General features: G+C 47.9%; 2 protein-coding genes across 9 annotated transcripts; both read left to right on the forward strand.

Moving 5' to 3' along the window:
* The first annotated feature begins 43,720 nt into the window (after positions 1-43,720).
* SLC35C1 (solute carrier family 35 member C1) lies at positions 43,721-51,698 on the forward strand. 5 transcript variants are annotated; one of them, XM_032840696.1, is made up of 3 exons: positions 43,721-43,737; positions 45,582-46,108; positions 49,838-51,698. In XM_032840696.1, the coding sequence occupies exons 2-3, from the start codon at positions 45,613-45,615 to the stop codon at positions 50,395-50,397; spliced, it is 1,056 nt and encodes a 351-aa protein (XP_032696587.1). In that variant the 5' UTR covers positions 43,721-43,737; positions 45,582-45,612; the 3' UTR covers positions 50,398-51,698. The 5 variants fall into 5 exon arrangements, with proteins under 5 accessions (XP_032696587.1, XP_032696584.1, XP_032696585.1 ...); XM_032840693.1 differs by lacking the exon at positions 43,721-43,737 and adding an exon at positions 43,862-43,917; XM_032840694.1 differs by lacking the exon at positions 43,721-43,737 and adding an exon at positions 44,191-44,230 and having other exon boundaries at positions 45,580-46,108.
* Positions 51,699-69,282: 17,584 nt separating this feature from the next.
* CRY2 (cryptochrome circadian regulator 2) lies at positions 69,283-104,562 on the forward strand. 4 transcript variants are annotated; one of them, XM_032840704.1, is made up of 12 exons: positions 69,283-69,526; positions 78,472-78,580; positions 81,475-81,617; positions 83,209-83,393; positions 84,089-84,177; positions 89,688-89,828; positions 90,892-91,203; positions 91,448-91,599; positions 91,924-92,126; positions 92,448-92,540; positions 93,717-93,858; positions 103,240-104,562. In XM_032840704.1, the coding sequence occupies exons 1-11, from the start codon at positions 69,306-69,308 to the stop codon at positions 93,854-93,856; spliced, it is 1,788 nt and encodes a 595-aa protein (XP_032696595.1). In that variant the 5' UTR covers positions 69,283-69,305; the 3' UTR covers positions 93,857-93,858; positions 103,240-104,562. The 4 variants fall into 4 exon arrangements, with proteins under 4 accessions (XP_032696595.1, XP_032696597.1, XP_032696596.1 ...); XM_032840706.1 differs by lacking the exon at positions 103,240-104,562 and adding an exon at positions 94,661-94,818; XM_032840705.1 differs by lacking the exon at positions 103,240-104,562 and having other exon boundaries at positions 93,717-94,533.
* The last annotated feature ends 1,562 nt before the right edge of the window (positions 104,563-106,124 follow it).

Consider the following 106,124-nt stretch of genomic DNA (forward strand, 5'->3'; position numbering starts at 1 on the left):
GTACCTGACTTCAGGGTTGGTTGGTTTGTTTGTTTGTTTGTTTTTTAATCTGAGCAGTCAGAACATGAAGGTTTCCATTTTACGAATAATTTGGAGCTCAGAGGTCAAAACCGCTTCCCAGAGGCTACCTAGCCCCTGGGTGGGGAGATGATTCGCGCTCAGGTCTGCACGACCTCCCCACACCATGCCCTTGAACTTTTTTTTTTTCAAAATGGACTGTCACCCTCCTTAAAGCCTGAAGAATGAAAAACAATTGTGTGGATCAGTCTGCCTATACACGCGCACACACACACGCGCGCACACACGCGCACACACACACGCACATGCTTTTGTCTCCATTACTCAGAGAACATGTTTTCTGACCTGTATGTTCCACTTCACTTTGCCTACTGGGCTGCTGCCACCACAGACGCAAGTCAAGGCAGAGGGGCAAGCGATGCTGGTTCGGGAGACCTGAGCTATGACCCTAAGCTGCTGACAGAATTACCGATATTTATAGCAACTCAGAGTCAAGTACCAAGGAAAGTGTGTTCTGGATTGTTGCAGATGTCCTCAGGGGGAAAGAAAACATCTCTATGAAAAATTGTGTGGGAGGCTTAACTGGTGGAATACCAGCATGAAAGGACAAGGCAGCGGGTTTGCACCCGAGTTAAAATAACACTAATAAAAGGATCGCCGAGCCAGTCTCTGGGAAAACATTCTTCGAGCACTCGGGATGCAGCCACAAGAGAGACCACATCAGTAGTTGAATTCATAAATTGCCATGCTACACTTTGATTTATTTATGTCTTTATCCAATGATTTAGATCTGTCCCAGTCCACAAAGGATTTGTCATGGATTGTTTAATTGTGAAAGCAATGGTGGACGGATTACCTCAGCGGCCAAGATTGTTTATGCCTCATTGAATCCTGACCCCTGGGTAGCATCCTCTGCATCAACTCTGGGATTGGCCTGATGACTTGCTCTGGCCAGTGGAACAGCAGCAGATTTGATGCCAGCATGGCTTGAAAATCATGCAGAAGAGAGCCAGGTCACCCAGCCAAGGCGATTCTAGGCCAGCCAGCACTGGCTGATTTGCAGGTGACCACGGAGCCCACCTGAAAACAGCTGGTTCTGGTCCAGATCAGCAGAACAGCCTGTAGAAAGAACAGATTGTTGTTTAAAGCCATTGAGTTTGGGGTATTTTGTTACACAGCAGTAACTAACTGATACAGAGACTAGAAAGAAACACCATTAATTAACCAACAAGCATATATTCAGTGTCCATGCTCAGTCCTGTCATAGGTTCTGAGAGCTGTAAAGAACACATAAAACCTGGTCCCTACCTGATTGGAACTTCATATTTACTTGTGACAAGAGAGACAAAGGAAAAATACCAACCTGCTTGAACCATGTGGAAGTTGTTTCCATCCTATTCCCTCTACCAAGCCAAGCTCAGATATCCTCTTCCTCTTGTAACATTTCCATCCCCATCTCACTGCTAAACTGAACTATTAACTTCTCCCTCCTCTGGGATACTGCAGACCTTTGCTCAAAGTTCTCCTGTGATGCTTTTTGTGTTACATTGGGGGTTATGGTTGGGGGAGAATATGTCCATTGTGTCCACAGATTATAAAGCTGGGTCTTGCTTCTCATTCTATGGACCTCCACCATCTGTTATGTGCCTTGCATGAATATGGACAATCTTCATAAATGTTAGTTAAATGAACAAATGTTGAAAGAGTTTGGCATGAGGGAAAACTCAAATGGAAGTGTGGTAGTTACGGAGGGTTTCATAAGGGAAATGGGAGTTGAGGTTCTCAGCTGGGGCCCAGAATATGAACTCACAATAAGAATTCATGGAATTCACGGACAGAATTCAGGGGGCCCATGAACTTGGTTGAGGAAAAATTACATCTTTGTGTTCACTAATCTCTAACTGATCTCTTTCCTTCCATTATAAATGTAGGCTACAAACCACAGACATAGATATAACAGATATTTTCCTATCATACCTAATATTACAGACATCTCAAAAGATCATTTATGTTCATCACTACTTTGAAATTATAGTGGTTATTTCATATTAGTAAAGAATCATAGTATTACTATATTACAATTTTGTTTATATTATTTCCATAACCACATCACAATCAGTTCCCTTTATAATCCTTCTTATGTATTTAAAATTCTATTCTTGGGGTGCCTGGGTGGCTCAGTCGGTTAAGCATCTGACTTTTGGTTTCAGCTCAGGTCCTGATCTCAAGAGTCATGAGATGGAGCCCCGCATCAGGCTTTGTCCTCAGCAGGGAGTCTGCTTAAATTTTCCCTCTCTCTGCCTCCCTCTCTGTTCCTCCCCCTGCTTGCCCACCCTCTCTCTAAAATAAATAAATCTTTCTAAAAATTTTCAAATCAAATTTTTGAGGTGTCTACAGTATCTGTGAGATCACCAAAAGGGTCCATGATGCAAAAATGGCTAAGTTCCCCTTCTAAACTTGGAGAATAGGTAGATTGTGCCTACATAAGTGTAACAGAAGTGGACAGAAATCCCAAACAGTTGACCCACAGAAACAAAGATAGGGTGGGGATGAATCTGAGATTGGAGACTGGGTAGGGTGAGCAACCCCTCCCCATCCTTGAGGAGAGTGTCTCCTTGGCAAGATTAAGGAAAAAGGCAAAGACTTTGTTAGCATAATAATGCATCAGAGAAGTGAGAGACTAACTGATTTGTCTTAGACATGCTCTAAGAATTTGGAGAATTTCAATTCTTAAGAGTCTAACATCTCTCCTGCAGAGTGGAGCCAGGACTGAGATCAGAGCTGAGCCTCTAATCTCCTCGATTGAACCTTGCAGAACCACTTCCCCGCACACACATCCTCAGTCCAGTAAATGCCTAGAGGCCACCAGCCTGCCCCTGGGGGACAGAGCCTCTGTACAGCGATGTCCCAGCCTCATGATTGGGACAAGATGCTTTGCCTCATCCTTAGATTCTGAGGGAATGTGTAATGGGCTAACATTAAGACTCATAAAAAAAAGGCAGCTGTGACAGTGTCCCCTCCCAGTAGTGACCACATAACTGGGGACAGTGTGGAGGCCACCCAACTACATCAGAGGGCTGGCTTAAGAAGTAAAGCTGAAGGGGGCTGTTGGCAGGGAGGAATGAAGGAGAAGCAGAACATGACACTAGGATTTCAAGAGCCTCTGGCCAGGACAAGGAAGTGAGAGGGTGGGACAGATGAGAGGGTCTGTCTTAGAGGTGACATCCCAGGGAAAATGTCCAGGAGGTCACTGGAGAGTCAAGAGTACAACTCCAGGGAGGGACGGGAATGGAAAGGGGAGAGCTAAGGAAACAATCCAGAGACATACAGGTCATCATTAGAATAAAGATCATTAAGTAAAAAGAATAAAGAACATTAAGTAAAAAAGAATAAAGACCATTAAGTAAAAAGAAATGACAGGACTGGACCTTCAGGAATGATCACTGAATCAAGGGTGAAGATGTTTTTAACAATAAGTAAGGGGCCTCCTTCCTTGCTCTTGAGCACACATGGAGAGCGTTTGGAGAAGGGGGTTGAAGGCAGCCTGCAGAAGGAACTTGCGAAAAGCTCTCTCGCTGTGGTCAATGGGAGGAGCCTGGGGATCTCTGAGCTAGCAGTTCCCACGGAGGGAAGGGAGGGATGGATGGAAGCCGACTGCCTGGTGAGTGGGTGGCTGGAAGAGCGAGAGAGGCCAGAGAGACAGTTGGAGCCAAGGAAAAGAGGAGAGGGAAGCTAGGACATATGCAGGGCAATGGCATCAAATTCTGTTTCTTTTTTCCAAGATGATCCACATTTTCATTAGAGAAAGCGGGAAACTGCAAATCCAGGGTATTTAAAGGTCATGTGAAAATCATGGAAACCTCAAATTGAATTCGTTCCCACCTAAATAACTTTTGTTTAGAAACCAACCCAAACCACTGAAATTATCTCAGCACAGCTCCCCAAATGGAATGATTCAGACGGCCCCAAAAATGTGTAGATGCTCTGAACCACTCTGCCAGTATATGGTCTGCCCACCCAAAGCCCAGTGTCCAGGGCATGTAACGCAAAGGGTGGCGTTTCCTGGAGGTACTGTCGGGACAGGAGCTCAGGAAGTGGGGTCAAGGGAAAATCCACGGTCACTGAATATCCCATCCACCATTCAGCCAGCACTTACAGTGTGCTAGGCACTTTACCTATACTTCCCTCATTCTTAAGAAGGTACTTTCTCTCCATTATTCTCCCCACTGTTCAGATGAGAAAACCGAGGTTCAGGGAGGTAAAGTGATTTGGGTCAGTCTCACAGCTCTCGAATGGTGGAGATAGTGTTGGGACCCAGGTGTCTCTCTCTCTAAATCTGTTCCCATCTTGCCTGTGACCTCAACCAACCCCACCCCACCCCCCAGAAATGAAAGGGGAAAAAAAGGTCATTAGCACATGTGACAACCAATGAAAGACAAACCTCCCTTCTGTTACTGTGGCTTTCCCAGTTCAACCTCTTCAAAAGTTTTTCCTTTTTTTTTAATTCTCCTGAACTTAACCAACCTATTTGAAGGAATTCATTCACTTATTCCTCAAGAATCCTCTCTAAACCCCTGCTGTGTGTCAGTGCCGGGACACGTGCCCTAATGCTCCAGCAGCCCCCGGAGGGAGGAGGTTAGGAAGGCTTCACAGAAGAATAACATAAACCAAATCTGTTTTTCAATTTTTTTTGTTTAATCAAAGTATTATCTTGTAAACTTTTTGGAACGCCAGATAAGTATAAAAAGGTGTGCAAGTAAAACAGTCTCCTGTTCTCTACCCAGCCATCCCCCACTGCCACCCCATCTTCCTCACCTTCTTCTCTTGAATCTGTTTCTTCTGTTCATTACCTATTTGTAAATAACACATGTATTCTTAGATAGCTTGAGTCATCATCTTAAACAGCGATCAACATCTTCTTAGTGTGGTAGATAAGAAGTCTTCTTCCCCTTCCCAAGCTCTCCCCAAATACTTACATCTCATTTTTTTTTAATTCTTATTCTACGTCTTCACATTATGACCATAAACATAGATGTTATTCCTAAGCCAAGTAGTCAACTATGATCCTATTTCCTTTCTTTTTTTGTTTATCCTGTTAATAACTACCTCATTTTTCATCAACTTAGGTTTGTTTTTTTTTAAAAACAATTGACTAAATCTTTCCATGCCCTCAGTATAATTTTCCACATGACCAAAGCTGTCAGATAATTTGTCAGTCTCATTTATTTTCCTGAGGACAAACTCCCTCACGTCCTAAAGCCTTCTAACTTCCTGCTGATCGGGTCTGGCTGTTCTCTGGGCCAAAGCACAGCTGTCCTCCCAATACTCTGTTAGCCCTTACCCAAGGAATTCCCTTCCTTCCTGTCTTCTGTGCTGAGGTCCCTATTCCTGGATCCCACACCTTCTTTCTTTGCTCCCTGGTTTTAACTGAGTATATCCTTGAGTAGTTTTGTAAGAAAAGGTATATAGGAATTTCAAGACATTGACTGTCTAGAAAGGTCTTTATTTCATATCTCCTTCATATCACATTGAGAGTCTGGGTTGGTATAAAATGCTAGGTAGAAAAACATTTTCAATCAGAATTTTTAAAGGCTTTGTTTCCATTGACTTCAAACTTGCAATGTTGCTGTTGAGAAGTTCGATACCACTGTTATTCCCAATCCTTCCCAGGGTAAGGTGAGTGAAGCACTCACCTCCACTAGAAAATTTAGGGAGCAACAAATTTTAGGAGTACCAAAATTTGATGATCAAGATATACATATTTTTAAAAATCAAAAAATCAAAATTAATGCAACAAAATTGTGATAAAATATTAATTCAAATAAAAACAGAGCCCTCACTTGCCTGACCCAAATCCCAACGCTGTTGGATCTTGACTTTATTTTATTTATTTATTTATTTTTTAAAAGATTTATTTATTTATTTATTTGACAGAGAGAGAGAGAGCGAGAGAGATCACAAGTAGGCAGAGAGGCAGGCAGAAAGAGAGAGGGAAGCAGGCTCCCCACTGAGCAGAGAGCCTGATGCGGGACTCAATCCCAGCACCCTGGGATCACGACCTGAGCTGAAGGCAGAGGCTTAATCTCTGAGCCACCCAGGTGCCCCTTGACTTTATTTTAAAGTTTGCTATTTAAATGGTGAATTTTGTTCACCATTATTTATTTTGAATTGTTTTGTATTTTTTTTAAATAGTACATTTTTTAAAAAAAAATCTTGATTACTGAGCTTTCTGGTGCTTCTTAAATTTTGCACACAAGGCAAGCAGCTCACTTACTTCATCCTAACCCCATTCTCCTCTAAAGGAACTTTGAATTAACTACTCTTGATCTCCGCATTTGAAATATAAAGAGCTTGAATGTGGGTTTTTTGGGTTTTTTTTAATCCCAAAAATTTGGATACTCAATGGACAATACCATCTGGAAACTCATGTCCTTTAATTCTGGAAATTTTTCTTGTATTATTTCTTTAACAATTTCATTCCCTCCTTTCTCTATTTCTAGAACTCCTGTTAGCTGAATGTTAGCCCCCCCTGGGTTGATCCCCTAGTTTTTTATGCTTCCTCTCTAGCCCATATCTATGTATTTCCAGAGAAAGGGTTTTTTTTTTTTTTACTTCATCTTCCAACTCTTTTTTTTTTTAAGTTTACTATCAGAGTTTTTACTTCCAAGAGTTCTTTCTTGCTCTCTGATTGTTTCTTTTAATTCCACTTTGTTATTTTTCCATGAATGCAGTATGTTCTTTTGTCTCTCTAAAGATATTAATTATGGTTTCTTTGACCTTATATCCTGCTCACTGCATAATCTCCATTTCTTCTTGATTCATGTTTTCCTCAGGGAAAATGAGTGAAAGCTTCCTTTGGATGTCAGTGATTCTTGGCTGTATGTTCACATTTAAAAGTACACCACCAGAAGGCCAGTCAGAGACTTTTAAGTGTTTGAATTTGACAAGGTTATTGGATAAGCTTTACCTTAGGACATTCAATTGCCTCCACCAGCTTCTCTGCTATAGACTCTTCAATGTAAGTATCTATTGGTCATTTTGGGGGGGCTCTTTAGTTCCTCCAAGAAAATATCTTGTTCTGTCCTTATGGAGTGGGGGATGGAATACAAATGAAAACCTGATTCTGGTGCTCTGTAGGTAGGTGGGAGAGGGGACTGGGAGTCTCTCGGTTTATCTGCAGACTCAATCCCCCTGCTTTTGGTAGGACTACTCACTCCTTCCCCTTATAAATCTTATAAGATTTAACAGACTTTCAAACTACCCCTCCCCCCGTTAGTTTCTACCTCTAGTCCACTTCCTGTGGCACCTGGTACCTCTAATCCCTAACCGTCTAAGTTACTGCACAAGGAATCTGATTGCTTTCCCTACTCATAAACCCAGAGGTTTAATCTTCCACCTCTCTAGTAAGTCATTTATCCCTCCCTGAGAAGCTTTTCCCCTTCATGTATGGACATCTAGGTGTATGTGTCCATCAAAGACAGAATTCAGCCTTCTGTTCCTATTCTTCTGGTGGTTTCTGTAGGTTTTAGGAGGAACACAAAGTGGAAACATCTTTGTTCCATTACCTTGAAAAGTCTTGAGCTAAATCTCAAAGGTGGATAGGAGCTGACTAGGCAGATGAAGCAGGGAAAAGTATTCCTGACAGAGAGAATTGTGTGTTCACAGGCAAAAAGAATAAAGAGAAATGTCTACAATGTTGGATGGCTGGAAGCAAGGTTCAGTGGAGAAGAAGCTGGGTGGGCGCTAAGGAAATGCAGGGCATGGAGCAAGTGGGAAGCATAAGGGAGAAGAGTCACATGACCAGATTTGCCCCTAAAGGAACAATATAGCAGGTGTGCTAAGGGAGCAGGGGCCAGACACACCAGAAAGGAGAGAGAGCCACTGGGAATAGGGCAGTGGTTTCCACGTAAGAGATGGCAAGGAGGTAAATTCAAGGCATTTGCCATGTGAGGGGGAATAAATATGATAACTACTCAATGATAGAATCACCAGGACTTGTGACTAATAGGAATTGGGCATGAGGGCAGTGGGAGGAGTCTAGTTTGAATCCCAAGTTTCTAGTTTGGGCCACAGAGCAGGTGGCAAGACTGTTCACAGAGAGGGAGGAATGCTAGAGGAGGAGCAGGTGTGGGGAAACTATATTTGCATTTATATTGCATTTCTCCAAATTCCAGTCTCTGAGAAGTCCACACTGGTATTATGGAGTTGCAGTCACTATCCACATAGCAATTTGGGTTCTGCTTTTTTTCTCTTAACAGCACTTTCCAAGTGTCAACAGAATCCTCAAAAGTCCTTTAATTTGGGCCCAACATCTTCCATCATGTTAATAAATGCACCATATTTCACTTCCGCAGACCACCATTCCAAGTATTCTAAAAAGGACCTCAATAAACTCCAAGGTGCTCTTGGCAGAGCCTGTGAGTGGCCCCATGGCCCAGGCCTCCTGCTCCTCCAAGTCTAAGGACCCGGCCCCCCCAAGGGCCCAGTTGGTGGTGTCCATTCCATCTGCTCTGCCATCTTAAATGGGAGTGTTGAGGAAGCAGAGGCACACAGCCCCTCTAACTAGCTGATCCTCCAAACCACCACCGAATCCCACCTTCTGGTCACAGGCAAGTGACCCTGCCAGGCTCAGAAGGAGCAAAGTCCTCACTCTTCCCTCATCTGGGCCCCCCCCCCATTCACAGCGGCCATGCTGCTTTCTGCTGCCACCCCTCCCCAAGAGTGATCCCCCTCAGATCTCCTCTCAAGAAGGCCCCAACATGCCTGGGTCAAGTGGCGTCAAGTTTGCTCCAGACCTGAGAATAGTGGAACCCACACAGGAAAGATGGAGGCCCTGTGGCAGGGTTGGGGGAAGAGGAGTGAATCAGTGGTTGTTATGGCAACCAGGGCTCCCAAGATGGAGGGTAGGGAAAAGGGGGCTCTGCTTAGGAGTTGCCATGGTAACCCAGCTCCTTGAGGCCAGCTATGAAGACAAAAACCACACACTCCACACTTTCAAAGAGGTACCCAGGACCTCCTTAGATTCTTTGCAATCCAGAGAGCTGAATGGCATGGTCAAGGTCTCCTGATCCCACACTTCACAGACTTTTTAAAGATAGATGGGCATCTTGAAAGTAGGGCCAGGGCTTGGCAACCCATTGATTGCCTCAAGAAGAATTTACCAGGTACTGTGTTCCAGGGACACTGCAATAAATAAGACCTCCGTCTCTGTTCTTGAGGGAAGGAGACAGACATTGAAACATCATTGCAAGACTGTTGCTGGGAGGGGTAAAGAGCTCAACTTTTCTGAAGACAGTTTGACAGTACCCATTATCATTCTGAGTGTACATACTCTGTGATCCAACAGTCCCATTTTTAAGACTATACCTTCAGAAATATTTGCATCTGAAGATGGTCACTGCAGTGCTATTTGTATCGGAGGGCAAGGGGAAACAGTGGGAGCTAGTTAAACAGATCTTGTGCAGCCATATATGCTGAATACACAGACGAATGTGTGGGGAATGACACAAGAAATGTTAACATTAGCAGCAGGATTGACCAACAGGAACAGAAAAGGGGGAAATGTCACTTTCACTTCTGAACCATTGGGATATGTTACAAGAGAATGTATTATTTTGCTAACTTAAAGAAAACTCAAAACACTGGAGACTATATAGGATGGTTGATACTATAATGAGATTTATGGAAGTGAAAAGTGTGTACACGGCTGGTTAGAATACATGCAACCATCTCAGAGAGGCAGCTATACAACAGGAGTACTAGGGAGGTGAAGAGAGGAAAAGAGGGTGGGAAGAAGTGAGATCTTGTAGGTCACCTACAGTTTCATCCTAAGGCAAAGGAAGAAGGCATCTGGGGCCGAAGGGACAGCAAAAGCAAAGCCAGGGAAGCGTGGAAGTTCAGGTGGCTTAGAGAAATCCCTTCTGGTCTCTGTATGGAGGTGGCAGAGATGGTTTGAGGCCACCGATTTTCCCCAGGGGCAGTAGGAAGTCATTCAATATTGAAAGTAAGAGAAGGACATGAGGAGAACAGCACCCAGACAGATTTCTCTGGCTCCAGCATGGTGGATGGACAAGTACCAGAGGCAAGAAGATGCCCCAGGAGGCTGCTGGAATCCCACGGGGGAGAGAAGATAAGGACCCTATCAGAGGGCAGATTGGAGGAGACATTTCCTAAGGAGGACAGGAGGTTATGATGTTTATCAATCCAGATTTACATTCTGCCAGAGCTAGATGGGACTGCTCAATTTACAGATGGGGAAACTGAGGCCCAGATAGGAGAAATGAGGGCTTCCAGGCCACTGGTTTTATGACTTTGAGTTTTCTCTGGGCCTCTTGGAAGAGGTGGCTCAGTCCTTCTAGAATATGACCTTGTTTATCTTCTGATTCAGAGGATACCCATTCAGGGGGATGGGCAAGAAGAGAGAGGGGAGAGAACACCCCCCTTTGATGTCTGGGCAGCAAAGTTCACACTCAGAGATCTAGGCCTCCCTAGGGGGTGTGTTCAGAGCAACAGACTCAAGCATGGATCACCTCAGGGGCCTTGGGCAGTACTGGGGCACTGGGAAGGATGGCTGGTTAGTGGGCATGGTGGCCCCAAGAGCTGGCCCAGGTAGTAAGGGCCTCTGTCACCTGGATCTCTGGCACCCTGCCCTGTGCCAGCAGACAGGCACCACAGTGCCTCAGACAGAGCTCTGGACTCAGGAGGCAAGCCCTGGAATCTAGTGCCTTCCGGTCCCACCACTCGGTAAGCTGGCCTTGAGCTCATCCTGGAAGGATCCCATGCGAGAAGCCTAATGAAGGCACAGAACTCATACTGACAAATGTTGTGTTAAACGTGACCCTCTTCCTGGAGCAGAAAGTAGAAAAGCCCCTGGGGGAGCATTATCACCAAGCTGCCCATGTGTTGACATTTATTAGATAAGTTACAAAAAGAAACAGGGCTGATCATCATCATCCCTGAGATGTATACAAGTATGCGGTTCAAAATGCACTTCTACCCATGAGGTCCTCTCATCTGACCAAAAAATAGATTAAATAAACACCCAGCGCAGGTGCAGCTATTGCATTTCACAGATGCAAGAAGCAGGTTCAGAGAGATTCCCATTCAACCCAAATGCATTGAGTGTCTACCTCCCACTGGTCCCTGGATATCGGTACCAGCAGCTGCTCGGCTAAAGTAAGATCTGTTAACCCTAGCGTAGACATTCCTGCATGAGGAAAGGGTTACCTGTCAAGCAAGTTTGGGAAATAATACAAACTTTATCCCCCTTTTGAAAAATCACCATGCTTCTGAAATGATCAAAGGCTCTGAGAAGTCCTGCAGTAGTTCTGTTTAACTCAGCATCCCCTAAACGTGGCCATGAAACCCCTTCTTATGAAAAATTACTAACAATCTGCAGAATTGGGGGTCCATGAAACACATTTTGACAAACACTGACCTGACCAGTAGAAGCAGCGCTAAAGGTGAGTTTGCAGACACTTAAATGAAGGATCCTTTCTTGAGCAGGTTTCCATCTGTCCCCCAAATCACAACAGAAGCATCTGCCTCCTCCTGGGCCTCAGAACAGAGACTGCTGATGAGGCCAAGGTCTGTGGGACTCCTAGCTGGCAACCAGAGGACCAAAGCTTGGCTGAAGCAGAGCTTGTCTGTGGCTCTGGGACCAGCCGTTTTTAGATGGGCGGCAGGTTCAGGCATCTGGAACAGCCAAGACACAGATGTTTCAGCCACTCTTGGATCCCAGCCTGGGCTCCTGCTTTCCCTAATTCCAATATTTGGCTGCCGTTGCCGCCTAATTCATATTCCAATGTCAACACTGCATAATCTCCCCCAAACACTGACAGCCTCAGAGCTGGGAAAGGGGAAGGGACAGCTGATGAGTGGGGGCAAAGAGACCCAGGGGGAAAGGAAGAGGACGGAGTGAGGGGCCCCCAGAAGCTCCGGGCAGGCCTCCGCTGGACCCTCCAGCTGTTAGGACCTGCAATCCCCCCACTCCCCGGAGTCCCCAGAGACTGTGGCCCCAAGTGCTCCCAGAATCCACCCCCTATGATTGGTGCCACAGGATGTACCCCAGGCCTCTCGTGCTCAGCAAAGAGGAACCAGAGCCCCCCCACGGTTATCAGGCTGGAGTGCCTCAGGGTGGGTCTTGAATGATATGTGCAGGAAAGAAATTATGACCGTAGTTAGGACACGGGGATCTAGCCCCGGCTCTGCCTCCAACTGGCTAAATGATCTTGGGCAAGTCACCCAACCTCTCTGGGTTTCATTTCTTTTATAAAATTAAGAGATTAGGGGTGCCTGGGTGGCTCAGTAGGTTAAGCCTCTGCCTTCGGCTCAGGTCATGATCTCAGTGTCCTGGAATCAAGTCCCGCATTGGGCTCTCTGCTCAGCAGGGAGCCTGCTTCCCCCCCCTCCGCCTGCCTCTCTGCCTACTTGTGATCTCTGTCTGTCAAATAAACAAATAAAATCTTTAAAAAATAAAATAAAATAAAATAAAATAAAATAAAATAAAATGAAGAGATTGCCTGCCCCCACGCACCCACCCCCACCCCCGAGATCTAACATCAGGGGAGGAGGAAGTCTTACGTTGTGGAAGAGCATAGGTCTGGGTGCAAAGCCAACTCTGTCCTTGCTCTCAGCCTCCCTGGACCCTAGCATCTGCATCCGTAGAACGGGAGCACTGTGGTGTCTCCACATGGGATGCTCACGGGGAGTAAATGCAGAGAGAGCAGATCTGAGCTGAGCTGTGAAGGTTCTGGGGCAGCTATAGCAAGTCACATTTGCTGTGTGCCTTCCCTCTCAGGCCTCACGGCTCCTCATCTTCCACAGTCCTCATGAGCACACTCTGAGGGAGAGACTGCTATGAACCCATTTTACAGAAGAGGAAACTGAGGCTCAGTAACCGGCCCCCAGTCACACAGCTGGACATGACATGCAGCTGGAAGTAAATGAGGTTCGGCTGACCCCAGGGCCCCTGGGCCTGTTCCAGTATCCCATACTGTGTTTGTAAGCCTCAGGAATGGCTAAGGAGTGGACCTGGGACCCCGAGGAGCCCCACCAGGGCTGGCTGATGGAGGGTTCAGGGTACGGGACTGCAAGACACCCATTGCCATGGCAGCAGCTGGGGCCTTCACTGAGGGGTCGCCCCTCCCATAGGATTCTGTCCCCATCGTGAGTGACCTCCTCCCACCCCAACCTCTACCCCTATCCCACTCCAGAGATCCCAGCCCCACTGGACTCATCCCTCCATTTCTTCCCACCATTACCCTTCCCCCGCCACCGCCCCACCCACCCTCCATCCACACTGTTCCCAGGCAACGGGCTCCCCTAGTTCTGACCACAAACTCCCTGGAATTCCGTGACCTCTACCCAAATTTTCCCCAGGGCCACATCCAAGCCGACTTCCTGAGGAGGGCTGCTAATAAATATGCGTGAGATTTGCATGCAATTTGCATTCACTTATAAGGACCCTGGAAGGCAGTTTTCAAGTGAATATTATCGAGATGGCTTTTTCCTCCTTATCTCTCAGTTTCTTCCTGTTCCTTGGAACTCCCCCACCACCGCCGGCCCCAGGCACAGGCCCTGCTTTCCTATTTCTGAATGTAGGAACTAAAACAGGATGAGCAGTATTTTTTTCAAAAGAACAATTACCCTTTATTGAGCACCTTCTCTGTGTCCAGTCCTGCCCCTCCCAAGAACTATTGTCTGAGGGCATCTGAGGGGACTCGGTGAAAAGAGAACCCCTCTTCCCAGCCCCTGTTCAAACCCAACAGAGACTGACCCAGGCAGATGAATTTCAAATGGCCTCTTGACTGTTGGGAAAGCTGACTGGGGATACTCTGTCTTAGGTCTGTAGTTTCCTAATTCTGAACTCAAGGACCAGACAAACACACTCATTCCTAGATTATGGGCACCACACCCCAGTCTCCCCTTCTCCCCTAGCGGAGACAGAGCCCTGTGAAACTTGGGGCACACAACAGTAAGCAATGGCTACACCACCAAAAAGAAAAGGGGGGCTGCACACAGCAACGGCTTAGTCCCCAGTACACCAATGACATGCCACCCCTCCTTCCCGGGAAAGACTGGGGTGGGGTGGGGGAAGCCCAGAACCTTACTCTAATGGATGCTTCCTCCACTTGGAAGAAAGAAACCTCGGGAGTGGGTGAGAAGTGTTCTCCCCATTTTACAGATGTGAAAACAGAGGTTACTTAACAGAGAGGTTTGGTAACTTGTCCAAGGTCAATCAGTGAGGAAACAGTGGGGTTGGCAACTGAAACCTGGGGCTGTCCAGATCCAGAGCCTGTGGGTTTTCAACATCACCACAGTCATCTCTGCAAGAAAAGCAGAGAGTGAGGAAAAGGGAACAAAGAGAGAGCGCGGGGAAGAGGACAGAGGGAAAGCTAAGGGCATCCAACTGTGGGTCAAGTGCAGCTGGAGAAAATCTGCTGCCTCAGAGCGAGAGCCCAGAGGGTCTTTGGGCACTGTGGAGATCCAGAGGCCACACTCTGACATGCCCACAGGAGGGAGGCGGCCTGTGAAGGAGTTGGTGGGGTCCAAGACAGTAGGGATAGAGGGGGGCTGTGATGACCGAGCAGGCGCAGACCCAGCCTGACCCCAGCCCATGGAAGGCATGCAGCAACACCAGCCCAGGCTCACCCAATCGCTGGACTTTTCAAGAAATGCCAGCGATCAAATGATCACGTACAATCTTCCTATCTGTATATGCTGGCTCGCCGTTCAAGAGAATGAACAAACACGGTTCAGGCAAACAAAACACCGCTGCTACTGACCATAGTCAGCAACCTCTAAAAATCCAATCCCATCGACCTCATAAATGTGCTCACTGGAGCGTGAGCTCCTGAGCTCCAGGCCTGACTGCATGCCTGTCCCCAGCCATCTCCCAGGCCAGCACAGGGAGTGCTCAATCCGTGGTAGGGAACATTCGTGGAAGCCCAGGCCGGTGCCAGCAAGGGGATACCAGGCATCCTGAGTCCTAGGCGAGGTTCCTTTCTACAAGCTCCCAGCTAGTCTCTCTGTCCTCTGTTCCGCGAGCTGCGGTCAGAGTCTCTGTGCGTAGAAGTTGGAAATCGGCATTTTTTTTAACAAGTCACCCCAGGGAATTCTTAAGCACGCTAAGGCATGGGAATCACCATGGGGAGGTTGAGTGCAAAGATGGACACAGGCAAGCACGCCATGGAATTCCAGCTCTGCCATGGATCAACTACATTACTGGAAGTAACTGAACCCCTCTGAGCCTCAGTTTCCTCATCTGTAAAACAGACACAGGATCGCCTGTCTCACCCATTTGCCTTGAGGAGAAACTGAAGTCAGGTATGTAAGGTATGCAGGAGCACTTTGTAAACTCTTAAACAGTAGTTCCTCACACCGCAGGTCTCGGCCAGTAAAGGAGTCACCAGATCGATTTAGGTGCTGTTGACCAGCATTTTTTTTTTTAAAGATTTATTTATTTATTTATTTATTTGACAGACAGAGATCACAAGTAGGCAGAGAGGCAGGCAGAGAGAAAGAGGAGGAAGCAGGCTCCCCGCAGAGCAGAGAGCCTGATGTGGGGCTCCATCCCAGGACCCTGGGATCATGACCCCAGCAGAAGACAGAGGCTTAACCCACTGAGCCTCCCAGGACCCCCGACCAGCATTATTTTTAACAAAATAGAATGGGATAGAATATAGGCTAAAGAACATTGCTTTACAGAATTTTTATGAAACATGAAATATATATACATGTAGGGGAATGTATGCACTTTGGGAATTCTGGATTGCAATATATAATATTTTCTTCCCATAAGTAGTGGTCAAAAAAGTTGTATTAAAAAGTATATTGCTGGGGCGCCTGGGTGGCTCAGTGGGTTAAAGCCTCTGCCTTCAGCTCAGGTCATGATCCCAGGGTCCTGGGATAGAGACCCGCATCAGGCTCTCTGCTCAGCAGGGAGCCTGCTTCCCCCCTCTCTCTGCCCATCTCTCTGCCTACTTGTGATCTCTGTCTGTCAAATAAATAAACAAATCTGTTTAAAAAAAATTTTTTTAAAAAGTACTCTGCTCTAAGAGGCAAACCAAGAAACAGACTCTTAACTATAGAGAACACACTGATAGTGACCAGGGAGGAGGTGGGGTTTGGGAGGATGGGTGAAATAAGTGATGGAGATTAAGGAGCACAGCTGTCATGATGAGCACCACGTGTTGTATGGAAGTGCTGAATCACTACATTGTACACCTGAAACTAATATTACACTGTATGTCAACTCCACTGGAATTTAAATAAAAACTTTACAAAGAAAGCACACTGCTCTAAATATAGCTGTAAATCTTCATGACCTCGAATTAGGCAACGTTTTCTTAGCTATGACACTGAAAGCATAGGCAACAAAAGAAAAAAAATAGATAAATTGGCCTCCATCAAGATTTAAAGCGTTGTGCTCCAAAGAGCATTATTAAGAAAGTGAAAAGTCAAGCCACAGATCGGGAGGAAATATTTGCAAATCACATATCTGAAAACAGTCTAGTTTCCTGAATATATAAAGAATTGTTACAACTCAACAATAAAAAGAAAGCCCAATTTAAAAATGGGCAAAGGTCTTGAACAGACACTTCTCCAGAAAAGATACGCGAGTGGCCAGCACGTGCATGAAAAGATGATCAACAATCTTGCCATTTGCAACCATGTGGGTGGAACTGGAAGGTATTATGCTAAGCTAATGGAGTCAATCAGAGAAAGACAATTATCATATGATATCTCTGATATGAGGAATTTGAGAGACAGGGCAAGGGGGGTCGGTGTTGTGGATGGAAGGGAGGGAAAAAATGAAACAAGATGGGACCAGGGAGGAAGACAGGCCGTAAGAGACTCTTAATCTCATGAAACAAACTGAGGGTTGCTAGGGGGTGGTGGGGAGGAATGGGGTGGCTGGGTGATGGACACTGGGGAGGGTGTGTGCTATGGTGAGTGCTGTGAATTGTGTAAGACTGATAATTCATAGACCTGTACCCCTGAAGTAAATCATACATTGTATGTTAATAACATTTAAAAAAAGAAAAAAGAAAAGATGCTTGACATCAATAGTCATCAGGGAAATGCACATGGAAACCACAGTGAGCTATCACTTCACACCCACTGGGATGGCTATAATCAAAGAGATGATGAGGGACTCTTGGGTGCTGTAGTTGGTTGGGAGTCTGACTATCAGTTCCCGTTCAGGTTGTGATCTCAGGGTCTCCCAGGGTCATGAGATCAAGTCCTGCATTGGGGTCCAAGCTCAGCACAGAGTCTGCTTAAAAGACTTTCTCTCCCTCTTCCTCAGCCCTTCCCCTTGTGCTCTCTCTCTCTCTCTCAAATAAATAAATGTTTATTTTTTAAAGACAATAAAATTGTGCAGCCTCTTTGGAGACAGTCTGGCTGTTCCTCAAAAAGTTAAAAAGAATTACCATATGACCCAGCACCTTTTTTCCTAGGCATGTATACCCATGAGAAATTAAAATCTATGTCCACACGAAAACTCATACATGAATGTTCATAGCAGCCTTATTTGTAATAGCCAAAAGGTGTAAACAAGCCAACGTCCATCAACTGAGAAACAGATAAACAGAATGTGATATCGCCATGCACAGGAATAGCATCCGGTCGTAAAAAAGGAATGGATCATTGGTTCGTGCTCTGATCCAAATGACCCTGGCAAATGTTATGGTAAATGAAAAGAAGCCACGTGCTGTACGACTCCATATATGTGTCCAGAACAGGCAAATTCATAGAGGCAGAAAATAGATTTGTTTGTCATGGGCTAGAAGCAGGATGTCATGGGGGAGTAACTGCTAACGGGGGATGGGGTCTCTTTTTTGGAGGGTGGGAAAATGTTCTGGAACTAAATAGTGGGGATGGTTGTGTAACCTTGTAAATACACACACACACACACACAAAAAAAAAACACTAAACTGTACTCTTTAAAAAAAGTGAATTTTGTACGAATTCCATCTCAAAAAAAAAAAGATGCTCTTCTGAAACACTGTACACATGGAATTTATTCATGCCAAAACAGATGAGACAGGAAAGGGAATAAAGAGCCCAGAAGGAGCGAGCTAAGATTGTAAAGGGTCTGGGGGTGGCCGAGGGGCTTTCTGTACCCACTGTGTGCCCTCCAGAAGTCTAAGCAGGAACAAGCTCCTCGAATGAATGAATGAGGGTGATGTGGTTGCCTGGTATGATCTCTTTGAGGGGCAATTTGTCAATATCTTTGAAAAACTAAATATAATACCCCTGACCTCACACTTCCTATTTGGGAGATTGCAAACCCCCCCCCCCGAAAAATCTTCCCAGAAGGAGGTCACAATAAATACAAGTACATTCAATTCACTGCCATGTTGTTTGTAACTGGAAGAAAATGAGGAAGTAATGTCTAGCAATTGAGAAATGAGTGAGTAATAATCATGATAGAGTTGTACATAGACTACTCCAAGAGTTAGTATTAAGTGGGGGGATAAAGTTGTAAAAACAGCATGAATGGGAAAGAAAACATACCTTTTTTATAACCAAAGAATTCCAACCACCACCAAGATATTTATTAATTACAGAGGGGAAGACAGTAAGTTCACAGGAGAGATACTCACCAGATCTCACCTAATCCAAGTGACCAAGGTTAATGACACCTATGATATGACCCATGGATATCGTACCCACCCACCTACCCAACCTCACCCTCCTCTCCCCCGGGGAAAGGCACCTTACTTCTGAGTATTTTTGTCTAAAACTCTCGATCTAGTCATGGGGGAAAAAAAAAAAAGCAGACAAAAACAAATGGAGGAATGTTCTAGAAAATAAGTGATGGGTACTCTTCAAAAGTGTTAAGGTCATGAGCAACAAAGAACAGAGACATTTTGCCAGACCAGAGGAGTCTAAGGAGGCCTGACAACTAAATGCAGTGTGAATCCTGGACTGGATCCCAGAACAGAAGAATGTTATTAATAGAAAAACCGGTGAAATCTGAATCCAGCGTGTAGGTTACCTAATAATATTATTCCAGTGTTACTTTCTTAGTTTTGATAATTGCATTATGGTTATGCAAGATGTTAACATGAAGGAAAGCTAAGCGAAGGATATTAAGGATACTCTGTACTATTTTTGCAACTTTTCTGTAAGTCTATAATTATTTCCAAATAAAAAAAATTTAACAGAATGGATCCTATAATCCTATTTTTGTATAAAAGAATTATAATCTTGTGAGCATTTGCTGATTGTCTTCTGTACTGAGCTGAATAGTGTTCCTCAAAAATTCATATCCATCTGGAAACTCAGAAGGGGACTTCTGAAATAGGTTTTTTGCAAATGCAGTTAGTTAAGTGAGGGCATACTGGATTCGGGTGGGCTCTGATTCTGATGATGACAGGTTAGCGTCTTTATAAGAAGGTCCTGCAGAGACACATACAGGGAGGACATTGTGATGACTAGAGCCAGAAACTGGAATGATGTATCCTTAAGCCCTGTGTTTCCAGCCACCATCACAAGCGAGAAGTGTACAACAGACTGTCCCTCAGAAGGTTCCAGAAGAAACCAACCTTGCTGACATCTTGAATTCAGATTTCCAAACTCCAAAACTGTGAGAGAATAAATATCTGTTGTTTTAAGCCCCCAGGTTTATGGTTACTTTTTACGGCAGCCTAGGAAATGCCTATCACTTCCTTACCAGCATTCTAGCCTGTCCCGCAGTCCAAAAGTTCTGATTCTCTCTTGAGGATCCATGTGGTTCTATAAAGCGGACTTGCTCCCACCTCAATTGGCTTAGACAGCTTGGTACCTGCCATTTCCCCAGCCTTACTTAGGGGTTGGGTGTGTGACCCAGTGTGAGGCAGCGAGACTTGAGGAAACATTTACTGCCAGCTCCTGGAAAAGAAGTTTCCTTGCTGCCAGAAGGAACACTCTCTTCTATTGGACCTGAATAAGGAAGCCATCTTGCTATATAACAAGGGGAACGAGCATCCAAATGAAAAGAACACAACAGGAAGCAGAATGAAGAGACAAAGACACTGGTCCATCAGTTGGCTACTGGATCAAGCCTCACCTGAAACTGCTTTGAACTTTTGCATTATGGGAGCCACTAATTCCCTTTCTGGTTTAGACCAGTGGACTAACTCAAGTAAGGTCAGATTCACAAAAACAAAGACTGTCCTCAGGGTTAAGATTCTCATCCTAGCTTAGCTTTCTTTCCTTCCGTGCTGATTTCATCCTTAGGCAGGCTCTGCCCTCCTGGTCCAGATTCCGCTTAGCGACTCTGGAAAGAACACATCTCCTTTCTATCAGTCAAGTGTCTGTTGCAATGATGCTGTCTAACAAACAGCCCCGAAAATTGCAATTGCTTGCAGTAACAATCATTCATTGCACACTCATGAGTCTATCGGTAAGTTGGTGGGGGGGCCTAATATGAGCTGGGTAGGGCTGGACTCAGGTCTTCAGCTTGGGTTCCATTTGCTTCACATTCTCCACCATGGAACTCCAGATGAAGGTGAAGGCTTCTCATGGTGGGGGTCAGGAGCTCAAGAGCAGCAAGTGGAAACATGAGGTACCTCTCAAAGGCCTGGCTGGAAACTGGTGCCTTGTCACTTCTACTCACATTCCTTGACCAGAGCAAGTCAGATGGCCAAGGCCACCTTCCCCTGGGTAGAAAGACCCCTCCCCACCAGCGAGCCATGGCAGACAGGCATACAGAGAGGGAAGAAAGATGGTCACCAAATATATCTTCCTCCATAGCGCCTCAGAAAGCTTGGAATGGACTGGACGGCCTGGTTTGGGGCAGCTACACCCGCTTGAAGCCTTGGATGGGATTGGGGGAGGGGCTTGTTTCCTGAAGGGAAATCAAGATACTATTACTCCAATAAGAAGAGATCCCCTGTAGGCAAAACAAATAAATAAGTAAACCAAGCAGCCCTGGGTTGTTCTCAAACTAGGACATGCATATGAGTCACCTGGGGATCTTACTAAAATGCAGGTCCTGAGTCTGTGAGTTCACGGTGGGCTCTGAGATTCCACCTTTCCAAAAGGTCCCAGCAGAGGCTGGAAAGGCCCATAGGAATGATCAAGAATGAGCCGGGGAAGATCTTCACCTCCCCAGGCCACCTTCTCATTAATCAAATGACAAAGCCAGCAGCCATGCAGAGTTTCTCCCTCCAGGAGTAAGGGGATGTGATATTTGGGCTATTTCTCACCGCCCCCCGCAGGCTCCCCCCAAACCCAGCCCAGCCCCCACGAAGGGGCTGACTATAGGGCCAGCCAGGGAGATCAGAAACAAATATCACAATGCCATTAACTGCCTAAACGGCCTCCTGCAATAGTGTTGGTGTAATCCATAAGATTCAATTATGGTTATCAGGCAATTAGGCATACCACAGAGAGGTTATTGCATAATTAATGCTCAGCCCCCATCCAGCAGCTTCAGAAAGCAGTGCAGGTAAGCTGACTCTCCCAACCCCCAATCCAGGGAGGACTGAGGGAGGCCAGACAGAGGTTGCCCCCACCGGGGGCCCCCAAGAGAAGGTTCTTAAGAAAGGAGCCCTGGAGACGGGGAGGGGACACTGCACAGGGAGCTGGAAACAGGTACGGCTGGGAAGCCCTCCCACAGGCCACTGTGCCTGAGGGAGTGGTCAGCCTTTAACCTCCAGACCAAGTTCAAATCCTGCCTTTTCTACCAGCCCCGACCCCCCAGGCCTGACAGTGGACAGGCACTCACCTAATATGAAAGTCTCCATGTCCTCGTCTGCTAAAGAAAGGTAGTGCTAATAACCACCTCTTAGGGTGTTAGGAAAACCAGATAAGAGAGTTTGTGTATTGCTACGAGGGTTACCCCAGGGCTCCCTGTTATCACCTCCCTGTCTGAGCCTCAATGTCCTCATCTGTAAAATGGGGATAAGTCCCGCCTCACCGAGGCTTGAAGGATCATCATGGAACTCAAATGAGATGACACACTTGTGTGCAGGGAATTTAAAGCATCGTGTTAACAAGCCATCATGTCTTAGCTACCACGCACCTGGCTTTCTGCTCACCCCTCCAGGGCACAAGTGTGCACAAGTCCCCACGTGTCTGCTACCCTGCAGTAGGGCAGTTGGTAATCAACCCCACTCCAGGGGGCGCGAATCTGATGGTCAGATCCAAGTGGTAGAACAGAGCAGAATTATTCTTTGAGCCATGATCTATAACATCCAAATGAGCCTCGTGACACAAAAGAGAAAAACAGTCAAAGAAGCTTACTGACACAGTGCAGGGGAGAAGTGAGGGAGGAGAGACCAGGATCCCAGAGTGCGGGAAGTCAGGTGGTGGCTCAGGCAGAAGCAAGAGGAGCAGGAAGTTGGCTGCAGGGCGAGTGGTTAGGGTTTTGTGAGAAAGACTGAGGACTTCCCAAATCAACATCATGTCCCAGCTGCTGAAATACACATCCTCCCCGACTTGTACACACAGACATAGACGCGGGCACAGACAAGCACAGATGCGTGCATGCATGTGTACACAAACGCAGCACACTTAGAAAGACCCAGACATATGCACACTCACTTGGCAATCCCTTAGAATCCACCAGCCTTAGAAATTGGCTCTGATCAGTTTCCCCCCATCCTTTCCAGCTGAGCATGTGCTTCCAAAGATGTCCACAAGAGGGCGCACAGGAACTAGAATTCAGGAGTCCCAGAAGAATGGCTACTTTTTCTTTTTTTCTTAAGATTTTTATTTATTCGACACAGAGAGAGAGATCACAAGTACACAGAGAGGCAGGCAGAGAGAGGAGGAAGCAGGCTCCCCCCTGAGCAGAGAGCCCGACGTGGGGCTCGATCCTAGAACCCTGAGATCATGACCTGAGCCGAAGGCAGAGGCTTAACCCACTGAGCCACCCAGGCGCCCTAAGAGCAAGAGCGGCTACTTTAGAATCCAGAACTTAAAGGCTTGGGGGACCCTGCATTTTATAACCAAGAAAGCTGAGACCCAGCGTGGGAGAAGACGTGTGCCAGCTCACAGCCCATGACCCCTTCCCGGTCTCCCAACAGGAATGATGGTCAGGAATGGGGAATGGTTTGGAACCTGTTGTCCCAGGCTGATTAGAAAGGAAGAGTCAAAGAAAAGCAGGGATGTCGGAGGTAAGTTCTCCTCCAGTTTTGTCAGACTCTGTCCATAAAGTACTGTGGCCCCGAATAAGTGCCTTCACTGCTCTGTCCTTTGGTTTCCTCCTCTGTGATGAAGCTGCTGTCCCTCACCCACGCCGCCAAGTCCCTCTGGAGGCCCCAGACCGACCCTTCCGTATCTGCCTGCATCTAAATCTTGAGATCTCTGCTCTTGCTTCCCAGGTAGATCTCATGTCAGCTGTCACTTCCCCAAACAGGCCTCCCTGCTCGTGCCCTATCCTCTATTTTATTTGTACCACGATACTGCTGCTTATTCCTCTTTGAAACTGCCTCCTATATTAATGTGCTTAAGTGCTCATTTTGTCTCCTCCAGGAGAAGGTGAACCTCGTAAGAGCAGGGACTTGGGGTGTCCTGCTCCCCAACCCGTCTCCCGACCCCCACCCCACATGCCTGGCGCCCAGTAAGGTGCCTGGTACCTGGTGGGCTGCGGTGAGTGCGACGCATTCCCTCTAGCACCGTATCTGGGAGAGTCGGCCTCAGTTGTATGCTGGTGCTGCCCTCTGGTGGCCCTAGGCCGCCATCGCACCTGGCTTTCTCTTGTTCACCCAGGGGGTCTTCTAACTTCCCACCCGTCCTCACCAGGGCTAAGTGTCTGTAAAATCTCGGGTGGAAGTAAAGAGAGCTTGTCTCCAGCCAGGCTCACAATTAATAAAGATGAACTCAGTGCGGACCATGGACTCCATCCGGGAAAAGACACCTTCAGAACAGATGGTGACTAGCTCTAGAAAGTCTAATAGAGCGAGATAAGCCAGTCCGGCTGTTCCATTTTAAAGATAGAGTCACTGAGGCACAAGCCAGGATGGGGAGATAAAATTGCCTGGCTTTAGAAAGCCCTAGAGTGACTGGCCCATTACACCAGCCACTGATAAGCAACAGGGCAGTCTTACCTTTTGCAAAAAGCACGTGTTTCTGAAGACCCTGCATAATTCAAAACATGCATATTTCCAGGCTAATTTTGCCATGGAAATGAATGCAAAGTAGCAAGGATGTGTTGCATAAATCTACCCGCATTGTGGCATATTTTTGCTTTAATGCTGCTTTTTATTTTCCCAGCATTATCTCTAATATTTCACAGCGCGCTCTCTGCTAAATTAACAGCGCAGCATTTCCTGCCGGTGGTTTGGCCTTCTTCATAACGTTTTATCACATCTCACTTCCCTTCCAACGCGATCGATTTTCGGGTGCATTTTTCGGCCCCACCACTTAAAGAACACTTGGATGACATTGTTACAGGATACAGATAAAAGATTTAAAGTTATAATAACTGTGAATGTTGGGAAAACTGCACAATTGTCTCCAGCATCCCCACACCGAAATTGGAAGAAATTCGGATGCATGCAAAAAAAAATGCATGCATATAGATTCTATTCCATAACCAGAGCAACGTCTCCATGTGGCAGGCTTACAGCTCCCACTTAACAACTCACTTAGCTCCTCCGAGTCCAGGAAACTACAATTCTGACAATCTGTCTTAACTGAGGGGCTTTGTGTGATTCCCAACTCAGTGCATAAACATTTATTAGCATTTTTATGTTGCAGTTCTCCAAAGCCACATACTTGAAATTCTCCTAACTGTGACCTCACCCTGCATGATCTCCCTTGCTAGGTCCTAAACCCCAAAAGGGTGGAAATTAATGACCCCACCCAACAATCGCAGATGGGGACTTCAGAACTTTCCAGCCACTCATCTCATAGCATCAGCAGAGGTCCCGTTGGGACTCCCACCCCTCCAGTCTCCTCCCCCCCTCTCTTCCCATCAGCATTTGGTCCAAGTTGTCCTTCCTTCTGTCCCAGCTACCCCTCCCCAATGTGGACCCTGAAGGGGCTTTAGATGCACGTCGGGGTGGGAGGTAACCGACAGCCAGCTTTCCTTTACCTTCCTTTCCTTTACCTGCAGACTTTCTACATTGCAAGCATGACCTCTCAGTTCAACTCCTGTGAATTGTCTCTCTGGCCCTCCCCTGCCTGAAATTGCTTCCAGAAAGACTCGCTCATCTTGGCCAGAGCCAGGGCCCAGGAGGGGGCAAGTTAGGGCCTAGGAAGGAGAGGAGAGGAGGGACAGCCGGGGCCGGCTCTGAACCCACCAGCTGGGATTCCGACCTTGAGCAAGCCCGTAGCCATGGCACTTGCCGTGTTTGCACCTCAGTTTCCACCTCTGCAGAATGGGGACAATCATACCACCCATTTCCAAGGATCCCGGGTGGTGCAGTCGGCTGATGGTCAGACTCTTGGTTTCAACTCAGGTAGTGATCTCAGAGTCACGGGATTGAGCCCTACATGGGGCTCCACGCTCAGCATGGAGTCTGCTTGAGATTCTCTCTCTCCTTTACCCTCTGCCCTTCCTCCACCCCCCCTCCAAAACAAACAAATAAATCTTAAAAATAACAATACTAATAATAATAACAACAACATCACCTACTTCCTAGGCAGGATGACTATGACAATGCAGTGTAGCCATTTACTTGAACCCAGAGCCAGCTGTCAGCCCCCAAGTGTCTCCTCCTCCAGGAAGCCCTTCTGGGCTGGAAGGGGTAAGTCCCATGATACAAAAAACAGTATTGGATGTTTCCCAGATACATCCCTTATTCTCATGCCTCTGCACTTTCACCTGGAAAGTCTTTCCTCCCTATTGTCCGGATACTCCCCATCTATCACTGCCAAGTCTAAATGTCACTACTTCCTGGGTGAAAGTGTCTGTTCCTCTATTAGAACTGTCCCAAGCACTTTCTACCATGAGTTTCTATGATCATTGGACCCATGGGTTAGCCCAGGGTCAATGGCAGCTCCCAGCATGATTTTGTCCACCTGAGGGGTGGACAGGAGCTTAGGGCTATTTAGGCTAACCCCCCCAGGTGTCTTCCCCTCACTGACCTGTGAGCAACCCCCCCCCAAGCTATATTCATGGGGAACTGAGGAATCATTGTGTTTGTTGAGTGACTAAATGACCCTCAGAATTAAGCCTCTGAGCCTCCTCTGCACTGCAACTGTCTTTCTTTTCCTCTAGCAGACCAGTCACCTCACCTTCTAAGCCACCAGCCAGCCAGCCACACCCCCAGCATGACCCTGGGTGAAATAATAAAAAAGATTAACAATATGTCTACTCACACTTTTCCCCAATATAATTGTACACCATGGAGGTAATAACAATAATAATAATTGCAAATATTTATTAAATGCCTGCTCTGTCTGGTGCTGGTCTCTAGGCTTTCCCATGAACAATCTTATTTAATCCCCATAATAATCCATAAGGTGGGTTCTATTATGAGCCCCCACTTTACAGGCCAAGAGATGAGGCTGGAAGAGGTTGAACTTGCCCAAGGTCACAAAGCAAGCTCATGACAGAATTTGGGAACTTCATGAAATCATCTTTTATGCATTTGTGTTGCAGTGTTCTTACATTCTTATAGTTCCCTTTCAGACCTTGGATTTTTGTTCGTTAATTTAACGTCCTAATCTCTTTTCAATTCATTATGCCTGCTCTGCTTGTTTGGCAATGTTTCTGTGAACTGTCAATTCTGTCTTCTTCTTGAAGAGAGAAGAAATAGTCTGTGGAATTTGTGAAAACATAGCTAAATAGGTAAAGTGGACATGGATGACTGGAAATGAATTTTTTAAATGAAAAAACCTAGAAAGCAGACAGAATTGCTTTTCAAAATGCATATGAAAATTGCAAATTCTCTCCAGGGTACAACGACCTTATCAACACATGATCGAATGGCTGTAAACATTCATTTCCAACCAAATTCCTTTCGGCTGATACACTCAAACCTAGGGAGAAAACTTTACAGTTTGTTATAACTTTGTCAGACAAATGCATAATTGCTGGAAAATTATTTAGAAATTAAAAGCCCAAAAGTCTTAAGGTGGAGATGGAGCATAAAGAGATACCAATAAAAGCTAAAATACACTTTTAAAATTCCAGGTCCACCCCATGGTGCATAAAAATTAATACTTAAAAAACAGGCCAGAAATACTGTTTCAACCAACCTTTTTGTGTCAGCTTTCCTGAAGTTTAATTGCATACAATAAAATGCGCAGGTTTTTTAAGTGCAACAGTTTTAAGTTCTGACAAATATATACCCATTTAACAACCATACAATCAAGGTGTTGATTGATATTGACATGGATAAGAGACCAAACACATCCATCACCCCAGAACATTCCCTTGTGCCTCTTTGTAACCAATCCACCTGCCCCCAGTCAACCAATGATCTGTTCTCTATAATCAGAGTTTATGTTTGTGTGTCCTGGAATTTCATTTAAGACAACTTGTCTGGTAATACCCTTTTGTGTCTACCTTCTTACACTCAGTAAAATGTTTTTGAGAGTTATCCACTTTGTTGCTTGAAGCAAAGCGTTCTTTCATTTTTACTGACTAGTATTCCATTGCATGAAACTACCACACTGTGTTCATCCATTCATCTCTTGATGAATATTTGGACTGTCTTCAATTTTTCCTATTACAAATGAAGCTTTGATGAAGATTTTTGCATAGGTCTTGGTCTGAATGTAATTATTAGCTTCTCTCAAGTGAATACCTAACAATAAGTTCATGGATCATGTAAGAAATATATGCTTAACTATATAAGACATTTCCAAACTATTTTCCAAAGGGACTATACCATTTACCTTCTCCCAGCAGTGTAAAAGAATCCCATTTGTTCCCCATTCTGGCAAACATTCCCTAGTTTCAGCTTTTTCATTTTTTTTTTTAAATTCTGAGAGGTAAGAAGTTGTATCTCATTGTTCAACCAAATTGCTTTTTATCCAACAGTCCACTTGCTTCTCAACATCAAATGCATACACACCTGTATATTTGCAAGCACACACGTGCACATGCCCTCCTGCAACGTCCTATGTGAAGAATGCCCTGAATGAGGAAATTGGGCTAGAGTTTGACTGACTGACTAACTGACACTGACCCTAACTGTGGCACTGACTGACCTGGGGCAGGTCAATTCAAAACTGTTTTTTCAATAATCAAATGCAGGAAAATCAAAGACATCCACATCAAGACCTTATAGTCAAGTTGTCAAAAAGCAAAGACAAAGAGAGATTCTTGAAAGCAGCAAAAGAGAAGTGAAACACTATATACAGGAATTCTCAATAAAATCAACAGCTGATTTATCTTTAGAAACTATGGTGGCCAGAAGGCAATGGGATGACATTTGAAGGGCTGAAAGAGAACACTATCAACCAAGAATTCTATATCCAGCAAAACTATCCCTCAAAAAATGAAGAAAAAATTAAGACATCCCCAGATAAACCAAAAATGAAAGAGCTCATCATTAGCAGACCTACCCTAAAATAAATGCTAAAGGGATCACTCAGGCTAAAATGAAAAGAGACTAGACTAAAGCCATAAGAAGAATTTTTTAAACAATAGTAAAAATAGCTACAAAGGTAAGAAATAAAAGGCAATATTTCTGCATTTTTCATTCATAATCTCTCTTTTCCTAAAGATTCAAAAGACAACTGTATAAAACATTAAGTATAAGTCTGTGTTAATGGGCATTCAGTGTATAAAGATGCAATTAGTGACAATAATAACCTAAAGAGAAGGGAATGGATCTACAGACAAGCAGAGTTTTTTTAATACTGTTGCAACTAAACTGGTATTTAGTTTAGATGTTTAGATTTAGTGTAGATTTAATACAATTTTAATTGTAATCCTGAAGGTAAACACTAAAGAAAAAAACTGAAATATATACAGAAAAAGAGAAGATAAGGGAACCAAAATAGCACACTAGAGAAAAATTGACTAACTACAAAATAAGGCAACAGTAGAAGAATTGAGGGACAAAAATGACATAAAACATATAGAAAAACAGCAAAATGACAGAAGTCTTTCCTTCTAGTAATTACTTTAATGTAAATAAATCAAGTTCTCCAATTAAAAAGCAAATGGAAGGGGTGCCTGGGTGGCTCAGTGGGTTAAAGCCTCTGCCTTCGGTTCAGGTCATGATCCCAGGGTGTTGGGATCGAGCCCTGCATCAGGCTCTCTGCTCAACGGGGAACCTGCTTCCCCATCTCTCTCTCTGCCTGCCTCTCTGCCTACTTGTGATCTCTGTCAAATAAATAAATAAAATCTTTAAAAAAAAAAAAGCAAATGGAAATCCACTGGCAAAACAGATACACATATACGCACACACATTATCCAACTATATTCTGACTATGAGAGACTCATTTTATTTTTTAATTTTTATTTAAATTCAGTTTAGTTAATATACATTGTATTATGAGTTGCAGGAGTGGAATTTAGTGATTCTTCAGTTGCATACAACACCCAGTGCTCATTACATCAACTGCCCTCCTTAATGCCCATCCCTCAATTACTCCATCTGCCATACAGCTCCCCTCCAGCAACCCTCAGTTTGTTTCCTATAGTTAGGAGGAGAGACTCACTTTAGATACAAAGGCAGGAATACATTGAAAATAAAAAATTGGGAAAAGTTATCCCATGCAAATAGTAACTAAAATACAACTGGGGTGGCTTTATTAATATTATACAAAATAGACTTTGGAACAAAAACTGTTACAAGTGACAAAGATGGACTTTATATGTTGATAAAAGAGTCAATCCATCATGAAGATATGGCAACTATAACATATATGTCTCTAACAACAGGGACCCAAATGTATGAAGTAAAATTGAGTGGATTAAAGGGAGAAAAAATTGTATTAGTCTGCTCAGACAACTATAACAAAATGCCCCAGATTGCATGGCTTAAACCACAGAAATATATTTCTCACAATAATGGAGGCTGGGAAGTCCAAGATTAAGGTGCTGGCAAAGTAGGTTTCATTCTGAGGCCTCTTCTCATGGCTCATAGGCAGCTGTCATCTCATAATATGTTCCCATGACCTTTTCATGTGTATGCACAGAGAGAGAGCTCTCTGATGTCCCTTCTTAAAAGAACATTAATCCTACCGGATCAGGGCCCTACCCTTATTACCTTACTTAACCTTTATTACTTCCTTATGGGCCCCATCTTCAAATATAGCCATACTGGGGAGGGCTTCCAAAATATGGATTTAGAGGGGAGGACACATTCAGTCCATAATATCAGTTCTAGAATAGTTGGAGACTTCACTATCCCACATCAGAAATGGATAGAGCAACTTGACAGAGATCAATAAAGAAACCAATACTTACCCAACACTTTATACCAACTAGGTATAACCAAATTATGTAGAACACTCCACCCTACAACTACAGAAATTGAAACTTGAACACAGGGTGCCGGGGTGGCTCAGTGGATTAAGCCTCTGCCTTCGGCTCAGGTCATGATCTCAGGGTCCTGGGCTCAAGCCATGCATCAGGCTCTCTGCTCAGTAGGGAGCCTGCTTCCCCCTCTCTCTCTCTGCCTGCCTCTCTGCATTCTTGTGATCTCTCTCTCTCTCTGTGTCAAATAAATAAATAAAATCTTTTTAAAAAAACTTAAACATAAACATTCATAAAAGCCTTATTTATAATATCAGGAAATAGAAACAACATAATGTGCATTCATAATGAGTGAACAAATAAAATGTGGTATATCCATATATTGAAATATTATTCAGCCTCTGTTGGTTAGCTCTACGTTAATTTGATTGGCCGCAAGGTATCCAGATTAGACATTATTTCTAGTTGTTTTTGTGAGAGTGTTTCCAGATGAGATTAGCCTTTGAATTGGCAGACTCAGTGAAGTAGATCACCCTCCCCAGTGTGAATGGGCATCATCTAATCCACTGAGGACATACAACAAAAGACAGAGAAAGGAGGCATTTGCCCCCCTTTTAAAAGTTTTGTTATTGAAGCATAGTGTCATATAGTGTTATATTATTTGCACAACACAGTGATTGGAAATTCTATAAATCATGTAATATTTACCATGATGAGTGTGGTTACCATCCATAACCATACAACATTATTATGATATTATTGACTATATTTCCTATGTTGTACTTTTCCTCTCTGTAACTTCTTTATATAACTGGTAATTTGTACCTCTTAATTCCCTTCATCTATTTTGTTCATCCCTCAACCCTCTACCTCTGGCAACCACCAGTTTGTTCTTCATAATTATGGGTTTGTTTGTTTGTTTGTTTGCTCATTTGTTTTGTTTTTTAGATTCCACATATATGTAAAATCCTATGGTATTTCTCTTTCTCTGTCTGATTTATTTCACTTACCCTCTAGGTCCACACATGTTGTCACAAATGACAAGATCTCATTATTTTACAAAATAATGGCTAAGTAATATTCCTGTGTGTGTGTGTGTATGTGTGTGTGTGTGTGTGTGTTACATCTTTTTTATCCATTGAACTATTGATGGACATTTAGGTTGCTTCCATAACACAGCTATCGTAAATAATGTTGCAATGAACATAAGGGTGCATACATCTTTTTGAATTAGCATTTTTGTTTTCTTTGGGTAAACACCCAAAACGTTACTGGATTTTATGGTATTTTAAATTCTTTTAAGAATCTCCATACTGTACATTTCCAGTCATCTTCCACCTTCAGACTTTAATTTCTTTGGTTCTCTGATTCTCAGACATTCACACTCAGACTGAATTACACCACCAGCTTTTCTGGGTCACCAGCCAGCAGATGACAAATCATAGGATGTCTCAGCCTCCACAATGAACCAATTCCTCATAATAAGTCTCCTTCCATAGATATAGATATATTGTATACATATATACGTACCCTCACCCACACCCAAATATACATATACATACATACATATATGTATGTGTGTGTGTGTGTGTGTGTGTGTGTGTGTGTATCTCCTATTGATTCTGTTTCTCTGGGGAATTCTGACTAATGCACAGCCATAAAAAAGAAAATGAAGTACTGATACATGCTACAAAATGAATAAACTTTGAAAACATTATGTTCAATAAAAGAAGCCAATCACAAAAGACCACATATTGTATGAATCCATTTATATGAAATGCCCAGAATAGACAGGTCAATACAGACAGAAAGTAGATTTTGTCTGCTTAGGACTAAGGGGGTTAGGGGAAATGAGGAGTGACTGTTAAGGGATCTGTGGGACTCTTGTTGGGGTGATGAAAATAGTCTAAAATGATCATGGTGATGGTTGCACAACCCTGTGAATATATTAAAAACCACTGAATTGTACACTCTAAGTGCATAAATGGTACAGTGTGTGATTTATATCTCAATAATTCTATTTTTAAAAGCTATTAAAGCTTATAAGTGAGTTAAGCAAGGTTGCAGAATACAAGATCAATATACAAAAATCAATTGTGTTCTATATACAGAAATAAATAAGCAAAAATTGAGATTTTTAAAAGTACCATTTACAATAGTAAAAGAAAACCTGAAACAATCAGAGATAAATTTAACAAAACATGTGCAAGGCCTCTATGCTAAAAATGACAAAACAGTGATGAGACCAAGACCTAAATAAATGAAAAGATATATGATGTTCCTGGATCAAAAGACTTAGAATTGTTAAGATGTCAGTTCACCCCAAATTGATCTATGTATTGAATATAATCTGAACAAAATCCCAGCAATTTTTTTTTGTAGAAATTGGCAAGCTGAAGTCAAACTCACTCTTTCTAGATGACATGATACTCTATGTGGAAAACCCAAAAGACCCCACCCTAAAATTGCTAGAGCTCACACAGAAATTCAGAAAAGTGGCAGGATATAAAATCAATGCACAGAAATTGGTTGCATTTCCATACACAAACAATAAGACAGAAGAAAGAGAAATTAAGGAGTCGATCCCATTTACAACTGCATACAAAACTATAAGATACCTAGGAATAAACCTAACCAAAAAGACAAAGTATCTGTACTCAGAAAACTACAGAACACTCATGAAAGAAACTGAGAAAGACACAAAGAAATGGAAAAAAGTTCCATGCTCATGGATTGGAAGAACAAATATTGTTAAAATGTCTCTGCTACCTAGAGCAATCTACACATTCAATGCATTCCCTATCAAAATACCTTCAACTTTTTCTACAGAATGGGAACAACTAATCCTAAAATTTGTATGGAATGAGAAAAGACTGCAAATAGCCAAAGGAATGTTAAAAAAGAAAACCAAAGCTGAGGGTATCACAATTCCAGACTTCAAGCTTTATTACAAAGCTATAATCATCAAGACAGTATGGCCCTAGCATAAAATCAGACAATAAATCAATGGAACAGAACTGAGAACCCAGAAATGGACTTTCAACTCTATGGTCAACTAATCCTCAACAAAACAGGAAAGAATATCCAATGGAAAAAAGACAGTCTCTTCAACAAATGGCATTGGACAGCTGCATGCAGAAGAATGAAACTGGACCATTTCTAAACCATACACAAAAATAGACTCAAAATGGATGAAAGACCTAAATGTGAGATAGGAATCCATCAAAATCCTAGGGGAGAACACAGGCACTAACCTGTCAACTGTGGACAAAGCAACTTTTTCCAAGACACACCTCTAAAGTCAAGGGAAACAAAAGTAAAACTGAACCATTGGGATTTCATCAAGATAAAAAGCTTCTGCACAGCAAAGGAAACAATCAACAAAACTAAAAGGCAACCTACGGAATGGGAGAAGATATTTGCCAATGACATTACAGATAAAGGGCTAATATCCAAGATCTATAAAGAACTTCCCAAATTCAACACCCAAAGAATAAATAATCCAATCAAGAAATGGGCAGAAGACATGAACAGACATTACTGCAAAGAAGACATCCAAATGGCCAACAGACACATGAAAAAGTGTTCCACATCACTCAGTATCAGGGAAATACAAATCAAAACCACAGAGAGAGATACCACCTCACACCAGTCAGAATGGCTAAAATTAGCAAGTCAGGAAACGACAGGTGTTGGCAAGAATGCAGAGAAAGGGGAGCCCTCCTACACTGTTGGCAGGAATGCAAGCTGGTGCAGCCACTCTGGAAAACAGGATGGAGGATCCTCAAAAAGTTGAAAATAGAGCTACCTTACAATCCAGCAATTGCACTACTGGGTATTTACCCTAAAGATACAAATGTAGTGATCTGAAGGGGCACGTGCACCCGAATGTTTATAGCAGCAATGTCCAAAATAGCCAAACTATGGAAAGAGTCCAGATGTCCATCAACAGATGAACGTATAAAGAAGATATGGTATACACACACACACACACACACACACACACACACACACACACAGGAATATTACAAAGCCATCAAAAAATGAAATCTTGCCATTTGCAATGACATGGATGGAACTAGAGGGTAATTATGCTACATGAAATAACTCATTCAGAAAAAGACAACTATCATATGATCTCACTGATATGTGGAATTTAAGAAATGAAACAGAGGATCATAGGGGCAAAGAGGAAAAAAATAAGATGAAACCAGAGAGGGAGACAAACCATAAGAGACTGGGTAGCTGGGTGATGGCCATTAAGGAAGGCATGTGATATAATGAGCACTGGGTGATATATAAGACTGTTAAATCATAGACCTTATCTCTGAAACCAATAGTACATTATATGTTAATTAAAAAAAAAGAAATTGGCAAGCTAATTCTCAAAGTTATATGAGAAAGTAAAGGATATAGCCTAGTCAAATGTTGTTTAAAGGGGAGTCAGGATTGGAGGGTTCACAGTGCCTGACTTTAAGATTTAAGATAAAGCTGCAGAAACCAGCTTTATATTATTTATTATAAATAGAATAAATTATTATTATTTATGGTGAAAGGATAACCCCCTCCAAACTGGAGACAACCCAGAAGTCCACAACATGACTGTACGATCAAATTCTGGCACACGGTCCAAGTGTTGGTGCAAACAACATGGTAAAAGCATTATGCTAAGTGGAAGTCAGGCACAAAAGGCTATTTATGCTATGATTTCATTTGTGTTCTGCAAAATTCTGGGAAAAAACCTTCTGGAAGAAAACAAAATGATAGGGACAGATATCAGTTCACCGATGACCAGAAGGAACTTTCTGCACATTTGCTACACGAAGTAGTCTCTCGCTTTCAACTGAGCTTTAAGGGAAGAGCAAAATATTTGTATTTATAAGGGGGATAGCTCCTTATTTTTAACCACCTTCCCTTTCCTTCATACTTTTTATATTCTTTATCATGTGTGAATGGAAATCAACTTATCACCGATTTTCTTGCACTTGATAGTAGAATTTTTCTTGTAAAATTCTACAAAAACAGCCATTTTGATTTTAATTGATACCACAAAACATGAATAATTCCCAAATTGACATTTTCTTGCAAGATTAATAGTCTAAATGAAATTAAATAACTACAAATTAAATACAGTTCTTAGAAGTTACTTTATTTAATGTTAAAAATGCTGTTCTGCCAAACAATTCCATAAAGATTGGAATTATAAAAGATAATTGAAACTCTATTATTCTGCCTATTACTCTTATTTAAATTTGTACAAACATTTACTGGTTCCAAAAGAATGAAGTTCCTAAAGTTACCTAGCTAACACATTGTCCTAAAGTTACCTAGCTAACACATGCATATGAGTCTATTTTCCTACCAGTCTATTTTTTATTTATTTAAATATTTGAAACTTAGCAATTATTTTGCACCTAAAATTAACATCTTCCAATTATCACTCATCATGGTATTATTTTACCTTAGAATAATACATATATGTGTATTCATGTACTGATTGAGATAAATTCAATATATAAAGCACAATGGAAGATTTTTCAGTTTGAGTTTCTTCCAAAATGTTTACCTATGTTTGAAAGTGTTTGACAATTAATAATAAATTCAAATGACCCGTCTTGTTTGCATTCCTGATGTAATTACACTGGTTCCGTATGATGTCTGTCTCCTAATCATAGGAACATGGATAGGGCACGGTCTCCCAGATCTCGGGAATCACCCTGAAATAAGCATTCAACTAGTTGGCCTTCCAGAGACTGAAGCCCAGATCGGATAGGAGAGCCTGGCTGAGTCAGAATGCTGAAATGGAACCTGGGTGCATGCTGAGTTACCACAGTTCTCTTCTGGGCTGGGATGGCTCTTACAGGAAATCGACAGGGCACTTGGCTCGCCAGCATACCGGAAACAGCTCTACAGCCCGGCAACAAACCTTTATCAAAAGCCACCCCATGCCGAGCTCTGTGCAAGGCGCCAGGGTACGGTGGAAACAAGAGAGTCTGGTTGGAGAGAGAGAAGTCACCTGTTAAAGTGCGGTGTGCAGGATAGACGTGGTGTATCCGGCCCCAATGTGTGCCACTGGCATACCAGCCTAAGTTGTCCCATAAATCCTATGGGAACTGAAAAGTGAGCCCAACAAAGGGAAGGGGCCGAAGCCAGGGCTCCTACACAAAGACCATTCAGAAGATGTTTGCTAAATAAACCAATTTCAAATTCCAAGGTAGCCACTCGGGCCCACTTCACCACTGCTGTGTACCCCCTGCTGGGTTGAGCGCAAAGACCCAAAGAAAGAAACCACCCTTGTCTGCATCCGCCTGCAGCAGCCTTCTGCAAACACGCCAGTGTTTACACATCTAGTCTACACTTCCTGCTGTCCTGCCCTTTTCCTTTCCCCACCCTGCTCTTGGAACCCCAGCACTTGGGGGAGAAATGGGATTATGGAAACGAGATTTATTCCCTGGAGCTGGCTGGTTCCTACCCTGACCCCTCTTCTTGGACAGAAGGAAATGCCCACAGTAGCGCTCAGGGTTCTCTGACTGCAAGCAACAGATACGGACTCCAGCCAACGGGTATAAAGAGGGCCTTGGAAGACTGCAGGGTCGCTTGCAGAACTGAAGGAAAAGCAGCAGGGGGTTGGGAAGGAACAGCGGGGAGGGAGGCTCTGGGGCAGGAAACCAGGCTTTCGGCGGTGTCCGCTGCCATCCATCCCAGGTAGCCAATTTTAGGTCTTGTGGTGGAGGCGGCTGTTTCTGCACCAGGCTCCATTTCAAATGAAAAATCAACGGGTTCACTGGCCTGGCCTGTGTTGTGTACCCTTTGGCTGGAGGAAAGCAAGCTTGTGAACTGATTGACTCCCCTCCCCCCCAAGACAGCAAAAGCCAGAGGAGGTGGATGCACTTCTAAAGTGAGACTGGGACGTTCTTACTCAAAAAGAGAATCATTGCCGGTAGCATGTGTCTCTTGGCATCTCAGCCCACAGAGGGGAACATCAGGAGTGTGTGTCAGGGGGATCTTCTCTAACTGGAAGGTCCCCTGCGGAGGTCAGGTCTGCACTGAGTCCTGCAGGAGAAGAACTTAGCCAAGTTGGGGTGAGTGTGGGAGAGCCCCAAACAAAGCGGAACCACAGGAGCGGAGGAGGGAAGAAATCCACGCAACCTTCCGATACCCTGTCCCCCATCCAGTCCTGGCGCCACACTGCGCACCTTGGTCACTTGCCAGCATCCATCTCTCTTCTTCAGACAATACGGCCCAAATTTCAGTTCCAGAGCCATCGTCTCCCCACCCTCACACCACCCCTGCGGGGTCAAGGGCTGGAGCCTGTGATGCCTGGCTTCAGCCAGAGTCTGGGTTTGTTCAACTGACAGCAGTGATTAGTCAAGAGTCATTAGATGACATGAGCCAGACCACTCAGAGTTAACCTCATGGCTTCTGAGAGACGGTGAATTCTTTTTTCCCCACTGGACTAAAGCACCTGAAATGTCGGGGAAAATGGGAAATCTTTGTACTTTTGCTCGGTTTTGCTGTGAACCTTAAACTGCTCTTAAAAATAGTCTGTTTAGGGCACTTGGGAAAATCATTTTTAAAAATAGTCTACTTAAACACAGACAAATAGGGGCACTTGGGTGGCTCAGTCGTTAAGCGTCTGCCTTTGGCTCGGGTCATGATCCCAGTTCCTGGGATTGGGCCCTGTATTGGGCTCCCTGCTCCTTGGGAAGCCTGCTTCTCCCTCTCCCACTGCCCCTGCTTGTGTTCCCTCTCTCACTGTGTATCTCTCTGTCAAATAAATAAATAAAATCTTTTAAATACATACAGACAGACAGACAAATAAACAACAACAACAAAATTCTAAGTGCTGAGGGTACCCGGGTGGCTCAGCTGTTAAGCATCTGCCTTCGGCTCAGGTATGATCCCAGGGTCCTAGGATGGAGCCCCACATCGGGTTCCCTGCTCGGTGGGGAGTCTGCTTCTCCCTTTCTCTCCCCACTGTCCCCCCTGCTTATGCTCTCTCAGTCTCTCTGTCAAATAAATAAATACATAAATAATCTTAAAAAAAAAAAAAAAAAAAAAACCTCTGAATGCTATAAGCTCTGGAAGGCTTGAAACCATTTTGCCATCACAGGGAGCCTGAAAACAACCCAATCCTTCAAGAAGGGCCCAGACCGGGATCTATCTGATGACATTTTTGAGCCCCTGGGTCAAGCTGCACTTAAAGCCAGGATTCCCCCTGGACTTTCCAATGACCCGAGCCAGTAAATTCCATTTTGCTTCAACAAGCTCTCCCCTGTTGCTGGAGTGAGAATCAGAGCCTTTTACCTTTGAGACCAGGGTCACTCCCTAGGCCCAGGGATCCAGGACAACGACCGGAAAACCTGGGCTCAGGATGAGCTGAGTTCATGCAGCAGGACGAACTTGAGCTCAGCCGTCAGACTGGGCTGGCTTCAGATCTGATTCTCACTTCCTCCCTGGGTGGCCTTGGGCTAGTGAATCAACATCTCTGGGTCTCAGTTTCCTCATCTGTAAAATAGGGGTGATAATGAGACAGCCCCTAATAACAGCATTGCAAGAACTGATGTGTTGCATATAAAACAAAGGGACTGACCATGGTTCTCAATCCCCACAGATAAACTCCTAATCTGGGGGAGACCGCAAGCCTGCTCATAGATTACACAGATGCATATTACAGGGGCTTTGGAGAGCAACCATTTTGGCTGCTCTAGATCTCACAAAAACAAGAAGGTCAGCACAGTCCAAAGCTAGATGATTTCCAGAAGCCAGAGCAGACATTTTTTGTTAAAGAACAGCTAGCTCTTTGCTAATCCTCTGCAGTTTGCCTGCTTTTTTTCCATGTGAGGACCTCCTTTTTGCTGACAAGCTCTCATCCCTGGCCAGGCACCCCCAAGGTTTGGGATCCGCCTATCCTGATATTGGCTCTTCTGCTCCTCATGCTTCTCCAGCAAATGGGCTCTGTCTTCGGACTTCTCCACCGCACCGCCAGCTCTGCAGGTTGGCTTTACTCCCTGATATTTGTGTCCCCTACATTGCTGGCTCAGACCCAGTACCAGCCAATCCCAAGCCTTCCCGGAAGCTTACACATGAGTTCCAGCAACAATGAATTACACATTAGAGCACTATCGCAATTGGGACTATGGTTGCCTGCCAAAGACGGAGCACCGCGCTGCAAAGGCGCGTGTTGATAGCGGCGGTTTATTCATCTTCTACAATAAGGAACAGGCAGCCAAGGGCTGTGATGACAGTTCATCTGCCACCCTTAGCTGCCCTCCTCAGAGCTTTTGTCTCATGGTGACAAGATAGCTGCTGTCCTTCCAGAACTCAGGTGTGCATTAAAGACAGAACACATGGGGCGCCTGGGTGGCTCAGTGGGTTAAGCATCTGCTTCTGGCTCAGGTCATGATCTCAGGGTCCTGGGATGGAGGCCCACATGGGGTTCTCTGTCCAGCGGGGAGCCTGCTTCTCCCTGTCACTCTCCCTCTGTGCTTTCCCTCTCTCTCTCAAATAAATAAACAAAATCTTACACACACACACACACACACACACACACACACACACACACACACACACAGAGAGAGAGAACATATAAGAAAAAGAAGCAACAAAGACTATATTTATATCCAAAAAGAAAAGCTTACCCAGAAATCCTCAACTTATGACTCACTGGCTAAAAGTATCCAGCCTCCCTTGTGGGGAGGTGAACCATGTGACTTAATGGCTGGTAAAAGGAGGTGATACATGCTACTTTCCAGCAAGAAGGACTCTGAAAAGTAGGTATTCTTAGGGGGAAACACGACATACAAATAAAATATGGTGACATTACTAGGAAAAAAGGAGAAATTAATATAGGGTAAAATGGGGTCAGCAAACTACAGGCAGTGAACCACATCTGGCCCATGGCCTATCTTTGTAAATAAAGTTTTATTGAAACACAGCCACACCCATTTATTTACAACACTACGACAGCAGTGTTGAGCAGCTGCTACAGAGACTGTATGGATCACAGAGTCTAAAATTTTTACTCTCTGGTCATCTACAGAAAAAGTTTGCCAGCTCCTAGGGTAAATAATTAGTAGTGTCTACATCAAGTACCAGCAAAGGAAAGTTATATTTTTTTCTGGAAAGATTATATTATTTTCAAAAAAATCCCAATCTTCATAAGAAAAATCAGATATGGAAAGAGCCCGGATGTCCACTGACAGATGAACAGATAATAAAGATGTGGTATGTATATACAGGGGAATATTACCCAGCCCTCAGAAGGAATGAAATTTTACCATTTGCAACAATGTGAATGGAACTAAGGGGTATTATGCTAAGCAAAATAAGTCAGAGAGGGGCGCCTGGGTGGCTCAGGGGGTTAAAGTCTCTGCCTTCAGCTCAGGTCATGATCCCAGGGTCCTGGGATTGAGCCCCACATCAGGATCTCTGCTCACCGGGGAGCCTGATTCCTCCTCTCTCTCTGCCTGCCTCTCTGCCTACTTGTGATCTCTCTCAGTCAAGTAAATGAACAAAACCTTAAAAAAAAAAATTAAAAAGAATAATAAGTCAGAGAAAGACAATTATTATATGATTTCACTCCAGTATGGAATTTAAGAAACAAAACAGATGAACATAGGGGAATGGAAGGAAAAATAAGATAAAAACAGAAAGGGAAGCAAACCATAAGAGACTGTTAACCACAGTGAACAAACTGAGGGTGGCTGGAGGGGAGGGGGTAATTCGATGATGGTTATTAAGGAGGGCACGTGATGTAATGAACACTGGGTGTTACATACAACTGATGAATCACTAAATTCTACCCCTGAAACCAATAAGACACTACATGTTAACTAAATTGAGTTTAAATTTAAAAATTTTAAAAAAGGAAAAATCAGAACGCTTTTTGCTCTGCTTACATTTATTTTACAGTTTAGCATTAATTTTTTATTTTGAATTACACATAGGATACATGAGGAGCCTCGTCCACTTTCAGGGCTTAGGGACAATAAAGGTCTTAAACTGGCCTTGATTTTCAAGCACTTCTTCTGGTGGTCTGACTTCCATTCATTCCACAAATAGGTACTGAGCAACCACTATGGCAGGTGTGTGCCGGGTTCCAGATAAGGACAGGATGGATAGATGATGGAGGGATAGATAATAGACTGAGAGAGAGCAAGAGAGAGAGAGTCAGAGATCATTATAATTATGTCATGCCTTCTCAATTTTGCCTATAGAATATGTATATAAAAAGAAAGGAATACGGATTACAGTGGGTATGTGGCTAAAGGCAGAGCTGCCGTAACAGAGATCCCTTTGCGATTGCACAGGTGCATAAAGAACATAAGCTGATCTCCCTCTCGTTTAACAGTTTCAGTGTAGGCAGTCCACGCTGGTGAATGTCTCTGCTCCACACAATAAGGGTGGCTTTTTCCATCATATTGCTCCCAGAGCCCCCAAGACATTCACCTGGCCCCATGGTCACCGCTGGACTGTAGACACATTCGGTTCCCACGTTATGGGGAGGGGAGACAAGAGCATGAAAGCTCTTCACACCTGAAGTCATAGGGCTCAGACCTGGAAAGTAGCATGTATCACCTCCTTTTACCATCCGTTAAGTCACATGGTTCACCTCCCCACAAGGGAGGCTGAGAAATGTAGTCTCTGGCTGGGCAACCACGTGATCGGCTACCGTCCAATTATCTGAGTCAAATGGGAGAATGAATTTTGGTAGACAACTCATAGTGTCCACCACCACAAAATGGGCTCCTGTGTCCTTGTTGAACTCAGGGGTGAGATAGTTGACATCTGTGTGTTCCCAGAAACTCTCGGGCCCTACTCATACAGATCCACTGTCCCCTACACCTGGGAGGTTAGTTCCGGTCCCTCTGTCTGGAAGAGATTACCTTCTGAGGTCATTAGTGGCTCCCAGCCAAGGCAAGAACTCCTCCCTTAAGGGACCCTCCTTCCTGGATTATTACAGCATTCCGCCTGCCACGCTGATGACCTTGTGTTCTGCCTCACACCGAGTTCACACACTGGGTAATGACTCTTGACGAGACCTAAAACCTCATCCTTGATGAATGGTTTCAACAATTAAGAATCCTTAAGAAAAAATAAAAAGCAAATCAATGGTGCAGAGAGTGTACTTCCCAGGGACTTAGGCCCCCTAAAAAACACACCCCTCTTCCCTTTCCCTCATGAGGAACAAAAAGGATTGGAGTCTGGGAAACTTGCCCTACTGGCCTATTACAACCTTAATTCAGGAGACTGAGGATAATGGTGGAATTTCAGGTAAAATGTAAGGAGAGAGATTGGAGACAGGGATACATGTGGGGACCCCAGGCTGTGCCCCACATACCCAGCAGGGACTGCCCCTGGTCTCTCTCAGTGAAGAGCATCTGTCCTATATACAGCCTGCGTCTTTTCCCTAGGGGCTCAAAGTGGCAGCACATTCATCAGATAAATTAATTCTGTTAAATGTGCCAAGGAGAAGGGCGCTTCCAGGAAACCAGGGCCTCTCGCAGACAAGTTTGCCCTGTTTGTCATTAAATTATTTGTCATAGGGACATAGAAGAGCAAAGAGGCATTGATTTGCTCTTAACAAACCGAAGCCCACAGCTTTCAAAGTTTGGCCCTGGAATGAGACTCTTCAAGTAAGATTCTGATGACCAGTCCCTTTTAGTCCTTCCACCCCAGAAATTTGATCCCCAAGGTGACAAATTAACCAGATGGCAATCTTCACCAGGAGACCAGCCCATAACTAGGAACCAGGAAGTTCCAGCTCTGGAGGAAGGGGTAGTAGTGCAGGTCTCAGAGAGTAAGGGCCAGAGGCCTGATGATGGAAGAGGGTAGGCCTGGGGCAGAGCTCACTCTGGGGCGTTTGCAACTGCCTTGGGGCTTGTGGATGGTGCTAATTTCCCTGTAACCCCTCCTGTTCGCATAGCCCATCAAGGGCTGTGTTAAACTGGGCCCAGGGTTTATCAGTTAGCACGTGAGACTTTAAATGTACCCCATAGGTTTTATCCTCTTATGGAAATTTTCAAATGTACACAAAAGTAAAATGACTCTTATAAAATTATCGACATTTTGCCTGTCTTGTTTTACTTATTTATCCACGTCTCTTTCGCTCTTGCTCTCGCTCTTTGGTGAGTATTCTGAGTATTTTAAAGCAGATCTAAGACATCTCACCTGTAAATTAAATGGTACTAATTAAATGGTGTTTGAAATACTACGAACAGATGGTAGTCCCTACTTTCAACCAAACCAGCCAGAGTAGCAAGGACGTTGGAACCCCCTGGAATTGTCCTGCCAGCCCCCTCCTTTTTACAACAAAGAGAACTCAGAGGTGAGCCGCCCAACGCTGGTGCTAGAGGAAGAACCAGGGTGAAGTCGGCCCTCCAGGATGCCTGGTGAGTGACCCACCCGGGCTGGTGCAGACTTCCCAGGCCCGGTTCCTGGAGGAGGGCAGAGAACCCTCCGCTTACTACGAGCAGGAAGCGGTTCCCGCGCGCTCTCCGGTAAGCGCAGGCGGGGCGCGGGGCGCGCGGCAGGCCAGGGATGAAGCCGGGTCCCGGGACGTGGAAGCGGCGGTAATTGGAGTGGGGTATCCCGGGCGGGCCCGGCAAGGGTACTGGGCCTCGGGTGGCCTTAGAAAAAGAAGGACCCGTGCTCCCACGACTGGCTGGACAGCCCGGGGCCAAGGTCAGGCTGGGGCCCGGGTCGTCCCGCCGCCACCTGCGGGGCCCACATGGGGAGCAGGCGGGGGAGGTTGGCTGGGCGCCCGCGCCCGGGGCGGGGAGCAGGAAGTCTTCTCCTGCGGGAGCGCCCTAGGCGCGGTGCTGCAGGTGTGGCGCTGCAGGTGCAGCGCTCGGCAGCGGGGGCGGGAGGCCAGTGCCTTAGAGGTGAGCGCCGGGTCCCCACGGAGGCCCGGGAACGCCAGCCCTGGGGCCCGAGCTAGCGGCTGGGCCCCTCTTGAAGAAAGGGTTTTTTGTAGGAGGATGGAGCCGGGGGGTGTGTTGCCTCGAGGCTCGCATATGGCTGTTCTCAGATTTGGGGGGGAGGGGCGGAGAGATCGCGCAGACTGATTGAAGTAAGTCCTGAAGGGGTATTGTGTCCTTCGGCCTCCGGGAGCGCCACGGGGTTGGTGGGGGGCGGTCCTCAGGTTTGGAAGAGGGATGGGGGAAGTGAAAGTAAGGGAAAGGAATGGAACGCGACAAGGGAGAGTGAGCTAGGGCTAATAGAGGGATGGGGGGCCGGTAGGGGTTGTCTAGGCGCCCAGGGACGCGAGGCGCTGCCAAGGCTCTGGGGGTGCGGTCGGGCCCAGGATGGGGGAGGGGGCGGCGGACCTGCAGGTGAGCGGAGTCCGGGGTTAGCTTCTGGTGGAGACGGAGCTGGGGTTGGGGGAGGGCTTTCAGGAAGGTGGCCGAAGCTCAAGCACCTATAGGAACCTTCTGCGGAGGCCGATCGTCCCCCACCATCCCCGAGCTAGGAGCGCGCAAGAACAGAGAGGCGGTTGGGGGCCCACACGCAAGCCTGACTCTGAAGGCTGATTCTCGCGGGCTGTGGCTTTAAGGGTGACGCCAGGCGTGCGGGCCCTTTAAGGAGGGGTCGGGGGCGTGTCAGGAAATGAGTCCTGGGCCCGCCTCGCGGGGGAGCGCGGCCTCGGACGTCCGGAGGCTCCGCTGCTGAACCGGAGCTCGGGCTCCGGAGGGCTTCCCGCTGCGGGCTTGGGCCGGCCCGGCCTCCTCCTGCGTCCTTCAGACCCCTCCCTGAGCACCTCTGACCTTCCCTGCACCCCTCTTTCCCAACGCCCCCGCACGCCCTCCTTCCATTCAGCTTCCTGCATGCCTCCCCTTTCTCCCTGCAGAAGCCCAAGACTCCCTCTCTCCCCCAGGCTGTCCTCCGCCCTTCTTCAGCACCTTCGCCCTGCCTTCCTCCTCCTCCCCTTCTTCCTTCCCTCTCCCCTCCTTTCTTCCTGAGACTCATCCCTACCAGGCACGAGGCCCTTCTCTCCTGACAAGTCTTCTAACCTAGCCCATTCCTCACCCCTCCCCGTGTCTTGTCTCATGCGCCCCCTCAGAGTGGGAGCAGGTTGTGGGGCCCCCCAAAACAGAACCTCTGGATGGGGAGGCCTCTAGGCCACCCCCCATGTGACAGTTGAGGGCTGTGGCTGGCAGATAGCAGGCAGGAGTGGACTGCCCAGTACGCTAGTTCTGGCGGTAGGGTGACCCAGTTCCTCTGCTATCATGAACAGGGCCCCTCTGAAGCGGTCCCGGATCCTGCACATGGCACTGATGGGGACCTCCGACCCCTCGGGCGAGGCAGAGGCCAGCAAGGAGAAGCCCTTCCTGCTGCGGGCACTGCAGATCGCCCTGGTGGTGTCACTCTACTGGGCCACCTCTATCTCCATGGTGTTCCTTAACAAGTACCTGCTGGACAGCCCTTCCCTACAGCTGGACACCCCCATCTTCGTCACCTTCTACCAGTGCCTGGTGACCACGGTGCTGTGCAAGAGCCTCAGCACCCTGGCCACGCTTTGCCCCGGCACCTTGGACTTTCCCTCCCTGCGCCTGGACCTCAGGGTGGCCCGCAGCGTCCTGCCCCTGTCCGTGGTCTTCATCGGCATGATCACATTCAACAACCTGTGCCTCAAGTACGTCGGGGTGGCCTTCTACAACGTGGGCCGCTCACTTACCACCGTCTTCAACGTGCTGCTTTCCTACTTGCTGCTCAAGCAGACCACCTCCTTCTATGCCTTGCTCACCTGCGGGGTCATCATCGGTGAGTAGCCAACCAGGGCCACGGGGCACCAAAACCCCAAAGAGCAACCCTGCCAAGCATCTTTGGACTTTATCTGTCCCGGTTCCCTTGCCCAGAGTCATGTGAGGAAGAGCCTGGGGCCCAGAGAGAATAAGCTTCCTGAGGTCGCCCAGCAACTTAGGGGCCCAGCGTGGGCCCCTCATAACGAGATGGGATTATAATCTACATCGCACAGAGTGGGGGAAAAAACCAAGGTAGAGAGAAGTCGAGTAATCTGTTGAAGATCACACAGCTAATAAGCGGCAGAGCTGGGATTTGACCTCAAGCAGTCTGGCTCCCTATGCTTGACCACTGTGTTGCTTCTCAAGGGTCCAAGTGCCCTGACCTCCCCCCATCCAGTGCTATTTCCAGAGGAGAATACATCTTGCACGAAATATACCATCACCCTCTGACCTTGCAGGCTTGTAGTAATGGCTAAGAGAGTAGAAAACAATAAGCTTTTAAAGGTCTTAGCTGTCTTTTGACACTTGGCCCTGAGAAAGGAAGAATTATCGATGGGGACATTGTGCTGATCATTCCCACAAAGCATCTCCTGTGTTCCCCAGAGGTTCCCTCAGTAGTAACATCACCCTCATCAACTCCAGACCAACAAGGAAACTGAAGCTCAGAGAGGTTAAGTTACTTGTCCAAGGCCATACAGCAAGGAAGTAGCCAGGTAGGGGCATAAACCTGGATTGGCCAGACTCCGAGGCCTATGTTTTTAACCCCTATGCTCTGTTCTTGTGCCCTAGGATTGCAGCTGCACTAGCCAGCACACTAGCCACTGACCACGTGTGTCTATTTCAAAGTTCATTCAAATGCAGTGACACTTTTAAAATTCAGTTCTTCATGGAGGCACCAGGGTAGCTCAGCGGGTTAAGCCTCTGCTCAGGTCATGATCTCAGGGTCCTGGGATCAAGCTCCGCATCGGGCTGTCTGCTCAGCGGGGAGCCTGCTTCCCTCTCACTCTCTGCCTGCCTCTCTGCCTACTTGTGATCTCTGTCAAATAAATAAATAAAAATATTTTTTAAAATATAAATAAATAATTAAATAAAATTCAGTTCTTTAGTTGCAGGTGTTATAACCTGATTCTGTAGCCACATTTCAAGTGCCCAGTAGCCTCATGTGGCCAGTGGCTACTGTATTGGACGGCACAGATGGTAGAATATTTCCATGATCACAGAATGGTTTTTTGCAGCATTCTGGGTAAAGGAGCACCCACTTCCCTCAGAATCCACCCAGTGCTCTGTCACCCAGGAATGTGGCCTTTTCTTCGAACGTGTTTTTCCTGGTGCTGTAAAGTTTGTGTTGATTGACCTACATATTCTTTGCTGGCATCTCAGAGTCCCAGGCCAAGGGCCCCTCCCCTGCCACCCGTCCTAGAAAATGTCACCCTCATTGAGCAGCTGCTGGGTCTCAGACTCCTCTGTCCAGCCCCAAGATGGGAGAGGGGAGAAGGCTGAGGTTAGAGCAGAAGGAGCTGCTGAGGCCCCTAGCAGATTATCAGCTGCCTGCACTCCCACTCGCTCCGCAAAGCCGGTCCCTCCAGAGCTGATGCAGAGTTCCAGGCCTCATTTAGCCAAATGCCCCAGGAATCTCCAGTTGAGCCCTATGGACCACAGGAGGTGGGGTATGGGGTGTGGGGAATCTGGGATGGGAAGGAAATTTGCATACAGAAAGGTGAAGTCGCTAGGGAAACTGGGCCCAGGTCCTAAAAGTAATCAAAGTAGCTGATGATGTGATAGCTCCTAAGAAAGGTCATATTCGCTGGTCATACCGATGGGGCCGAGCTGGGGCAGCTGGTGCTCCCTGCGGGCCCCAGACCCGGCCCCCTCTCAGCTGGGCTCCCTCTTAAGTTGGGTTTCCAGTGACTATTCCTAGGCCCTTGCTCCTTTCATAGTAGTTTTCAGAGCTCCTTCTGGGTGCGAGCCCCTCTAGGATGCAGAAACTTGTGGGTGTCCCTCCTGGACTCGGAAAGTAGCGAGCAGAAGGACGGAGGGTACCCTGGGCAACCCTCCACACCCCTGGAGCAGGTGTACAGATACTGTTTGCCAAGAAAGAGAGTACCGCACATGAGGGCCTACACTGTAGTAGACGCCTGATCTCCTTCAGCCCTCAAAGCCACCTCCGGAACAACCTCCATTCCTGTGGTCACTCAGTCAGTCAACAAACACTAACTGACAGCCGGGCACATGCCAGAGATCATGCCAAACTTTGGGGATACGAATCTGGCAAAGGTGGACGGGCATGGTGGTGATGCCTGGCCTTGAGTTCTGCTGCAGGGGTGAGGCTGTGATTGGGGTGTAGAAGAGAACCTGGTGGGGGTGGAAAGGAGGATGGCATCGGGAATGGGGTAATCCAAGCAGGCGTTCTGGAGGAAGTACTAGATGGTTATAAGGAAGAAGTGAGGAGAGAATGTTCTAGACAGGAAAAAGTACCCATGCATTTCTTCCTGTTTGGGCCAGAGTGGGACTCCCCAGACAGGAGGCTGGCCAAGTTAAGTGAGTCTGGAAGGTTTCCTGAGGGTAGTAGGCGAGGAAGGGTTTTAAGCAGATCTATCTGTACTTTAGGAAGATCATTCTGATTTCAAGTGGGAAGTAGTTTGGTTGGAGGAGGGGGTCAAGAAAATGACCCAGGTCTCTCCAGATGAAGGAAATGGGAGCTTAGAAAACTTTAGCCAACTTTCCTTAGGCCACCCAGCCTCTCAACGGCAGAACCCGATTAGAGCCCAAATCTCTCTGACACCAGGATTCAGCCCCTGCCTCCCCAGAAGGTGGGGTCTCGCTAGAGAGATGGTATAGTCGTCCCCAAGGGCAGACGCCTAACAGCTCAGGACAGGCAAGGGGTCTTGGCAGGGAAGCCCAGGCAGGAAGAGGCCAAAGGGAGGTCTGGTATTAAGAAAGACTTACTCCCTGGAGGGGTGGCTTTGACCTTGACGCTTGAGTAGAATCCCCCAGAAAGAAGGACGAAGGCGTTTCTGGTGCAGGACACAAACAAGGACACTGGGTCCCAGTGTGAGAGGCAGGAAGATGAGAGAGACAACTTGGGACAATCATGGGACAGAGACAGGCAAAGGTCCAGGAAGGCCAGTGTGCCAGGTGGAAGAGTGCAGTCTTGGGGGTCAATGGGGAGCCATGGAGGCTCTGTGAGCAGGAGGTAACACAGACCGAGTGTCCAAAAGAGTGGACTGTCCCCAAAGACCTCAGGCCACAAGTGACTCAAACTCATTACAGGCTCCCATTCTACAGACAAGGAAACCGAGTCTCTGGGACCTGAAGTCACTTGCCCCAAGTCACCTTAACCACGAAGCGCTCAACCCTTTGGAGCTCATTTCCAATGTAACTTTCCAGATGCCTCAAGCCAGCACAGTCGTGGATTATGGGTTCAGAGCACACTGCACTGTTTTATGGCCCTCATTACAATTGTAACTAAAGAAATAATTGGGAAATGAATCGTTTTAATGTCTTCCCGCTCCGCTAGAATGGAAGCTCCTGAGAAAGCGTTCGTGTCCTGGGCCACTTCCCAGCCCTCGTATGGTGCTTTGCATGTATTTGAGCGTTTGGACGCCTCTGTTGCAGACAGGGCAGGGAGGGATGGGAGCGATGGGAGGGTGAGGACTGCATTACACTCTGTGAACTCCAGTGGCAAAATTCTCTGTCCTTCTTCCTCCCTGTCCTCATCCCCCTTGACCCTCTCCTCTCCCACCTGCAGGTGGCTTCTGGCTTGGTGTGGACCAGGAGGGAGCAGAGGGTACCCTGTCTTGGACGGGCACCCTCTTCGGCGTGCTGGCCAGCCTCTGTGTCTCGCTCAATGCCATCTACACCAAGAAGGTGCTCCCGGCCGTGGATGGCAGCATCTGGCGCCTGACCTTCTACAACAATGTCAATGCCTGCGTCCTCTTCCTGCCCCTCCTCCTGCTGCTGGGGGAGCTGCAGGCCCTCCGCGACTTTTCCCAGCTGGGCAGCACTCACTTCTGGGGCATGATGACCCTGGGTGGCCTGTTCGGCTTTGCCATCGGCTACGTGACTGGTCTACAGATCAAGTTCACCAGCCCTCTGACCCATAACGTGTCCGGCACAGCCAAAGCCTGTGCCCAGACGGTGCTGGCGGTGCTCTACTACGAGGAGACCAAGAGCTTCCTCTGGTGGACCAGCAACATGATGGTGCTGGGGGGCTCCTCTGCCTACACCTGGGTCCGGGGCTGGGAGATGAAGAAGATTCAGGAGGAGCCCAGCCCCAAAGAGGAGGAGAAGAGCAGCATGGGGGTGTGAGCTGCTCCAGGAACCTGGGGATGGCCCAGTCAGGGAAAGGGCCCAGGGTAGGGCCCAAATGGCCATGAAGACATCTCTCTGGACCCTGAGAAGGGGGTCTGGAGGGGGTATTGTTTACAAACCCGATCGCAGTCTGATGGTTAAAATGAAACCAGTGTTGTCAAGGGATGTCAGAAAGTGGCCAAACCTATCTCAACCTCATGCCCTGTTTCTGGGTTTTGTCCTCCTCTAGGGAGGATGGGACCCCATGGGAATGGCCACTTGGGTTCTCTGGAAGAACCCTCACTTTCAGGGAGGCAGCACCCCTTCCTGTCCCCCTTCCAGGGCTTTCTACCTCCACGTGACCTTTGGAGTTGGGGACAGGCCACAACCATTTAGGGACAGCAGTAAGTCTTCACTTGCACCCAGGGGAGATGGGGGTGGGACCCCACCACAGACCAACTAAAGGGATTGGGGAAACCTCATCTATCTGAGTCCCAAGACAAGGAGTGAAGTTTTGATCCCACCAATCAGCTGCCTTCTATAGGAAAGTGTGGACAGGGCTGAGGGAGGAAACTGACAAGTGTTCCCTCTTCTCTGCGTCCAGCCCAGCAGGCCCCATGGAAGGGCACAGAGGATCATTTGTCCCCGACCCCAGCCCTGGGCCCCCCAGGGCCTGCTGGGAATAGGCCTGGGAATGAGGTACCTCATGGGAAAGCGCCCTTTTCCCACCATCTGTACCCTGTGTTCCCAGCTTTTGGACACAGGGGAGCCACACAGCTTGAAGAGGTTAAGCAGGGCCATTAACAACCACCCCAATCCCTGACACAAGGAAGTGTCCTTCCTCCCCTCCGGAGGGGCACCTGGCCCAGGTAAGACCTCCCAGCTTGGCCTTCTCAGAGCTGCATCCCCAAGGGGGCTGCTAGAGCAAGGGTCCTGGCTCTGAGCCCCGCCCCACCCCCGCTCCCCGGCGGTGCTTTGCCATCCCCAGATCCTGATCCCTGTGCAGGGGTTGCAACCTGGCTCTGATGAAGGAGATAAACTACCTTGTTTGTTCCCTGAGGTTAGGGCTGAAAGAAGCTTCTCCTCCTCTCACCCCTGCCCCGTGACCTCATGCCGGCCTTCACAGTCCCTGTCCTTTCTGTTGCACTCTGTTCCATCTCCTTGGGATAATGCCCTCATGTTTTTAGTCATCATGGGGGAAAGGTTGGGGAGGGCGGGCTTCTAACTCAAGGTGGTTTCTAAGGAAGTGAGTAAGGCCTGATGCCCTGAATGGAAACGGGAGTAAGACACTGTAGTGTAAACCCCCCACCACTGGGGTCTTTTCTGCAAAGCAAGTGCCTGACTTAGCTCTGAGGGCTGAAGCAGCCACAATCAGAGATCGCCAGCCACTGCACAAGACAGAGCCAGGCCGCCTTCCCCATCAGAGGCCCCTTGGTTTTTAAGATATTGGTTGATTTCAGTAACTGATCATTTGGGCCACTTGTTTGTTTTTTCTCCTCCTTCGCTTTAAATTTCCACTCCTATGTTTCGAACTCACCAATAAAGAGGGAGCCCACAAAACCCTTGACCCCCCAATAAAAGCAGAACCCCAGGCCTGCGTGTGCTCTCTCATTCTCTCTCCCTGTCCCCACACCCCCACCACCTCGCTGTGTGGCCCCAGGTGTGCTGTGTGGTTTCCAGATCCTGTAAGTAATAAACCTTTATTTTTGCGAAGTTTCTGATGGTTACTGCTGAAGGGTGTCTTGTAATCACAAGAACCGCAGGGGCCAGTCCCATGGCCACATGGCCTGTTGACGGGCTGAGACCACCACAAAACAACCAGTGTGGCTGGCAGGGCTGCGTGATTGCCCTTGCAATCAACCAAGGGGAATGCGCTTGTTACCTGGGACCTGCTTACCAACCACCCAAGTCAGGCAGGTGACACCATCTGGAAAAGGAACATGGCTTGCTGAAGAGTCTGTCACACTGCCAAGGACTGTCTCATACTGCCTCTGCGGTGTGTGGCCTGAGGTAGCCCCACCCAACAGTTCGAGGCTGCCATGATGATCCAATGATCTCCCCAGAGTGCCTTGATCAAGGCCATATGGTCTAATGAGCCGATTAGACCACTAATTGCAAAGGCTTTAACTGGCTATTAATGCTCATAAGGGTCTTGCAGACTCAAGGCCAAGGAGAGCTAAGGAGGATGGGTTGGATAGCAAGACTACTGTCACTACCTAAAAAAAAAATAATAATGGACTTATAAATGTCCTCAACATCTGTTCCAGTGCCTCCTAAGTGCCCCAAGGAGGTACAGCAGCCCCTTGACAAGTGCAGGTCCTCATGGGTGCTGGATGTCATTCGAGGTGTCGTTCAGTGCCCATACCACCAAGCCTAGACTTTGCGATTGGGCTCCAGAGGCCTGGGGGCTTTTCCCAAAGTCCAGGTGTACACTGCGCTAGTGGAGGGAGATCCTTATCCTGGAGAGGTCGATTGGGACACCCTGGAAAGGAAAGTGACCGTTTACAAAGAGGGTTCACTGTGACGTCATCCAAAATTTTCCAGTAACAACAAGTAAGGTTAAGGTAATAGTTTTAAAAACAAGAAGCAGAGGGTGCCTGGGTGTCCCAGTCACTTAAACGTCTGCCTTGAGCTCAGGTCATGATCTCAGGGTCCTGGGATCAAGTCCTACATCCGGCGGGGGTGGGGAAGAGGTTGTCCCCTGCTCAGCGGGGAGTCTACTTCTCCCTTAATCCTTCGCCCTTGCTGGTGATCTCTCTCTCTCTCTCTCTCTCTCTCACACGTGCTCTCCTTCAAATAAATAAAAATCTTTTTTAAAAAAGGAGAAGCAGAAACTGAGGTCAAAAACTATACCTGAACTGAAATTCAAACCTTTCCTAAAGATTTTATGCCCAAGGAGAGAGGAGAACGAATCCGCTATTGTGGGTTTTCTTGTTCATTTGGAATCAGCTCTGAATTGTTACAGCTGCCAAAAGATGTCAACTGACTGATATCTCTCAAACCCCCCCAAATCCATAACTTTCTTAAAGATCCATCTTAGTGGGATGTCTGGATGACTCAGTTGGCTAAGCGTCTGACTTTGGATCAGGTCATGATACCAGGGTCCTGGGCTTGAGCCCCACAAGGGACTCCTTGCTCAGCGGGGAGCTTATTTCTCCTTCTTCCTGCTGCTCCCCCTCTTGTGCTCTCTCTCTCTCTCTCTCTCTCTGAAAAATAAACATAATCTTAAAAAAAAAAAATCTTAGCTATGTGCTTGGAAGAGACCCCAGAGATCCTGAGCCCTTTCGGCTTTCCCCTGAACTGGGCAGAACTAAAGGCATGCCTCCTGAGGCTTCCCTGCCACCCCGGGGAAAGTTGGCAGGGATATTGGTTTCTTTTTTTTAACCCTATTATCAACATCAACCAGGTGCCACCTCTTTACTGAGTGCTAATCATGCCCCATGCGCTAGGGAGACAAGCAGCAACAAAGACATTATAAATAATCAGATCCATGCAGTGCGGTAAGAACAAAGGAGAAGACAAACAAACAAAGAGCCAAAATGGAGACTATCAGAGAGGAAAGTCTTCTAGATAGAATAATCAGAGAAGGCCTCTCAATGAACACAATTCTTTTTTTCTTTTTTTTTTTTAAGATTTATTTATTTATTTGAGAGAGAGTGAGAGCAGTGGGGAGGGGCAGAGGGAGAGGGAGAGAGAGTTTTAAGCAGACTCCATGCTGAGCGAGGAGCCTGATGCTGGACTAGATCTCATGAGCCTGATGCTGGGCTAGATCTCATGAGTCCCTGAGATCATGACCTAAGCAGAAACCAAGACTCAGCCTCTGTAACTGACGGGGCCATCCAGGTGCCTCTGTGAGCACAACTTTTAACCCCAGACTCAAATGACAAGAAGGAGCCAGCCATACGAAGGACTAGAGAAATGGTGTTCAGGCAGAGCTTACAGCCCATGCAAAGGCCCTGAGGAGGGCAAAGAGCTGGGTGTGGTCAAAGACCAGAGTGAAGGCCAGGGTAGCTCGAACAGAGCTAGGGAACCCAACTAGTCATTCCCACTGGGTTCCTCCTCACAGGGAAAGGAAGACAAAATCCCGGACATGGGAAAAGCGGTAGAAGCAGATTTAGCAACTTCCTGAAATTACTGGGAAACACTGGTTCCTTTTGGTTCTACTCACCCAGGGGAGGAGTAGAAAGAGAGGAGTCAGAGGCCAAGCTCCGGCCAGAGAGCAGGATACTGACCACGGTGATGTTACATTTATTCTCAGTACCATGGGCAACCACTGGGGGCGCCATGACTCGATTTACATTTTAAGGCAATCCCAGCTGGGAGAATGGGAGAAATCGGTGAAGGGGGTTAGAGAGGACGCATATCGTGATGAGTGCAGAGCAATAAATAGAATTGTTGAATCAGTATATTGTACACCGGAAACTACTGTAACACTGTATGCTAACTACACTGGAATTAAAATTTAAAAAGCAAGAAAATGCTAAACAAACAAATAAAACCTTAAAAATAACAAATTCCTCTGGCTGTTATGAAGAGAATGGATGGGCACAAAAGGCAAGGGCTGCAAAGGCACAGTCAAGGACTCAGGGTGACCAGTTGGGAGGCTGCAGTGGTGGCCAGGGATGATGATGATGCTGGCCTAGGCCAGGGTGGTGGCCCTAGGGAAGGGGAGAGGACAAGTTTGAGATGCGTTTTGGAGGTAAAACCAATAGACCTTTCAGAGGGATTGGATGTGGAGATGAGAAATTCAAGGGAGAATTCTTGAATAAAGGAAGAATTCAAGAACAATGCCCAGACCCTGGCTTACAGAACTGGGAAAGCAGGTTCCATTTATTAGACAGGGAAGACGAAGGGTTAGAGGTGGGCTTGGGACCAGAAGTTTATTTGGGGGCATGTTAAGTCCAAGAGGTCAGATGGTTGGTGGGAACAAGACATCATCCAGTGGGGAATGTCAAGTAGAATGTGGGGCATTAGTACTCTAGAAGTTTCTGGGAAGCGGAAAGCACCAAAGAAACAACCTATCTCACTTAGGTATTGATCTGCACATGTCCTCTCCAGTGTGGTGGTCTCAGGGTGGTGTGACCCTTACTGGTTACTGGCTTCCACCAGAGCTCATGGTCCAAGAAGAGTAGGTAAGATGTTAGCTGGCTTTTTCTGATCCAGCCTTGGAAGTCATGTCATGGCACTTCTGCCTTTCACTATTGGTTAAAACAATTACAAGGCCACTCAGATCCAAGGGTAGGAGACAGAGTCCCCACTTTCCATGGGAGGAGAGTCCAAGACCACTGGGGATACGCATTACCACCACACAGCCCTTCTTACAGCTGTCCATTGACAACAGTCCCTTGGTAACCTATGAGGTGTAGGGAATACAGATGACACACACGTGTTTATTCCTGCAGCTCAGTGAGGAACCCCATTCGATCACAGGTATAATGAACACCCATGCCCCGTCCTTCACAGAACTGCCCAGCGCACTCTCAGTCGTAATAACTAGGTGTTTATATCTCACCTTTAGATCTTGAAAGCACTTTGAATACTGCTTATAGCCATGGACTAGCAGAACTGGAAAGGGTGAGAGTCATTGAGATTATCCAGCCTTGGTGTGAGCTCCTGCATCACCTCCTGGAATCATCTGTCATGTCATTTAAGCTGCCTCTCATCACAACTTTTTGCATATTAATAGTATAATGTCTAAAAAGCATAAAATTCATTCTTTCAGTAACTGAGTACTTACCATGAGCCAGGCATATGTCAGAGATCCAGACAGACCATGGGGCTGGCACTCTTGGAGCTTGCTGAGAAAAGAACAATAGTAAACAAAAAGGCAAAAAATAAATAATAGAGAGTAGGTGCCATGAAGAAGATAAGGTCTAATTAGGGCACTGGCAATGTCAGGGGTGGGACTAGTTCAGAGATCAGAAAAGACCTTTCTGAGTAAAGATATAAGTAAAGATCTAAAAGTAACAAAGGAGCAGTCAGAAGAAGATCTGGGGTCCAGAGGGATCAGCAAGTGCAAAGGCCCTGGGGTGGGAGTGCGGTTGGTGTGAGTGAAGGCAAGGCCCCAGTGGCTGAGAGGTGGTGAGAAATGAAATCAGAGTGCTCTAGGTGGGAATATGTAAATCATAAGATATATTACTTACATTTCTTTTGTCTGCAACTAAGAAATCCACTGCAGCTAGTTATGGTTTTTGTCTGCACACCCAGCACCTTTTATTCCTCCCACCCACAATGCACACACTGCATCTCCTATCAAGAGTTGGGGTCCATTGAGGGCGCCTGGATGGCTCAGTGGGTTAAGCCGCTGCCTTCGGCTCAGGTCGTGATCTCGGGGTCCTGGGATCGAGGCCCGCATTGGGCTCTCTGCTAAGCGGGGAGCCTGGTTTCCACTCTCTGCCTGCCTCTCTGCCTACTTGTGATCTCTCTCTCTCTCTGTGTCAAATAAATAAATAAATTTTTTTTTTTTTAAAAAGAGTTGGGGTCCATTGAGTCCTCAAATCAGGGCCGAACTTGTGACTGCTCTGACCAAAAGAATACAGGAAAAGCAGTATTTGGGGGCTCTGGAGGCCAGGCTTTGACTAGACTTCTGTTTTTGTCCCTGGCAATCCGGAGACCACCCTCGGGAGGCCTAAGCTAGCCATATGGGAAGGTCCCAGGGAAGAGAACTAAGGCACCCCAGCCAACAGCCCTGCCTACTCACCAGGTGAATACAGCCACACGAGTGACCCTAAGGTCAGCCTAAGGGCCACCCAGCCAAAGAGCCACCTAGTCTAACTGAAGAATCTAGAGAAACAAGAAATTGGTATTTTAAGCCTCTAAATTATGGGGTGATTGATTATGTAGCAATAAATAACTGGTAGGGCAGCCTAAGTAAATGGGGGAGAGGTGATATTTGAATTTCAGGAATTCAAGATAGGCCAAGCCTGAGAAACGATAGGAACCATGGGGTGCCCTGGTTGGCTCAGGTCATGATCCCAGGGTCCTGGGATTGAACCCTACATCAGGCTCCCTGCTCAGCCCGCTTTGCCCTCTCCCTCTCCTCCTCACTCTCTGTCTCTCTCTCTCAAATAATAAATAAAACCTCAAAAAAAAAAAAAAAAAAACCACAGGAACCAGAACCCGACAGCTACCTAAGCAGGAATTCATGATCTTTCTGCCTGAACGCTACCCGTAATATGACTCAGTCTCCCTTTGGGGTCCGCTTCCACAATTCCTGGTATGACTGGGTCGGGTAAAGTCACATACATTATCCAGACCATTGCTATGGGGCCCCCGGGGGGGAATCCACAGGTGCTGGGACAGCAGCCCAGGCAGCATCTTCTACACTGAAATATTCTCCTCAATAGATGGAAATAGATAAGAAGATGTGATCAAAACAGTTTTGATGTTTTTAAAAAAAAAAATGCTGCTCATCGATGAACTTGTCCAAGCTCCTCATTTTGTAGCTAAGGAAACTAAGGCTCAGAAAGTTTAAAGGAGGTCCCTGAGGGCACAGAACAAATTAGTGGCTGAGCCCAAAGTGGAACACGGTTGTCCTGGTCCTGATCTAGAGTGGAGTTTGTTTGTTTTTTTACATGCTTGAGCTCTGATTGGCAGGGGAGCTATCTTATTAATTCAGTAATACTTAAATAAATTTTACTAAGTGTCAGGCACTGCTGAAAGTGTTTTTACACATATTAATTTATTTAATCCTCATAACAACTCTGTGTGGGTCCAGTTATCATCTCCCATCACACAGATGAGGAAAAACTGAGGCACAGAGAGGTTAAGCAATTTGTCTGAGGTCACGTTGCTAATACTCAACAGAACTAGGATTCAAACCCAGGCAGTCTGTCTCTCAACCATAAAACCATGGCTTCTACCTTCCATCTAAAGATAAAAAGGAAAAAAAAAATAAGGATAAAAGGAGATTAGACCTGGGGGTTAAAAGATGAATCGAATAAAACACTAGTTGTGTGGGTTGAGCTAAATCACTTAACCTCTCTGAGCTTTTCCTCATAGGAAAGAGAAAGCTGTTTTAATTGAAGAGATAACGTGATGATTTAAAAAGTCAACCTATGTGAAATTTAGCTGCTAGAGAAGAAAACTGAGGCCGGTAAGGGTCCAAAGACGTGCCCAAGCCAATGACAAGGTCAAGCGTGGCTCTCAGCCCTCCTGACCCTGCTTGCCTCTCACAGCACTAGTCAGGTGGGAAAGCTGCGTCCCCAGACACAGCCCTCACTCTCGCCCTGCCCCCACCACAAACCATGGTTTCCGTGAAAGAGCCAAATTTAGGGTCTGAAACTAGCTGAAATGGGGCCCGCAGAGTCCGCTGAGCTGGAGCACCTGGCGGAGTGCTGGGAGGAAGGCTGTGTGGGTGTGGGGGAGGGGAAGCATCGATGGCGATGGGCGATGGGCGACAGCAGGAGCCTCCAGTGGAGAATTTATAATGGAAATGAGAATCCAGCCCTAGATTCCACAGACAAGCCTGTGGCTGGGAGACTGTGACTGGTTTGCCCAAGGTCACAGCAACATGGGACAGAATCCAGACTACTGCCCTTCCATGGAACACCATCATAATAATTTTTCAGTAAGAATTACTATTATTATTATTATTATTACTATTATTATTACTAACATTTGTTGGATACTCACCACATGCCCGGTGCTCTTCTAAACACTTCCCATGTATTAACGTCTGAGGCAAGTACTATTAGCATGCCCATTTCACAGATGGGGAAACCGAGGCATGGAGCATCATGGTTATGGAGCTGAACCTGAACTTGAACCTGAACTGTAACCATATTCCATTGATTTCTGTCCTCAACTCCCAGAAAGCCTGGTGGGGTGGGGTCGACAAAAGCAAACACAGACCTCCAGATCTGTCCTAGAACCAAGAGCTCTAAGTCATCTGAGCTGGACTCTGCCGGGAGGCTGGAGAACATGGAAAGGACACGAAGGTTGTCATCTTCTCCAGAGGCCAAGAAAGTAACACGCGTGAGGGAAGAGGCCAGGCGCGAATCACAGGTATTGGTGGGACCTGTGGCAAACGGGACCAGGAAGCCCCCAGCAAAGGGCAAAAAGTTCCTTATTTCCAAAAATACTGCTGGCCAAACCAGCATGCCCCCAGCTTTCGACTTCAAGGCTTGGGGTCAATTGGACCTGAGCTGGAACGCCAGCCCCCCGATCTGTTGGCTGGGTGTCCTCAGCTGAGTGAGTTCACCTCACTCGTCTCAGCTTCCTGTCCACTTCCTTGCTGTGTGACCCTAGGCAAGTGACTTGATGTCTCTGAGCCTTGCTGGCCTAATATGTGGAGTGAGGACGATAAGAGTTGCTACTCCCAGGGGCTACTACGATAACTGGGTGAGACAGTGCACAGTACACGCTGAGCACACCATCCAGTACACACACAGCAGGTGTGATCGCTCGCAGCAGAAAGAAGGGTGCAACTCTGTCCCTCCGCCACACAGGCCTGTGGATTCAGCTCTGAGGCCCGCCCACAGGCCTGCTGGGTGGGAGAGAGCTGCCCTGTCAGGAGCTGGAGAGGCTGGGAACCTGGACTGCCTCTCTCTCTGCTGCCCACATCTTCTCAATGGATCTCTGCTCCTTCCCTCCCACTGCATTTGCAGGGAAGATGAAAACAACCACTTCTCCTCCTCCTCCTCCTCCTCCTCCTCCTCCTCCTCCTCCTTCTTCTTCTTCTTCTTCATAATCACAGGAGTGGAACTCTTCATGAAAGCACCAGCAGGGACAACCAGGAAAACCAGGAATGTAAATGAGAACAGGGAGCTGGCCGGCAGAGGCGGGGAGAGGGGGGCAGGGGAGCACTGTGATGGAGCATCGTAAACAAGGGGTTCACAACACAGTTCCCATCGCTTGTTGCCATTGGGGAGTGGGGGCTTGTATCGCTAGAATGTCAACTTTTGCCAAAGAAGCTGGAAATCTGAACATTTACGTGCAAGCTCCTGATTTTTAAACAGTGGCTCAAATTTATAAGCTGCCACATGGGCTCTGTGGCTCCTGCTTGCATTGGATTCAGCCTCTGGCCACCTTTCACACCTCTTCCTTAGAGTATAACTTCTTTAGAAGCCTGTCACCCCCGTGAGAGGTTGACAGGACATGGGATCCATGGGAGGAGATGGCGGTATCCCTGTGAACCGGAGCTAACGGCATTGCCCCTTTGCCTGTCCCTGTTAAAGCAGCCTTCTTTCCCATCTCCCCCAACACAAGCTTCCCCAAGGGGGTCTCTCTGGCTGTTTCCACCACTTGCCAGCAGCAATGAATATCATAAACGTTTGGGGGTCTTGGAGCAGGTGAAAGATTTCACCACGCGCCCCCCCTACCCGCCACCCTGTCTTTGCCGAAGGACAGGGAAGCAGGAGCGCACTTAGTGGGCTCTAGGGGGCTTTGGCTACTACAGATAATAGCAATGGTTACATACCAGTCATAATACTAACAAAGCCTTCTGCTACTCTAAGGAACTTTTGCATGCAATTTCCTAGTTTATTTTGAGAGATTGCAAGAGTCAGTTCCGTCCCATCAGCTTCCTCCCAAAATTCCTCAGTTTCATAATCATGTTCACAGCAGATGGGAATGGCAGCAACTCCCTGAGTCCATGTCCCAAGGGCGAATTGTGATTGGTCTAAATCATGACAGTAATGGAGTAGTTTGGGCAAGAGCATGTATGTAATTCCCACCAATGAGACCTGGGGGCAAGTCTGGCTGGGTGCTTCCCTAAAGACTTTTCCTCTCTGCTACAAAGGAGCAAGAGGAAGGGTTCCATAAGGCGTGTAGAGCGCTGAAGCCATTTTGCCACCGTGAAGAAAGCAGCCAACATCTGAGGACAGATAAGTGGAAAGAGAGGGGGAACCAGCTGCTTGACCTGGAGCTTATTTCTCTTAACATCTAATCTTTTAGTTCCTCAAGTGCTCAGTGCTCCCACCCACCTCAGGACCTTAGGACATGTTGTTCCCTCTACCTGCAGCACTATTCTTCCTTTCTTCGTAGAGCTGCACCTGCTACCTGCTCTGATCTCAGCTCCAATGTTGTCCAGTACAAAAAAAATCTGGGGGCACCTGGGTGGCTCAGTGGGCTAAGCCTCTGCCTTCATTCAGCTCAGGTCATGATCGCAGGGTCCTGGAATCAAGCCCTATGTCTCACTCAGCAGGGAGGCTGCTTCCCCCCCCTCTCTATCTGTCTGCCTCTCTGCCTACTTGTGATCTCTGTCTGTCAAATAAATAAATAAAATCTTAAAAAACAAAACAAAACAAAATCTGGATATAGATAGGGAGATACTTTTATTAGAAAGAGACTATTGCAAAAGAGAGGGCACGTCTGTCTCAGAAATATGTAAGCATCTCAATATCCAGCAGAAAAAATAAGTTTTCTTTTATAGGATAAAGGAGGAGGCAAGCAGACTCTCTAGAGGGAAAGCCAGGCAGGCAACGAGGAATGACCAGTGGGGTCTGATAGGAGCAGGGTCTTGGCTGTGGTCAGCACATTTCCAGAAGCTGATAAGGGGAGACACATTCTACTTTTTTGTGCTTGCTCAGGCTTGGAACAAGCAGAGTTCACGGGCCTGTAGGCAAGAGAGAAGCCTAATTATAGTTTGGTCAACACAACAGAGAGTGAGAAATGCAGAACTGTGAACCCTTGGTCGACATCAGTTCCTCAGAGAAGCCCTCCTTTACTCACCCAACTTGGATGCTGGAACTTGGATGCTGGAACTGGACTGCCTGGATTAAATCCCAGCTCTGCCTCACTGTGTGACCTTACCTGAGTGCCTTAACCTCTCTGTGCATTGGTTTCCTCATCTGTAAAGTAGCAATAACATAATGATCCATCTCACAAACGGTCTTGAGGATCACATGAGTTGAGCAGGTCTCTGGGACACAGTTAGCACTTAATAATCATTCACTCTTATGACATGATCTCTGCATCCCTATGCCCTTCCTCCATGGGGAGGAAAGCGTCTACCCCACTGGACTGTAAGGTCCTTGAAGGCTGCAATGGAGCCTCTCCTGCTCCTGTCTGAATCCCCAGCCCCAGGAACAGGACTAAGGTGGCCCTTCGTAAGTATCATGTAAATGACCCCCAGCCTGCCGGCAGCTGATAGCAACCTAGGAAGAAGATAAGAGAGCCCTGGGGAATTGTTTGCTGTCTCAGGATGTTCCAAGTTTCGCTGAGAAGTTGAGCGGAACCACCTCTCTGACTCCAGCATCCGGGGCCTGCAGAAGCTTTTGCCCCTAAGAGAAACTCCACTGACTTTTCTGCTTATTTTTCCAGGGGAAAGGCCAATACAGTTCCTATAACAAGCCTCTCCCCTGTAGCTTTCACCATATCGTTTAGGGCCCCAAGCGATCATCACCTGGTAGAGAAGGTCACTTCTACTGTTGAGGGGCTCTGCCTCCTGACTCCCCAGACATGGGGACTTGCCTGCACAGCGTTTCTCTTCCTGGCTGGTTAGGAGACTGCTCTCCTCTACAGTTCAGACCTGAGAGTGGTGGCTTTTGTTGACCTGGGCTCTTGGCACCAATTTCTCCTTCTTTTATTCTTTCTCTTTAAGGACCTTTCTCAGCGTAGATGCCAAAAAATAACAAACAACAATACAATGATGATGACGAAAAAACCCAACTTACAACTCAAAATACCTAAATCAGGAGTCTGCAACAACAAAGCAATAATACGGGTGGCTTCCTGCTCAGGTGGAAACTCAGGTGTGTCTGTAAGAACTCAGATCCTGTCTGTCCAGCTTCTGGCCAGCAGTAGAGTCTGGGAAGAGTCCGAGGGAAATAGAAATAGAACATTATCAGCACCCCTGAAACTCCCCTAGATGCCCCCATCTCTATCCATCCATCCTGGTCCATAGTCACCATCATCCTGGCATGTGATGTATAGCACCGTGGATTAGGTTAGCTTTTGGTTTTGTTTCTAATTTATGAGCTGAAGATCTTTTTTTTTAATATTTTATTTATTTATTTGACAAGAGAGTGACAGGGAGAGAGGGACCACAAGCAGGGAGAGTGGAAGAGGGAGAAGCAGGCTTCCCGCTGAGCAGGGAGCCCAATGCAGGGCTCGATCCCAATACCCTGGGATCATGACCTGAGCCGAAGGCAGAGGCTTTAACCCACTGAGCCACCCAGGCGTCCCTGGTTTGTGCATTTTAATTGTTGTAGAGTATGCCTTTGTTTGAAAGCGCCTTAATTTATTTATCCACTCTACTGCTTAGAGACATTTGAGCTGTTTCTGGTTTAAGACTATTCCTAAGAACATCACGCTGTGGATATTTCCACACAAGTTGTTAAAGTCAAGGACAGACAGAGGCTAGCCTTGAAGGCTCCCTGAGCAGACAGCCCCAATTATAAGCATGCACACAAAACTTAATTTATCTTTTTTGCATTAACTTGACCTGAATTGCTTCTTGCTTCTGCTCTGGAAAGGATAAGCAAAACTTAAACTGTTTCCCAAGGTTAATATAGGGTAACCACTGAAAACGGTAATATTGTAACCAATCTTAACAGTCACTGCTTTCTGGCTGTAAACTGCTTTATAACAATACCCACCAAACCTCATTCCATGTTCTCTTCTGACTGCTCTGGTTTGCAAGCTGCCTTTTTGGTGTGTGCACAAAAAATTTTTACTAATTACTGCTTCCATGATTCGTTGGTTTTACTTTGGCTATTTTGAAATTTTGACAATGTCTTTTGTGTACATGTAGACAAATTTCTGCTAGGTACGTGCTAGGAATTCAGTTGATAGGTCAGAGGGTATATGGTTTGCAATCTATAAAGGTATTTGGTTTTTCAAATGTAATATATAACACCAGACAGTTTTCTAAAGTGATTGAATCAGTTTACACTCTCAACAGCAGTGTGTGTGTTTCAAATGCCCACATCTTCCCCAAAACGTGATTTTGTCCATTCTTTTAACTTTATCCATGTTAGTGGGTTTATAGTGGAATCTTGTAGTTTTTATTTGTATTCCCCCATGAACTAATTAATGCAAGTGGGCACCTTTTCCTGTGTTCATTCGTTGGGGAGAAGGTGTCTGTTCGAGTCTTAGTTTCATACTGGGTTGCCTTATCTCTTTTTGGTTTTTTATTCTGCATCTGAGCTCTTTAAGAATTATAGGGGTTACAATGATCTTGTCTCATTTTGTGGTTTGCTTTTTCACTCTCTAAATAATGTTTTTTGATAAATAGAAGTTCATAGCAAAGCAAACGAGCAAAGCCAGAAACAGACTCATAATTACAGAGAACAAACTCTGATTACCAGAGGGTGGGTATAGGTGAACAAAACAAGTGAAGGGAATTAAGAGGTACAAACTTCCAGTTATAAAATAAATAAGTCATGAAGGTGAAAAGTACAGCGTAGGGATAAAAGTCAATAATATCGTAATAACTTGGTATGCTGACAGATGGTGACAACATTTACTATGGTGAGCAATGTATCATATAGAGAATTGTTGGGTCACTGTGCCTTATACCGAAACTAATATAATATTGTATGTCGACTATCCTTCAACTAAAAAAAAAAAAAGACCAAAAAAGAAGTTCATAATTTTAATGTAGCTCAGTTTATCAATCTTTTCATTTATGGTTAAAACGTCCCATGTCTTATTTAAGAATTCTTTGTCTACCCTCAAGGTCATAAGGATTTTCTCCTACATAATCTTCCCAAAACTTTATTTACTGTTTTACTTTTCACATTTATGTATATGATCTACCTGGAGTTGATTTATGTGTATGTTCAGAGATAGGGGTCAAGTTCCCCCCCCTTTTTTTTTACATGGGGATATCTATCTGATTGATTGCCATTTCAAGAAAAACCACCTTACCTCGCTTCTGTATAAAGACATCTTTGTTCTTAATGAATACCCAGATATGGGCAAGTCTGTTCCTGGTCTCTCAGTTGAGACTTTTGCCTATTTATCATGCTCCAATTCCATGCTGCACGTTTGTCACTATCATCATCATCATTCCCATTTTCCAGATGAGGAAAATGAAGCACAGAAAAGCTAAGTAACTTGCCCAGGTAATTTGCTAGTTGATGGCAGAGCTGGAAATGGAACAAGGAGTCTGGCTTTTCGGTCCATATGTCCCTATAAGTTTTACAGGTTTTCAAGCTGAAGGGTTCAAAGAACATCAAAGTAGGCTTTGTGCGAAATCTTGGGAATAGGAATGCCACGGCTGCACACTGTGGGTTGACACAACAAAAGGGAGGAGGGTAGGACCGGATGCTGGGTGCTCAGCCCCCCACGGAACGGCCGCTTCTTTCCCAGTTCCACCACTAGAGGGCGCGGGTAACTTAAACTCGCCAGGGACGTCCCTCCCTCCCGCCCCTAGTTACCTTTCAACCAATCATCAAATATTTACCCAAAGCGCTGCTCAAAGGGAATGTAAAAAGTTGCCCAATCCAGTCTCCACGCTAGGCTATGACAACAAAAACATGGAGGACTGATCTCTGTCTTCTCAATATCCTCAGCGAAGAAAGAAATCTCCCACTACCTAATTTATATCATTCCTAAACCACTGAATACGAAGTTTCTCCTTAAATCTCCTTCTCTTCTTAGCGTAAACTAGATTTTTTTTTTTCCGCAAACTAGATTCTTTGGCTCTACCCCTAATGGAAACAAGGAGCAACTGTTTGTCAACGTCATGGCAACCACTCTTCAGAGACGCCTGTAAATTACGAGGTATACAGCTATGAGATCAAACCTCCTTCTTACCGCTCTCAAAGATACAATAGTACTCGATTACATTTCACCTCCCTAGCAATGTACAGGTTTCTTTGGTCTCTCGGTAATTTCTCTATGTACCCCCCCCTTTTTTTTAGATTTATTTATTTGAGAGAGAGAAAGAGAGAGAAAGGAGGGGCCGAGGGAGAGGGAGAGAAGCAGACTCTCCACTCAGCACAGAGCCAAAGGCAGGCTGGATCTCATGACCATGAGATCAGGACCAGAACCAAAATCAAGAGTTAGCTGCTTAACTGGCTGAGCCACCCGGGTACCCCTCTCTAGGTCCCTTTTAAAGTGTAAAGTTCAAAACTGAACTTTGCACTCCAGTATTCTGTCCAGGGGGAGATTCACTTCCTGATTGATTCTTGAATGTTACCCTCTTATACTCAAACCATATGCAATCATTCAATAAAATAATTCTTCCTTATCAACACGATAAAGGACTATATAGTCATTGAAATAACAAACACAACGACACAGCAATATAGAATATACTTAATATTTTCTTTAAAAATGCATGCAACACTGCAGTGGTTTGGGGGATTGTTGTTATTTTTCATTACTGGTATAATTTTGAGGTCTTTGAAAACCTGATTAAAATCTTTAATTCACCAGCAACTTATGGATTGCCCATTACATGTAAGACCAAGAACAAGATGTTGCAAGGAAGACAAATGCAGACACAGATCCTAATTTCAGAATAATAGTAGCTGACTCATAAAATGCTTACTATGTCCTCGCTACTATGGTCATTCCTATTGTATAGCTTAAGAAAATGGGGAACAAGGAGGTCACTAGTTTATTAATGTCACATGGAGTAAAAGCAGAAGCAGAATTTGAATCCAGCCACTCCAGACATGCAAGATGTTGGGCTTAACCATTGTACTACACACTGCCTCTCATCATAACCCAATTAGATAGGGATAAATGGCATTCAATCATTCATCACATATTTATTGAGCAACTACTACATGTCAAGTACCAAACTGGAGCTGGGAATACATTGACAAGCAAGATAAGCACAGCCCCTGCCCTCATGGACCCACAGTCTACACAGAAAGCATTACAGGAGTTTAGCAGAGAAAGAATACCCATCTTTGAGGCTAGGGGAAAGAACCACATCCTTACACTCTCTGTTCCATCCCTCCTCAACCTTGTGGAGAGAAAAGGGGATAGGAGAGGGGGAAACACAAAGTCTCAAGAGAAAAGTAATGAGAGGTGGCATCTGTTCTTCCAGCAGGCATCTGGGATTCAAAAACAAGGACAGAGTTGGGACTGGATAGACCTTTAAGGTTCTTGCTGACCTAAGACTAGTTTCTCTGTTCACCTTTTGCTCAAGGAACCCTCAATCAGTAAGTGCCAAGCGCTGAGCTAAACCCTGAAAATTCATCTGTGAATAAGCCAGGGCCCTGCCCTCCAGGAGTTTATAGTCTAATGGCACAGAGAGATGAGTAAGAAATGCCAGTACCATGTACTAAAGCCAGTGATAAGAAACAGCACAGAATGAGATGGGCACTAAGGGGGCTGGGACCAGATACCAAAAAAGTGACAGCTGTACTGAGTGACACAGAACAAACTGGACACGGAACAAACTGGAGTTAAAAAAGGGACAGGGTAGGGGCGCCTGGGTGGTGCAGTCAGTTAAGCATCTGCCTTTGGGTCAGGTCATGATCCTGGGACCCTGGGATCCAGCCACACCTTAGGCTCCCTGCTCTGCCAGGAGCCTGCTTCTCCCTCTCCTTCTCCCTGCTTGTGTGTGCACATGCTCCCCATCTCTCTGCCAAATAAATACATTCTTTTTAAAAAGAGAGAAAATTTTAAAAAAATTTAAAGGGGAGGGACAGGGTGAAGAGTGGCTCAGGCTTGAAGGAAAAACTTACACATATGAGAGAGAACCTGGGATTGAGAATGATTCTGTGGTTTAGAGAGCTGTGCCAAATAATGTCACTAATTTGCTAAATTCCTTCCTCGCTCATTTCCAAATTCAGGAAGGGACGTGAGTATGGGCACAACCTAGGTCCAAATTCAATAACCGCATTTCGATAACCACAGAGCTGCAGTCTAATTAGGCTATCTTATCTCACCATCAACACTTCATTGCAGGTACTCATATGCTTCTCTTGCCATTCAGTCTATCAGCAAGGCCAGTGCTAGGCTCCAGAAGAATAACAGGGCTCCTCTTGGCTCCCCAGAGGAGTAGTGGAGACTGTTTTCCATATCTCTGAATCCCACACAGAATCTAGTTCAGGGCTTCGGGAGCACAGAGGTACCATTGTTCTATATTCTACTAACCAAAAAAAAAAAAAAAAAAGAGAGAGAGAGAGAGAAAGAAAGAAAGAAAGAAAAATTCATCTGATGGCATAATTACTGTCTTGACCCACATCCTCTGCATTGCCCATTCCTACTCCCAGTCCCTCCAGTGTCGTGCATCAGGGCACTCCTCCCTCTTTAGACTTTGCCACTTTGAAATGCCAAGGAGCTCTATGCAGATAAGAGTATAGCTTTGTGGATAAAAGCAGAAGTTTCAGATTCTGACTAGTCGGTGGGATCCTCTTATTAGCTTTCTGATACAGAACAAGTCACTCAAGCTGTGGCAGCCTCAGATTCCTCTGTATCTAAAATGAGAATAATAACAGTTCTTTCACTGGGATCTGTTGAGTGAACATAACCAGGTTAAGAATAGTAAGTGAGATAGTCCGTGTAAGGATATTATCCCGTTGCTTGCTATATAAAATGCATTGAATAAACAGTAGCTGTAGTAGAATGTTGCAGAGGATGTCCCAGCCTAGAAGCAGAAATGGATGATGCTGGTTAGGTCACTGGCAGGAGTCGCAGCAACCCCCCACCAGCCCAGACATCTTCCAGTGACAGGCTTAGGGCAGGACGCCTGTAAGAGATCCTCCGTCCCTTGAGACTCCTTCCACGCCCAGACCGCGGAAGGGATAGGCAACTTGCGTCACCAGCCCACGCCGCCGCCTCCTCTCCCGCAGACCGACACATGGTGGGAACGTGAGGGGGCGGGGCCGGACTTCGCGTTGCTGGGCCAATCGCCCCGGTGGGAGGCTCCCAGCCAATGGCAGGGGCGCTCCAGGGCCTTGGGGGTGGGGCCACAGAGAGGAGCGGCGTCGTCGTAGGTCACTGGGCGGGCCGGCAGCTGGGCCCGCGAGGCCGACGGGGGCGGAGCGGCGGAGGCCTGAGCAGTCAGAGCGGTGATGGCGGCGGCTGTGGTGACGGCGGCAGCGGCGGCCCCGACACCGGCGCCGGCAGCCGGAGTGGATGGCGCCTCTTCGGTGCACTGGTTCCGCAAAGGGCTGCGGCTCCACGACAACCCTGCGCTGCTGGCGGCCGTGCGTGGGGCGCGCTGCGTGCGCTGCGTTTACATCCTGGACCCCTGGTTCGCGGCCTCCTCCTCAGTGGGGATCAACCGATGGAGGTAAGGGGGCCCGGAGCGGGGTCGTGGGCCCAAGGGGAGCGGCCTGGCCTCGAGGGCGCCCGGCGAACAACCCGGGTCGCCCCCGCCCTACAGAGAGGGAAGCTCTGCCCCCTCCACCCCACTCAGGTCCCAGGGCCCGAAAATCCCGGCTTGAAGCGGGGAGCCAGGGAGACGGAGCCGGGCTTCCAGAGGGGAGAAGCCAGGACGAGGGAAGCGGTTAGTCATATTAGTAATGGCCTGGGTGGGCCTGGGCCAGGGCTCCACCTCTGACAGAGCGCGTTCGCACTGTGTATTAGTCCCTTGGGGGCCTCACAGCATTCCTGTGGGATGATCAGAGATCCTACTCCCCATTGTACAGGTGGAACTCCTGAGGCCTAGAGACGCAGAGTGGGCCTGCCCGAGGACTTGAAGTCAGGGAGTGGCAGAGCAGGGACTCCTGATCTAGGGCTCTCGGGGTGTGCTCAGGGAGCGGAAGAAAGGAGATCCTGGGATGGGAGGGCAGGGACGGGTTTCTGGGTTTCTGAGTTGGTAGCACAGCGGGTGCTTCTGGCATTCTTCGAGAAAAGAGCCTGTTTCTGGGCTCCCGAAGGTCGTCTGTAAGCTTCTGGTTTGTTTGAATCCATCTTTTCACCCATCCTGGTTTCCTTCTACCAAGACCTTCCTGCCTCTGCAGGTGTCTAGAGACCTGAATTAGCATTAGACAAGGCAGGTGCCCTCTGCCCTTTTATTATGAAGACCCCAAGGGCTTGTCCAGTTAGAGGCACTTTGTGTCCTGAGCTAGAAAGTAGTACTTAAACCCATTTTGAAGAATTCCCTCAACTGCTAGCTATGAGCTCGCTAGTTAAAAAGAGAGAGAGAGAAAGAAAAAAAGAAAGGTAAAGAAACCAAAGTATCACTTCCTTCCTCCTCTTCTCATGAGATTGATTTTAAAGGACAGTTGAACCACTAGGGATTACACTTCCTGAGGTTAGGGAGCAGGAGAGCTGTGATAATCAAGGAGATCCTTCTCTGATGATTCCCAGGAGATGCAGTCAACAGAATCATGGGAAAGGATTAACAGATAGGTAGCTGATGTCCTTTCTCTGTAATCAGTGTGTTTAAAACCAAGGCGTTTTGAAACATCCTGTACCCTTCTCGCTTTAAAACACCTCGCAGCTGTCCTTTGGTTTGTTTGCATTTTTCTGGGTGATGTTTGCCGGTGTCCCTGTTGCACTGATGGGCAGTGTTATTTCCAGGATATGGTAGCTATCAATACGCCATTCTTTTCCTCCCGGAGGTGTGTGCCCTGCTAGGAAAGTGAGTGCCCCTAGCAGTGGGTCTATTAAATGCCCCCTCCTGCCCCATTTATGTAGAGAGAACAACTAAAGATAGTCCTGTGGAGAGCCTGCCCACACAGTTTTCAGGCTGCTCTATTGCTCTGCCTGTGCTCCAGTTTCTATAGATAGGAGGTTGGGTTTGACAAACATCTTCAAAATGGTCATCCCTAGCATGGATATTAAACCAAGCCTTAGACTTTGCCCTCTGTTTATGGCAGTGTGCCAATTAGAGCAGAGTAAATAAATCTGACTACTTGCTTGTTACATTCTCATGAAGAGGTTTGGTTTTGTTTTACCAGGGTTGTGGGGACATTGCATAGGCCTGCCTGCACCTTTGTGGTAGTGGAGATTAAAAATGAACAACAAGGGGCGCCTGGGTGGCTCAGTGGGTTAAAGCCTCTGCCTTTGGCTCGGGTCATATGGGATCGAGCCCTGCAGTGGGCTCTCTGCTCAGCAGAGAGCCTGCTTCCCTTCCTCTCTCTGCCTGCCTCTCTGCCTACTTGTGATCTCTGTCTGTCAAATAAATAAATAAAATCTTAAAAAAAAATCAATAAAACCTCTGTTGCTGATTAAACTCAGGTTTGCTAGGAGTTAAGTGTTTATGGATTTTTATGGGTCTCTCTTTTGTGACTGTGCCTTTGAGCAAGTGAAGGAGACAAAGGAATGTGGCAGCTCAGATGCCTTAGTCAAATCCTAAAGTCAGAGGCCATGTAGGAATGTAGATATTAATTGAACAATGATTTAATGGGTGCCTAGTATCTGCCAGTCACTGATCTGGGCGTTGCTAGGGACATAGCAGTGAACAAGCAGTTGTGTCCAGAGCTCCTAGAGCCTACGTTTTAGTAGAGGGAGACAAGTAAACAACCATAATTTAGTAGAACTAAATGCCACGAAATAAATAAAATAGGGGGACGGACTAGAGCAGCATCATAGGAATCGCTAAAGGATCTTTAAAAAATGCCTGACTCCATCCTCCCCCAGTTTTGATTTAATGGGTCTAGGCTACGGATTTTTAAAGCTCTCGTGTGCGATGAAGCCTGAGAAGCATTGGACTGGAGAACCACAGACTTGAGCCTGACAGCTTGGGAAATGTGTTTTAGTGCTCGCCAGGGAGGCTAATTAGCTTTGGCATTCAGAAGAAAGGGGTGGAAAAACACTAAACAGATCGAATATGATAACTGCTCCTGGGCCTGGAAACAGACCCACTGCTGCCACCCCCACCATACTCTTTGCTCCCACGATCAGATTCAGGGCAGAGCTGCGACTGTTTGACACGCATTTGGGGGTTGCAGGAGTGACGGAGCGAGCTGTACCTCCCATAACTACAGTCTTCGTAATCTTTAGTGGCTGTGTCTGAAGCTGGGAGTGATCTGAGACAAGTGTGCTGCAGCATAACATCCTAGCTCTGCAGATACGTCAGTTGCTGCCTCTGAGAAGCCTCCCTAGAAAGGGTGGGTCATGGGCCATCTGCAAGAGGTGAGGGGTAATCAAGATCTCAGAAGTCTTCCTCCTGCACTTCTTATACTAGCTCCTGCACAGCATTTTTCAGCAGATGAATCAGATTAAAATAACCATGGATAGCACTTTCCAAAGTCAAAGAGGACAGAGAAGGGCAACCAAGAAATATGTATATTAGCAGAGCAGAAAGGCTGGCATACTCCTTGCCTTGGTGGTAGTGGGAAGCTGATGGGCTAATTGTAGCTCAGTGAGCCTCAGGACTTTTTTGTCAAGCACTAGCTGGCCAAGCCCTTTGCCATTTTTCCCAGCCCCACCTTCCCCAAATGTGCTCTATGTGGAAGGAGGTACTGCAGTAAGAACCACCCGAAAGGCGGGGCGGGGGGGTGATCAGCTTCTAGATTTAAAAATGGTACTCAGTGTGGGTTTTCATTGCCTTCCTCTTGCTCATGCAACTTCGACTGGTATTGCAGTAAGTTACTGCACCCTTCATTTACGTCATTTTCTCCCTAGCTCTGTGCCACCTGTGCATTCAGGAGCTTCCAGGACAGGGGGAATTGGTAGAAATATCAGCCCATATAGCTCAGAGTTAATAAATGAGGTGAACTAGGAACGCCAGGATGCCTGGTGAGAACAATGTGTCTCTCATCCCAGTGCTGGGAGCTAGTCACTGTGAGAATGTCGATTTGGTCGCTTTGTCCCTGGGTCTCTGTCAGCAAGCAGGGGATTGGGAACTGTAGTCTGTTGGGGAAGAAATCAAAGTTTCTCTGAGCTGTTCACACGGGTACTCAAGAGAGTCATTTCGCTGTTCTGCTGCTGAGGAACGTTTCCATGTGCTGAAAAGGGAGGAAAATCTTCATCTTTTTCTTTGAAATTAGGAAAGAATAAATCTGTTTTTAAGGGAGTGATACTTAGAGATCAGTCCCTGCTACGGATTGTGAGTTTAAGCCATCCTTTTCCATAAGAGAGCTTATGCTCTCTTACTTAGATAAATTAATTTCTATTAATATCCTATGAGGCCAGTCTGGGCCAGCCTGTGACATCATCACATAGTTAGATAATCTTGGCTTGATGCAGAGAAACTTGGTCAAGGGCAATCTGGATCCAAAAAGAGTTCACTAGCGTCCTCCCTCCTCCTATGAACAGCAAAACATTCCTCAACACAGAATCTGCCATCTCTAGGGAGGGTCTTCTCTACAGATCTGCCTGTCTTATTCTAAAGGGCTAGCTAGCCCCGTGGTGTGCCTGAATGACAGAGTCTTTTCTGTATTTTTGGAAATCCCTGTTTGCACTTTTCCAGCACTGTGTGCCTCTAGCTCCAGAGCACTTACGTAATGTAATTCAGTTGCACATGTTGTCTAACCCTAAGGGTGAGCTTTAACGGCTCGCACAGGACCGTGTGCTCTGAATTTTGGCCACGTGAGAGCTTGGAGCTGCCAAGAGTGTGCTGCCAGCCCTAAATGCCACCATCTCCAATGCCCAGGCCAGTTTTCTTTAGAGTCTACCCTCACTGGAGTAAAGAGAAACTGGCCATGTGGAGAGGAGGGCTCTAAAGGAGGGCAAAAGGCCCACAATTCTCTCCGGTGAAAGAATGCACCCACTGCCCCAGCAAGCACTGACCCCATAGTAGCGCTGCTTCTGTTCCTTGGTGTTATGCCAACCTGTCACCTGGCAGGCAAGGCACCATAGCAGTGGCTTCTCTTTCTCTGGCTGCCTGGGGCTGGGGTTCCCGGGGGCCTGTTGCCTTTTAGGGGGGCCATCCTTAAGCCTCCTTCCTGAAAAAGCCCTGTAGGGGTGGACTCAAAAGGGAAGTTGGAAGTAACAGATCGTATCTAGAGCACCAAAGAAGAGGCAGAAACCAGAATCTCAAAGAGAGAAAGTTTAGTAGAAACAAATTAGAAGCAAAGAAAAGCAATTTATAAACAGAAGCTAGAAGTGAAGTGAAGTTTTCTAGAATAGTGCTTGTGAAACTTTAGCGTGCAACGAAATCACCAGGTTGCTAAAATGCAGATTCCTATCCTGGAGGTCTGAAATTCTGCATTTCAACAAGCTTCTGTGTGATTTACGGCTGTTGAGCCTCAGAGGAGCAAGGATCTGGGGACAAAGGTGTTGGCTGCAGTTCTTTTTGATGGCTGCATACTGGACAGCACAGCCTCAGTGCTCAGGCAGTAAGTTGTGGTCAAGCAGTGGAGCCTGGTGGTTAAGAATGCAGACGCCGAGCCACACTGCCTGGTTTGAATAGTGGCCACTTACTAGCAAATTACTTGATAACTCTGTGCCTTCGTCTCCACATCTGTGAAATGGGAATAATCATAGTATCTATGTCCCAGATCTATTTGAGAAGGAAATGAGATAACATATATAAAATAAGTAGACTAGTGTTCAGTTCATTGCAAATGCTGATTAAATGTTAGTTGTTGGGGCGCCTGGGTTGCTCAGTGGGTTAAAGCCTCTGCCTTCGGCTCAGGTCATGATCCCAGGGTCCTGAGATCGAGCCCCGCATCAGGCTCTCTGCTCAGCAGGGAGCCTGCTTCTTCTTCTCTGTCTGCCTACATGTGATCTCTCTCTCTCTCTCTCTCTCTCTCTGTCAAATAAATAAATAAATAATCTTTTAAAAAATGTTAGCTGTTGCTGTTATCATTACTGTCATTTGGTTGCAGAGTTCCGAGTTAGGCCTTTTGCTTCCTGCCTCAGCTGTAGACTTTGAGAAGTCAAAGAAGAAAAGGGCTCTCTTGGGGTTATCTTACTTATCATACTTCAGAGACGCTTACTTCGGGATTTCTCCTTTTAGTAAGTGAGGTCTAGAAATAAAGCTCTGGGGGGGCGCCTGGGTGGCTCAGTGGGTTAAGCCTCTGCCTTCAGCTCAGGTCATGATCTCAGGGTCCTGGGATCGAGCCCCACATCGGGCTCTCTACTCAGCAGGGAGCCTGCTTTCCTTCCTCTCTCTGCCTGCTTCTCTGCCTACTTGTGATCTCTGTCTGTCAAATAAATAAAATCTTAAAAAAAAAAAAAAAAACATTTAGAAATAAAGCTCTGGGGAGGCAGCTGGAGCCTAGCTCTCGTGTGCATGTCAGTCTTATTTATAGCTTCAGACTGAAAACCTGTGCAGCCTGCTGGCCTGTGAGGGAGGAGACCACCAACGTGCACGGCAGGGACATTCCTGAGAGCCTTGGACGGAGGACCCGGTGCCCTGAATTTAAGTTGGGATTTAAGTTGCCAATTACATCCAGGCATTCTCCCTGGCAGAACCCAGGTTTCAGGTGGAAGGAGGCTGTTCACAGAGGTCTCTCCTCTTTTCCTCTGGAGAAGAACAGTGTGGCCTGGGAGGAGGCCAACACAGGTGCAAGTGCGTCACTCCCGTCACTCCCAGCTTCACTTTCCTTTTCTGACGGTGTCAGTTTCTCAAAAACAAAGTCACAGAGGCGGAGCTGGGGGTTTCAGAAAGCCACAGTCTCCCATCTCCGCCTCTCCTGGAGAGTCTGTGCAGGCTAGCAGGATGCTTTGGGCCGAGCGTGGGACTCAGTTCCTGCTGGAATGTGGGTCTGTGGCATTCGCTGCCGTGGGAGTGTCATGTTGTTGACGTCAGAGACAGCAGCAGGGACTGGTTCTAGGTGGCAGCCTGGGAACAGGAGCTGCTCCTGTAAGCCTGCAGCAGTCAGGGGGTGCGATGTGCTGCAGAGGTGGCACAGGCTTCCTTGTGTTCAAAATAAAATCTAGTGATTTCCGTCATTGACGGAGATGGGTGGGAGATGGCGAAGTGTAGATAGCAGGGGTATCTATGAACCAGGCCGACCTGTCAGGGCTTAGTTCCTGCAGAAGTTCCAAATGTGCATGGATTACCTATACGCAGGCTGGTGTTGGTCAGAGAGGGGTTCCAAACACTTGAGGTCTGGTGGAATCTCAGCCCCTGAGTCCTGTCTGGTGTGCCACTAAAAGGCTTTAGAGGTGGGGGCGCCTGGGTGGCTCAGTGGGTTAAAGCCTCTGCCTTCGGCTCAGGTCATGGTCTCAGGGTCCTGGGATCGATCAGCGCATCGGGCTCTCTGATCAGCGGGGAGCCTGCTTCCTCCTCTCTCCCTGCCTGCCTCTCTGACTACTTGTCATCTCTATCAAATAAATAAATAAAATCTTAAAAAAAAAAAAAAAGGCTTTAGAGGTGGAGCACAGCTTCTGATCGCAGCAGCTTTGTCGCTTAATAATTATGTCCTTAAGCGAATTAATCATCCTCTCCATGTTTCATTTTCCTCATCTATAAAATGAAGACAGCATTTCCCTTCGAAATGTATTGAAAGAATTAAAAAGAAAACATGCTTAAAAAGCGTAAGCAGATAGATAATAACATTGATGACACTGTTTGCCTCTAGGGAGGGGAATTAAATTCCTGATGGATAAAGGGGAGACTTTTCACCATGTACCTTTTTATAACTTGAATTTGAATTACATAATTATCTGTTTAAAATGCTAATTTCATTTAATTTAAAAATTTTAAAAATAAAACACATGTTGGAGTGCCTGGCTGGCTTAGTGGGTAGAGCATGCAACTTTTTTTTTTTTAAGAGAGGGGGGGAAGTGAAGAGGGGCAAAGGAAGAAAGACAGAGAATTTTTTTTTAAAGATTTTATTTATGTGAGAGCGATCACAAGGGAGAGCACAAGAGAGAGAATGAGGGAGGAAGTGGAGGTACAGAGGGAAAGGCAGAAACAGACTCCCTGGTAGGCAGGGAGCCCAGCACAGGGCTGTGGGTCCATGCATGAAGCAGAGCTGAAGATAGACACTTAACTGACTGAGCCACCCAGGCGCCCTGAGAGAGAGAGAATCTTAAACAGGCTTTGCGCAGGGCATGGGGCTCAACCTCACAGCCCTGAGATTATGACCTGAGCCAAAATCAAGAGTCAGACACATAACTGACTCAGCCACTCAGGCACCCTGAGCATGTGACTCTTGATTCGGGGTTGTAAGTTTGAGCCCCACATTGGGTGTAAAGATTACTTAAAAATAAAATCTTTTCAAACAACCAACAAATAAACACATGTCAGGGGCACCTGGCTAGCTCAATCAGTAGGGCCTGTGACTCTTAATCTTGGGGTTGTGAGTTCGAGCCTCACATTGGGTATAGAGATTACTTAAAAAAAATGAATAAACTTAAAAAAATTTTTAAATAAAACACATGTCACAAAAAGGTACTGATAGATTTCTCAGAGAGATGGTTGTGCCTAACTGAACAGTAGATAAATGTTTGTGGTCAAATATAAATAAATAAAATACCAAAGCCACTCAGCAAATGCTATTTTCTTTTCCACAGTGATCCAGTTCTCAAGGCTAGGTCTCTTGAGTACCTGGGGGTGCCCACCCCAGCCCCCCACCCCCCAAAGCATGTGAGGCTATCCTATAGAGATGTACCTTCTAAGGTTTTCTCCCTCTTGGGATGAGAATCTGGTGGCCAGAGCCCTGGAGAATGAGCGCCCCCCCCCCCCAGCCCGCCAAACGAAACCCTGGGACCTGGGGACCAAGCCCAGGCTGTGGGGCTGCGGCAGTAGAAGTCTGTGCAGCCCGAAGCAGGGATACAGAGAGGCAGGGTGGACCAAGGTAGGTAGGCTTTGCCAGGGCTGTTGCAGTCCTTTCCCTCCCTAGCAGGACCTCAGGCTACTGTGCCACGGTATTGCTCTTCTTGTTTATCAGATGACTTTCCCCCCAGTTCTCCCTTTTGGGTTTCACAACAGCCGTGTGATGGGTGGATATTAGCACACACGGCCTGAGGCTGAGATGGAAGAAGTGCCTTGCCTCAGATAAAAGAAAACCAGAGTAGGAGCAGCCCACTTTCCTCCCAGGTTTTCTATATGTCAGGCACTGCACTAAATGTTTTTCATGCGTTGTTTGATTGTCCTTTCTTAGCAATTCTAGTAGATAGGTGCTAACATCAACTCCATGTTACAGATTAGGAAAAAAAAAAAAAGAAGAAGAAGAAGGAAAGAAAGAAAAGATAAATAGGTTAAGTAACTGCCCAAAGTCACGCAGTTAGGAAGTGGCCAAGCCAGGATTTCAGTGGAGGCAGTGCTGATCCCCCATCATGTCCTGGCTGCAGGACAGTACTAATGATGCACCAGCATCTCCCTGCTCTGGCAGGAAAAAGACTGCCTCTTCTAACGTTATCACTAAAAGGCCTGTGTGGGCTCCGCAGGTTCTTACTTCAGTCTCTGGAAGATTTGGATACAAGTTTAAGGAAACTGAACTCTCGCCTGTTTGTAGTCCGGGGACAGCCGGCCGATGTATTCCCAAGACTATTCAAGGTAAGTGTGCCTAGAGAAGACGGGGAGATCCTGTTCTCTGGACTTTCCCCCACAGACTGAATGAGGTGATGTTCTGACTCAAAATGGAACCGGGCAGCGCTGGTCTGTAGGGAAGTTGGGAGCGAACCCGATCAGTTTGCCCACTTAGAATGGAAACTGGGTTAAGGAAGAAATTCTCTGAAACCAGTGTCTTGTTGGAAGGTTCCCAGCTCAGTCTAGACAGGGGATGTGGCAAGTTACTCTACCCCGGATGCCACTGGCTTCCTCAGATGTTTTCTTGGCTCGAGCCAATGAGATTTGTTAGGGCTCTTCCTATGCCAGGAGTTTGAGGATGAATTTTCCTTTTTAGCACGGGGCGTTTCCTGTCTTGCTATGCTCTGTTTATTGGGGGGAAAAATCAACCTTTTTGAGGGAGCTCCCTGCTTCCCCCCCACAACCCTGGGGCAAATGTTGATAAAATCTTCACTTGGGTACCATGTAGGCCTCTGTCTGTCCTACCAGGCAGCCAGCCCACCCCCCGCCCAAACCCCTGCTCCAGCCCTTTTCTTGATAAAGCACACTTTAAGACCCAAAGGCAAAAGTACTCGTGGACAGAGGGCTGTCAGACAGTCTCTCCTCCTCCTCAGCAGTGCGGGATCATTTTCATGCCCCTTTCCGCCCCAGCTCCTTTCCCTGCCTTTCCTGGGGGAAAAGACCAGAGGGAAGGTCTGATGTCAAGGCAAGCAGCTTAGGAAATATTTCATCATTCACTTCACCTCCCCAAACTCCCCACACAGACACACACATTCAAATCACACAGTGCTGAAAATAGCCAGTGTTCACTGAGGACAGACTAGGAGTCAAGAGCCGTCCTGAGTGAGTGCTTTACATACATGAATTCTCACAGCAGCCCGCAGAGGTATGTGCTGCTCTCCCTGTTCTGCAGATGAAGGAACAATAATTCCGTGGTCCTGAAGCTGAGAGGTGATGGTCTAAGATTCAAGCCCGGGCTCTCTGGCTCCAGATTTGTGTTCTTAACCTGCACACCATTAAACACATTTGCCTGTCTTCACCCTCTGCTTTGTCTTTCCTCTCTCCTCCTAGCACCTCAGAGGCCAACAGTAACAGCCCAGAGGTACAGATCGATCATTTATTCAGTCGTTCAGCATATAACGACTCTCTCGCCGTATCTTTCTGTGGGTTCCGTTATCCGCTGTCACCTGGAGTCTGGTAGCAGATGATCCCCCTCCTGACATAGAGTCAGAAGGTCCTCACTAGCGTCACACTATGTCCTAACACCTGTGTCCCTCTCGCTTCCTCTCATCACACAGGCATTTTATCATCTGACATCATCCCAAGAAGAAGGAACAGTACAGTATAAGGTGCAAGAATGGGTGTTTTAAGAGAGTGACCACATTCACATTACTCTTATTACAGTGTGTTTTATAATTGTTCTATATTATTATTAGTCTTGTTAATCTACTGTGCCTAAGTTATAAATTAAATTTTATCATAAGTAAGTATGTGTAGGAAAAAACATAGCACTCTGTGTGGGGTTCAGTACTGTCTGCAGCTGCAGGCCTCCCTGGCGGTCTTGCAACACGTCCCTGCAGATAGGACTACCGTGTATTTATTGAGCTTCTACTATGTCCTAGGCCCCCAGTGAGGTACTAGGGTAATGATGAGACAACATGGTTTCTGCGCTGACAGTTCACACTCTTAATGGGGGAAACAGGCAAGTAATGGGCAACTTCACTGCCATATGGCAAATGCAGTGGTGGGAAAAGGGCAAGGTGCAGGAGAATCCTATTGAAAGCAAAGGTCAAGGGAAGCTACTTGGAGAAGATGGCATCTAATAATATTTTTATTATTATTCACCGATTTGTGAGTTTCTGACCATGTCATCTATATGAATTTCTAAGCATGGAACTTGGATCTTAGGGCTCAATAAATGCTTAGTCCCATTATCCAGGATGAGGGATAGCCAGACCTGCTCAGGACCAAAAGCATAGGCAGGACTGAGTTAGGTCCCATATGACCAGGACATGTACCCTAGGGGTTTAGAGAATTAAGGGACCATGACCAGAGACTTTGGTTGGAATGTGGTTTTCTTCTTGCTAGTCATGTTCTAGGGCTTTCTGTGGGTTATCTGTACAACCTTTTACTAGGCCAGCTCTCTCCCAGCATTACAAGGAAATCTAAAAAATTCTACTAGAAAAGACTAATGGCTTGGAAAAGAATTCCCTTCTTCTTTAACATGTGGCCCTTCTGGTCTGATTTCTCTGACCTCTGGACTAAGGATTGCATCTCCTTCCCCAACTTTTCTGAGAGCTAGAGCCTGTTAGCTCTGTTTGCTACTGGCCTCAGGAGTGTTTCTATGGAAACCATTAGGACACTTCACATAGCACAAGTCTACCAAGAAAACTAAGCCAGAAGTGTGTAGGGCTCTGAGGAGCTCTGGGAAAGGCATGCTGGGCAGGAGGGAGGCAGTGATCATTTCCCCCACTGTCTCTGCCAGTGACTCAGTGCTGCTTTCTGGGACTAGCGGCTCCCCTGGGAGCATTGTATTTATAGTCTTCTGCTGCATTCTCCTACCCCAGGGACACAGCAAATGTACGGGGCTACCCACGTCTCTCTTGATTCCACTAGCCTCAGGCTCCACTCTTGCCATGCTGGGGGCCTCACCTCAAAGGCCCACGCTTCCTCAACCCTTGGGAATCTCAGATTGTTTGCTTTCTAGTTCAAATCTCTGTCACTAGGGATCGGTGGGGAAAAAAAGAAATCTCTGTCACTAGTTTGTTCTGCAGCCTGTTCTGACTTGTCTCTAGACTCCTTTCTTCCCAGGAAGGAACTGAGTCCTCAGCTGCATTCTCCTTCCCAGACAGTGCTTAGCATAATAGAATCTCTCCTCACAGGAATGGGGGGTGACCCGCTTGACCTTTGAATATGACTCCGAACCCTTTGGGAAAGAACGGGATGCAGCCATCATGAAGATGGCCAAGGAGGCCGGCGTGGAGGTGGTGACTGAGAACTCTCATACTCTCTATGACCTGGACAAGTAAGATTTGGGTCCCAGGGGTCAGGTTGCCAATTGTGGGAGTTGGTGGTTTCAGCCCCTGCTGAACAGAACTCTGGGAGATTTACCAACAGAGCCACCTGGCACATGAAGTATGGCATTTTCTAGAAGCTGGAGGGGAATGGGCCAGAGTTGGGCGCCTGTGGAACAGATCGTAAAGAGCTTTCCCTGGTTTGGGTGCGAAGAGGCTTCCTAGGGCCGAGGGATGAAAGCAGTGAGAATCCCCACACAGGATCCCCATAGATCTGCTCCTAATCTGCAGTCCTAGCCCTTCCTCATGCTCCCACTTCTGTCCTGCTCCTGGAAGGCTGCCCTGTCACCTCAGTGGACCCTGCCTGTTAGCCCCTTCCCAACAGAGCTCTGTTCTCATAGGTGCCGTTTCTGTACTTAATACGAGCTCCCTGGGCTCCCTGGCTATCTGGGTTTCCAGGCCATGCATTCAGATGTCGTGCAGGAGGCTCTAGAGCTCCCTGCAGGAGCCAGTAGCTACAGAGTAGCCTTGTTCCCTAGAGATTGGCCTCTGCTTTTAGAGCAGAGGGAACGCTCTCCTCCCCTTCCCCGGCAGAGCGGTCACCCTGCTGCTGCTGCTGCCGCCAAGCCAGCAGCCGTCACTGTTCCCTGCCCCCCTCTCCTGGACCCAGCGGCTGCCAGGGGGCCAGGCACACATCTCTGCACGTGAGCTAGTTCTCAGGAGAAGCCGCTGGGTATGGAGCTCCTCCTCCAGCCACGTGCCAGAGGACTTGGCGGGTGGGGGGAGGTGCTGCAGAGGCTGCAGCCGGCTTCATATCCGCACAGTGAACTCACCCAGCCGGCCAGGTCTTGCGTAAGCTGCCTGTTGGCCCACAGGAAGAGCCCTGGGAATCTGGCTCCAGACCACCCCAATCAATGCATTCTGTAGAAACGGCCTCGATTCTCCTCCTCAGTCCTATATCTTCTTTTCTTACCTGAATGCAGCTCTGTTCCCCTTGATCGTGAAAACAGATTTTGTAAACTGCCAAACACCCATTAAATAGTTGTTGCTATTAACCCCAGCCCCAGTCTCTGATCCAGGAAGAATAGGCTGTTCTCCACCTCTCTGTTCTAATAAATTGGGGCCAAGAAGGCAATGATTTTTCAACAAAAGAACATGCTTGCAGCTTTTATCAAAGAACTTCCTGAAGGCTTACCTTGGGTTAGAGAGAAAGGCGCCATGGGGATTCCCATGACTTGGACACACAGGCTGAGTACCAAGAAGGCTAGTGGGGACTTTTCTGTGATTAGAGAGATACGGTCAGTCTCTGTCTTTAGGAGGCTCCACGTCGACACCAGGGAACCTGGAATTGAGTCCCAGCTTTGGCCCTGCCTTGCTCCATTACCTGAGGCATCTGCTCCTGCTCTCTGGGCTTCATTTTCCCTCTCGGTAAAATGGAGATGTGGCCTCCCTTGTCCCTTCCTTTCCACTTAGGGGTGGGACCCGTAAGTGGATGAGGAAAGCCACCCTCTAAGCCTTCAGAGTCTGGGCTCTTTTCTGGGTGGGCAGGGACCTGAAATGAGGGCCTTGTGCATGACGGGAGTTATGCTTTGGGATTCCCAGGATCATTGAGCTGAACGGGCAGAAGCCACCCCTTACCTACAAGCGCTTTCAGGCCATCATCAGCCGCATGGAGCTGCCTAAGAAGCCCGTGGGCTCCGTGACGAGCCAGCAGATGGAGAGCTGCAGGGCCGACATCCAGGAGAACCACGATGACACCTATGGCGTGCCCTCCCTCGAGGAGCTGGGTGCGTACGTCCTGCCCAGAGCCCCTTTGTTTGTAAAACAACTGACCAGATTTTTTTGTCTTTGTCAAAGTGATGCATGTTATCCATGGCGTAGAAGATATAGTGAAACCAGAATGGAAACAACAGTCACTAGGACCCCACGACCCAGAGATAGCCACGACTCATTTTGGAGCATGTCTCTCTAGTCTTTTCTGTTCCTACTCATATATGTAATGTTACGTTTCTAATTTCTGCTCCTGTTTTTGTACTTTTCTCACTCAGAAGAGATAGGCACGGTCTAGTGCTGGCATCCGTGGGCTCCTCAATACTAAATTAAGTAATGTTGCTTGCACTGGAAGGGAGGGTCTGTCAGCCCCCCAGGTTACTGACTATACCCTTTCTCACCTGAAAGCACCAGTCATTGCCAGCCAACCTGATAGGGCAGGCAGTACAGGATTGTTCTCATGTGCCTGGAATGAGGAGTGGCTGGGATAGGGAAGGCAAGGGAAAGGACAGGAAAAAAAGTCACAGTGGAAAGAGAACCAGGATGGCCTGACAGACGCTGAAGTGTTAGGGTGATCTCAGCCCCAGCAGCACCAAGAACACACGGTTCAGTTCCCACAAAGCTCAAAGGCCGTACCGATGTGCCAAGACTTGCTGAGCTATCACTGAAATGGCCTGACCTCTGGTCCTGTGACCTTCTCCTCCTCCCGTAGGGTTCCCTACTGAAGGACTGGGCCCCGCCGTTTGGCAAGGAGGAGAGACAGAAGCTCTGGCCCGCCTGGATAAGCATTTGGAACGGAAGGTATGGCCCCCACTTCTGGGACACAGAACTTCGGGGGCTAGCACCCAGGAAGCAGGGGATGTGAGGGTCAGCTTCATGGCCTTTAGTGCCTCTTAGCTCAGAGTGCTTAAAAGTGAAAAACCTTCCTGGGGCAGGAACAGCAGTAATGGTAGCTACCATCAGTGAGTGCTTACCACATGCTGGTCACTGCATGAGGTACCTACTTGCACGATTTCCTGTTGTCTTTTCAACATCCCTGCAAGGTAGGTGTTAAGCTCTTTGTTTGACAGGTTAAGACATTAAGGTTTAGAGAAGGTAAGTAACTTGCCTGAGGTCACACTGTTAGGAAGTAGTAGACTGAGATCTTGTTCTGTGTGATTTTAGAACTTACACTAGATTGCAGGTTCCCCTTATTAGGACGGTAGTTGGACAGTGAAGTCCATAAGATTAATTTCTTTGTGTTTATGTGTCCCCTCCTCACCTTTTGCTGGGTCCCCACCAAGGCATTGATTTCCATTTGTTTGGACACAGAGAACAGATGGTCCACCTCCCAGCGAAGTGGGGATTGGCAGGGGGAAGGAAAGAGACCGAGGACCCAAAGGCACTCCTGAACAGTGTCACATGGCTTCCATGACCCTGGGAATAGAGGAGCAGAGAAGGTTCTAGTGACTGAGTTAGCTGCTGGTTTCCTGCCCACTGTTGCTGGTTTGTAGACCGGTTCACAACCTTTCATACTCTCAGGTAGGTAGGCATTTGGCCCAGCAGCCAGGTGATAACTATGGAACAAGGAAAAATAGGCAGATACATAGGAAAAATGCTTCCCAGCCCTGGAGGTGCCTCACCAGCAGTGAAAACGTGCCACAAGCCCCACCTCCCTTAGGCACAGAGGCCTTGATGCCCCTATCTGGATGTTACCTTCAGCCAGCCCCACCGACTGAGAAGGATGAGACTGATGTCCAAGGGCTATGGGCAGGACCAGATTTCTTTGTCCATATCAGTTTGAGGACACAGGCCAGGCCAGGGGGCAGAGTGGTGGAGGTGACAAACGAAATGCAGGAATAGAGTAAGACAAGTATAAAGAACTAACTTACAGCCTTGTGGGTTATCATCCCTTTAAAAGTGCTCCGTGGAGGGCTGCCCCTTCGATCCCCAGTCAGGGTCTCCTTTTCCATGTACCCCTGGAGGGCCTGCTTTGTCATGGGGCCCTGTGTCAGGATCCTTCAGACTCTCTGGTGGCCAGTGGGAACGTTGTGTCCTACACAGCCAGGAGAAGCCACGGGGGCTGTGAGCAGGAGTGTACGCTGCTCTGAGGAGGTTTATTTTAGTCTTCCGTTTTCTTACTCTGAAGTGAGCATCTATCTACTCATGTCAAGATGGCTTAGCTATTGGAAAGACTGCTCGGTGAGGCGGGTATGGAGTCTGTCTCCGGGAGAGTGGGTTATTACAGATGATAGGCATGAAACAAGGAATTACAATGTACTCTGGGTCAGGAGAAGAGCAGTTCAAAGGGTTAGGAGAGCAAAGAGCAAGAAAATTCTATTAATCAGTTCGTATTTGCAAGCTGACTTTTGAAAAGGGTGTTTTTGAACTCATGTAACTAAGAGTCTAAATGTAGCCTTTAGGCACCGCTGGACCCAGGTGTCTGAAGAATGCTACCGGGGATGCACTCTCCATCTCTCGAGCTCTGCTTCCCTCTCACTTAGTTCATTCTCAGGTAGGCTTTCCTTCAACAGTGGCAAAGTGGTCCCCAGCAGGTTATTTTCCATCTGCTTAGTGCACCAGAGGAAGTGGTGTGCCTCTTTCCCAAAAGCTCCTGGAAAAGTCCCGAGGAGTGTTTTCACTGGCCTGACTGAGTCACCATGGGCAGGGAAGGGGGTGCTCTCCCTGGCCAGACTTGCATCCTGAGCCTGCTCCCAGAGTCTGAAGGGGAGCTTAGCTCCACTTCACTCACTTGGGCTGAGATTAGGGAAGGCTGGATCTGCAAGAAAATTCGGTGCTGTCACCGAAGAGGGGAGACAAACCACGTGATCTTTACTACTGGGTTACCCAAGATAGTAGATGAGGGCAAGCATCTCTTTTTAAAGTATCCCCGTTTTTCGGGGCGCCTGGGTGGCTCAGTGGGTTAAGCCTCTGCCTTGGGCTCAAGTCATGACCTCAGGGTCCTGGGATAGGGCTGCATCGGGCTCTCTGCTCAGTGGGGAGCCTACTTCCTCCTCTCTCTCTGCCTGCCTCTCTGCCTACTTGTGATCTCTGTCTGTCAAATAAATAAATAAAATCATTAAAAAAATAAAATATCCCCATTTTTAAAAAATTTATTTGACAGAGATCACAAGTAGGCAGAGAGGCAGACAGAGAGAGGTGGGGAAGGGGGAAGCAGGCTCCCCACTGAGCAGAGAGCCTGATGCGGGGCTCTATCCCAGAACCCTGAGATCATGACCTGAGCTGAAGGCAGAGGTTTTAACCCACTGAGCCACCCAGGCACCCAAGTATCCCCATTTTTAAATGAAAATGGAATGATAGAACAGCAGCATTTTGCAGCCTTCAATGATGCCGCGTTGTACATTAATAGCTGCTGACCCCATAAAGAGCTCTGGGCAGGCATTCTGTCCCCCCACAGCCTTGTGGAATCAAACGTGAGTCCATTCCTGTCTCTGGTACCAGCCACCAATTTGCAGGCAGTATACCATGAGTGTGCAAATAGCAAAATGCAGACTGTGAAAATCAGTACAAGTCAAATGGCCTGGATTCGTCCCCAAAAAACTGCAAGGGAAAGGAAGAAATGACCGGAAATATGTAGACTAAAAGAAAAATAACACACCATAGTCCCATAGATGGCCAGGGCTACACTGCAGTGCCTACGGATGCATGTGCAGTTGAAAAAACCCCACTTAAAAATGCAAGGAACAGGGGCACCCGGGTGCCTCAGTTGGTTAAGTGTCCGAGTCAGGCTCCTCGCTGGGCATGGAGCCTGCTTAAGAGTCTTCCTCTCCCTCTGCTCCTCCATCCCTCTAAAAAATGCAAGGAAAAACTGAAAAGATAAAGCCCTCCCTCCAAATATGCTTTGCCAAACTAGAAAAATGTCAACATTTTTACATGCAAAGAAGTGATTATTATAAAAGTTGGGTGAGCGCTCACTTGTGAGGCCGGGAAGGGACTGTGACGGATGGGTTTCTGGGGCGGCCGGCAGAGGTCCAGTCCTTGAACTTCGGTGATGGTTGCACGAGTGTTTGCCTTAGAATAATTTGTTAAGCCACACATCGTGTCACTTCCGTATCTGTATTTTACTTAACATAAAAAGGTTTTCGGAGGGAGGTGCGGAAGGGCGTGAGCAGGCAAATATACCTAGTGTTTGGCAGAGGCACTTAACCCAACACCTGAGGGGCTACCTGAAGAGGAAGGGACTGTTAGGTTGAGACTTGGAGAGAGCGTCAGAGTTAACCAGGGGAAGGTGAGTGAAAAGCAGGACAAAATTCCGGGCCGAGGGAGCTGCGTGTGCAGAAGGCCGCGAGAGCATGGTGCTTACGAGAGTGACGAGAGATGAAGCTAGAAAGACAGGCTCACCCAGTGGGTTACTTATAAGTCATATTTAAGATTGGGGCTCTGATTTGCAACAACGTGGACGGAACTAGAGGGTATCATGCTTAGCGAAATAAGTCAATCGGAGAAAGACAACTATCATATGATCTCCCTGATACGAGGAAGTGGAGATGCAGCGTGGGGGGGTTGTGGGGAAGGAAAAGAAATGAAACAAGATGGGATCGGGAGGGAGACAAACCATAAGAGACTCTTAATCTCACAAAACAAACTGAGGGGGGCCGGGGGGTGGGGGATAGGGAGAAGGTGGTTGGGTTATGGACATTGGGGAAGGTGTGTGCTATGGTGAGTGCTGTGAAGTGTGTAAAACTGGCAATTCACAGACCTGTACCCCTGGGGCTAATAATACATCATATGTTTATAAAAAAATTTTAAAAATTTAAAAAAAAAAAGATTGGGGCTCTGCCTAAGAGCAACAGGAAGCCCAGTGCAGGACGGTGTTCTTGAGCCATTGCCCTGCTCCCAGTATGGAGATGGAATTAGAGGGGGCTGAGAAGAGAGGCGGGAAGGTCTACTGGGAGGCTTTCACAGTTGTCTAGTCTACATTTTAGCCTGAGCCAGTTTAGTAGCAAGAGGGCTGGGAAGAAAAGGACAGATGGGAGGAGAATTTGAACAGTAGAATTGACAGGGTTTGGTGACAAGGAAGTCAAAGGTGATTGCCAGGCCTCTGGCTTGGGCATCCAAGTGGACGACCATGCGCTTTCTGAGATAGGAATGCCCATGGAAGGGTGGTCTGAAGACAAAAGCTCTTATTTTGAGGGGCCTGGATGGCAGCCAGGCAGAGCTCCCAGCAGAGAGCTGGCTGGAGGGATCTGGGAGTCTAGCGAAGCAGGAGCCGAGCAGTCCGAGCTGGAGCCACCAATGTGTCGATCCCCTGCATGGACGTAGTGTTAGGAGCCGTGGCGCTGGACATGCCTCCCCAGGAACACAGTTGAGTCGGGGCCCAGCACGGAGCCCTGAGATGCCAATGCTGAAGGGGTTGGGAGGGGAGGCAGCCAGCCACGTGGGAGGCAGCCAGGAACGTGTGGAGACCGGAGGCCAAGGGAACAGAGGATGTGGAGGCTGGAGTAGGGTGAGGTGTGCTGAGAGGTCCACAAATAGGCCAGGCAGGCGCCCGCAGGACTCCGTGGCATAGAGATCACCGAGACTCTGGTGGGAGCCAGCCTGGGGGGAGCAGTGAAGGCAGAAGCCGAGAAGCGCCTCTGGCTGTGGGACGTGGGCTTCGGAGAGAAGGCAGACCCGACAGAGGTCCACAGGCTTCCTAAAGGGCCTTTGTTTTTTTTTTTCTTTTGTTTTCAAAGAAACATCATGATTTGCCCAATGTTATTAGAGTGGAAACTGGAGAGGGAGAGATGGAAGGTGCAGGGGAAGGAAGAGGGGAGGGATTCAGAGCCAGGGGAGGCCTTGGCCTTGGGCAGAATCACTGGAGAAGGAGAGGTGTTGGGGAGGGGGAGGCGTGGACACAGTTGAGTGTGCAGATTTGGTGGCTAAGAGTTGAGGAGTTTTTCAGCTGAAGGTTTGCATTTCAGCAAGAAAGCAAAGTTGTCTATTGAGGGGTGGTGGGGAAGTGTGGAGGAGGAGGCCTGCAGAGTTGTAAAGTTTGTGAAGGAGGCATCACAAGGAGAAAGAGGGTGTGAGGAGTTAAGGAAGAAAAAGTTGGCAGCTGGAGATGGAATCTGGAGTTGGAAGCTACATCCCCCTAGCCCTGATTCTTAGCACCTCTGTAACCCCAGAAGAGCCACATAACCCTTCGAGCTTCGTGGTTCATTTTCAAGAGGAGGTACTGGTAAGTGCTGCCCCAGTGGGTTGTTCAGACCCCACGGGAGAAGCCACGTAACCATGAGCCGCGAAGTAAAGCACCAAGTACGCTGGCACCTCGGGGTTGTTCTCTGCAACGTCCAGGCCTTTCCTTTCTTCACCTTCTCCTCCCGCTGCAGGCCTGGGTTGCCAACTACGAGAGACCCCGAATGAACGCCAACTCCCTGCTGGCCAGCCCCACGGGCCTCAGCCCCTACCTGCGCTTCGGCTGCCTCTCGTGCCGCCTCTTCTACTACCGCCTGTGGGACCTGTATAAAAAGGTGAGGGGGCGGCGAGGCCAGCACGCCCTGCCCCCGCTTGCAGCCCCACAGACCAGCCTTCTGGGCCAGTCAGACACCCTGCAGAGGGTTGGCAGGGACTGGGTTGTGGATTCTAGGGGTGCTTATGTGTCCAGAGAAGGTGGTGGGGTCCACATCCAAGACTTGGCAGAGCCGAGCACCCAAACAGCTGATCTAAGTAATCTCCAGGTTATCAAGTAGAGCAGGACGGGCCAAAAAGCTGAGCTCAGGGTGTGACCCTCGAGGAGGCAGATCTGCCGGGAGCAGGTGGATGGGGGGCAAGCACTCGGGCTGGGAGGCAGGGAGGGCAGGACTGGAACCAGTGCTGAGCAGAAGAGCACAGCAGTCCTCTGTGGGGCTGGTCCGCAGCATGTAATGGGGGAGTCCGGGAGCAGCTGCTGTCCACCACTGACGAGGAAATGACCTGGGCTGAAGGCAGGGCTGTCCTCTATGGACTGTAGGCAAATAACCTTAAGGTGGCGCGCCTGCCCCCAGAAGGAAAAGAGGGGGACGCATCCAACTGTCCAGCAGGTCAACCTTCCATCTGTGTCGTTTCATGTTGTTTCCCTGTCCTTGCCTAGAGCAGGATTGGGTGGCATGGGGTGGCATGGGGCGGCTGTGCCAGTTTGAAATCTTGGGATTTCAGGAAAGTCATTATTTGCAGGGAGGCCTGGGCTGATCTTTCAATTCCCTCAGACCCCAGGTCCAGGCTGTCATAATCTCTTATTTAACCAGAATCTAAAGTGAGCATTTTTTAATGCATGCTGATGGGAAAACTCCCTTTGACTCTGTAGAAAGTGGAGTCAAGCAGGGACCCTTGAGGACAAGGGTGGGCCAGGCCTGAGGAGTTGGGTTCCCGGTGCCCACAGCCAGGGTCTGTGGTTTCAGACTGCGGGCACGCTGGGCCACTGTGAGGGCGTAGCCCCTTCACGTGTCTGTGCCACCACATTCACTGAGGCTCCAGACTGCTCTGTGGGAGAGATCTGAGTGACCCGGCGCCGAGGGCTGGGCGAGTGTTACATCCCTGTGCTACCCCACCCCCCAGGTGAAGCGGAACAGCACGCCCCCCCTCTCCCTGTTTGGGCAACTCCTGTGGCGAGAGTTCTTCTACACGGCAGCCACCAACAACCCCAGGTTTGACCGCATGGAAGGGAACCCCATCTGCATCCAGATCCCCTGGGACCGCAACCCCGAGGCCCTGGCCAAGTGGGCCGAGGGCAAGACAGGCTTCCCTTGGATTGACGCCATCATGACCCAGCTGAGGCAGGAGGGCTGGATCCACCATCTGGCCCGGCACGCCGTGGCCTGCTTCCTCACCCGCGGGGACCTCTGGGTCAGCTGGGAGAGCGGGGTCCGGGTGAGTCTCTCTCAGGGGAAGCTGGCCCATACCCTCTCATCAGGCCCAGCAAGGGTAGCCCTCTTCTGACCTGGGGCATGGGGCGGGATCCCTGGACCCAGGGGATCCCCTCCAGATCCTTCTTGGCTTGCCATCAGCAGGAGGGCTTTGTCTCTCTTTCCTCCATGGGGCGTGTGGTAATTTGGGGAGAACCCTAGTAGAAGGTTCCCATCAAGGCTGACTGTCCCACCCTCTCCCCATCTAGGTATTTGATGAGCTGCTCCTCGATGCGGATTTCAGCGTGAACGCAGGCAGCTGGATGTGGCTGTCCTGCAGTGCTTTCTTCCAGCAGTTCTTTCACTGCTACTGCCCTGTGGGCTTCGGCCGCCGCACGGACCCCAGTGGGGACTATATCAGGTAAGGATGCAGTCCAGGCTGTCTGGCTCCTGGCTGCGGGGACCGGCTCCTAAGATAACATAGCCTTAGCCGGGGGCGCCTGGGTGGCTCAGTCCTTAAGTGTCTGCCTTCCGCTCAGGTCATGATCCCAGGGTCCTGGGATCAACTCAGCAGGAAGCCTGCCTCTCCCTCTCCCACCCCCCGTGCTTGCGTTCCCTCTCTCTCTGTCTCTTTCTGTCTCTGTCAAATAAATAAATAACATCTTTAAAAAGTAAAATGTAGATACCCTTGGTCCTTGGAAGGAAAGTCGCAGCATGCTGACCCGCTGTCCGATGCGTGTTACAGGCGCTACCTGCCCATATTGAAAGGGTTCCCCTCTCGATACATCTATGAGCCCTGGAATGCCCCCGAGTCCATTCAGAAGGCAGCCAAGTGCATCATCGGTGTGGACTACCCCCGGCCCATCGTCAACCACGCTGAGACCAGCCGGCTCAACATCGAGCGAATGAAGCAGATTTACCAGCAGCTGTCCCGCTACCGGGGACTCTGTAAGGAGCCACTACTCCTACCCCCATCCCCTCGCTCACTTAAGGGACGCCCCTGTTTGCTCAGCGGGGATTTCCATGTCCTTCCTGCAGAGGGAGACCAAGTACTCTCTTCTCAGCTATTAAGTTGACTTGACTTCCCACGGCACAGGGCACTCCAGGCTGGGCTGGATCAGGCCTCTCTTAAGTGTGGCGGGTGGGAAGAGGTGGAACCTGTGTCATGGCCCAGCACCCCCTGTCCCCCACCGCCCATCCTGTCTTCAGCTGTGGCTCTCTGCATTCCCGTGAGATGGCGTTCTGACTGCTCCCCTGCCTCTCCCCCAGGTCTGCTGGCATCTGTCCCTTCCTGTGTGGAAGACCTCAGCAACCCGGTGGCAGAGCCCAGCTCGAGCCAGACTGGGAGCGTGAGCAGTGCGGGTGAGTAGCAGCTGGCCTCCTGCGGCCTGTGTCCGTCCGGAGACCACTGCAGAACTAGAGTCACGGGGGGCTGAGGACAAAGGCCGGAATGAGTCTATGCCCCCTGTACAGAGCTTACAGTCCACTTGGGAGAGACAAATAGTAAAGGAACCGTGCAAGATCGTTTCCGATAACAAGTGCTTTGGGGGAAATAAAATTGAACGATCTGACGTGAGAGGCGCTGGGGAAGGGGGACTCCCTCAGGTACTTCAGATCAGAGCGGTCGGGGAACGCCCGTCTCAGCAGGGACCCAAGTGCCGAGCAGAACCCAGCAGAACCCGGCTTTCCCGGAACTGGGAGAAGAGCATTCCAGGCAAAGGGAATAGCAAGAAAAGACCAGAGACGTGCAAGGAACAGAAAGGGAAGCCAGGGTGGCCGGCATGTCTCAAGGGAGGAGCCAGAGTGAGACGAGGACAAGCTGTGGCAGGAGTGGTGTCCCCACGTTCTGCATGGGTGAGGGGAGGAGTCTGTCGTCAGTGCCCTGAGAAGGCACAGCCGGGTGGTCAGCAGGGTGGAGGTGCGGGGGTCTGATCTAGGTTTTCAGAAGCTCACTCTGCCTGCTGTGTGGAGGGGACAGTGTGGGCAGGAGCGAGGACAGGGAGGCTAGAAAGGAGACAGCCGTGCTTGTCCAGGCAGGAGGTGGTGACACAGCCTGGTGGTGGTGCCGAATTCTTGGCCCCCCAACACCCTCCCACCCCATCCCACACCCTGTCCCAGCTCTGGGCTAAGTATCAGTAAGGTGAGACCAGGAAGACCTCCGGGGTTTCTGCAGCTTGCCCGGCCAGGCCGGCTCTGCAGAGGAGGTGCTGCCTCAGGAGGCTGAGCCAGCGTCCCGGGGGCAATGCCTGACCTTGGAAGCAAGGGCAGCAGACAAGCCAAATCCGTCTCTGGCCTGGAGCCCGTAGGGCTCGGGCCCCAGAACTGGCCCTACTGCCAGCCTGCTGGGTTATGCTCTCCTTAGACATTTCAGGGCAAGGTCACTGCCGAAAGGAAGGCTGAGGGGCAGGCCTGTGAAGCAACATGTGGGCACAGCTTCGATGCAGGCTCCCTGCTCGGAAAAGAGCTGCCACTGCCCAGTTTTGGGTCATCTTGGCTTTAGTCACAGTCCGTGTGACACTTTGACCTGCTTCCCTACAGGTCCAAGACCACTCCCCAGTGGCCCAGCGTCCCCCAAACGCAAGCTGGAAGCAGCCGAGGAACCACCGGGTGAAGAACTCAGCAAACGGGCCAGGGTGACAGAGTTGCCTGCCCCAGAGCTGCCGAGCAGGGATGTCTGAGAGTGAGTGACAGCAGCTTAGAGGCACCTTTGGGAAGGAAGGTGGGAACGGGTTTGGAGCTGAAGGTTAAAACCCAGCAAATTAGATTAAAACCTGGTAGGGATTGCATGATTTTTTCCTTTGGATTTCAACTTTAAATTTCTACCATTCTGACTTCCATACTTCTAAATTTTAAAAGGACGTTTGAAAGTAAAGCCTTTTTATTTTTTTTTTTACCAACTAAGGGAAAGAGAATAGTTTTTGACTCTTTCTACTTATCAAAGTGAGTCAGATCCAACAAAAAGAAAGCAGAGCCCAGGAAGTGAAGCTGTGGGAGAATCGGCCCGTGGCAGGGTCTGAGGAGGCTCCCGGGCCCTCTGCCACCACTGACAGGCTGCGTCCCATAGACAGGCCAGCGGAGGGCGGCACTCCCCTTCGGAAGAAAGAAAGGCAGAGGGCTGTGCACTGGGGGGAGGCCCAGCCCCAGCTGAGGACCAGTAGGGTCTGGCTGCCCATCGTCGGTGCCTCATAAAGCCACTCCTTCATTCTCACCTTCCACATGGCCTTGGCTCTGGGCTTCCGTGTCAGCACTCAGCTTTCTTAGAAGCCCCCTGAGTGTCATGAAAAAACAAAAATAAAAACTGGCTCCTTCCACAGAGCAGGAAGGGACTTTCTTGCCTTTCTTGGGGAAGTATAAATTCCTCTTCTCTTCGAGTCATCATCTCAGGTGTTCCTTATGCACCGTGCCTGTGTCATTAGACTGGAGAGTGATTTTTTTTCTCTGTGGAACCAATTAATTCTTTTTTCCCAGCCATTCCATTTCAGGGCCAGGCGGGGCCATCTGGTTTGAGTGTCTGTGCTCGAGTGCTGTGTTTGACGCTCGTGCCCTTTACCCTGCTAGGCTCTGTGTCATAGACGGTGCTGACTGATTTGTACTGGCTTGTTCTAGAAGCACTGGCAGCCTTAGATACTACTTAGATACTACCAGTATCTAAGTATCTCAGATGCTACTCTCTTCGTTATCTCTTAGCTCTGTGATACTAAGCAAAGTTTATTCTCTCTTAAAAATCTGGAGCTTGCCAGGCTGGTACTCCCGATTTTCAGGTGAGAAGATCAAAGAATAGAGAGGGTAAATGTCTGGGTCAGAGTTGCTCAGGAAGCTAACGGCATCCAAGTCGGAATGAAATTGTTGCCAGCAGGTGTGTGAGGAGGGAACATGAGCATATAAGATGTGTTAGGATCCCCATCCACAAGCATTTAACAGTCTCCTTAGAAAAGAATACAAATAATTTATGATTCCTAGACCGATGATCTAGACGGCACACGCTTCCCACAGGCCGGCTATTGGTAGGTTGGGGTGATCACGGAACAGGACACAGACCTTTACACTTGGGGCTGAAAGGTGAGTTGGATTTAGGCCACAAGGAGGGCATTTCGGACAAGAAAAATAGCTTCAGGATCACATGATCTTGCATAAATTCCTTAACTGCTATGAGATTTCATTTCCTCACCTCTAAATTCCGTCGTCATAAAGGTTCAATTGTTAAATAGATCTGTCAGGTAGGAATGCATGGGGCCATTAGGAGTAGGAGAGCTGCCTGCTGTGGCTCAAGCAAGTAGGGATTTATTTTTCTTCCTAACAAGAGGCCCTGAGGTGGGCATTGCTTGGTGGCTCAGCAATGTCAGAGCCCGTTTTTCTGCACTTCTCTTGCTTCATGGTCTCAAGGTGGCTGCCACAGCCTCAGCCATCAGTTCCTCAAGAAAGAAAGAGGAAGCAAGAAAGAGGAATAGCAGAGACAGCTGCACTCATTCATCAGTAAACACACACGTGGTTTTTGAGCACAGTTTGCTGGACACTGTCATGCTTATTGGGATATTGGGACATGCCGAGCAAGGCTGACAAGGGCCTTCCGTCTTGGGTGCATCTTGGTGGAGGAGACAGACAAGGAACAAAGTCAAGAGGCTCTACGTGATATGAAAAAAATTAAAGTTGGTAAGAAGATAGGAAGTAAAGGTTGGGGCATAGTGAGGGTTGAAATTTTATATTAAGAAGATTATCAGGAGATGCCTCTCTTCCTCTTTATGAAGAAATTAAGAGCTTTCCCAGAGGGGTGCCTGGGTGGCTCAGTGGGTTAAGCCTCTGTGTTTAGCTCAGGTCATGATCTCAGGGTCCTGGGATTGAGCCCCACATCGGGCTCTCTGCTCAGCAGGGAGCCTGCTTCCTCCTCTCTCTCTCTCTCTCTCTCTGCCTGCCTCTCTGCCTACTTGTGATCTCTCTGTGTTAAATAAATAAATAAATAAAATATTTTTAAAAGAAAAGAAAAGCTTTCCCAGAATACCGCTCCCCCAGGTTTTCACATTGGTCTCATGACTCCAGACTAAAAAATCCACGCCCAGTGTGGGAAGTGGGCATCTGGATTGTCAGGATTGGTTTACACCATTGGTTTTCCAACTTGAGTGAGCCGTAGAATCCCCTAGAGGATTTGTTAAACCACAGATTGCTGGGCCCCACTCCCAGAGCTTCTGATTCAGTAGGTCTGGGGTGAGGCCTGAGAATTTGCATTTCTAACAAGTTCCCAGCAGCTGATGATGCCGCCGTTCTGGGACTGAACTCTGAGAATCACTGACTTAGACCAATCATGATTCATTGTCTGTGTCAGGCCCATGAGCCACTGAATAAAATCTAAGTTTTGGTAGTGATGAAGTATGGGTACTGGTAGACCGCTAACAGTGTCTAGGTAACATACAAGGAAGTTAGCCCAATGCCTGGCTCATAAGTTCACAAGTATCCACTATTGCTATTATAGATACTGTTATCATTATTATTTTAGAAGAACAGAGGACTACTGTTGGGTTGGATCAGGAAGGGTCCTAAATGTCAGGCAAGTGAATCCTCGGTGTACTCTGGACGCCAGGGGACATTTTGGAACAGGAGAGTGAAGTGATCAAACTGGCATTTTTGGAGGCATTAGTCTGGGGCCTGCAGAGGAAACGGTGGCAGTGACCCCAGATGAAAACATTACAAGGGTGCAGAAGTCAGCCTGTCTCTGGCCTTGCCCTCCAGGAAGTTATTCTTTGGCCTATTAGGATCTTAAGGACTGATTCTCAAGGTTTACTATGCGCTTTGTCATGGGTCATTGTTCAGAAGTGGGAGCTAGAAGGCCAGAGGACAAGACAGACTAGAGAGGAAGGCACATGTTCTTTGGAAACCCTGCAAGAAGAGAGGACACTGGGGTCTCACTGTCTGCCGCTGTTAGTGCCTGGTCCTCAGCGTCCAGCATCCCCATCCGCAAAATAGTGATAATAGCACCTCGTCAGGGAGCCTGGGTGGCTCAGTGGGTTAAGCCTCTGTCTTCAGCTCAGGTCATGATCTCAGGGTCCTGGGATCGAGTCCCACATCGGGCTCTCTGCTCAGCAGGGAGCCTGCTTCCCCTTCTCTCTCTCTGCCTGTCTCTCTGCCTACTTGTGATCTCTCTGTCAAGAGCACCTTGTCACCTTTCCTGCCCATCGAGCATACCCGGCAGGGGAAGAAAGTGTAAAACCATACATTCACAGCCTTTGAACAAGTAAAATGCACCAGGGAAATAAAATCATGTTCCCATCTTGCCCACGTTTCTCAGGGCATCTTGGATTGTATTATTGTTAATGTCAGTCAGAGACAGCCCTCTGGGCTGAGTGGGCTACACAGCTGTGCCCACATGGTCTACGCTGACACCACGTTATACCGAGAAGACTTGCCCCCTTTCCCCTCTTCTCTTGGTCACTTTTAGTTGTGTGTCCTGGAGCAGGGCACTTAGCCTTTCGAAGAGACGCTGTCAGGTATCTGTAAAGTGGGACTACTCAATCTTGACCAGCCTGAAGGCTCCATCCTGAACCTTCTGAGGCCCCGTTCAGCTCTGAGCTCTATCGTTTTGTGGTTCTGTTATTTCTAATGCTTCAGACTTGTGGCAGTTCGCAGGGCAGACCATGATTTACAGTGTAAAACATGCCCTGATATCAGTAGGTTTCATGTTTACCTAAAACCCACACCGATGTCTGTTCTGCATCTGGTTTTATTGTACAATGTTCACTAAACTGAAAAATAAGCCAGCCCCCAAATAGCTGTTTCAGAGGCTTTCCCATAAGCCCCAAAGCTGCTGACTGCCCAGGATTCCATTAGCCTCCAATTGTGTCCAGATTTTTCTTATTGGTCCAAACATTTTACCATGGGGAACCAGCTCACATGAGCCATTTACCCATTGGCTGGTGCACAGCGATCTGTTGAGAGAAGCCCCACTGAATACAAAAGGCTCCTGACAGAGGATCGCCCCTCCCTTCCCCTCCCCTGCCCACGGTCACCAGAGCTGGGTTAGCACATGAGCTTCACTGCCAAAAGCCTGACCCCTGCACTCTCCTCCTTGTCGTTTTGGCACTTCTTCCGTTGTGTGTCCATCCTTAGGGAAGCAGTGTGTGTGAAAGGCAGTGGGCAGTCTGAAACAAGACACAGGGCAATGGCCGGGCTTCCCGCCCAGACCAGCCAGTGCACGGCGGTCCTGCTGCTCACTTCCCGGGAGCCTTTGCCTGCCAAGTTGCCGCCCCTCTGCTTCTCACCCTGGAAACGAGAAGCTGGGATACAGGCGGTGTCCCTTTGCACTCCCCACCTCCATCCATCCCCCCAGTGGCTGCTGGTTGACTGCCGTCCCCCCCTGTTGCTGTAGGATTTGTATGGTGCGGGGAGGGACAGTGTGTCATTGACATGAGGAATGAGACGGAGCTGAGAGCCCAGCTTTGTACCCCATCCTGGCCCATCTGGGCCCAGCTGCACCTCTGTTCTTCCCCGTTCCTAACTTGGGAGTCTGTAGCAAGCCTTCTGCCCTGTCAAGGTCCTGGACACTGAGACTTGGTTACAGGCTCCAAACGAAGTTTCCACCCCCTTATCTGCTGAGGCAATCTCCTGCGTACACTTCACGCACACCCGTCCCGGGCTAGGACCGGGGGCAGGGCGGCCTCACAGACTGGGCTTTCTTGTTCACATCTGGCACACAGGTTGGGGGTGGTGGTGTAGCCCTAACTCTGGGTACACCGAGGGGGGCACCGTTAAGTCACTTTGTGTTCCAGCAGCTGCTTCTGGGGTTGCTGTATTTAATGACAGGTTGAAAGAGTCGGACAATTGAGAGGTTGATTTTTCAGCACGTGTTTTATGAGTTGATTTTTCCCTTGGTGCCTCCCCCAAGCTGTTCTTCCCTTTCTCTTAGTGCTGCTGTCGTCACTTTCCTACAGGGCCTCATCTGCCTTCCCCAGCCCCTTTATTCTGCAGACTTATGCTCTGGCTTGAGAACGAGAGCACAGGAACTGTCTAGTTATCTGCCGATCAAGCAGCTTGAGGAACTAGTTGACTAGGCCTTTGACTAACTTTGTACACCAGAACAAGCTGGTGCTTCCAAACCATGGTGTTCTGTATTTGTGGTTTCGAACCCATCACGGAGGGACTTGGATCACTGGGCCCTGTCTGTGGCCACACACTGCCAGCTCCCCCTGAGCCTGCCGCATAGCACAATTTCGCCCAAGTCAACATGGGTCTGAAGTGTTAGCCTTAGAGCCACCTGGCTGCTTAAGTTCCCAGTTTTTTGTTTTTTGTTTTTGAAGATTTTATTTATTTATTTGATAGAACACACAAACAGGAGGGACAGGGAGAGCAGACTCCCTGCTGAGCAGAGAGCCCGATGCGGGGCTCGATCCCAGGACCCTGAGGTCATGACCCGAGCTGAAGGCAGAGGCTTAACTGACTGAGCCACCCAGGTGCCCCATGTTCTCAGTTCAGGAGTTTGTTGTTATCCTTTGGAAAATGTTGGAATTGTGATGCAGAATAATTGAGCTGACAAATGCATTGCTCGGGTTTTAGATGTGGGGGCGACAGGGTACATCTTAGGCTCTCGTAGTGACTGGAGTACCCGCCCGTTACCAGTGTATGCCAGATGGAAAAGGGAAGCGTTGCACATGAAAGAACATAGCCTCTTGATTATCATACTTTAAAGTACATGAGAATCATTATAAGCCCAATTCGAATTCAGCGAACGCCATCAACAGATTGTGTGCTGGGTCATTTTCACTGTGGGGTGTAAAAAAAATCACCAAGATAGTTGACAGGCAAAGCATATTAGAAAATAATCTTATAAATTTGATTAAAGATGCTCACAAAGTCACCTGATTAACAGACAGTGTTTCCTATACATTTAGTGGCCTGGGAAGTCTTGGGCCATCCCCCGAGAAAACGTAATGAAAACGAGCAGCTAAGAAGAGATAGGATTTTTGATGCTTTTTGGAAAAAAGACCATCTAAGCATTTGAATTAAACCAGTCCCTGAAAAGGGCATTTTTAACCAAAAGCAAGCCACTACTGTTAGCAAGCACGTGGATCCATTATTCATGTGATCTCAGGAGTGAAGGCAGGGCTCTTGTCCTCTCTTCCACAAAGGCCCCGCAGACCCTGGACAGCCACCATAGAGAGCCATTGCCCAATGAAGTAAGTGCGCGTCTCCTCCCTTGTAGGGTCAAGAGGGAGAGGGAGCCTAGAAATCAGTCCCTTAACACATACCCAGTGTCACCTTCTGTTGCTAAGCCCTGGCTCCATAAGCAACAATCAGAAGCACTTAGAGGCAAGTTTTCCAGAAGCTATGAAGATCACTGGCTACAATTAAACAGTTTGCCTGCACAATTAGGCCACCAGGTGTTTGATCAGAGAATCTGGGAAAGAGGAGGCTTTCTCTCTCCTTAGTTACAAAGACGTCATTGCTTCAAATTCTGGATCAGTCCTGTCAGATCTACCATGGATGCCACAAGTATAATTTTAAATTTCTAGTAACTACATTGGGAAATAAGTGAAATTAATTTAGTAATACATTTTTTCCAGCCATACATAGGCATTGGTTTGCAAACCGTATTGGGGTTACCTGTGCTTGGGAGAGTCAGATAAAGGATGGAAGCCCCCCAGAAAGTGGTAGTTACTCACACAGGAGAATGTGCGCCGACCTTCAAGGCCCTCATGGATCGCCCCTTAAGCCTATCCTTGGACCCAAAAAAAGTCCAAGAACCGCAGAATAAGAGCTAGTGTTCTAAGGAATTTGTATGCACTCTATCTTCCCCCATCCCAAAAGGTGGAGAAAACACAAGAAACAGAGGTATTGGGAAGAGGACCCTCTCCAGTCCTGAAATTTGCAGTTTCAGAAGCAAAGTTATCTCTGGCTTAACAGGGGTCAGAGTGAGACCTGTGTGTAAAATATATATCACATCCTGTCTCAGTAAACATATGTATGCTTTAGAAACTGACACATTTATTTATAGGTACGGTACGGCTAGCTGATTATTATGGTACAAGCTTAAAGGAAAAATTTATTGAAAATAATACATATATTAGGGGCCCCTGGGTGGCTCAGTGGGTTAAGCCTCTGCCTTTAGCTCAGGTCATGATCCCAGGGTCCTGGGATCGAGCCCCGCATCGGGCTCTCTGCTCAGTGGGGAGCCTGCTTCCCCCTCTCTCTGCCTGCCTCTCTGCATACTTGTGATCTCTCTCTGTCAAATAAATAAATAAAATATTTTTAAAAAAGAAAACAATACATATGTTAAAGAATGAGGCTCTCAGTACTAACCCATTCAGGTACCTGCCCTTAAGTTTGCTCTTCGTTTTCTTTCCCTAGCTTCCAGATAACTTACCATCATCCAGATGGTCTTCTTCAGAATCGCATTTGTCTTCAAAGAGTTGCCCGTGTCCGGAGACTGATTTTGAATCTCTGGCTCCAGTGTCTATGACCGTGCGGAGCGCGTTCCCTCTTCTGTTAAATTCTGAACTTATTCATGTTGCTCAGTTGTGTATTGGCCTTCATGCCACCACGCAAAGTTCCCTTTTGTGTCCTCTGGAAGTCTGGATGAGCAGTGCTGTGATAGAGAGATTGCTTCGTGGTGAAAATACGGGTGTTGGCGTCTGTCCTGGGTTTCCTGGCTTGGCTTGGTGACTTTTGATGCTGTCATCCTGGGCCACTTGTCCTGTCTACCTTCTGTTTTCTCGTCTGTACAGCTAGAGGCCATATCTTCAGGATTAACAGGATCACGAGCTGTTTTAGTTTTAGTTTGCGAGCGCGGTCAGAATAAGGTTCCACTGACTGGGGGACTTCAACAACAGAAGTCTGTTCTCTCGCAGTTCTGAGGGCCCGGCATTTGAGAGCAAGGCGCTGGCTCGAAGCTTCCTCTGAGGCCTCTTTCCTTGGCTTGCAGATGGTTGCCTTCTTCCTGTGTATGCCTGTGTCCTAATCCCCTCTTGTTATAAGGTCACCAGCCATATGGGATTGGGGCCTACCCTAATCACCTCACTTTAACTTAATTACCTCATTAAAGACCCTTTCTCCAAATACAGCCACATTATGTGGCACTGGGGGTTAGGCCTTTAACATACGAATTCGGGGGAGGACACAGTTCAGCCATAATACAACTGTATAGGGGCACCTGGGGGGCTCAGTCGGTTAAGTGTCTGCCTTCAACTCAGGTCATGATCCCAAGGTCCTGGGATCGAGCCCTGCATCGGGCTCCCTGCTCAGCTTCTCCCTTTCCCTCTGCTGCTCCCCCTGTTTGTGCTCTGTCTCCCTCTCTCTCTGTCAAATATATTAATAAAATCCTTTTTAAAAAGACAACTGTATAGTGCCTGACTGCATTAGGTACAGTGAGCCTTAGTATCATCTGCCTCACATCATTTAAACGTACAAACCTTTACTGGAACCCCTCAGGTCTCTGTACCCTCCGAGATACACTAGACCTATTTAAACAGGCAACCCAGCATTGCGACTGGCCTGCCCTGTCCTCTGTTCTCAGACATGAGGCCGTTTCTTCCCTCTGCTCCAAATTCAGGATGTTATAAATATTTAAAATGACTCCTCCTTGTGTCTCCGTGATACCCACCCCCCAGGTATTCTCTCGCAGTGCCCAGGATCCTTTTATCTCTATGTGGAAATTTGCTTACCTGCTGATTCTAAACTCGGTCACTGCCTTCCTCTTCCAATTCCTGGCCCCCGCTGGCTTCTCTTCTGCTGTTTGTTTTCTGAGTGTCTATGGCAGCAGCCACTGTGCCTTGATTTGAAAACTGCCCTTGTCCTATCAGAGCGCCCACCACCCAAGGCCTGCGGGGAGCCCCTGTGGCCTTCTCCTCCTCCTCCTCTCCTGCCCTGAGCCCTGGAGCCAAGGAGGCGCCCAGGGTCTGCAGGGAGAGCTTGTGCTGTGCACTGCCTCCGAGGGCCAGCGCTCAGACCCGTGCCGCTCGCGCCAGGCTCTTCCTGGTTCGCGGTCTGAGTGTCCTCAGAGGAGCAGCCAGAGGAGTTTGTGTCCGCGGGCCACCGAGCAGCGCCCTGAACGCTCCCTTTTGCACTTGTTTTTGTCTTTCAGCGGCAGCGCTGTAGCTCCGTGAGCGAAGCCTGGGAGCCCGAGCAGCCTCCGCGGCAGCAGAGTGCGACCTGCAGGAAAGCTGATCACCGGCAGAGACTAGACTGAGCGAACATGTGTGCTTGTGTGTGCGCGTGTGCGGGGAAGGAGTGGTGTGCGTGTTTGCGTGTGCATGCATCTGTGTACACTCTCGTGATTCTGAGCACGGCTTGGGCTGGGAGAGCACGTGTAGCACCTTCACCTCAGCCTCCAGACGCCAGGCTGGAGGTCATGGCAGTGACTTTCAGCCAAACCTGTCCCTGGGAGCCAGCTACCTGGTCTGAATAGGAGAGTGGTAGGACCCTAGCTGGGACTCTGGCGCCTGCTCCACCCCACCCTGACCCTGAGCCCTTCCTCCCTGTCTCATCACATCAGACTGAGGAGCAGGAGGACAACATTGCTGGCTTTTGTCCAGAGCATGGGATTCTAGAAGCAGCCAGGGCCCTGCTGAGTTCCTGCTTTATGACGCGGGAGGCTGGGCAGGCTGGAGGGGACAGATGCTTTCCAGATACAGTCACCTGGTCTGGCTTCTTTCTCATCTGAAAATTTCCTGCCACCGGGTCCTCCAGAGCCCTCCTCGGGCATCTGGGCTGAACCTGAGGCTGTAAATAGATCTGAAAACATGCCGCCATCACAGGGAGGTACACTCAGATACCGGACTCATGTGCCATACCCACAGTACTGTAGACGCTAGCCCAAAAAGTGCCCGCCTTTCTGGAGCTGAAAACCTAAAGTTAGGAATTGAATTGCAGCTTTTACTGTTCCTGCCTCAGAAGCTGAGCGCCAGCCTCAGCACTGACTGTGGAGACTCAGTGCCTCCACAAGGAAGAAGCCAGGTTCCTGGTGCCAGAAAGCCCCCTGGTTCCTCTAGCCACACCACAGTGCTGCACTGAGGTCAGCTGACACCCAGCCAGGAGCGCCATTCTGTCCCGTGGTCTGTAGGCTTCTGGGGAATGCCTGGGACTGGTCAGCATCCAAGCTCCTGTGTCAGCTCTTCCAGTGGCCGGATACCAAGGACCCCGGCAGGTGGACTCGGGGGGAACTGCCAGAGACCGTTGGGAGATGTCCAAGCAGAGGTCTCAGCCAGCGCATCGACCCTTCCAGATGCAGCCGGTGGGAGGTTTGACCCAGAGAAGCCAAGGCCTTGCATTCCGGGACTGGCCTGGCCTCCCACCTCAGCCCTCCCACTGTTAAAGGCCTGTGTTGAGAAGGACATAATGAAAAGGACTGTGTGGTCAGCTACAGCCAGTCTTCCTTCCACCCTGTGGCCTGCACGTGAGCCACAATGCGTGTGTATGTGCGCGCGCGCGCACGTGTGTGTGTGTGTGTGTGTGTACAGGTGCGTGTGTAACTGAGAGGCTGATTTCTCTTTGGATTTTGTCCTCATGTGTAACATTAAGCTGGCCTCCGGGCCTTTTCCTCTCTACCTCCCTGTGACCTTTCCCAGCCTCATAGCTGTTAACTCCCTTGGCCCTTGCCCTGTCCCTCATTGTCCTCCTCTGTCCTCGGACCAGAACCCTGGGGTCAGGCCTCTGTTCCCTCAGCTGTGCAGCATGTTGACAGGCTCCTTCCTGAGATGTCCTCAGGCTTTCTCAGCCGGAGAGCTGCCTTCCGAGTCCCCCTGTTGTATGTGTGTCACCCTCACTAGAAATGTCCCGTAATCGTGGGGGAAGCAGGGCCCAGGTGATGGTGTGTTTTCAGAGCGTTGAGTTGGGGTCTTCTCTGTTCCCCCAGCCCCAGCCTGGAGGAAGGAGAATTGGGGGCTGTTGCCAGAAGGGGAGTAGAGCGAGCCTGGAAGGGCTGTTCTGAGGGATCGGGAACGCCAGAGGGCTTGGGCCCAGAGTCAGTATTTGTTTAGCAGCGCCTTCAGATACCAGGATGTTTCCCTTCTCCTGCCTGTTAGATGACAGCCCTCTTCCCGGAGGTACAAGTTGGCGGGACCACCTCCCCCTGCTTCACCATCCTTGGCAAGCTGGCACATTCCCAGCGGAACAGAGTGGTCCCCTCCCAGAGCTGGGAGGGCCGGGGTGAGGGGAGGGTGCATCCAGTGGCCCAGAGCTCCACCACGGCTTCGTGCCTCCCCTCTTCTAGCCCAAGTGTCCCCGGGGCTGCTACAGAACATTGACCCAAATCCTAATCCAAGGGCCAGCATGGGGAAGAGATGGTCGCAGGCAAAATGCACTTTATACAGAGATTTCTTATTACTGGGAAGGTGCGTTTCTCCCACAGTTTGTGAATATTCACGTGTTTCATAAATGTCTGATCCTGTCTGAGCAAAGCTGTGTTGTTGTCAATCTGTGGGAGATCTGGGAACCAGGAGTCAGTAAGGCTGAGCCTGAGTGAAGCCTTAATACCAGACCATCTTGCTTCTGCTGGAACCAGGAGCTTCTCACCCCTCCTCAGACTTGGCAGGGAGGAGAGGGATGGATAGAGATGGGGGAAGCTGGAGGCCCCTAGGTGAGCAGGCAGGGCAGACTAGTGGCAACTCCAGAGCTTAGCCGGAGTTGGGGTGGGGGTGGTGGGAGTGTTCAGTCAGCCAGAATGGTATAGAGCACTCCAGGCCAGGATGAGGTTTCTGAGTTCTGTCCTGCAGTGACTCAGCCTCTCGGGCCACCTAAAGCCCCAGGGCCAAGGCTCAGTGAGTGGCAGGGTTCTCTGCAGGCCCCCAAGCCATCTTTTATCTCAGCTCAGCCACTTAAGCACTGCGTGGTGGGGCAGGCATGCAAACGGCCAGTGCTGAGTCTAGATGGTGGAGTTCTGCCCACAGCCAAGCCCAGGGCCCGGATGCTGGCTTTGTCTCATGCCATCTGGCTGGAAAGTGGCCTCTTTGCAGTGTATGTGGGCTTTTC

Source organism: Lontra canadensis, unplaced genomic scaffold (assembly GCF_010015895.1).
Source record: "Lontra canadensis isolate GAN:19392208 unplaced genomic scaffold, GSC_riverotter_1.0 scaffold115, whole genome shotgun sequence".
NCBI lineage: Eukaryota > Metazoa > Chordata > Mammalia > Carnivora > Mustelidae > Lontra > Lontra canadensis.

What these genes read in the sequence shown, in the direction of transcription:
- CRY2 (XM_032840704.1), top strand. Translation starts at nt 69,306, where the DNA reads ATGGCGGCGGCTGTGGTGACGGCGGCAGCGGCGGCCCCGACACCGGCG. An exon ending in CCCAGTGGGGACTATATCAG is followed by an intron (nt 91,600 to 91,923) that starts GTAAGGATGCAG and finishes TGCGTGTTACAG; the next exon opens with GCGCTACCTGCCCATATTGA. An exon ending in TGGGAGCGTGAGCAGTGCGG is followed by an intron (nt 92,541 to 93,716) that starts GTGAGTAGCAGC and finishes GCTTCCCTACAG; the next exon opens with GTCCAAGACCACTCCCCAGT.
- SLC35C1 (XM_032840693.1), top strand. Translation starts at nt 43,886, where the DNA reads ATGAAGCCGGGTCCCGGGACGTGGAAGCGGCG. An exon ending in CCCGGGACGTGGAAGCGGCG is followed by an intron (nt 43,918 to 45,581) that starts GTAATTGGAGTG and finishes TATCATGAACAG; the next exon opens with GGCCCCTCTGAAGCGGTCCC. An exon ending in CACCTGCGGGGTCATCATCG is followed by an intron (nt 46,109 to 49,837) that starts GTGAGTAGCCAA and finishes TCCCACCTGCAG; the next exon opens with GTGGCTTCTGGCTTGGTGTG.